The sequence below is a fragment of the Diabrotica virgifera genome, chromosome 4 (assembly GCF_917563875.1).
Source record: "Diabrotica virgifera virgifera chromosome 4, PGI_DIABVI_V3a".
Taxonomy (NCBI): Eukaryota; Metazoa; Arthropoda; class Insecta; order Coleoptera; family Chrysomelidae; genus Diabrotica; species Diabrotica virgifera.
Genome location: NC_065446.1, coordinates 246112370 through 246256548, shown reverse-complemented (window position 1 = coordinate 246256548; position 144179 = coordinate 246112370). Strand labels below are relative to the sequence as shown.

Below are 144179 nucleotides of genomic sequence, written 5' to 3'. Positions count from 1 at the left end.
ACCCTCGTATGGATACGCACCTTTTGATATTATTTTGCTTTTTTATTCATTATGTTGTTTGTTTGTTTTATTTAATTTCTTAGCTATTTTAAGAAGCCTAAATAATTTCTAGTGACTATTTATTTTTCTTTGGAGCTATTACCAACTCTTTTACCACTTTTTTTAACTGTTTTGCACTTTTCAAAGCTTTTTATTGGTTTACTAGATATTATCCAGGTTAAACCATACTCCAGGTCACTCCATATAAGGGGAAAATTCACTTATCCCAGATACCTACCTGCGGCATCAAAAGGATTGAGGTCTGGTGGTGGTGAGACTCTTTCCGTGTTATGGAGTCCTAGGTGACGAAGGAATCCAAATCTAAAGGAATCCAATAAAAAATGGGGGCTGATATTTAAGATTTTAAAGTACCAAACCCACCCCACCTTCGTGTGTGGTCGTGTTTGATGTCATTCGTTAAAGTTTTAAAACATATTGAACACGTATTTTTCAGTTTTTTGATCTGATGTTCATTTCGCGCGAAATATCGCAGGATTCCTATTTAAAATTTTAAATTTACCCCCACCCCTCTCCGTGGGAAGTCCTGTTTGGTATCATTCGATAGATTTTAAAAAATTATTGAATACGTATTTTTCTGTTTTTCGATCTGTCGTTCATTTCGCGAAATGTTCGCTTTATTTTTGTGAAACATTGTGTCTCACCCATTTCCTTACGCCTCGCTCAAATCCTCAGATTTTTGAAATATGTATATGTACAGCGTGTCTACTTAAGTTGGAAACATATGGGAAACTTTTTTATTATTAATTTTACGAAAAAAAGTTATTCTTTATAAAAAGTTCTGCATGCCCCAAAACCTAAGATTCAATCATCAGATATCAAATTTTCTCAATATTATACGAGGTATGTCAAAAAATATGAATTTCGGCCAAGGGTAAAGTACCTTTATTTCTCTCAATATCGAAAATTCTTATTATGAAAAGTTGTTTGGAATTAAAAACTAAGATTAAATAGATTAAACTAAGATTAATACGCAATTACATGTTTCTAATTGAAAAAAAAATCTCAAATTTATGGATACCCAACATCGTTTTTAAACTCGTTTATTATTCATTTTACGAAAAAAAGTTATTCTTCATAAAAAGCTTTGCATGGTCTAAAATCTAAGACACAACCATGATGTATCAACTTTTATTAATTTTATACGAGGTGTATCAAAAAATATGAAATTCGCTCAAGATTATAGTACCTTCATATTTCACAATATTTCAATTAGAAGGATGTAACTGCATATTGAAACATAGTTTTTAATTGTAAACAACTTTTTTAATAACCGTTTTCAATATTGTGAAAAATAAAGGTACTTTCCTCTTGAGTGAAATTCATATTTTTTTACATACCTCGTATAAAATTAATAAAATGTGATATCTGATGGTTGCATTTTCGGTCTTAGGACATGCAGAGCTTTTTATAAAGAATGCCTTTTTTTCGTAAAAGTAATAATAAAAGAGTTATCGTTTGTGTAATAAATAAAAACGAAGTTAGTATCAATAAATTTGAGAAAAATTTGGAAAATATTTTTTTCCAATTAGAAGCATGTAATTGCATATTTGATCTTAGTTTTTAATTCCAAACAACTATTCATAATAAGAATTTTCGACATTGAGAGAAATAAAGGTACTTTACTCTTGAACAAAGTTCATATTTTTTGACATACCTCGTATAATATTGACAAAATTTGATATCTGATGATTGAATCTTAGGTTTTAGAGCATGCAGAACTTTTTATAAAGAATAACTTTTTTTCGTAAAATGAATAACAAAAAAGTTTTCCATATGTTTCCAACTTAAGTAGACACGTTGTATGTTACAGTTCAAGTTGATTCTTAGTTAGAGTTGACTATTCCTAGTTCCAGTCAACTCAAACTAAAACGAGCAGTAAAAGTTGATTTAAAAAATTTAATTCAACTTTTACTAGTTTGAGTTGACTATTCCTGGGTGGATTCAGTAAATGTTGATTATACGATTATACGATATAATCTCACGTGCTTTTTTGATGATTGTGCGTCTTTTTGTTTTAACCGTTTCAACTACTTATCGTGATTTGAACATATTCGCGGTGTACAAGTACTTGGAGGCGATACGAGAAACGATCGTGCGAGAATGGCGGAGAAATGTAACTTTCTTAAATAATTCATTGTCAATTGAAATTGTCAAATTGACGTATATTTCATATCTACTGTCAATGAAGAAGAAAAATTATATATTGCTCCACAATATTGATATGATATGCAATTATTATATAAAGGTAAATGTAATTACTTGTATTTTGCTTGCATTCCTGCATTATAATAACTAATTTTATTTATTACATACAATTGTTTACGTTTTAATAACATAACCTGAATCTTATTTTTTCTTCTTATTATTTTTTTGGACTATGGCCTTGACAATTATCCAGCAACCAGGACCATATGATTGGCCAATACAATTAAAAGTGCGAATAAAAGTGCAGAGCGAAGAAACCAGGTGTCGCTTTTCCGAACTTGCACGGTCCCAATAGGCCAGGATATGAAGCTGAAAAAATGGCAAAACTTCGCAATTTTTTCGTCCAGCATCGATTTGTACAAAAAATTTGGGATTAGATTCCTTTTACCCTCCAGTTCATTTTCTATAATTGAGCCGTTGTACGCTTCTGTTTTTTAAGGGTGATAACTAACCCCTAATTGTAAAAGAAAATATAAAATAACGTTTTAAACTTTAATATCGTCAACATTTGGTTTTTATTAGTTAAATAATGATTGTTATATTGCCTTAGGATATAGTACTATAATATTTCAACAGTAGATGATCTAAACGGGTGTCACTACAGATATAGGGAATTCTGTGTGTTAGAGAGAGAGGTATGTGATGTCACAGCTGATATAGGAAAGTATGTGTGTTAGAGAGAGAAACATGGTATCTCTGCTGCTATTGGTCCGATTTAAACGTACGACGGCTCGTTGGAATGGGCGGGAGATAACGAATACAAAAAAACATGGCGGCATAGTGTCAAAAGGGCGCTTTCCGATGTGACGACGTCCGATGGGGCGCGTTCCGATGTGACGGCGTTCTAGCGCTGATCGATCGGTGCGCGATACCAGATGTGCGATCGGTACCTTAATTTTTCGCGGAACGCGAAGCAGATGCGCGGTCGGTACCTTAAGTTTTTCGCGGATCTCGTAGATACGAAGCGCGCGGTAATTGTGGAATTTAAATAAAACAACAACATAATGCAATTTTTTTATTAAAAGAACTTAAAAGGAACACAGCGGCGCAGCGGTGCGCGATACCAGATGTGCGATCGGTACCTTAATTTTTCGCGGAACGCGAAGCAGATGCGCGGTCGGTACCTTAAGTTTTTCGCGGATCTCGTAGATACGAAGCGCGCGGCTGGTAATTTTGGAATTTAAATAAAATAAAAAAACATAATGCAATTTTTTTATTAAAAGAACTTAAAAGGAACACAGCACGTCAACGCGTCACGTAAAAACGTCACATCAAAACGTCACGTAGGCTTGTGAAATGTCACGTGAAAACGTCACGTCAAAGCACGTCACGTAAAACGTCACGTCAAAGCACGTGAAAACGTCACGTCAAAGCACGTCACGTAAAACGTCACGTCAAAGCACGTCACGTAAAACGTCACGTCAAAGCACGTAAAAACGTCACGTCAAAACGTCACGTGGGCTCGTGAAATGTCGCGTAGGCCTTATTGTCATGGTTGAATCATCATGTAATATAAGACTTGATCAATAAATAAGGCGTTTAAATAAAAAACCCATAACTTTAAAAAATATTTATTTTGTACACAGAAAAATTACATTGGCATTATTTTATTGACAAACCAGTCACGCAGGCGATTCACATTTGTTTCTGCACATGAAAATAATCCAGCGGCATGACATGGGGGGTTTGCAGTAAAACCAAGATTTCCAGCAGCACGAGGCGTACCATCGAACTTGCAAACATCAATAATATGAGGAAAAATTCCAAAAACGTGGCGTTTCTTATCCAAATATTCTGCTTTTTGTTTCCCTCGAACGTAGATACAGTCAGCTGTATATAACAACTCGGTTTGCAGTATCTTATTTATTTCAGATAGTTCAACTTCTCCATCAGAGTACCGGATGCCTAGCAGATTCTTCTCCACGTATGATGCGGTCTTCTTATCCACATTACTTAGCGCATTGAATGGTTTCGGAGGCAAAAAGATGTAATGACTTCGTTTATAACCTATTTCAATGGAAAGTTCTTTAGGAACAAACCACCCATCCACAACGAATCCCTGAATATCTACGAATGCTATTCTCATGATGATTGCTCGTGTACTACTGACACCTCATGCATCTAATTTAGACTTTTTACAATTTCGGTGAGAGGGAAGTACTCCATTACACAGTCGTGAATAATAATACAATAGGCCTTGGTATTGTCGGGAAAACCGTTATTCGCTTCAATATCGAGTTTTACGTCAACGGTGGATGCTTTCATGCTTTCTTCTTGTTTCGAACAATCGATAACGAACAATGCACGATTCTTAAAAGCTGAGAAATCGAGTAGAGGTCGTTTTTGTTGGGAATGTATGTAGCTAGGATAAAATTCGGTATAGTTAAAATAGGCTTCATTGTAATCGGTTTTGCTAAAATCCAATTGCATTCTCTCGTTTGGCCAGTATTCTCCATTTAACGATAATCTAATACTTTGGATGTTGACATTGTCAAATAAAGTAGGATCAGCTGTAATCTTGTCGCGTTTGTTGGTTTGAAAGAAAACAATAACATAACGAGGTCTTTCAACTGATGTGCTAGTTTTAACAGCCCAAACTTCACGCCTGGCACCTCTCGTAATAGCAGGTAATTCATGTAATTCCCACTTTCTAAACGGAATAACTATAGGTTGATCTTGTTGAATAGATTTCATGAGTTCCAATTTAATATCATCATTGGGGAATATGTGCTTCACTCTAAGCTCAATATTGGTAATGTTAATCTTAGCGGTTGTAACAGTTGTAGTTTTGTCAGCGTTTTGTTTTTCTGTAATAACTATGCAATCGTTATCATTTCGAGCTCGAACTAGTCTTATTGTTTGACGACCACACGTAATCAATGGATAATCATTAAAAATGTTGAAAACATGCTTAAGAGGCATCTGTATGCTGAATGAATGATCTGCAGCGTTTAGAATTGGATCCTTAGGGTAATTCCATCCAGCCATAACCATATAATTAGAATCTTCTTGCGTATAACATGTCATGGCACGTACAGCACTTACGATGCCAGGATCCCGCACTGTTTCCATCTCCCTTGCGCTTTCGCTGTACGTACACGAATCGAAAAGGAAGGCACCCACATTATTTGCTAGTTTGACGCCACCATTTCCAGTTATTTCGAGTGATCCTTTAATGCATAACAAGGTTTCGCTCATTGCAAAAAACGAGTCAACTTGATTAATGCTAAATTCGACAATATCATTGCAGTTGAATGATTTGATGAATGGTGCATAAGTTCGGTATTCAGCCTTTCGAATCGATTCATCAAATATTGGCTTACGATAAATATCAAATATTGGAGGCATTGTGATGTTGTTTGAACGCGCTCTCTTTCCATACATTGTAGTCATTTTTTCAGTTTAAAACCCAACGTTTGTAAAAACAATTTGTTTGCGGACGTAAGATGTTGCTGCTTAGATGGTTGCACAACTAATGGTGTTCTGTAGGTAGATTGTTTAAGATATTGCTGCTGAGATGGTTGCACAACTAATGGCGTTCTCTGGGTAGATTGTTCTATTACTAATCCCATCTGCTTTTTGATCTAAGTTCCAGCACCAATGTGCTCTCTTCTCCTCTAAAGTTCACAGGTCGTCCTTCTTGATCGACAGCCAACACAGTGATATTGGTAATTTCACGCTGTGGCACAACAGGTAAATACAACAAATTGTGAGGGGTTTCGTCAATTGCGTACCCAGGATTTGATTGTATGACAAATTCGTAGAGCGTGTGAGCAGGTCTGTTACCGTCAAAGGCTCCGGTACTAATGTTGCATTCAAAGCGTATGCTAGATACTTTAATAATCCTAACAGGTAGATCTGAAGAATGTGTCTGTCTAGGATTTAGTATTACGGGAGAAAACCCTAATATTGTACCAAGACTGTCATTTGGTTGAAATGAAATTTTAAATTGACTGAAGATTTCGCACTGCAACGTATTGTGGTTAGGTTTTAGACTAAATATCATGTCAGGTTTAGATGTATTGGCAGCCCCCAATTTCTTTTGTATGTATTCCTCAATATCGATAATTTCATAACATCCATCGGGGAAATCAAAATGTTGCACTCGGTTATTGACATCGTAGTAATAAAACTTGCAATTTTCGATGTTTGGTATACTGTTGTAAGAATGGAAAAATCGAAGAGCTATTTCGTAATCTTTTTTCGGATCTAATACGATCGGTGTGGGAGGTTGAAACGAGAATATGTTATTCGTGCTGTTTACTCTCAACAACTGCGACATGATGACTGATTCAGGTCAAGAGATTAATAGGTTTATATACAGTAAAAAAACAAATTTATTCACATTTTTTTTATTTGTTCTAAAGCAAGTTTACATAAATGACAAGATGCTTGAGAACCGGGTGGGCCATCACAATGAGTCCTCCAATCAGGTCTGTTGTAATGCACGAAGCAGGGAAGTAGTATCTGCAGGTTAAATTCTTGTCGATATTCCCCAGGCAATTTATGCCATATATATAACAATTCTATAGGTTCTACAGTTCGTATAATATAATCTAGCGGTATTAATTTTAGTTCTTCTTCACTGAATCCTTCAAAACGTTTTTTGTGAAACATATGGTCCAGAAGCAGTTCCATGCCTTTAATATGCTCCATTATATAAAAACTTTAGGCATAAATGTCCACAAATGATTTGATTGTAGGTTTGATACTGATGGTTATTATAGAAAATTTTTGTATGTGTACCTAGATATTTAACAAGTTCTTTGGTCGGCTTCAAATTACCAAATGAATCGAAATACTCTACGTCGTTGTTTATCTTTCTATATGCTACCCAATGTGTTCCGCTGTGTGATGATGCATCTAGATTAACTATTGCGCATTCACGTTTTCGAGGACCGTGTCTAGGCAGAGTGTCATTCATGAAAACACCTCGAAAATGTGGGATTTTAAGTGTTTTCGCGTAATGCGCAATCTCTAAGTCGTACAGCGGACGATTGGGTAGCTTTATTGGAAGTTTTTTTTCAGATACAAACCGAATCCGCCTCTTGGTTTCTTACGCAAGTACAGACCTGAGCCGATGTGTTCCATCGCCTTATTATGGCGCATATCCTCTTCCAATTTCTTTTGGGCGTTCTTTGCGTCAACCACAGTCTTCGCCACCCCTGCTGCACCACCGGCTAAAGCCCCCAATGCAGAAAGACCTGCAAATAGGGGTATGAGGGGTAGGAAACCTCCAGATTTTAGTGGCAACACTCGTGGAAGATCAACTGTTTTTCGTCCACCAAGTTTTTTAATTACCGATTTTGCTATTCGTACAGCTGTCAAAGCAGTATCTCTTAACGATGCTCCTCTCTTCATGGACTTTGCAATTTTAGGTACCACATCCCGATTGAAAGAATAACGTCCCTTTCTTCCACGACGACGAGGACATCCCATTCCCAACTTTCTTTTCGTTTTCATTCCACCGGTTACAAGTAAAGCAGCACTTTTTTCGCCAAAGCTAGCGTCCTTAGACTTGAATCGCTCCCAAGCCCTATCTTCCAATTCTTTATCGGCCTTGTGACGTTCTTCGAGAGATGTATGATGCGAATAAGCGATATCGTGTTGTTTACAAGCTGCGTCTAAAGGATTAATTCCCGGATCTCCGCGTGCAAGACGTTTTTTTAGTTTTGTTCCAGGTCCACAATACTGATAACCAGGAATATGAAGCTCAACTGGAAGTTTATTAATTAGAGAGTTCAAAAGACCTTCCCCTTTGAACACCAACATTGGACTGATGGTCATGCATTTGGTGACATTGGTAATATATTGTTCATATTTTTACTATGTTTAACACACGATGAGAGTCATTCAACAAGAGCAGACGTTACCAATTGATAATCTAGATATTGTACAGAAAGCAACCAACAGTAAACATGGAAAATTATTACCAAACTCATTCAGAGCCATTATTTGTGGTCCAAGTGGATGTGGAAAAACTAACGCCATGCTATCACTTTTATTTAGTCCAAATGGCGTCAAGTTTAAAAATGTCTATGTTTATTCAAAATCCCTCTTTCAACCGAAATACCAACTATTGCGAGATGCATTAGCGCAAGTCAAAGGTGTAGGGTATTTTCCATTTAAAGACAATGAAGAAATTATTGATCCCAACAAAGCTCAACCAAACTCTGTGTTTTTATTTGACGATGTCGCATGTGATGGCCAACACAAGATTCGTGAGTATTATTCCATGTGCAGACATAAAGATATCGATGCGGCTTACTTATGTCAAACATATTCAAAAATACCTAAGCAGCTAATAAGAGACAATTGTAACATGATTGTGCTGTTCAAGCAAGACGAGATAAATTTGAAACATATATTTGATGAACACGTATCGCCAGACATGTCATTTGATGAATTTAAAAAAATGTGTTCAGAATGTTGGAGAGATAGGTATGGTACTGTGGTAATTATGAAAGATTTTGCTCTCAACAATGGACGATATCGCAAAGGATTTGATAAATATATAAAATTGTAAGGTGTTTGTTTAGTCGCCAGCAAAATGCCAGATGATACGGTCGCCATTGCCCTTCGCAAGAAGAAAGTTACCGAATTGGCTAGATCAATTCGCAAAAAATATTTGGCATTGAAGTTAGGTAGAACAGAGCAAGATGAGTCACTAAATAAACTTTTTAAACCAATCTCGAAGCCTCTCAAGGATATTGCTCAATCATCAAAAACGTTACATCATACTATCACTAACAAGTTTGGACATGTTAAAAAAGAAGAGGTGAAAAAGGAGGAGGATGAGGATGTATTTCTTGATGCACCCGAGGCATCTGATGAAAACATTCAAGAGCCAATCTCCGGTTCTAACGAGATTCCGATGGACGCCACAGACGAATATATCGACCACTATCCTCCAATAAGTCACAAGTACATAAAAGAATATTTGATAAAAGACGATAAAATCGATAAAAACTATGGTCCATTTTACGATAGTATTAGTGGCTGGATATTGGGAAAACGTCGAATAAACTTTGACAAAGACAATGGAGACATAGTAATAATTCGAGAACGGGATTTTGAAGAACGTAGGTTAAGTGGTACGCCAGGCCTATATCACCTTTTATTTTATGCCAACCCAAACCCAGAACAGTATAATGATGAGGATTTACAAAAGTATAAAACACTGCTGATTAACACAGAGATTCATCTGGATACCTTAGGACGCCTTAAAGGTTCCAGCGGAGAAAAATATCATTCTATTATTAAACCTCTATTCAAACCATCTGATGCAACAATGAAAAAGCATGCAACTCGTTCACAAAAAGAACTCGACCACAGAACGAAAACAGCTCGGTCAGCATCTTCATCTACGGTCAAAGGAACGGGGTTGGATGACTCTCGTTTAACATACAACGCTGCACCCTTAGAGTATATTTATTGGGATGACGTCAATGAGTTAGTTGATCGTCTTAAACTCTTGGTGGCTTCGAAAGACGCCGGCAACACATCTCACGACAACGAAATCGTGGCTATCATCAATGAACTAAAAGAAGCCAATATAATAGAGTAACTGAGAATGATGGCATCATTTCCATTATGAGTGTCGACAAATTCGGTCATCACTCTCGTAACAGTATCACCCAAAAGGCAGTACGAGTTACATTTCCACATACTCCTGCCGGAAACATTAATGCCGAAAATGTGAAAATTTGTAATGTTAAGGACCCATCAGAATATAGTGATGCTGCAACGAAAAAATACGTTGATAATCTAATAAATGAGATGCGTAGCGTATACTTTCCAATAATTAAAGCCCATGATGTGATATTAGATCAAAAATCCATTAATATAAAAGATTTAACAATCGGACTAAACGAAGTAAGAAAAGAAGTTCCACTGCTCGAGCAAAAGCTACAAAAAATAATCGCAGATGCTATGAATACACTAAAAAAGGATACGGAGAACAATATAAATAAGTTGTTGCAACAAAAAACTAATGATATACAGGATTTAGCCGTCGGACTAAACGAAGTACAAAAAGAAATTCATAAAACCACAGTTCCACATTTAGCGATCGAACTAAATCAAGTAAGAGAAGAGCTTCATAAAACCACAGTTCCACTTCTCGAGCAAAAATTGAAAAAAATAATCAAAGATGATGTGAATACACTAAAAAAGGATGCGGATAAAAGCATAAAAGAAGCTGCAGAAACACTTGCAAACCATACGATGCACGATATGAAGATGGAACAGAGGTTAAAACAAGTGGAGCAAACATTACAGGATATAGTACGTAATATTGATCTATTGCGCACACATGTTGTAGATGTAGATGCTGGTCGTTAATAAGAAAATGTCTACAGAAAAGGAACAGGTGGTGAACGAATTGCATAAACCAGCACGAAAAATCTATCCTCGTCGACGAACAATAATCAAAGGAATCGATGACTTGTGGCAAATGGATTTGGCCGAAATGCGTCCTTACGCACACCAAAATAAAAATTTTAAACTAATACTAGTCGTAATTGATTGTTTTTCAAAATATGTTTGGACACGCCCTCTAAAGACCAAGACTGGCGAGGAAATTACTCAAGCATTTTCGGATATTCTCGCTCATACTCGACGACTTCCGAAGAACCTCCAATCCGATCAGGGAACAGAATTTTATAACAGAAAATTTCAAAATTTAATTAAAAAACACGAAATTAATCATTACAGCACCTACACGATTAAAAAAGCCGCCATTTGTGAAAGAGTCATTAGAACGTTAAAAGCAAAGTTGTACAAGTATTTCAGTTTACATGGATCATACAAATGGTTAGAAGCTCTACCTGTAATTACCGAGGAATACAACAATACAAGGCACAGTAAAACGGGATACAAACCATCTCAGGTCAACAAATCCAACGAAAAAGCTATTTTAAACAAGAGTTATAGTCATTTAAAAATTGCTGGTCCAAGAAAATATAAAATTGGTGACATTGTGCGTGTCTCAAAGACAAAACATTTATTTGAAAAGGCCTACACGCCCAATTGGACGACGGAATTATTTAAAATTGTAAAAGTTAAGATAACAAATCCTATAACGTATTTGCTTGAAGACATGCACGGTATACCGATTAGCGGAGGGTTTTACGAAGAAGAATTACAGAAAACATTAAACCCTGACATTTACTTGGTTGAAAAAGTACTTAGACGAAAAGGCAATAAGATGTATGTGAAATGGCTCGGTATGGACAGCAAACATAACAGCTGGATTAACGTTAATGACGTAGTTTAGGAGGATCTATCTTTTAATCCGCCGCGTAGCAATACATTTTTTGCAAAGAGGTTGTTTTTACCACAAGGAGTAGGGGAATATAAAAGAACTCATGCTTCAGTATCAATGTCAGTACAAGTGAACATGAGCTCTCAAGATAGTGGGTATTCTTCAGGTGGCTCTCAAGATAGTGGGTATTCCTCAGGTGGTTGTGAATTTAGCATCGATATGCCTAGCAACGAAGACTATAATCAAGAATTAGATAGAGCTTTGGAAAATTATGAGGCTGCCGCCAAATCAGAAGTTTTCTACCTGCTTGCAACAAAATACACGTTATCGGGCTATGAAGTACAATGTGGTATAAGCCCTGCAAGATCATTTTCGCCTGCAGTGATTTTATCTCAGCAATATAAACCTACCAGAATATCACTCAGCGCATACGAATGGTATTCCTTTATTTCAATCATCACACAACAACTAATTGATTTTTTCCAATCAACTGATGACCTCATGCACCCAACTTTTCCATGCGAAGAATACTGCACTGTTACCCCGATAGTTTACGATGATTGTAAATTCATTATTGTTAAGAAGCATGGTGTGGAGTACTATATGGATGAAGAAGAAGTGAAGCAAATTGTTGAACTTAACACTAGTGTGCTATCGCCTCGTATGCAGTTGTTAGAAAATTTGAACTTTTGTGAATATTATTATAATGTTTTAGATTTTTGTAAAAATGCTGCAGATAGTTTAAACCCCTTGCAAATATTGTATGCTTTTTGTTCTATAATGCCAGATGATATGACAAACAATGCTCTTAGGGAGTTCATTTATTTTTATAAAATTAAGGTAATTAATGATTTAAATAAATGATAAAAATTGCAAATTTGGAGTTTTATTTCACATAAAACGTAACGTTTTATCGTAAAACATATAAGATTCACATAAAACGTAAAGTTTTATCATAAAAAGTATAAGATTTTTATTATGATGTGATAAGGCGCTCAGAGCAACAGTGGTCTAACCCACGCCCCACATTTTTACGAAAACACTCTTATTACGTTAAAGCCATCTGGGTTTTGGTAAAATTGTGGGATGTGGATTAGGTCACTGTTGCTTTGAGCGCCTCATATGAGGGAAGTGCTCATAATAAAACAAATAAAAATGTTTACATATATCTTTATTATAGAATAAAATACAGAAAGAAAAATAACATTATATTATCTTTATTATTTACAAAAAAGAGAGAAAGAGAGATAGTAGCTTATGGATATTCGACACTATCATTCGTCTCAAAAGAATCAATATTACTACCTACTTCAGACTTCTGGTTCAGAATCATCAAACCTGTTATTTCTAGGCATTTCATGTAATGCATTAACGCAACACTCGTAATCTTTTAAATCGAATAAAACTTGAGTAAAACAACTATTGCACCAATAATATGGTTGCTGATATACGCATTCAACGATATCATCAGCATCATAAACTTCGTGAGTATGGTCGTAACGCACCAGTAAAAATTTATTTAAGGTCTCATGAGCATTTTTGAATGCAAAAAAACATGATTTACATACGTTTAGGCGATGCTGCTTAAGATAATATCCATTAGCCCATACACAATAACTGGAGTGTTCATCTTCAAATATACTCCCCCAATCTGACTTTCCTAATACGACATTTCTTAAATGTGACGGTATGTGTTTAGAGCAAGCAATAAATTCTATTCCTTTATATGAAGGAATAGGATCATTTTTAGCACTGCTTATCATCGTTTCCCATTTATATAAAGGAAATTTTTTTAATATTATTTTTGTTAATGTCCACGGCAAGGGGGACTGCTCGATGAAATATGATGCTGATACTGTTGTTTCACAGATTTTTTTGATAGACAGGTCAATCAATGATGGAACATTCATCTACAAAAAAAAAAAATCTATTCTAAAATACTGTAATGTCCCAATGGTAGGGTTCTAAAACTATTTGGAATTAAATATCTTTTATCGTCATAAGGACTTAGCGCAATTTTTGTTTGTTCTATACTATAGACGTTATGGCTATATGACCGAATGGAGTGTTGAGTAGCAGTTTGTTCCTTAAAATCATTTAAACAGTTTACATAATCATCGAATTTTATAACATTTTTTACTATATTATATTTAGTCCCTTTTGCTTTTTTAGTGATTCGACCAGATTGAACTTTAAAAGTATACATTTTTGATCGTAATCCCACAAATTTTGTCATAATTTCTCCTTTATTTTCATCTTTCATTACTCCTAAAACTTTTTTATTTACGCGAGGAATATTATAGATATTATCTACAGCGTAATCGGATGTATCAAATTTTGATAGATCTTGTTTTATTACTTCCTCATATGCATCATGACAGTACAGTTCATAAATAAAGCTATCGGTATCCATATACATTAAATTACATTTATCTGCGCCCAATTTTGGAAGCATATAGTCGTAATGAAATTGGTACATACATAATTTTGATATATCTAAAACAGTCATGCCAATGTATAAGGGTTTATTAAAAACTAGATCTGATTTAATCAGTTCTATAGCTACTAAATTTTCATTAAATATCTTTCTGCTATGAAACCTGGCACTAGAAATTAAATTTTTAGCACCATATCGCCCATTCCATGATCTGACTAGTTTTACTATTCTATGTTTCCTTATATTCTCCATAGTCTTTCCAAATACACTATTATTGGCCAATTTGTATAAATTTCTTCCAAAATCGTTCGTAGCTGCAGCTCTAAGTCGAGTATTTAATTCTATGTAGGGTCGCAGCCACGCAGACTGCTTAAATTTCAAAATTTTATGAATCTTTTTTAAAACTAACCCATTAGCCAGCATTTGTTTTAAATTTCTATAATGAACGATATATTCTTTTTTATTATAAAGTGTTGTCATTAGTTTAGTATGATTTGAACCCAAAGCTTTGCGGTGTTCGGCAGCGAATGGAAAATCTGAGTGCAGATCATGTAATTGGCGAGGATAGTCCAAGTCAACTTGTAACATGTACCCTACGGGAGAGTCATCAGGTACAGACATAACATCAATGTCTTTGGCATCCATCCATTCGAACCCTCCGTAGGGTAAGGGTTCTCCCATAGCCCACCCATATAAATTATTGACATCAAAATACATTAAGTATTTTGAGGGCTGTGCGGGGTCATAATTAGACATGTACTTATTATTGGCCTCCGACATTCTACCGCTACATACTGAAATTCCTCCACGAATTGCTTTCTCCATAAATAGTATCATGTCAACGTCACGCAATAACTCGAGGTTACACCCCACGTATTTCAACATACAATCCCAAGAATAACCGGGCATTGTGTAGTACCAGGCTGGATCTAACCCATAAGTTATAAAACATTTTTTGCGGAAAGTTTCAAAAACATCTGCTAAAAGCACAATATCGGTTTTTAAGTACAAATCTGAATATTGACCTAAATTTTCAATGTTAAAGGTATCCCAAACTATTTTAGCATGAGCATACTTCTCATCTGTAAGATTCGTATCGTTTAGCTTATTATAAAATGCCTCTATTGGAGGTAAATCGGTAATGTTTAATTTTTCCCAAGAATCAATAAAATCATAGCAAAATACCCCTTTTTTAGTTATTAATTTAAATTCATCGTCACTTAACCTGCTAAATTCTCGCTTGCAAATTTTAAAGTCATTTTTATTTAATGTTGAGACCAATTCATCTAAAGAGGCTCCTAAAAATCTTAATGAATCAATAAATCGAAATTTTATATTAGTAACAGCATCGTTAAGTGTAAATGAAATGTATTTTTCTTTATTGACTGGAAGTAGACTAATATCTCCTTTTTTGCTTAACTCTGAAATTATAAAATGACTGTCGTAGCCACTCATATTGTGAAAAATAACTGGGACGACAAACAATTTTTTGAAATTTAAATTACAGGCTTGGTGGGCGAAATTTCTGAACTCCCCCGTAAAATGATCGTGGTCTTTAACAATGATATCTGTAGGAGAAAAACATTTTTCGCATATGTGACACCTTGTGGCTTTACTGGTACTCGGGTTTTCCTGCATTGGTATAATTTTCTTAATTTTCGAATGAATACTTTGAGCTAAATTTGGTAATTCATTAGCAAACCACTCCATGCAGTCAATGCCTCTATAACTCTTAAAAAAAGACAACTTTTCATCATAGCTACATTTTACATAGTATCCAGCACTATACGGAATATGTTTTTGATATTTTTTAGTACAACAGGATGTTTGGAGGTCTGTAACTTTTTCTAACATGCACTCAAAATCTGCATATATGACAAATGGCGTTGTTTGTTTATAAGTATAATTTTTAAAACTAACAGCATCATATTTAGGAAAAGACATTTTACAATTATTCATATCTGCACACATTTTTTCATGTTCCGACAATTTCCCTTCAGTTGAAAAATAATTTAAGCATCTATTGCAAAGAAATAATTTGGTCTTTCTTTTATTTAATTGACCAGCAACTAATTTAGACATATCCGTAATGTGACAGTAGTGGTACTTAATTTCTGAATTATCATTATCCACTGGAGGTGCTTCATAATCGTTTAATTTAGGAAAATAGTGATTCTGAATTAAAAGAAGATTTACATGTTTGGCAACGACTGTTTTAGTTAATCTAGCTGGATATACTGTGAAAAATGACTTTTCATTATTTTCTATTAATTCTAAAGCAAATACATTGACTGATATATTATTTAATTTTTCAAATTTTGAAATTTGATGTAACGGCATTGGTGCCTCTAGGTCTTCTGTTTTTAGTACTGTACTGTACCATGGGTATGAGGATGGGAGTTCTTTATGTGCTTTAGCTGGATAGAGGGCACTAACTATTGCCCAATAAAAACATGCTTGATCAGAATTTTTTACATTAATACAAGCACGCTTTTTTTGAATACTCTCAGGAAGTTTAATATACGAGGAACCATTTCCAATTTCATATCGATTAATATTTACTTCTAAAGATACAATTCTATTTAATGCAAAACCGGAGTCCCTTTCCTGAAACTCGGATAATTTAAGATTTATTTTATCTTTAACATTCTCAAAAAACCACCGCTCTGTATCGGTAGATACGTCTAGTACAGCATTTTTTGTATTAAAATATTTAAAATTTACAATTTCCTCCTCCCCCGATTTTTTAATAAATTCTCCACAAAAACAAACATTAACTTTAACAACTTTATCTGCTTTTAAAATTTTTCTGATTTTATTTTTAAAAATAATATAACAATCATTTAGGAAATGTGCTAAGTCCTTATGCCATAAATTAACTATAACTCCAGTTTTAATTCGACTTTTAAACGCGGAAACTACATTTTCCCATTTAACTCTATGTTTTAGTTTGTTGTCTAGCCCCATACCGACATGTCTATTGAAAATAATCTGTTTAAAATGTTTAAAATGTCCTACATGCGTTTGCAGTTTTCTAATTGTACCTATAGGCAAAGTGCGTTTTTTTATTACTTTATTACAAGTTTTGATTTGTTTCGTTAAGCGTTTCACCCAAATTTCTTTGTCTTTAGCTGTGAATTTATCAAAAACTATCTTTCTGATTCTTTTGATGAATAACAGTAAATTTTTACATTGTTTAACAATATCCATATTGCTTACCTCTCTTTCTCTCAGTATTTTCGCTTAGATAATTTTAAATGATGTCATGGGCTGGTACTGTTGGCCGCAGTCCACCAGGCCGTGATAAACTATCGAATACTTCCCGCTCGAAAACTCCTCAATGACGGGGCTGTAGGTATCTGTGACTCTAGGCGGTAGAAACACCACCTCTTCCCCCAAATCTAACAGAACAGCTTGCCCAAACTTTGTCTTCACAATTTTGGCTCCCGTAATGGGTACTGGAATGTCGATCGGTAATTCTTTGAGTTTCTTCACGGGTTTCCTCGCTACGACAGATGAGGCATTAATTTTTGATAAATCCATCTGAAATGAAGGAGTGATATAAATAACCAAGCAAAAAACATTGAGTTGTATTCAAAATCAAAACCCGAAAAGATTTAACAAAGAATAATTACGAAGAATGACGAATAATTGACATTCAGCATGCTAACAGTAAGTCTTTTTTGTTTGTAGACAATCAGATGTCGAAATAATAACTCTCATCTGGAATAAAGGGATAAATAGCAGAGTAGAAAACATTAATTAAAAAAATCAAAGAAAAACAGAACAGATTTAACAAAGAATAATTACGAGAAAATAAAAAAGAATAATTGTCATGCTGGCATGAGGTCTTGTAGACAATCAGGTGCTAAAATAATAAATCTCATCTGGAGAAAAGGAATTTTATAAATAGCTGACCAAAAAACCGAACAGATTTAACAACGAATAATTACGAGAAAATAAAAAAATAATTGTCATGCTAGCATGTCTTTTTTGTAGACAATCAGGTGCTAAAATAATAAATCTCATCTGAAATGAAGGAATTTTATAAATAGCTAACCAAAAACTTGAAAAAACCGAACAGATTTAACAAATAATAATTACGAGAAAATAAAAAATAATTGTCATGCTGACATGAGGTCTTGTAGACAATCAGGTGCTAAAATAATAAATCTCATCTGGAATGAAGGAATTTTATAAATAGCTAACCAAAAACTTGAAAAACCGAAAAGATTTTAACAACGAATAATTACGAGAAAATAAAAAATAAATGTCATTCAAAATGTCGACAATTAGATAATTATTTAATGTTGAAATAATAAATCTCAGCTGGAATGAAGAGATTTTATAAATAGCAGAGCAGAAAACATTAAGTTTTATTCAAAATCAAACAAGAAAAATAAAAAATATTTAACAAAAAATAATTAAGAGAACACTTACCTTGCAAAACTAGTTGAACCACAACGAGCACTAACAGTAAGGAATAGACTATGGAATAGACCGTCCTGAGGTGGATTTTGAAATTTATAAGGTTGCGTGCCCCACCCTATGACGTGTTGTAGAAAGTGTGCGTGTGCAAAATTATATTCAGTTTTATCATTGTCATTGGTTTTAAAAATTCCAACATTTTCTATGCACATGATAAGAAATATAACTCAATAACAAAATGTGGGTATGATAACGAAAATTGCATAGTAATGCGATTAGACCCTCAACCGCTATTTCCTATGCGATATGTAAATTATCTGCTAACATTTATTTTCATTATTTTCAACTAAATATTTTTTAGAGTTATGGGTTTTTTATTTAAACGCCTTATTTATTGATCAAGTCTTATATTACATGATGATTCAAATTTTCTCTTAACAATTTTAAATATAATCTTTATAATTAAAATAAACACTGAAGCTAATATTATACAAGTCATTGCAAAAACATTATCTATTTCACTTTTCATGCTTTCTTTGTTCATCGTTGTTGGCGCCGGCGTCGATAACATCATTAATAGTAATTGGATGAATTCGCCTTGTTGGAGTTTCCCTAAATAAGTAGTCCGCAGCACTTGAATATTCTTGTCGCAGCTGCTGACTAAATTCCTTTGGTGTCCAGTCTATGCTGCTTCCCAGTGATAGGTTCTCTATTTGTTTTATAACCTTATTTTTATCCTCATAAAATAAAACCTGACTTCTTAACTGTGTCAGTTTTTCTCTAAATTCTGCTAATTTACGTCTATACTCATTCAAAGACATGATGTTACTACCTCACGTCGCGCTGTGGCAATCAGGTCTTGCGATCGAGCTCCCCGTGACAATAAGGCCTACGCGACATTTCACGAGCCCACGTGACGTTTTGACGTGACGTTTTTACGTGCTTTGACGTGACGTTTTACGTGACGTGCTTTGACGTGACGTTTTACGTGACGTGCTTTGACGTGACGTTTTCACGTGCTTTGACGTGACGTTTTACGTGACGTGCTTTGACGTGACGTTTTCACGTGACATTTCACAAGCCTACGTGACGTTTTGATGTGACGTTTTTACGTGACGCGTTGACGTGCTGTGTTCCTTTTTAGTTCTTTTAATAAAAAATTGCATTATGTTTTTTTATTTTATTTAAATTCCAAAATTACCAGCCGCGCGCTTCGTATCTACGAGATCCGCGAAAAACTTAAGGTACCGACCGCGCATCTGGTTCGCGTTCCGCGAAAAATTAAGGTACCGATCGCACATCTGGTATCGCGCACCGCTGCGCCGCTGTGTTCCTTTTAAGTTCTTTTAATAAAAAAAATTGCATTATGTTGTTGTTTTATTTAAATTCCAAAATTACCGCGCGCTTCGTATCTACGAGATCCGCGAAAAACTTAAGGTACCGACCGCGCATCTGCTTCGCGTTCCGCGAAAAATTAAGGTACCGATCGCACATCTGGTATCGCGCACCGATCGATCAGCGCTAGAACGCCGTCACATCGGAACGCGCCCCATCGGACGTCGTCACATCGGAAAGCGCCCTTTTGACACTATGCCGCCATGTTTTTTTGTATTCGTTATCTCCCGCCCATTCCAACGAGCCGTCGTACGTTTAAATCGGACCAATAGCAGCAGAGATACCATGTTTCTCTCTCTAACACACATACTTTCCTATATCAGCTGTGACATCACATACCTCTCTCTCTAACACACAGAATTCCCTATATCTGTAGTGACACCCGTTTAGATCATCTACTTTCAACTCTTAAAACCATTCTTGTTGGAGCTATATATTTATAAAAAAAATATTTATCCCAAAAGAATGATTTCGGCTTGCATAGATTTGCATAAAAATCTGGGATTAGGATCTGGGATTCTATATCATGCTCAAGAACGTCGATTATTTTTAGGGAGTAAACTACTCCTTATTGTCAAAAATTATATAAATACATTGTATACCTTAATATGGGTAAAATTTGGTTTTGATTGGTTAAATCATGATTGTTTTATGCTTTAGGATATAATAACATAATAACATAATATTTCAACCCTTAAAAATCATCCTTAATAACATTGCAATTTTTATAAGTAATTTAATAGATGTATACAGAAAAAAAGTAGAATTACGTACAAAAATATTTAATTACACAAAAATACGAATTTACAAATACAAATAGTTTTTTAGTCATCTTCATCGAGATCGATGTCATCTTCGTCTTTTTCTATAACTGGTGGGCTATTGTTGCAATCATCCCCCAAGCACCCAGAAAAAGTGGGATTGCAGTATAACCCCAATTTTTAAAGAAACTAACCAATTTATTTACTATAATAAACACAATTGAATAATTTTACAAAAATTGTCAGAGCACATGTTATTTCCTTCGAACTGTAGAACACACTGACGAAAAATCAACGAAATATACACACATACGCAAACACATGAGCAGATGTTTCTTTCTTTTCTGTCTTTCGAAAAAAAAAAAATAATAATTTTATCTATAAACTCAAATTTTTCTAAATTTTAAATAGGTCAAGCTTCTTGGCTGTATTGATAATACATATATAAAAATAATTACAGAAGGCCGAAGATCAATTTTAATTAGGAGGGTAGTTAGGGGGTGGTTTTCAATGATTTTTTCGTAGAAAAAAGTAGGTGCCGACCTTATTTTGATCATAAGTCGCTCAATTTTTATGCTAGAAAATTTTTTTAAAGTCTAATTATTGTACTTATACTTGAAAAAATATTCTGTAAGTTATTCTCGAAAAAATGCAAAGTTTTTTCGTTATGTGGCTTTGAATACCTATTCCAAATTATGCATTTGACGAAAAAAGCTAACCTTTAACATGCCGTATCTCAGTTTGTATTGGTTGTAGAAAAATTGTAAAAAAAGGCTTGTGTTTGTGTTTCTAAAAGATACAATTTTTAAAGCTATAGTTTTTTTATTAAATGTATATTTTTGAGTTATTCTTAAAAAATCCTCTACAAAAGTCGTTTCTTTGTCGAAAAACTGTTACTTTCTACCGCGAATAACTCGAAAAATATTAGTTTTACGAAGAAAACGCAAAGAACCATTTTTTCGTAGAATTACATTTTCCATCGATTTCCATGGTTAAAATGTAATGAAAAATTCCCGTCCCCGAGATGGGGTGGCAACCACCCCTAAGGTTTTAGCCTACAGCGGCATGATATAGAAAATGATCCTTGGGCTATTCCCTACCTTCTGTGAAAATTTCAAGTAAATCCATGATCGATGAAAAAATTGCGAGCCAAAATGCTTCATTTACTGGCTTAATGTCAAGTAGGTAAATAACATTTTTCAAATGATGAAAGGGTTGCCAATGCGAGTCCATTATATAATTGGATATGGTAATTGAGTCAATACTCGCAATCTATAGTTTGTATTTTTTATTAGTTGTTATGTAATCATGGGGCAACCGGTTTCGAGTCTTACAATATATGACTCATCATCAGGCCCAGTACAAAAAGTCTTCTCTATACAAACTACAAGCTAAAAAACACAAAACGAGAGACATGTACACATATATATATATACAACATGAAAAACAACTTTGTCTTGGTTTCAATCACATACAATAAAGCCAAGCAACTGTTTAGTATTGAACTCAACAGTCCATATCATGTAAAATGAGACATTATATCATTGGAAGCGACTAATCTGATGAAAAGTGCTTGGTATATAATTTGATATATATGCTACCATCAATCCTTAACTAGTCAAGGGTCGATGGAGTCCTAGTAAAATAGTATGCGATCAAAAGACATAATACAAATTTTCTTTAGTAAACGGTATCTACTTACATAACAGCCATAGAAACTGTTCCACAGCTAAAGATGTACCTGGAAGTCACCAGCCCCATAAGAAAAGTTGACCAATCAAACAGCCCTTAGTCTCTTATTGTTAGTTAGTTAAGTGCAATTTGGAACCGTTCAATAAATTATTTTATACTGTGTTCCAAGTGGTGTGTGTTATTTCTCTTAAACTCTTCTTTCTCTTTAAGAGAAATAACACACACCACTTGGAACACAGTATAAAATAATTTATTGAACGGTTCCAAATTGCACTTAACTAACTAACAATAAGAGACTAAGGGCTGTTTGATTGGTCAACTTTTCTTATGGGGCTGGTGACTTCCAGGTACATCTTTAGCTGTGGAACAGTTTCTATGGCTGTTATGTAAGTAGATACCGTTTACTAAAGAAAATTTGTATTATGTCTTTTGATCGCATACTATTTTACCAGGACTCCATCGACCCTTGACTAGTTAAGGATTGATGGTAGCATATATATCAAATTATATACCAAGCACTTTTCATCAGATTGGTCGCTCCCAATGATATAATGTCTCATTTTACATGATATGGACTGTTGAGTTCAATACTAAACAGTTGCTTGGCTTTATTGTATGTGATTGAAACCAAGACAAAGTTGTTTTTCATGTTTTATATATATATATGTGTACATGTCTCTCGTTTTGTGTTTTTTAGCTTGTAGTTTGTATAGAGAAGACTTTTTGTACTGGGCCTGATGATGAGTCATATATTGTAAGACTCGAAACCGGTTGCCCCATGATTACATAACAACTAATAAAAAATACAAACTATAGATTGCGAGTATTGACTCAATTACCATATCCAATTGTAAATAACATTATTTAATTTCTAGAATCGGTTGTTTGTGTGAATCAACTCTTACTAAATGGCATTGGGAAGAGTATACTTTAACTAGTTGGAGTCTACTTTTACTAGTAAATGCAGTGACGGTTTAAGGCATCATGGGGCCCTAGGCGGCCATAAGAAATATAAGGCGGCCCCTTTATAGCGACCATTTACTTAAAACAAATTTACAGATATTTATGTTGTTTTGGGAAGTAGTTACTCCAAAAATAAATTACGACAATGTAAAAAAGAACATTTTATTTTTTTTTACATTTCGCAACAACCTCTCATTAATAGTCCATAGCTAATATGCCACAGAAAAACAGGGATATTGTGTCGATGTGATTTTGCCCTGGGTATGCGTGCCACCCCTTCGGGGGTGAAAAAACATACATTCAAAATAAGTGCGGAAATTGATAAGCTGATTAATTATAAGTAACTTTTGTTATATCGAGTTTTTCACTAAATCAATACTTTTTGAGTTATTTGCGAGTGAATATGTTCAATTTTCAACAAAAAAAAACACGTTTTAGACTGGTTTTCGCAAATAACTCCAATATTAAATATTTCATCGAAAAAATATTCTTACAAAAAATATAGCGTATACAAAATTTAAAAAAACTGGTGTATGTGTGAGGTTTGTAGACCCAGTATAAGCAGAACTGGAGCTAATGAAAAGTAGATTCTTATTTGACAAAATCAAATATTTCAACGTAAATCACAAAAAATGAAGCACTTTTCAGTGAAAAATCATCACAACTGTTTTAAAGTGGTAAAAAAGTTTTATTTTGTTTTTTTTTAACAAGTTTCAAGTATCAAGATTAAGCAAGTAAAGCTTAAAATAATGTTGATTCCTTTTTTTGGCAAAAAAATCTTGAAAATTTATGAAAATCTTGAAAAAATATATAAGTATATTATTTATTATGATCTGTAAGTTTCACCGGTTCACAGTGCTTATATTTCAAAACATTGTGATATAAAGTACCTAAAACAAATGTGTTAAATTTTGAAAAAAAAATGTCTTTTTTTCAAAATAACTTATTAGGGGTACCAAAAATCTTAAAGAGTAAAAAAATGTAGGTTTTGCTTGTCTGAATATTTCAGATTTTTGCGTTTTTGGAAGATAAAAATTGGTTAAGATATGACTGTTCAAAATTTGCATACCCTGGGTAGAATTTTTCATTTATTAAAAATTAATAAATGAAAATAGTTTCTATCCTTGTGGGATCGGTACTCACCGGAGGGACCGCAGACGTTCGGATACAATTAGCGTGTCTTTGCAAAACAATGACGACTTTGCTAAGTAACAAGACATTTACTCAACACACACAATACCCATTACACTAGGTACCTGATTGGAAAAATCCACTGTACCATGCCAATGGCCATTAGTTGATAACGAGGCATTAAGCCAAATAAAAAAAAACTTCATACACTCGTGATTAGTGACTTGTTCAAGCCCTTTCTACTACAGCCCTTTTATTAAAAAGCATTTTATACCGATAAAACTCACAGAGCATATAAATAATACACAAGTAAATTTAATTTAATTAATAAGATTAATTTCATTTGGGATGCTGATTAGGGGGTTATTTTCACCAGTTTTTTTACCCAAAAAATGGGATCAACCTTATTCTGAGCGTATCTTGCTTACTTTTTATGCTATATTTAAAAAAAAAACAAGAATAATGCTTTTTTTAAACATTTAAACAAGTTATGATGAATTTTCCATGAAAAGTTTCTTTGATTATTTCACGTTGAAATTTTCGATTTGGAATTTGACGAATAGGAACCTACTTTTCATTAGCTACAACTCTGCTTCTACTGGGTCTACAGACTGCACACATACACCATTTTCTCAATTTTTTAAAAGCTATATTTTTGCTAACAATATTTTTTCGATAAAATACTTACTTTTGGAGTTACTTGCGAAAAACCGTCTAAAAACGTGTTATTTTTTGTTGAAAAATGAAGATATTCACTTGCAAACAACTCGAAATTTATTGATGAAAAAACTATATTGAACAAAAGTTGCTTAGAATTAATCAGTTTATCCACTTTCGGACGTATTTTGACGGTATATTTTTTCACCCCCGAGAAGGGGTGGACTCAACCGTAGAGCAAACACACACATTGGCACAATATCATTTTTTTTTCTTTGACATGTTAGCTATGCTTATACCAAATTTCATGTCAATCCAAGCTCTAGTTTCAAATCCAAAGGTTCTTTAAAATCCGGAGGTTTTGCAATATTTTACCGTGAGTGAATGGACTATAAGGCCCATCGGTGGATAGAAATTAAAAAAAACGTACCATACCAAAATAATTACCAGCTTCTAAGCAAAATTTGCTTGCAAAATTGATTACCAAATTAAGGGAATGATTAGAACATGAAATATAAAAATGCCTTTGAAGATAACTGTCTTGAAGTCGGTTGTATTTTTTTGATATTTGACAGAAGACAAAGCAAAAACTGAGTTTGATTGGAAATCATAAATTAACCATTCTCTTTTTTTTTCTCATCATTGCCCTATTTGATTTTTTTTAACATTTTAATTTTTTTTAAGTTGTTGCTTAAATACTTCAATATTAATTAATGCATTTGTGCGGGATGCGGGCCCCATCAAGTGCCCGGGCCCTAGGCGGCCGCCTAGTCCGCCTAATGGTTAATCCGGCACTGAGTAAATGTTGAATAAAAATCTTCATTTTATATTTATAATCAACTTTTACTGAAACCAGCCGTTTGAGTTGACTCGAACTAGGAATAGTCAACTCCAACTGGATAATTAACTTGAACTGTAACAAATACACTGTTCTGCAGGTACTTACCTTATCTTAATCTGACGATTTCGGGTTTTTCTGAGGATACATTTTTCTTCGGACCCCCTTAACGAACTCCCCTGTATTAAGAGTATATATTATATGGTAGGGATACATTTATAGGATATAAGGTTCCTCCTCATGTGATTTTCTGACGCTCTCGAGTAACTGCAAAAATCCCCGCTTGTGCTCCCCTACCATAAATACATATTGCCAAATATTAGGATGCACCCACTTTGTAAGAAAATAACAAATAAAGTTACTTAATATTTAATCATTTATTCAGTTTATTCACAATTTGTTGTTGCTCGAATTAATAAAACACTATGAGACAGAATACAATTTTTGTTACAACCCTGTACAGACTGGCCTATATCAGTATAACAATAATAGTGTAGGAAACAGAATTGAACCTCGCAAACTGGACACAAGTCCGGTTTTATTTTTTTCTGGTATATCAAAGAGTGCTTATTATGAGACTAACTTTTCTTAAAAAATTTCGCCCCGGAACCCCCATTTTCATCCCTTTAAAGGGGGTAATTTTTGGTTTTTGCGAAACGTAGCCCTTCCTGTACGTTTTGGCAAAAAATTTCCTTACTAGAAATATAAAGAGTACATATTTCCTACAATTTATTCCCCGACAGCATATGTCTATAACCCATCGTTTAGCGGGGGTGGCGCCCCAAAGTTGACAAGTTTAAAAAAAATTATTTTTCCCTAAAACTGTAATTATGTAAACGGGAATCAAGAAGAAACCCTGCGGCAATTAATCAAAAATAAGTAGCTGATTTTTTGGTATAGGTTTCATTTAATGGAAATTGCCCATTTTTTAATTACAGGGTGTTACATTTTAGAAAACCCCTTTTTATACCATCTGAACAGCTTATGCTAGAGTAAAAAAAATTTCAGCGATTACCTATGTACTGGTATTATTTACAAATTTGTATAATGCACCCCCATTTTCCCCGGAACCGCCCCAAAAAAGGAGAATTATTAAAGAAAGTGATTTTCTTGGAATCCTTCACACACCATGCCCTTTATTAAAATGCTACATATACAGGGTGAGTTTTTAGTGCGGGATCGGTCGATAATTCCATTACGGTATAGAATATCGAAAAAAGTTATTTAGAAAAAATGTAGGCAATGATATTCTCCACGCTTGGAAAATATGTCCACTTCTACAGGGTGATCAATAACAGCGTGGTATATCAAACATATAATTTTTTAAATGGGACACCCTATATATTTTTTCATATTTATATTCCCCTCATAATTCTTCTTCATATAATATAGGGTTTTGCATTACTATAGAGAGTATTTAACAAGTTATGACCATTTTTATTTCGAAATCCCTATGAGATTAACACCCTGTATATAAAGAAATAATTCATAGACAATAATTTGTTTTATGTAGTAAGATAAACAATATACTGTAGTTTTTAAATTAAGTCCAACTGAAATCATTGACGAATGTTTGTATACAGGGTGAACTACAAAACCAAATTACGATTTTCTCTATTTTTTTAAATGGATCACCCTAATTTTTATTTTACAAAAATATTGTATTTATTATACTCTTTCATTTTTATATAGCATTCCCTATATCTAAACTTATTACTTTCGGAGATATTTTTAGTTTTCTTCAACTTTCGGGAACACATTCAATTTTTCTAGTAGAAATAAGTTGGTATTGAATGATAATTAAACACAATTATTTTTATTCAATAAATAACTAACACAAAATGTAAACCATAGCAATATGCAATGAATGTATCAATAAATGTGATATTAAGGAATTATCATATTTCCCTAATATACAAGAATCATACAATTCCTACAAAAAAAAATATTAGGTATCTTGTGTATAATAAAATTACAAGATTATTTTTATTTAATAAACAACTCACACAAAACATAAATCAAAACAATATACAACTTTTTAGATTATTATATCAACAGCATTCTAAGCCAAGAAGTTTATAGTAACACATTCCTAATTGCAGATTGTGACCCGCAGTTATTAATAATATAATTTTCATATTACATTTCATTAATATGAATCAAGAAATCCCTACTTTGTTAACACACAAACTAGGTGATCTATAAATGTTTAAGGTGATATTCTTAAAGATTATGTGATTGGTCCACATTTTTTGACGGTTGAGGTTTTTATACGACGGTGCTCCAGTTCTTCCAAAATTGATTTTTTTCAAGTGGGGCTATATAAAAAACCTTGTATACCAGAAGCATCCAACAACGCTTGATGATATGAAAAATAGAATAAAAGAAGCTTTTAATAATATTGACTTACAAAAATGTTAGAAATGTGGCTCGGTCATTTGAATATCGGTTACAAAATTGCATAGACGTTGAAAGCGGTCATTTTCAACATTTACTTTAGATTTATATCCTTAACATCACATTAATTGGTACATTCATTAAATTTTTTTATGGTTTATTATTTTTTCGTTAGTTATTTATTGAATGAAAATATTTGTTATATTATTACATAATACTTATTTGTTAAGTTATTTATATTTATAAGAATTGAATGTATTCCCGGCAAATGAAGAAAACTAAAAATATCTCAGAAACTAATAAGTTTAGGTATAGGAGATGCTATATAAAAATGAAAGAGTATCATAAATACAATATTTAAAAAAAAAATAAAATATAAGGTGATCTATTAAAAAAAATTGAGAAAATCGTAATTTTGTTTTGTAGTTTAAAAGTGCTTATAAAAATGAATGTTCTACTAAAAAATCCTTGGCTTATAGGTTTGGATCCCGCGTATGAAAAAAAAGTTGATTAATAGCAAGCTGAAAATTTGTTATTAGCTTAAGGGTATCTAGTCGGACAAATATTGATATATGGGAACACTGGAGCAGGGGAAGTTTTAACTGTGGAACAGGTTAAAAATTTGGAACGGTCAGACCACGAAAACGGCACATGTATTTTGTCCGACAGAACAGAATTAAACTCTCTGAACAGAGATTAAATTCTGATGCAAAAATCAGACTGCTATTTATCACCAACTTGGCGTTTTAATGAGTGGAACATGTAGAATATGTCAAATGACAGGAATTATGACAGGTGATAAATAGCAGTCTGATTTTTGCATGAGAGTTTAATCTCTGTTCGGAGAGTTTATGTCTGTTGTGTCGGACAAAATAAATGTGCCATTTTCGTGTTCTGACCGTTCCAAATTTTTAACCTGTTCCACAATTAAAACTGCCCCTGTTACAGTGTTCCCATATATCAAAGTTTATCCGACTAGACACCCTTAAGCTATTAACAAATTTTCAGCTTGCCATTAATCAACTTTTTTTTCATACGCGGGATCCAGACCTATTAGAATGCTGTTGATATACCAATCTAAAAACTGTTACATCAGTTGTATATTGTTTTGATTTATGTTTCATAAGTTATTTATTGAATAAAAATAATCTTGTTATATTATTATATACAATACAAAGTTTTTTTTGTAGGAATTTTACGATTCTTGTATATTAGGGAAATATGATAATTTTTTAATATCACATTTATTGGTATATTCACTGCATATTGCTATGGTTTATATTTTGTGTTAGTTACTTATCTAATAAAAATAATTTTGTTTAATTATCACTAAATACAACTTATTTCTACTAGAAAAATTGAATGTATTCCCGAAATTTGAAGAAAACTAAAAATATCTCGGAAAGTAATCAGTTTAGATATAGGGAATGCTATATAAAAATGAAAGAGTATATTAAATACAATAATGTTGAAAAATAAAATATAGGGTGATCCATTAAAAAAAATAGAGGAAATTGTAATTTGGTTTTGTAGTTCACCCTGTATACAAATATTCGTCAATGATGTGAATTGGGCTTGATTTAAAAACTACAGTATATTGTTTATCTTATTACATAAAACAAATTATTGTCTACGAATTACTTCTTTATATACAGGGTGTTAATCTCATAGTGATTTCGAAATAAAAATGGTCATAACTTGTTAAATACTCTGTATAGTAATGCAAAACCATATATTCTATGAACAAGAATTATGAGGGGAATATAAATGTGAAAAAATATATAGGGTGTCCCATTTAAAAAATTATATGTTTGATATACCATGCAGTTACTGATCGCCCTGTAGAAATGGACATATTTTCCAAGCGTGGAGAATATCATTGCCTACATTTTTTTTAAATAACTTTTCTCGATATTTTATACCATAATGGAGTTATCGACCGATCCCGCACTAAAAACTCACCCTGTATATATATCAGTTTGTGCACGTTCTTATTATCCATGGACACCAAAGGCGATTTCTTGGTGCAACCCCTGTAGCCAAAAAGAAACGGGGGGTTGAAAATTTTTTTTTTGCTTTTTGACCCATATGGGCATATATTCCATCAATAGGGTTTTTCATAAATATATATGGTTATTGCAACATCCCTGCAGAAACTACCCCTATTCCTGAAAATAAGTTTGGCGAGCATGTTTTTACGATTTTCTCATTACCTTTGCAATTTTTTTAAACAAAACTTATACGGAATTAAAGACCACTATTATTTGCTCTACAAATAAGGTCCTATGTATTTTTTTCGTATAAGCAACCGTTACGGCACAGTGGCGCCGTAAACCTCAGAAATGCTTTGACGGGCTGCAGTTTTTGTTATTTTTTTTTTCACCTGTTCATTTTATTGATAACGTACTCAGCAAATAAAAGAACACATTGTTTGCTGCACGTTATGACCTATGCATATTTTACTTCCTTTGCACCCTAAAGCCACAGTGGTGGCCCAAAGTCAATTTTTGCATATTTTCTTTATTAATTCTCCCTTTTTGGGGTGGTTTCGGGGAAAATGTGGTGGTGCATTATTAAAATTTGTAAATAACACTTCTACATGGGTAATGCTACATTTGGTCAGTCCTCTTGTATGGTGTCGAAGCATGGACATTAAAAATATTCACCATTAACCGTTTGGAGGCCTTTGAAATGTGGCTGCACAGACGTATACTGAAAATACCATGGACGGCTATGCTGACAAATGTGGCAGTCCTTAAGAGAGCAAATGCTACCCGCGAGCTGCTTGATAACATCAAATATAGAAAGATGGCCTATTTTGGACAAGTGGTAAGGGGAGACCGGTATAATATTCTTCAACTTATTATGATGGGTAAAATCGAAGGACGCAGAGGAATTGGTAGAAAGCAGGCCTCTTGGCTGAAGAATATCCGGGAGTGGACAGGAATAAAGAAAGCAGAACACCTATTTAGAATAGCTCGAGATAGAGACAGTTTCGTCATGTTAATTACCAATGTCAAGGGGACTTGATAGGGCACGTTAAGAAGAAGACATGGGTAATCGCTGAAAGTTTTTTTTTTCGGTAGAATAAGCGGTTCAGATGGTATAAAAAGGGTTTTTTTTTAAATTTAGCACCCTGTAATAAAAAAATGAGCAATTTCCCTTAAATGAAACCCATACCAAAAAAATCAGCCGCTTATTTGTGATTAATTGCCGCAGGGTTTCTTCTTGATTCCCATTTACAGTTAGGGAAAAATAATTTTTTTTTAAAACATCTTTTTTAAAAACTTGTCAACTTTGGGCCCCACCCCCGCTAAACGGTGGGCGATAGACATCAACGGCGTAACCAGGATGATCCTAAGGGGGAGTTACAACTACTGAAGATTCTAGGGGTGTTAAGCGTATAGAGCTTCAAGTTCATCCCAATGGGGGGTTATAACCCCTTAACCCCCCTGGTTACGCCTATGATAGACATATGCTGTCGGGGAATAAATTGTAGGAAATATACTCCTCTTCATATTTCGTATAGTACAGGAAGGGCTACGTTTCGCAAAAACCACAAATTACTCCCTTTAAAGGGATGAAAAGAGGGATTTTGGGGCGAAATTTTTTAAGAAAAGGTTAGGCTCATAATAATCACCCCTTGATATAAAAAAAAAAGATTCAACCTCTTTCCTACACTATAAAAAAAGATTTTGCAACACTTTCTCTGTTTACCAGAAAACTTAAATCACGAGGCTAGACTTCACATCATTTTCATTCTCCTAAGATATTTACATCATCACATAAAATTGTCTATAAATTGTCTTTGTTTTGTTAAAACACTATTATTATTAGTAGTAGTCAATAGTCCAAAAATTTGTCGATGTCACTAACGCGAAATAATTGACAATTTTTATATTTCATGGTTTATTTATAGATAAAATCTCTAATGAAAAACTAAACATATTGTAACGAAAAAGTTATTTTCGACCGACTTCAAATAACAGTTTCAACTCGACAGTCTAGAGAGTTTTGAATAGTACAGCCGGCGTAACAGAAGCGATGTTCAGAATAGCGGCGAATAGAGATGGACGCTCTAGAAATTATGGGCGCAACCCAAAATAATCACAACTCTACCTTATCGATAACAGTCCAGGAGAAATGCAGGGTAAATTGAAGATGGAATTACAAAAAAAAAATTGTGTATGTCTTTGTACCCACTTATAATGCTCAAAAAATTACGGGATCTGGATTTCAATGCATATTTTTTTATAATTCTCGTATCAAAGTTGCGCGTGAAGTTAGGCGTGTTTAAGAGGATGATTAATTATTTATATGGGAAATAAGCCACAATTAAAATGAAAAAAATAATTTTATTAACGTTTCGACGCCCAAATCGGGTGCCGTTGTCAAAATACAAAATATTACTAAAATAAACTAAAGTGTTGTTGCTAAGCAAAAAAAATTCTTCTTAATTAATTATTAAATAAAATTATTCTTAATTGCTTAGCAACAACACTTTAGTTTATTTTAGTAATATTTTGTATTTTGACAACGGCACCCGATTTGGGCGTCGAAACGTTAATAAAATTATTTTTTTCATTTTAATTGTGGCTTATTTCCCATATAAATAATTAATCATAAAAATGCCACAAGGAAATAGCTTCAGAACAACATTTAAGAGGATGGGTACGTATTTTCGGCTGCAATGCTATTCAAATGGGGATTCATTTTTTTCGAATCCTGAGAAAACTAATAAGTATTTTTGAAAAACTTAAACGCAGAATGAAAGATTACGTTATTGGCGAGGGCCGAAAGTCTCTGAGAACTTCTATAATGTTTATTTTAATAAGTTACAGGGGTGAAAAACTAAGAGAAAATTTAGTGTGATATTTACTTTAAAATATCTCATTCAAAATAAAGTTTTGATTTATTCTAAGGGGCTTTCGGCCCTCGGTAATAATATAGTCTTTCATTCTGCGTTTAAATTTTTCAAAAATATTTATTGGTTTTTTCAGGATTAAAAAAAAATGAACACAATGTCCGTGGTAATATTTCCAAATCTATCTTTGTCATACAACGCACTCAGTCGAATAAAATATTGTCAGCATACTGTCAGTCAGACAGTGATAATCAGTGACAATTTTAAATATTTGACACGGCATCGGGAATATCTTGAGTTGTTGATTAAATAATACTGATATATAGTGTATTTGATAACTAATTGATTTAAGACGTGAACTTAATAAAAAGTTATTTATTGTCTATTATTTGTGGAAGATCCAAGCAGAGAATACATCAGGATAATAAATTCTGTGATCCAAGTATTTTGTTGTTAAAGATGTTCAAAATTGTAAGCGTTCCATAGTAACAATATATTATTAAAAAAACACTTTAACACTTTTTCTTTTTTCTCGATTGAGTATTAGTTTTTGTTGTACATATAAATTATTACAATCACTGAATACATAGTTAGTGAAAAAATTATCAGTAGTAATTGCACAAGAGCTCTGAAATTCTATATTAATTTCAGAGGTCGAGTGCAATTTGTTGCGATTATTTCATGAATAAAACTGTTCAAAACCAAAATTTTATTGTAATTTATTTATGTAAGTACCATTAAACACACAGTTTTTATAAATATTTGACGATTGAAAGTCATCACTTTTATAATTTTTAAAACATTAATTGTCATTAATGTCACTGAATGTATTTTTCGTAGCAACGAAGGGCATCTGACGTAATATACTTAACGACGGGAGATTATCAAAAATTATCGATTTAATTCAGATTTCTGTAGCTTTCTATTGGTCAGAATCTCCTATGAATGAAATAATCACATTTATTAACTGAATTAATAATTTGCAATTATAAAAATAACAGTTATCCAAGAACATTCAAAAGCCATCTCTTTAAGTTAATGATGACATTCTCAAGTAGAATGACATTCGAGTAATGTTTACAATCCATACCAGTGTGAATTTTACTACACGTAATTTGTCGTGTAAAGATAGAAAAAGTAGGGATACCAGTAAAGTATTTGCGAATTATGCACCGATGGCCTTAATGACAGTATCGATTTTGGGGGCGACCCAGAAATTATGTATTTGTATATGAAGAAACGCTGTTGTTAGAAGAGTTAATATTACAATCTAAAACTTTTTTGAAATAATTATATTTATTTACAATCTACATCATTTTCAAGAGTATTACGTAAATCTGTTCCATGTTTTTGGGCATGAAGGAGAGACTTCCAATGATGTCTCACCTTATTCCATTTATGTCTAAGTTTTAAAATAGGCCTTGAGGCATAATCTAAAACTGTAAAAATTCAATTTTTGAAGTTATACTTCTTTAGGCGCGTTTGGGAGTAAATGTATATATGCGAGAATTCATCAAAATTCTTGGTTCTGGGCGCAGCTGAAGTGCTGTACGTGCTCTGATTGGGTAATTAAAATGACCTGTCAATAATTGTTCAATATGTCGGTTATGGGTAAACAAATGTGTATATTAGTTTTTATTGTTGTGAGGACAGAGAAAAAAGCAAGTTTATAATAATAGGGAAATTGCATAAAATTTTAAATTCGAAAAAAATGGTATAAATCACAAATAAATTTTTTGAAGTTATACTTCTTTAGGCGCGTTGGGAGTAAATTTATATGTGCGCGAATTCATCAAAAGTCTTGGTCCTGAGGGCAGCTGAAACGTTAAACGTGCTCTGATTTGCTAATTACAATAACCTGTCAACAATTGTTCAATATGTCGGTTATGGGTAAACAAATGTGTATATTACCTTTTATTGTTGTGAGGACAAAGACAAAAGCAAGTTTATAATTGTAGTGACTTTTTAAATAGTTTTTAAAAGCAACAGATACGTAATTGTAAATGTTTCAGTATTGTAATAAAAAATTACATAGGTACCTATTTGGAAAATGTAGGTAAAATGTAAGTACCTACCTTGTAGGTAATGCTTTGATTAACATAATTTGATTACCAACAAAATTTCTACCAATCCTCATCTAATACAGCGATACTTAACCTTTTCCTTTTCTGGGCCACATAGTAGCCATTGCAACAGCTTGCGGGCCGCAATCAAGGTACAGTGTGTTTCATTGGGAAACGAAAATACTTAAATGGTGAATAGAGGTAAATGATGCGGTCCTACACATACTGAATTTAATGCCCCACCGATTTTTATAACCGAGTTAAAGGGTGTATTACCAAATTTGCCCCTTTTTTCTGGACCCATAACTTTAGAACAACCTTGTGTATTTTTTTGAGATTTGGTACACACATGTCACATTTAGAACCCAAAGCACCCAACTACTAATCACAAAAAAATCCAGGCCCGAATTAAACATAATTATAAATTCATTGTGACCTTAAAACAATATCTTGTGTATTGAAATATTCAAAACCCGTTTGCACATTTGAGAAGAGCACAAAAAACTAATTTTAATGGTTCGCTTCTATTTTTTTGTGAAGAAAATTTAATGACTTTTATTTTGAAATTATGTCAGAATTTTTAAGAACTCGAACTCGATACTCGAACTTTCAAAACAAAAATTTCAAAATTAATGTCATTAAATTGTCTGCGCAAAAAATTGAAGCGAGCAATTAAACTTAGTTTTTATGCTCTTTTCAAATTTGTTAACGAATTTTGAAAATTTCAATATACAGGGTGTTGTTTCAAAGTCACAATTATTTTAATTCTTTTGTTAAGCCGGACCTGAATTTTTTTTGTGATTACTAAATGAGTCGTTGCAATATAGTAAATAAGTATTGATTATTTTTAAAATAACTATTTGTTCACTAACTTTAATAATCTATTATTAAAAGTTAATAACGCCTGCTTTTTATTCAGAATTCTTAACAATTTCAATATAATTTCAAAATTAAAGTCATTAAATTGTCTGCCTCACGCACAAATACGCCTCAAACACATCGGCCCACTATCAAATAATTTGAAAAACACGTGAAATTTAACAAATAATTTGATCGTTTATAGGGCCCTTTAGTTAGCATTCGGGCCGTATAAAAAACGATAGAGGGCCGCATGCGGCCCGCGGAGCGCAGGTTGAGTATCACTGATCTAATATATTGTTTTCTTACTCTTTGTTTTGTTGTACTTTAATATTTTAATTCCACAAAAATTGAACTAATCTGATTAAATTCAGAATTGTCAAAATGTTTAAAACGTGCAGTTGGTCTATCTTCCTACATGACGGGCGTGGCTAAATGCTAAGGTGGTTTGATTTAAAACCAATTATCCCTAACATAAGCGGGTTCGATCCCCTATGCAAATTATTTATTTTTTTATTTTTTTATACATTTTATGAGTTTAATATTAGGCTATTGAATATATTCAAAATAAGATAGCTAAAAGAAACTACAACGTTAACGGGGTTTTATTACTTCATATGAATATATGAAAAAACCGTGGAGTGCTACCATTTAAATGGGTGCGTTTTTGAGAAATGTGTGAATTAGTCCCTGGGCACAGGTTACATTAGGGTGAGTTCTATGCACTTTTGGTACAAACATATCTACATAAAAATTGTTCCTGGTTAAATTTCCTATCTAAATATCACTTTTTAAAGTCAATAATATTTTTTTTTACAAAAATATATTCAAAAGAAAAAGCATAAGGAAACCCAAAAGAAAAAAATTTTGTTTTTTGTCCCATAACTTTTGTCCACGAGGATATAGGTATAGACATTGCTTTACAGAAAAAAAACCTACATCTTTCTTCTTTAAAATGTTGTTTAGCAGAGGTCACTAGGATTTATAGTTTTCGAAATATGATTTTTCAAATTTCGCCACTCACATCAATTTTGGGCAATTTTCCTTGTTATTTCGCAAATATTGTTCTGTAACTTTCTTCTACGTAACTTTAGGTATTCTTTTTCTCATGATCATCTTTCAGTGCGTCACAGTTTTTCGATTCCTTTCTAACGCATTAAATTGTATGTTACAGAAAAAAAGGCACGTCGGTGATTACATTTCGTCGGTGACATTTATAACATTTATTCTAGTTATTCTAGTTGTCAATAGATGGCGCCATAATAAAAAAAATAATTTTTTTTTATTAGATAATAATATTACAAATATAATCTGTATAATTTATAAGACTATACAAATCAAAGAAAATACAATTTTATAAATGCAAGACACACATTTGATTTGCTTTTATTCCAAATTGAAAATAAAATGTGACAACTGTCAGATTTAACTAAAATGTTATGTTAGAATAAATGTCATAAATGTGTATTATCACGGACTTACCCTTTTTCCTATCATTTGTTACGCACTGAAAAATGATCATGAAAAGGACAATATATGCAATGGTACACGTAATAGGAATAGAAATCAATTATTGTACCTTTAAAATCGTCTACTGTATAACTCTGTACGACTATTTTTAAAGAGATTATGGTTTTTCAAGGTTTTATATTTTAACCATTTTTTATAATATAATATAAAAATAAAATAATATTATATTATATATTATATAATACCTAATATAAAAAAATATTATTTTTTACATTTTTTAGGATTATTTTTGAAATTTCTCATAACTTTTTTTCTTGTACATGAATATACTATATATTGCTCAATAAAGAGGGCATTCTTTCTGTTGTTTAAAATTGTGTATCATTTATATTTAAATACATGATGGAAACCGAGTGATTCTTTGATATTTTTTTTACCTGTATTATTTAAAATTATTTCTTTTACAAAAATTACATAAACATTAGTCTTAGAAAACATCACTTTAGTTAAAATTATTTAAACGTTGACATTTAGAAAAGTTTCAAAATCAAAGTCCATCTCTTCGTTAGCATTAACTTCAATATCTTCCTCTGACACCTCAGTTATCTTAGAGTTCCCACAATTAGTACCCATGCACATGCACCCTTTGCAGAACATTGAACAACTAATTCCTATCTTCCTACAACCGCAGTTTTTTGTACATCTTTTGGGTATATTTACATGCTATTTTTTCAAGCAAAACTTGTGGTGCAGGAGCTTTGAGAGTAAATATTGGAATTAATCCATATTTTGAAGTTTGCCCGGCCGAGTCAAGTGGATCCAAAGTATTACCTATAAAAAATAAGATTCAATCATAACACACAATCACATAAAAAAGTTATAATGAGGAATTTAAAAAATAATTCTAAAATCAAAAATCGTTGCAAGTACTTATTATATTTTGAAAAAGCATATCTTATTCAAAAATAATCCTAGAATTTTTTGTAATACACCATTTTAAAGTAAACAGAATAAGGTTTCTTTTTTATTATATAATGTATACCTAAATGTAGAAAGAAAGCTTTAATGGGAAATTTAAAAAATAATCGTATAAAATATAAAAACTCGTTAAAAGTATAAAGTCTTGAAAAAGAAAACTTCTTTAAAAGAAGTCGTACAACATTATACAGTAGAACATTTTAAACGTAATTGATTCTATTCCTCTTACATGTACCATTGCATATGCCTAAAGTTACGTAGAAAAAAGTTACAGAACAATATTTGCGAAATAACAAGGAAAATTGCCCAAAATTGCTGTGAGTGGCGAATTTTGAAAAATCATATTTCAAAAACTGTAAATCCTAATGACTTCTACCAAACACCATTTTAAAGAGGAAATATGTAAGTTTTTTTACTGTGAAGCAATGTCTATACCTATATCCCCGTGGACAAAAGTTATGGGACAAAAACAAAATTTCGTTCTTTTGGGTTTCTTTGTGCTTTTTCTTTTGAATATATTTTTGTAAAAAAAAGTATCTTTGACTACAAAAAGTTATATTTAGATAGGAAATTTAACCAGGAACAATTTTTATGTAGACGTGTTTGTACCAAAAGTGCATAGAACTCACCCTAATGTAACCTGTGCCCAGGGACTAATTCACCCATTTCTTAAAAACGCACCCCTTTAAATGGTAGCACTCCGCGGTTTTTTCATATATAGAGATTCATTAACCATATGAAATAATAAAACCCCGTTAACGTTGTAGTTCCTTTCTATAGTACATAATCAATAGCCTATACTTAAATTAAATATAAACAAACTGTTTAAAGTATATTAATTTCGTTGAAATCATATAATAGAAGTATAACGTGCGTAAAAAGTACACACACATTCTTTTTTTTTACTTTTTCGTTGGTATATCTCGGCAAATGTGCACTTTAGAAAAATTGTGTGAAGATAAAGACACGAAGAAAAGAAGGAACTCATTCATACGTAAAAACATGGAAAATAGATAACAATACACTTTTAACCCTTTCACTGCGCATGACACTCTTGTACATGGACATTCTTAATTTAAAATTGCCAGTAGCAAATAAGCGCTAGTTCAAGTTAGACGTACCGTTGACGAGCGACGAGCGTGTAGCGTACCTAAAAAGTTTGTTCGTTTCAGATTTTGTTTTTCGTAGGTAGGTTAATGTGGATGATAGTAATAGCTCCTTCCAACGGTCTGCGATTCTACGGATCATCACGCACAACCGACGAGCACGGACACCAACATACCGCGGACAGAGGTCTTTCCATGGTCCGCAGTCCGCGACAGTCTGTGTTTTTAAGGGGGAGCAACACCTTATTCACTTAGATTGGTCGTACCAACTCAGCAACCTTCAGTCATGTACAACAACTTTGCTTAGCCCGGCAAATTACACATGCTGTAGTTCCTTCTAGTCTCCGAATTATCCTTCCTCTACAATCGAATAGACTCATCTGCTTAGATGGTGGTTCAGTTGATTTAGTTGGCCCAATTGTTAAGTCAGTGCGCTTAACGTGAGATATTCTCTCATCGCGCGACCACCGTCTAGAATATTATTCAGCATTATTTTATAGCATTATTTTATATTGTATCATTATTTTATTTTGTATTTGCAATATGAATCGTGCAAAGATAATTTTAGAACTTACAGTGTTGCAGAACAATAAAATAAAGGTACTAGTACAAATTTGAAATTTATATTGAAATATTAAAATTAAAATTATTTCTACATTTTTAGATTAGTTTTTCCATCTAGTTTCATATTTTATCTTTTTTTGCCTAAATGTCCCGGTTTTGGGCCAGTTGACACATCATTTGTTAATAAGCTTTGGAACACCTAGCTAAATAAAGAAAAAACAGCCATGCTAAAATGCTCCGGTCAAATTTGACACTGCCTCCCGGGCTATAAGTCCTCCATTCAATTAAATAAAAACGCTGAATTCTTTTGAATTTATCTAGCCCAAAGTGAACAAGTGACAACTGGCGTTTACCATGTTTAAAAAATCATGACAGCGTCCGCACGGGCCCATAACGCACCTTTGATCTTTACCGACTTTCAACGGATCACCACAGACGTGTCTGTGCTACCACGGACGACCACTTCCCACGGTGCGTGGTGCGAGCTGGTCCGTGTCCGTCCGCAATATTGCCGATCGTGGGAAGCCGCTATAAGGCAGGACTGTCGCGTCGGGGAATAAAAATGCCACTTCTGTGCATGTCTTCCAGCAAAATGTAGCAGTGAATTGACTTAAAGTATCATATTTGAAATTTGGTCCACTCGAAGCTGAGATTTCGAGCTCAAAACTATTTTTCAGCTCCATTTCTTCAGTGGCGGATCTACGGGGAGGGAAAATGGGGAAATTTCACCCCTTGACAAGGTCCAAAATTAAACAAAAAATTTGTTGAAACATAAAAAGTTATTACCTGGCATGATAGGGGAGTGCAATTAGAACGAAAAGATACAATGTTTCGGAAAAAATCAAACAAGGTTATATTTTTCTAAAACTTTTTTTGTTAGTTTATAAATATGTTAAAGTTAAAAGTTCTACTCACAAATTTCGCCGCTAATTGTTTATTAATTGTTTAAACAATAACAATTTTTTTGTATAAATAATGTTAAGAATATGGGTGAATTCAACATTTTATTTTGATAAAAAATGTTTTTAATTTAGTTTTGATTATGCTGAACCCGAATCTGACATTAAAATTTGCAAATTCAAAATGGCGGATTCAAAATGGCGGATTTTTTTCTAAAAATCCTTAAAAAGAAGTTGTAAAATCTGAATTTTTTTTATAAAACGTGTTTGTTTACATATATGTGGGTATTTTTGAGAGGTTACTGAACCTGAATCAAATTTTTATTATAAATTATAAAATGGCAGATCCAAAATGGCGGATAACTTAAAAAATAGTTGTAAAAACATAATTTCTTTACAAAATGTATTTATTTCTACATATATATTTATTTTTGAGAGCTTTGATAAACCTAACTTAAATGTTAACATTATAAACTATAAAATGGCGGATCCAAAATGCGGATTTTCTAAAAAGAACATTTTTCTAAAACATTTATTGTCTTTGTTTTTAACAGGTTGTTGAATCTGAATTAAAGATTAAAAATTTAAATTGAAAATGGCGGATCCAAAATGGCGGATATTTAAATGAAAAACAAGTAGAATACAATCAGACAAATATGGAATTTCATTCTTAAAAAAAGATAAACAAATAATTTTTACAATAATATTAAAAATTAAGATGTATTAGAAAGAATATTTAAAAAAAAACAAATTTTCGATTAGAAGGATATAATTACATATTGGAACATAGTTTTTAATTACAAACAACTTTTCTTTATAAAATTTTTCGATATTGTGAAATATAAAGGTACTTTACTCTTGAGCGAAATTCATATTTTTTGACATACCTCGTACAAAATTAACAAAATTTGATATTTGATGGTTTCATCTTATGTTATATATGATACAGAGTATTTTATAAAGAATAACTTTTTTTCGTAAAACTAATATTAAAAAAGTTATCAATAGGTTCCAAGTTACGCAGACATACTGTATAAGAACTAAAAAAAGTTTTTTTTGTTGAACATTTATTATTGTTGAAGCTTATTATTAAATGTATTTTAGGTAAGTTTTACAGAAAAAAGTTTTGATAACTCTGTATATACATTTTTTCAGCTGGTAATTTTCGATTTTTGTATTACATTTTTGTTATCTTTCTTAGTTTTCTCAAAAAAATTGTTTATTTCATTTTTAAAGTAAAATAATTAAGTGTTTTTTAAAGATTTCATCCCTAGCTTTAAAAAAATAGCAAAAAAATTGTATTATATTTATTCAAACTTGAGTAATACTGTCTTAAAGTGGTGGGAATTCTGTAAAACTACGAAGTTTTCAAAAATTAAATTTTTTGAGACATCGTATTATTTGAATTAAATTTTTGAGATTTTTTTTGAACAAAACATCGTTTAGTAAGATGATTAAGAGGTAAATTGTGCAAATTTGAGAATTTTATAAGTAAAATTGTATTAGTTACACATTTTTAAATCATTTTTAAACAAAATTCATGTAAGGCTCAATTTCCGCCCACACGGTACTTATGTCCATACATTTTATTTCTTTTTATTACAACCATAAGATAGCTTATTTCATCTTCTTTCATGTCCAATTTGTAAAATTTCTTTTGATCAATTAGTTAAAGAATTACATTAAAAAATCTCAACCGTGCACTTCTTTCAACGCTAGTTTACAGTGCGCCAATGTGTGTGAGAAGGGTGACTTCAGCGTTATAAATAAAAAATTACAGAAGCTAGAGATTTAATTTTAGAAAAATCTTTATATAAGGTTTTTTTTGTAAAATTTTCTGAATTTTTCAATGGTCATGTCAGTTTTTTTCAAAAAATTATATTTTCGAAGTTATTTAAAAAAACATCTAACTTCGCTGTTCATTTGTTTAATAAAAAATGAAGCACCCACTTCTCGAGTAGAACTTTTTGATATGTTGTTTATTAAACATTTCTTAATGAAATTACAAGAAGTTTTATCTTGTTTGATTTTTTCCGAAGTGAAAATCTAAATGCACTCCCCTATGAAACTTAAGGCACAGACAGACAAATTAAACCCAATAAACACGCTAGTTAGGAAAATTAAGAGAACTTAGTGCATATAAGTTATTATTTATGTCTTTTATGTATTTTGGATTTATCTCTTTTATGTCTTTTGGTTGGTGTTTCATTGGAGGTTCCCCCCTAAGGCAAATTTCTCCTCCCTAGGCAAATGTCTAGATCCGCCACTGCGTTTCCTGGGGTATACTACTTTGAATCAATTAAAGCAAAAAATAGGATTGTGTACGATTTTCCCAAATGAGGGCGTTCTAGAACAGATAACATTAAACCATTCGAATGGAATCGAATTGAATCGAACCGAATATAATCAAATCGATAAGAAATCTTCACTTCAGCGATAATATAATTATTCTGGACTAAGATCGCTTAAATCATTATTAAAAGTCGTTGGAAAGATATAAATCTTTATAAAAATGTGGAAAATCATGAAATCTTTCCGAATGAGTTAGCAGCGACTTGTCAGCTCATCCGAAATGCTCCACGTTGCCAAGCTTACTTTCATCCCAGCCAAACGCCTGTTTTAAGTGGTAAAGCAACAGGGGCAGCTTATATTTTAGCTTAAATTGGCCCAAGAGGCAGCTTAAGATTTATCGGTGCAACCGAGCATTAATAATTTTAGGGGGGCTTTGTGAAGTAGGCCATTGGTCTTCCATGAGATAAAAAGACCTTTTGATTTTCCTTGTAGCGTGTTCGATTTATTAACAGGACTAAATACAGTGTGATTTTATACGGAAAGAAAGTCTCTAGACGTTATAGAAACTTCTCGTAAAAAGGGATATTCTTAAAAAGTAATTAATAGGGGAGTGCATTTAGATTTTCACTTCGGAAAAAATCAAACAAGATAAAACTTTTTGTAATTTCATTAAGAAATGTTTAATAAACAACATATCAAAAAGTTCTACTCGAGAAGTGGGTGCTTCATTTTTTATTAAACAAATGAACAGCGAAATTAGATGTTTTTTTAAATAACTACAAAAATATAATTTTTAGAAAAAAACTGACTTGACCATTGAAAAATTCAAAAAATTTTACAAAAAAAACCTTATATAAAGATTTTTCTAAAATTAAATCTCTAGCTTCTGTAATTTTTTATTTATAACGCTAAAGTCACCCTTCTCACAAACATTGGCGCAGTGTAAATTAGCGTTGGAAGAATTGCACGGTTGAGTTTTTTTAACGTAATTCTTTAACTAATGGATCAAAAGAAATTTTACAAATTGGACATGAAAGAAGATGAAATAAGCTATCTTACGGTTGTAATATAAAGAAATAAAATGTATGGACATAAGTACGGTGTGGGCGGAAAGTGAGCCTTACATGAATTTTGTTTAAAAATGATTTAAAAATGTGTAACTAATACAATTTTACTTATAAAACTCTCAAATTTGCACAACTTACCTCTCAATAATCTTACTAAACGATGTTTTATTCAAAAAAAATCTCAAAAATATAATTCAAATAATACGATGTCTCAAAAAATGTAATTTTTGAAAACTTCGTAGTTTTACAGAATTCCCATCACTTTAAGACGGTATTACTCAAGTTTGAATAAATTTAATAAAATTTTTTTGCTATTTTTTTAAAGCTTGGGATGTAATCTTTAAAAATCACTAAATTATTTTAGTTAAAAAATGAAATAAACAATTTCTTTTTGAGAAAACTAAGAAAGATAACAAAAATGTAATACAAAAACCGAAAATTACTAGCTGAAAAAATGTATATACAGAGTGATCAAAACTTTTTTCTGTAAAACTTACCTAAAATACATTTAATAATAAGCTTCAACAATAATAATTATTCAACAAAAAAATTTTTCTTTAGCTCTTATACAGTATGTCTGCGTAACTTGGAACCTATTGATAACTTTTTTAATATCAGTTTTACGAAAAAAAGTTATTCTTTATAAAATACTCTGCTTCGTATATAACATAAGATGCAACCATCAAATATCAAATTGTGTTAATTTTGTTCGAGGTATGTAAAAAAATATGAATTTCACTCAAGAGTAAAGTACCTTTATATTTCACAATATCGAAAATTTTTATAAAGAAAAGTTGTTTGGAATTAAAAACTATGTTCCAATATCTAATTATATCGTTCTAGTCGAAAATTTGTTTTTTTAATATTCTTTCTAATACATTTTAATTTTTAATATTATTGTGAAAATTATTTGTTTATCTTTTTTTTTAAGAATGAAATTCCATATTTGTTTGATTTGACTCTACTTGTTTTTCATTTAAATATCCGCTATTTTGGATACGCCATTTTGAAATTTAAATTTTTAATCTTTAATTCAGATTCAACAACCTGTTAAAAATAAAGACAATAAATGTTTTAGAAAAATGTTCTTTTTTATGTTCTTTTTAGAAAATCCGCATTTTTGATCCGCCATTTTATAGTTTATAATGTTAACATTTAAGTTAGGTTTATCAAAGCTCTCAAAAATAAATATATGTAGAAATAAACACATTTTGTAAAAAATTTATGATTTTACAACTATTTTTTCAGTTATCCGCCATTTTTTACCTGCCATTTTATAATTTAAATTATCAAAATTTTATTCAGGTTCAGAAATCTCTCAAAAATATCCACATATATGTAAACAAACACGTTTTATAAAAAAAATTCGGATTTTACAACTACTTTTTAAGGACTTTTAGGAAAAAATCCGCCATTTTTAATCCGCCATTTTGAATTTGCAAATTGTATTGTCAGATTCGGGTTCAGCATAATCAAAACTAAAATAAAAACATTTTTTATCAAAATAAAATATTGAATTCACCCATATTCTTAACATTATTTATACAAAACAATTGTTATTGTTTAAACAATTAATAAACAATTAGCGGCGAAATTGGTGAGTAGAACTTTTTACTTTAACATATTTATAAACTAACAAAAAAAGTTTAAGAAAAATATAACCTTGTTTGATTTTTTCCGAAACATTGTATCTTTTCATTCTAATTGCACTCCCCTATAAACAAAATGAATTTTTAATCATGAACGGGAAACAATTGTTTACTTTGAACCAAATTAACGTCAATATAACAGTTTTATGCAAAAAAGTACCAAAACAAAATGTTTCGTTTAAAATAGAAAAATTAAACACGACGAAATTCAAACATTTTTTTTCACACTAAGTGAAAGTTTTACTTTTATAAAATTAAAATACTATTAAAAATAAAACTTTATTGGGACCAAACTTCTGGTAACACCTTCGTCGTTTCTAAAATTTGCAAGCCAACGCATGGCTTGCTGGAGCAACGAAGGCTAAGTGAGATATAAAAATTGCATTTCGCTTGTCACCTGTCTAGCGCGGTAAAAGCTGTTAAATTTAAAGCTGTGTTTCCTTATTTTATTTTACTCATATTTGAGTACTAAGAATGTCGAATTCGGTTGGAATTTTATTTAGATAAGCGGGTAGGTGATGACTGTATATTGTAGATTCTCCAATTGACTGCTTTTTATCGGACTTTATCGGTGTCTTTATAAATTTTTAAAAAGCTCGATAATAGATAGTCACCAAGGATTCTGCATTCCGACCTATAGAGAATTTTCTCTGTCTCAGTTTTTAGAGTTTGAGCTCTGCTATAATAGACCAGTAAGGATCTGCGAAAAAACGTCTATTTTTGGATGTGAGAGGTGGCATTCGGATTTTTGCAGATAAAGTTAGGTGACACCTTCAGTAATAATAATTGACTTATGCTCCTTCTCAAATATGCCCGGAACATTAATAAAAAAATTAAAATATTTAAAAATTTCGAAAAACATCGATTTTTTCTGCTTTCTTTGCTTATAACTTTAAAACGATTCGTTTTGGAACAAAGTCGTAGAAAAATAAAATAAAGACAATTGAATTTTGTATGATATACGACTGGTAAAAAATGTCTTAAGGTATTACCTTTTCTGCAATATAGCAATAAATACAAAATAAGGGGGCAAAATAAGTCTGTTGTTATTCAATATTTTTTAACCACTTTGGTGGCACTTAGAACCTTAGTAATTCACTTAGGAAATTATTTCTTTGTAACATACTTAAATCGTGTACCAAATTTCATTAAGATCGACCTAATAAATTTTGCATAATAAATTTGCAATCTAGATATTTTTAAAGAAGTTTAAATTTTTTAAAATCTTTCTGAACAAAAAGTAGACCATTTAGAAGTTGACTAATTTTTTTTTTTACATATAAAGAGGTGCTCTACCTATCTAATACACTTTACAGAATTAAAATTGGATTATTTAAGGGGCCCCAGCAATGTTTTAAATTTATAAACAATTTTTTGGCTTATAAACAAATAGCTTTGTTTAATAATAAAAAAATTAACTTTTAGCAATGCAAATAATTAAAACCGGTATAATTTGACCTAAACTTTCAAATGCTGTCAGCAGAATTGCTATTTTATTTTTTAATCAAACGTTATTCGCGTTCAAAAATTGCAATTTCTCGATTTTTTGAAAGTTCCACCGCGTTTATCTCGAAAACTATGCATCCTACGAAAAAACTTGTAAGAACATTTTTTGCTTAGAATTACCCAAGAAATACAAAAAAAAATGTTTTATTTTTCGAAAAATCGATGTTATGTAATTCCTCAAGTTCTTTGTTTATAACAATCTTATCGTCATCGGGATCAACTGTTACCCAAAAAAGTCGTGTTCTACGGGTCAAAATACATAAAAAACTTGGGTAAGTCCATCTAAATAAAGGAGCCCGTAGCACCCCCTCCTGGCCACAGCACTAATTTATTTATAAGCCAGAAAATTGTTTATAAATTTAAAACATTGCTGAGGCTGCTTAAATAATCCGATTTCAATTCTGTAAAGTGCATTAGATAGGTGGAGTACTTCTTTATATGTAAAAAAATTGACAAATCTTTGTATGTTTTAGTTTTTGTTGTGTAAGATTTTAAAAAATTTTAATTTTTTTAAAAAAGTTTAGATTGCAAAATTATTATGCAAAATCTAGTAAGTCAATTTTAATGAAATTTGGTGTACGGTTTTAGCATATTACAAAAATTTTCTAAGCGAATTAGGAAGCTTCTAAGTGTAATCTAAGTGATGGAAAATCATTGAATAAGGACAGGCTTGTTTTGCCCCCTTATTTTATATTTATTGCTATTTTGAAGCAAGGGTGATAAATTAAGACATTTTTAACCAATCGTATCTGATAGAAATCTTAATTATCTTTGTTTTATTCCTATAGGACTTTGTTCTAGAGTGCATAGTTTTTAAGTTATAAGCAAAAAAAGTAGAAAAAAAACGTAATTTTTTGAAATTTTTAAATATTTTTTTTTTATTAATGTTCCGGGCATATTTGAGAAAGAGCATAAATCAATTATTATTAACGAAGTTATCACCTAACTTTATCCGCAAAAATCTGAATGCCACCTCTCACATCCACCTAAAACAGATCCTTACTGGTCTATAAGCTAAAAGTAAAATTGCAATTATTCTGGTATTAAAAAACCATCTATATGGCCGGAGAGCTCAGGTGGTAGACTATCTGGTATGTAGAGTTCTTAAATGAGAAAAAAGTTTTGGCATGTTTATAATGATATTAAATTAATTTAGGACTGTTCTTGCTATTGCTTCTCACTAAATTCTGACCCTAACTTTCTTATCATCGTCTAAGAATTCTGATCTTTGCATCTTACACATCGTCCACTGATAGTTCATATCACCCTTTTTTGTGTTTTCAATTTAAAAAATATGGCGTTTTCTTCGTGGAGATAATCGTTTTGATTTTGTAATTACCTTCAAAGTACCACTTCAAATAAATAACAGTGAATATGACATAAACCACGAAATATAAAAATTGTCATTATGTTTAAAAACATTTTGATTTATGAAACCCTAATTCTGTGCTACTAAACTTCACTAGCAGCAACTCCAGCTTCTTATTGCTGTCCCTAAAACGACGACGCAGAAGATTAGAGCTGGCAATTTGGTCATTTTTCCACCTGTAACAAAAAGTAATAATAAGTAACAGACATGGAACAAGTAAATGTTACATATACTTAAGATAAATCACAAAACTGAGTAAAAAAAATCAAACCGAGGCAAATAGCAAAAAAGACTAGTTTGGGCTATATTCACTAAACTGTCCTATCTGTGTCCGTAAAGTATGGAACAAATTCTTTTTTAGCTAAACAGACCATTTTAAGAAATAATCCTAAAACACGTCGATTTTTGATTTTAATTTACCGCCGATTTTTATTTGCCGTAAAATAATATTCTAATATACAGGGTGAATTACTTTCGAGTAATGACGTCACCGTCATTTTTTTTAAATGGGACACCCCCATTTTGTCTCAATTTGCGGATTACTCTAGCTGAGCTGATTCCAACAATGTATCACATGTTGATTCAAATTGGTACAGGGTGGACAAAAATACAGTAGTTTCGTGTGTGCTCATAAAGTAACGCGTTAGTTAAATAAGTAACAATATCGAAAATACTTATTGTCTAGCGGACAGAATATGAAAGAAATTATTTCTTATCAATTTAAAATAAACATAGTAGGCTATGTTTTTGTTAAATGTCATTATTTGTTTAGTAATTTATTGATGTTCAGTGACAGTTTAGTACTACAATATTTTTGGTATTTGGGAATGTTTTAATTATTGCTTAGATTTAATTTGAAGTAGAAATGGAGTTAAGTGTAAAGCAAAGAATTGAAATACTTAAATTATGATGATTGGGTATGGAGACAGATCGCGACCTCAGATGGAAGTGTGCAATTTGTTTAATAATAAATATCCAGAAAGACCTATAACGCGTTCAACAGTCAGTAAAATAGAAAAGAAATTTCGAGAAACTGGTACGGTTGAAAATGCACGGAAATCAGGTCGTCCCTCTGCAAATTCTGATACAGCATTAGATTTTTTACTTTGTTTTGAAGAAGATGCACACACTTCTGTGCGTAAAGTTAGTCGCGATATCCGTGTTAGCAAAACAACGGTACACAAACTATTAAAGCTTGAAAAATGGCATCCTTATAAAATCAAACTTGTGAAGGAATTAAACGAAGATGATCCCGATAGAAGAATTCAATTTTGCGAATCAATGATGGATAACTGCCACCGAGACCCTCTCTCGGTACAAAACATTATTTTTTCTGATGAGGCCACTTTCACGTTAAATGGCGAGGTTAACCGTCAGAATTGTAGATACTGGGCAAAAGAAAACCCCCACTGGATGCGTGAGCATCATACACAATACTCGCAAAAGATAAATGTATGGGCTGGAATTGTAAGAAATCGAATCATCGGACCCTACTTTATCGAAGGTAATTTAAACGGGGCAACGTACCTTGAGTTTTTAAGGGGGTATCTCGTACCTACTTTACGTAATTTGTTTCCCAGCAGACGTAATCCTGGAGGTTTTGATGAAAGTTTATGGTTTCAACAGGATGGTGCACCTCCACATTATGCTGCAGATGTTAGAAGGCACCTAGATGAAATTTTTTCGAACGCAGTTGGATTGGTAGACGTGGACCTATTGAATGGCCAGCGAGGTCACCAGATTTCAATCATTTGGATTATTTTATGTGGGGCCATCTGAAGAATGTTGTTTATCAAACAAAACCAGCAAATATTCAACAACTAAAACAGAGAATTCGGACAGCAATAAACAATATTTCTCAAGACACAATAAACAAGGTTCAACAAGAATTTGTACAATGTTTGGGTGACTGTCAAATACAGCAAGGGCTGCAGTTTGAACATTTATAAAGTCATGTATTTCATCATATTCTGTCCGCTAGACAATAAGTATTTTTGATAATATTGGTAATTTAACTAACACGTTACTTTATGAACACACACAAAACTATTGTATTTTTGTCCACCCTGTACCAATTTGAATCAACATATGATACATTTTGGGAATCAGCTCAGCTAGAGTAATCCGAAAATTAAGACAACATGGGGGTGTTCCATTTAAAAAAAATGAGGTGACGTCATTACTCGAAAGTAATTCACCCTGTATATTAGAATATTATTTTAAAATACGGTACATTAAAATCAAAAATCGACGTGTTTCAGGATTATTTCTTAAAATGCTCTGTTTAGCTAAAAAAGAATTTATTCCATACTTTACGGAGACAGTGTATACTTAAAAACAAGAAATACTCTATACTCTAGATTCACAATCAAGATGCAGTAGAAATAAACAAACCAAGACACGTTAAATGTTACTAGGAGCATTAGTAAATCATAATTTACAATGTATGTGCATTGTTAATCCCAAATTATGATTTACAAAGTATATACATTGTAAATTATGATTGGGGAGTGCTCATTGTAACATTAACCGTGTCCTGGTTTATTTATTTCTACTGCATCTTGATTGTGAATTTAGAGTACATCTAAAAACAATGGTCTTCAACTTATACTAAGGCTATTCACACACAACACAACTATCAAACATGGACGTTTACCAAGAACGGCATAGAAGATGGTAACGTTACAAATGTCACATCTTTGCTATTTTATTTTGAAATAATTATTTTACTTTATTTTCTTTAATATTTCATTAATAATTAAAAATCCACAAGGAAAAAAGTTTTCCTGTAGTTGGCTGTATACCATGTAATACAAAAAATAGTAAAATCCTTTATAAAAGGTATATTTAAAATCCCTAAAAAGGGCTACATCACAATCACATAACTAGTTTTCGACTGTTTTACCAGTCATCATCAGTGCTAACGTGAAGTTTACATGCTAACCACCAAGATATAATTTACAAAAATATTAGGGTCAAAGCCCTGTAAAAGTAATCCGTTAAGGAAACATCGATTGAAAATACTGACGTAAGCGTGGATGTTTGAAATATTTGCTAATATACCTTGAGGAAGTTATTGTATGAGGATGTCTTATCTTGAGGAAGTTATTGTATTTCCAGTAGACTCTGTTTCCTGCCTGGATTCTGTCACTGATTACGATGCTTCTATCATTAGTTTCATTAACTGAGACTCCAAGATAGTTAAAGTGTTCTACCTTTTCAAACTCATATTCACCAATATTTAAACTTTGTCACATTAACTGGATTTTTTCTTGAGCATATTAGGTATTTTGTTTTGTTTGATTTATTTCTAAACCCCTTTTGGATGCTTCCTTGCATAGCCTCCTAAATTCTTCCTTTAAACGGTTCAGGTATCTACTTATTAATGCTATGTTGTAAGCATACGCCACAAGTTGCGACGTCGATGTTATAATTGTACCTTTTATTTCTGTAGCTCTTATTGTTCCTTCTATTGCGACATTAAATAATAATGACGTTGATAGAAAGTCACCTTGTCGTACTCCACTTGCTATTTCTATATTTTTGGTGATACCGTTATCTGTAATTAATATTTAAACTTTGTCACATTAACTGGATTTTTTCTTGAGCATATTAGGTATTTTGTTTTGTTTTGATTTATTTCTAAACCCCTTTTGGATCCTTCCTTGCATAGCCTCCTAAATTCTTCTTTTAAACGGTTCAGGTATCTATTATCTGTAATTATTGCTGCAGTCGATCCTTCCATTGTCATTTTCGTAAGTTTTGTAAATTTCATTGGTATATCTAGGTTTTTCATGTCTTCTATTAGATCGGGTATTGTTAAGCTGTCAAAAGCTTGTTTGAAATCTATGAAAAGGATGTGTAAGTAGAAAAAGAATATACCTGCTTTAATTAAAAAATAAGGGGCGAAACATTGAAGATCGGTATTAAATTATGAACACTATCGAGAGCTCTTATGTCCAACTATACAAATGACAGTCGTATAAGACTGACTTGTTCAACCTTCAGCCTGCTAAAGCACATTTGCATTTAATCAATGTGTTTTGCCAGTGCTGACTTACGGAATGGAAACTTTGACCTTGACAAGTAGAACAGTACAAAAGATCTGTGTGGTTCAAAGGATGATGGAGCTTGCTATCTTGGGCGTTTCACTGCGGGACAAGATCTTAAACCGCCAGCCACGACGAAGGTCAGCAGTGACTGATGTTGGAGAGAGAATAGCAAAAAGGAAGTGGAATTTAACAGGTCACATGGCTCGAATGGTAGATAGGTAACAGAAGGACAAAGTGCATGCTAGAATGGAGACAAGAAATGATGACTACCAAAGCAGAGATCGTCCATCAATACGTTGGACTAACGATCTAAAACGTTGCCAGAGGAATTTGATGCAAGCGGCACAAGACGAAACAGACGGAAAATTATGAGGGATATCTATGTTCATCAATGAAGAAGTGTTACGGTTTTTTTTAAACCTTCACAATTAATTTATACATGTTAAACTGAAAGATATTTAAATACTTTAAAACCCCTGGTTACGCCTATAGTAGTTCCTTTGAAATAGTTGGTTCGTTCGCAAAATGGGTCTGTTAAGTTGTTTTAGGAATATCTGAGAACATAGAAATGTGTGTATCGCTATCTTTTTCTGACTCACAGTCTTTGCATAGGTTCTTGTCACGTAACTGAATCAACCATGGTGTACTTCGATGTTTGTTTGGTGATCGAATGACATTGAGGTAAGACGGATGACATCCGGTCTGCCCATTTTGGTTTTTGTCTTGACGACAGTGCTTGAATTGCAAAATTTAAGTTGTATTTTGCTGATCCAGATTCATTCGTCATAAAATAGGTTGGTTTTACGAAAAACCATCGTCTAAGACGGATTTGAACCTATAAATTTTGTGTGCGGATGAAAATTTCGGTTTAGTTACTGTGACCTAACCTCAGCTTGAGACACGTGAGTATCTTAAAAGACAGCGATGCACACATTTCTATGTTTTCAGATATTATTAAAACAACTCAATAGACCCATTAAGCGAACGAACCAACTATTTCAAAGGAACTACCATATGCGTAATCAGGGGGTTTTAAAGTATTTAAATATCTTTCAGTTTAACATATTGTTGTGATCTGCTTCTTATTAATTTTATATTGATTATTATTTATTTAATTAATCATTTAATTGTCGCAAATCATATATCAAAATTGAATAAAAAATCTCAGGGTGCCTTTTAATATATAAAAAAAGAAAAAAAAACCAAATTATCTTACGTTATATTTATCTTCTCTCGTGGGTTCAGTATCTCTGAGTTGATCCTAATCGGGATAAAATAGGGAATAGTCCTGTCGCCAGGGGGGGTACAACGGCCTCGTTAATTCAGATGGACTTACTCAAGTTTTTTTTATGTATTTTGACCCGTAGAACACGAATTTTTTGGGTAACAGTTGATCCGGATGTCGATAAGATTGTTATAGACCAAGAACTTGAGGAATCAAATAACAGCGATTTTTGGCAAAACAAAACAATATTTTGTATTTTTTGGGCCATTTTAAGTAAAAAATATTTCTACAAGTTTTTTCGTAGGATGCACAGTTTTCGAGATAAGCGCGGTTGAACTTTAAAAAAATCGAAAAATTGCAATTTTTGAACCCGAATAACTTTTGATTAAAAAATAAAATAGCAAGTCTGCTTACCGCATTTGAAAGTTTAAGTAAAATTATATCGGTTTTGATTATTTGCATTGGTAAAAATTTATTTTTTTATTGTTTAACAAAGCTATAAACACGTAGGGTTTCCCGTGCTTTTACATGCGTTTTAACGCATGTAACGTAGAAATAGTCTTGATTGCACTAGTACCTATTCTACCTACTCGTTCGATTTTAAATGAGAAATCATAGAAACATCACTCACGCACTAGTTGTTTGTAGCTTTGTTTAACAATAACACAATAAATTTTTAGCAATGCAAATAATCAAAACCGACATAATTTGACTTGAACTTTCAAAGGCGCTAAGCAGAATTGCTATTTTATTTTTTAATCAAAAGTTATTCGGGTTTAAAAATTGCAGTTTATCGATTTTTTGAAAGTTCAACCGCGTTTATCTCGAAAACTGTGCATCCTACTAAAAAACTTGTAGAAATATTTTTTGCTTAAAATGACCCAAAAAATACAAAATATTGTTTTGTTTTGCCAAAAATCGCTGTTATTTGATTCCTCAAGTTCTTGGTCTATAACAATCTTATCGACATCCGGATCAACTGTTACCCAAAAAATTCGTGTTCTACGGGTCAAAATACATAAAAATAACTTGGGTAAGTCCATCTGAATTAACGAGGCCGTTGTACCCCCCCTGGCGACAGGACTAGAAAAGAAATAAAGCAAACTATTAAAATAAAAATACAGAATTGTCTTTTATTTATCAAATTAATACTCTGAAAACTATCGAATCTAAAAAACCTGTGGACACAGATGTCCGAATGAAATTTAAACCACTTAAAATTATTATCTTTACAAAAAAACAATTTATCGGTTTGTTCCCGATGACTTTGGTAAAACAAATTAAACCAAACAAATTTATGTCTTCGCAAGGTTGCCTATATTTACTATTTATATTTTGAAATATTGGAACTTTAATTCATATGCTTTTTACTCAAAAATTTATTTCCCGAACATAAAAATCTCTTTCACATATATTGACTGACCTTTTGCTTCCCTCACTCGGATGTCTTCTCGTGACCCCAAACAGCTCTCCCTCGTTGATTATGTTAAAGGCTACTCATCAAAGCCTCTCTCCGTTGTCCAGCTTCAAAACTGTCAGCATACCAGCACTAATTCTCCAACAAAACCGTGTTTCTTTGACACGTTCTCGATTCAAACAAAACTCCAAAAATTCTCTGCTCTCCTTCTCACAATACTACAGAATCAAAGAGGTATTTCGTCTCGATTTGATCTGTCGCTCGTTCCACTTTTCAACACTATTCTCCACTATCAACCAGCCACTGATATATGCTAACTATCTACTCCAATTAACACGTCGAAAACCGCTTCTTCTCGCTGCCAACAACATAATGAATTATTTTCACTCTCTCTCAATCATCCAATCCATCTTTTCCCCTTCCACATTCCAAGAATCAGAACATTGACTTTTCCATTTGACAAACAACAGTCACCCTCAAATTTGTTCCGACAATCCTAATTACTTTCGGAGAAACTCTCCCACATATACTCGTATTGAAATGAAGATATTAAAATTCCAACTTTCTTTTCCATTATCAATTTCGAGAAATATTGATAATTACCTATACAGTAAACAATTTTTTTTCCATTTTAAATCTAAATACATAGTTCTTTTCACTTTAATTATTCACAAAAGTTTTTAATGGTTCCGCGGAAAGCTCGTTAAAAGAGAAATCTATTTACATCCTAACTAAATTCTAATAAATTTTAAAACAGTTCAATATACAGGGTGTATCAAATTTATGTGCCCGCGTTATAAAAAAAATTTAATTTAATTTTTATTTTGCTTTTGATCGATAAATTGAAAACACAATAATATATAAATGAATTGTGAAGGTTTAAAAAAAACCGTAACAGAAATGAAGATTGAATGATGAATTAAAACATTATTGAACATAATTTAGATACCTATGTATAATGTGTAAAAAATGTTATTTTCAGTTACCTCTACTACTTGGTCCCATGAGGAGCACCGAAGCTGGTTGGGGTACATCCGGTCGAACTTCCACCTCCAAGCTTTTGGCACGGTACAACCGAAAAAGTGTAGCCTCACAGCGAAGTCGCAGAGTCCCCCAGCTACCACCAACTCCCGAAAGCTCGAGCCTTCCGGTTTTCTTCTCTAGTTTATCTTCTACTGAAGTTATCCATTCTGAAGTATACGCTGGCACCTGCAAAAGATTCAGAATATATAGTTTGACTGTATATCAGTTTGACAGTATCAGTTTTTACTTTTAAGGCGGCTGCACAATTGACCGGGAACGGGAACGAGAACGGAAACGGGAACGAGAACGGAAACTGAAAGCGTCAGCAGATTCACAATTAAATGGCAAACAGCTGTTTTGTGTCACTGTCACTTGTGTTATTAATTTTTTTTTTCTCAAAATAAATTTTGTGGAACGATCTTTTCCTAATTTTATTAAAAGCACATGTCTGTTAACTCTAAAAATATGGATTTATTTGATGACGAGCTTTTAATATTTTCGTTTTTTATAATCTTGGAACTAATTTACACAATATGTGTGCAATCGCAAAGGTTTGTCAGCATAAAGATAAAAAGCATATCATTGAAATATTTATATTATTACTGTATCTAATTACCATATAAGTACGTGTACTATGATCTACATCAATCATACGGATGAGGACATTTTTCCAATAAAGAAATCAATCGTTCGTCATTTATTTTAATGCAAAATGTATAAAAATTGTCACTAAAACTTGATCACACACTTCTAATAACAAATTTTTATTGGGCATTTGACAGTATTTTTAATACTGCCTTCTGATTGGTTCCGGGAATACAACGGGAACGAGAAAGTTAAAACATGGTCAACTTTCCCGTTCCCGTTACCGGACAGCTTCTCGTTCTCGGTTATTGTGCATCTACAACATTAATTTACATAGAGGTTAACTTTTTTCCCGTTCCCGTTTCCGTTCTCGTTCCCGTTCCCGGCCAATTGTGCAGCCGCCTTTAGTCCATTCTTTGACGGTTTTTGCGGTATATTGTAAAGAACCGCTTTGATTGACTTGAAATTTGGCATACATATAGATAATGTGTCAAAGAAAAAAAGTGATATTGTGCCGATGTGTGCTTTTGCTCTGGGGGTGGGTACCACCCCCTCTCGGGGGTGGAAATATTTAACCTCAAAATAACCTCGGAAATTGATAGATATTTCAATTCTGAGTACAAAATCTTATATACGACTTTTTCGGTAAATTGATATTTAGCAAGATATTCACGATCGAAATTGATGATTTCCTACATGAAAAATGCATGTTTTTGAGTGGATTTTCAAAAATATCCCTAAAATTATGCATTTTTAGGAAAAAGTCATTTTAATCAAAAAGTAACCTATTAAATTAGTGAATGGAGTGGTGTTCTTTAAATTATTATAGCAATAACAAAACCTAAGTTACAGCCTACTTAAAATCGGGTTTTTTTCGAATTAACCTTGAATCAAACATTTTATCATTAAATAACGCAAGAAATAGAGATTTTTAGAAAAAAATTATGGAGACATCTTTTAAATATTTTACGGATACCTTTAAAAGGTGCTATTGTAAAAGTGATTTGGATAAAAAATGGCCAAGTTATTACAAAAACAAAACGATTATGTCGTTGAAAAATCAAAAGAATAATTACTTAAAAATTAGTGAATTTTCCACAAAAATAAAAATTAACATTATTCCAACCACAATAATTAGGTTTATTTATAGCCTGAGTACGCGTTCTAAACTTTTAACAAGTTTAAAGTGCTTAGGTTTGAAAAAAATTTCAATTTAGTATTAAATTATTTTTTGATATTTTATAAATGTTTTCCATTTTTCCAAAATTACTTGAAAACTAAAAGAAATCTGAAAAATATATATCAATACTAAAATATAGTATTTTTCATACTAAAACTTATTCAGTTTTTTCAATGGCTCTATGGTAAAAACTGAGTGAGATATTTATATTTTAAGTTTGCACGTAAGTGTGAGAAGCAGATTTCTATGCTCTTTGAATCGCATGCTTTAAAAATCAAAGACCTCCAGAAAGTTCAACTTCTGAATACTTTTAGCACTTACAATTCCCCACAAAATAAGCTTTGGAATAATGAAATATTTTGAAAATTACAGAAGTTATCGTTAAAAAACCACATTGAAACTTATGTCGAATACTTTTTAAGCGTTGATAACACGTTGATACGTTGAAAGTATTTTATTTTTTTTTCATGAAAAAGGCGCATCGTATGAAAAAAAACGGAAGATGTATTTTCTGTCGTAAATTAAATAAGAAACTTAAAAATGCTTTTTAATTTGAAATACCTCAGTGGCGAACTATTTTTTTTAATTCAGAATAGTACCCGTATGCGCGCCAATGGTGAATATAAAATTGTTAATAGTAAGTCTGTCAATAAATGCGTAATAACTACCTCTTAAAACCAACCAAATTTCATTTGCATATCTCAACCGGTTTTGGAGCAATAAATAAATCTTCACTTTGTAAGAGAAATCTCAACACCCCGTATCTTGGAACTTCATTAGCTACGACTCTTGTTCTACTAGGTCTCCAAACTTCATACATACACAGATTTTTTCAGTTTTTCATAATCTATATTTCTGCTCGGAATATTTTTTCGATAAAATACTTACTTTTTGAGTTATTAGCAAAAAACCGTCTAACAACGTGGTTCTTTTATTGAAAAATGAACATATTCACTCGCAAATAACTCGAAAAGTATTGACTTGGTGAAAAAACTCTATAGAACAAAAGTTGCTTAAAATTAGTCAGTTTATCCATTTCCGGACTTATTTTGGACGTATATTTTTTCACCACCGAGAAGGGGTGAAACTCACCCTCAGGGCAAAAGTACAAATCGGTACTATATCACTTTTTTTCCTTAACTTATTAGCTATGTGAATGCCAAATTTCATGTCAACCCAAGCGCTTGTTTAAAGTTCACAGGTTTTGCAATATTTTACCGTGAGTGAATGATCTAATAAATCTATTTGTAGGGGTAATTTATAAGGGTTGAACATATTAAATACTTAATAAACTAAATTGCAAACATAAAATAAAGTTTAGATCACTACAAAATACATCATTACCTAATTTAAAGTTACAAAATATTTTTTTTACAAATTCTTATTTAGAGGGTAGTTTTTAAGGGTTTAAAAATAGTTATCAACTATAAAATACATTTCAATATGATAAACAATCAAATTCCTATATTTAACATACTATTTAACGTACCTACACATAATTTAGATTTAAATAACGCTTATATCGACTGTTTTTAATTTTTGGTAAAAAAGGGTAGTTTTCACCCTTTAAAAATAAAAAGCACACATTGTAGTCATATCACTTTTGAAGAGAATGATAAGATGAGCTTATTTGCAAAATTTCTTCTAAATCGGAGCGGTTCTTTAGAATTTAGCGGTCTTGCAATATTTTACCGTTAACGAACGTACTATTTATGCGAAATTAAAAAAATGTTAGATGTTTGACGTCATACATATAATTATGAAATCAATGGGAAAATCCCAATAGTTGGCTGTATACCATAGTTTAAAAAACTCATACAGAAGTAAAAACTTCAAATTGTATACTGGTATAAAATCGTTTATAAAAAACTATCTAAAATGTCATCCAAATGGATTGCAAAACGTTTTCCTTCTAATTCAGAACATCTTCAGTGCCTAGAATAAAGTATTTTCACGTTAGATTAAAGCAAAAAGGTTAAAATTGTAACTGTTAGAAAGAAAAACCTGTGGGAATACTTACATTCCGCTGAGTAGTTTGAAACTAGCACACTATTTAAAGTGGTAACCCCAAATATATGGTTTACATATTATATTTTGATAAAATATGGTGACTACAATTCGCTGTTGTTAGATATATCAGAATACATGCTCAAAGGTCGTCATTTGGACGACCACCTATAGATGAACCTTCTAAAAAAGGCTATAAAGGCGTCACAATTCTTTAATAATACATGAACAAATATTTTAGAATCTCCTTTTAACTGACTTTAATAAAAAATCGTCTTTTTGGTCTACGAATATTTAACATTTCGTATATGAATTTGGCACCATATAACATTCCATATAAGTGTTTGGCACCTCGCCTCCTATTGGTTGAAGTATGGCCGCGTGCCGCAAAGAACCTAGGTGCCAAATACATATAACGGAATGTATAGATGCTACGGGGCCATATACTTTTCTCAGTATCTTTCTGTCGAATGTTCTGAATTGGGCTTCATCGTTTTTCGTCATTACCCAAGTTTCACAACCATAGATTACTACGGGTCTGATGAATGTTATGTAGACAGTCATTTTGGTTCTTCTGTCTATTTAGTGATGAAAAAAAATCTTCACACTATTGAGCATTGAAGTTCTTAAATTCTTAGGAATAGCTTCTGGTGTGCTTTATTATTATCTAGTAATGTGCTCATCCATTTTGATCAATGTGTCCAATATTTGTAAAAGAGTACTCTCAATGTTAAAGCTATATTATGGGTTTACTAACATGGCTATAGGATATTTAGAAGCAACCAAAGGGAACCAAAAAATTAAGCAGCAAGAATTGAAAAGTGAGAAGAAGAAATAGAACTTCAGCTTAAATAGGAAGTAGCACTTACTAGAGAAAGATGGCTCGATGAGGTGTAAAAGGACTTAGAACAGAGAGTCTTTCGAAACTAGCGAGTGAAAGCCAAAGAACAAAGGAAAGAAGTATTAATCTGTGGATATAAATGACATATTTTATTAATATTTTGATTTAAAGGCCGGAATTAATTCTCAAAACGCAAATGAACAAGTTAATCAAAACAAAACACTATCAAAATATATTGAAATAATAATTAGTTTCCGTACAAAATAATAATATCTTATCCACTTTAACAACTTGAGTTAACTTTTTAGAAGCTTTAAAACACAGAGTCTCCTTCTAATTCGTATGCACAAAGTTTAATATATATAAATAAAAGCATCTCAAATTGTACGAAAGTTCAATTCCGCTTTCCCTGCTGAAGAAAAGTTTATTTACCGTGTGATTACCATTCAGGTTGCACGGTGAATAAAAAGACTATTGAGTCTAATTAATCCTGGGCAACTCAACAAACCTCAGAGCATCACACTGAGAGTTGCACACAATACATATACGTCTAACTCGGAGCTACAGACGGTATTGGGGTTACAACTTCTGTTTTGGCTCTCTCTCTGCCTCAATTACGAACCGATTTCAGTTTTGTGAGGTAGAGCTCAAAATGAAACATTCAATGGCTGAAATGAAAGGAGACTTCGCTTTTTTGATTGATTTTCTTTGTCTCGGGCTGCACTATTACATTTATAATTTTATAAATACTCAAAATTGGCAATTCTTAAAGAAAATTGTCTACAGAACTATTTACTACAAAAATATGTTTTCTGTAATATGTTTCCTGTACTGTGATGAGTGCGCTAAGAACCGGCAAAATAACACAAAAGATGGAAAACATAATACGTTGTGAAATAAAAATAGATGAATCTATAGAGGTGGGAAATTATCGATGGAAACCTATAAATTTACATTACATTACCACTATCAATAATTTCCCACCTCTATCTGTTAACTTAAGAGATACTTGGCTTCACTCATAATTATATAAAAACTCATACAAAAGTAAAAACTTCAAATTGTATACTGGTATAAAATCGTTTATTAAATACTATCTAAAATGTCATCCAAATGGATTACAAAACGTTTTCGTTCTAATTCAGAACATCTTCAGTGGCTAGAATGAAGTATTTCCACGTTAGATTAAAGCAAAAAGGTTAAAATTGTGACTGTTAGAAAGAAAAACATGTGGGAATACATACATTCTGCTGATTAGTTTGAAACTAGCACACTTTTAAAGTGGTAACCCCATAATATATGGTTTACATATTTTACATATTATATTTTGATAAAATATGGTGACTACAAGTCGATGTTGTTAGATATATTAGAATACATGCTCAAAGAGCAACATGTTTCCCTGCTCGAAAATGCTATGTACTTGCCAGTTCAATGGGCACAGAGCAACTAATAAAATAGGAAATGGACATTCAATATGACAAGAGTAACGTGGCATGACAAGACAAAGCCAATTTTTGGTTAAAAACTTCAAAAAGTGTAGTTTAATTTTGGATTTTTGTAAATGCAATGGTTGTTAACAAGACAATGCAATTTAAATTATTTAAATATTGTAAAGTCTAAATTAGCAACTCTCTATTCCAGAAAAACTTATGGATTTTTTAGATTTAATGTGGGTATATTTCGTGGTTCAATGTGTGACAAGATGAAAGTTTAATTTAGTTTAATAAAATGAAATATACTACATAGTAAACTATTAATGAACTAACGTGGAAGAATGGAAGCTAAATAAACCAAAAATTCAGATTTTAAGAGTTTTTTAAGAAGTGTACTGTTAGTTACCTAACAAGATGGTAAGAGTTCGAGTATTTGTGAGGTAAACAGTATATGCAGCAAACGACTATTGTAGTGTGTTTAAATTTATTAGCATACTATTGTACTGATTAATAATGTCTGTTAAAAGTGGGAGAAAAATTGTGGAAAAATTAAAGTAACTAAAAAATACAGATAGGGAAGTAAATGTTGAAATCAAAGATATGATTTTAAATAAAATGTAATAGAATGAATAGAAGTATGTAATAAATTTAATAACAGAAAAAGGGAAATAAACTAGGTGACAGCAAAATCTAATTGAAATTTATGTTGTTTAACATCTTTTTGACCCTCTAGTAACACCCATCTTTATTCTGATGATTGATGTTGGTTGCACTCTTATTGTGTGTTCCTTGTGTCCAAATCGTTTTACCCAGAAACTTCCTGCCGTGTTTAAAAAAGTTTCCCCAAGCCGTTTTGGTTCTAATATGGGATAATCTTTGGTGTAATAATTTTAATGTTGATCAATCCGTTCCAAATGTTACATTTTTATATTGTAGCGAATTAATAAAATCTTCAAAAGAAAATTCTTGTTCAGCAGTTTCATTTTTGTTTAAAAGAATATCTTTTCTTACATTATTTTCATCCATGCTATTAATGCTGTTATTAATATAATGTTGTTCATTAATATAATGTTGTAACATTTACTGGATCCTGCAAGCCCGCTATAAAATAAAAAACGTTGAACTTTTCCGCCAAAAGCTAATTTAGCTACTTCGTATCGATCTTCAGAATTAGTAGCTGGAACGTTGCAAAAAGATATACATTAAAAAAGAGCAATCGCAGCTTGGTGCTTGCAAATTGCACCCAATCTTCCAATTTCGCAGCTGCAAAATCCTTTTGCTGTATCGACTTCGTAAAGCACACTTTTATTTTGCTCACTACGAACTTGTATAAATTTTTAGATAATTTAATTATATCTTCCTGTTGTAAATATTTAACTCACAAGTCATTAAAAATGCCTTGAAAACGAAACCTTAGTAAAATACAGAAATAATGCCTCGCTAATATACAATGCATTCATAAAGTGTGGAAACGGTCTATTATCTCATGACTTAATTATAGCTCTGACAGATAGAATTAAAGCTCTGACAGGTCGATTTTTATTCTTAAATTATGATTTTTTGACGTATATCCCATAATAGTGACGTCATCGATTTGGGCGTGATGACGTCATCGATGATTTTTTTAAATGGGAATAAAGGGTCGTATGGTAGCTCATTTGAAAGATGATACAATTATCTATTCAGTAATATAAACTTTAACATCATTTGTTGAATGGGTTGCATGTGAGAGTTCATTTTGAATGAAGTAAAAAACAGACGTACTCTCAATAATTTATTGTAATTGGCTTGATCTTATGGATCTTTAGCATATTTTACAACCAGAAATTGTTCTAACTCTGGTTTTTATTTGTAGCATTTAGTGACTTGTAACCGTAGACCTAAAGATGCTCTGCATACTTTAGAGAGCGAAACCGGTCGTCGGAAGTTACAATAAATGATTGAGAGTACGTCTGTTTTTTACTTCATACTTCATTAACATCATTATTTATACCGGGTAAAAATAATTTTTGAATTAAATTAATTGCCGCAAAAAAAAGAATACATGTACATAATTTATTTAACTCAAAATACATTTTACTGCTGTCAGAAAAGAGAAAAAAATGTTTATTTGACAAATAATAATAATAATATCGTATGGCATTTTTGCCGGGGAGATCCTTTCGGACAGTTCCGGCGCCATTTACATCTTTAACCCTGTTTCAAGTAACTAGTGCCGATGTACACTAGCCCAGGGGGACCGACGGCTTTACGTGCTCTCCGAGGCACGGTGAGACGGCTCGTGTCATTATTGGAAATAAAAATGGTTTGTCTTTGGCAGGGCTCGAACCCACGTGCACTGGCGTATGAGGCCAGCGGTATTGCCGTTACTCCACGGCCGCTCACATTTTACAAATAAACATTGCTTTTCGCTTAAATTAAATGTTCAAACTGTCAAGAAGCAGGTGTGCGGCTGTTTGACATTTAATTTAAGCAAAAAGCAATGTTTGTTTATGAAATAAACATTTTTTATTATACGTGGCATCAGTAAAATGTATTTTGAGTTAAATAAATTAGATACATTCTTCTTTTTGCGTCAATTATTTTAATTCAAAAATTATTTTTTGGCCAACCTGTATAAATAATGATGTTATTGTTTATATTACTGAATAGAGAATTGAATCAACTTTCAAATGAGCTACCACACGACCCATTTAAAAAATCATCGATGACGTCATTACGTCCAAATCGATGACGTCAAAAATAGACCTGCCAGAGCTTCAACTCTGAAAATAATTAAGTCATGAAATAATAGACCACTGGATAAGGAAATGAGTCAATACTCGCAATCTTATAGTTTGTATGTTATTTATTAGTTGTTACAATCATGGGGCAACCGGTTTCGAAGCTTACATTTTATGCTTCATCTTCAGGCCCAGTACATATAGTCTTCACATATACAAACTACTAGCTAAAGCTAGCTGAAGTAGGTCAAAAATTGTTTAAACGTTTTTTTTTTCCTAAAACTATTTTTTTACATCGGACAAAGTTTTTTAGGTTTTTTGGATCATCTCAAACAGAAAAGGTCTTTAGTGACTTTTCTCTAAAGTTGATAGTTTTTGACATATAAGTGATTAAAAATTTAAAAATTGCGAAATCGGCCATTTTTAACCCTTATAAACTATGTGAAAAACTGAAAATTTCAATGTTGCCTAGGTAGGAAGATATTCTTTAAAAATCGATTAATGTTATCCCGAAGAGTTTTTTGCAATACAATATCGAAAACTCTTTTATTTTTTAATTGCTAATCAAGCGGGCGCGACACTATTTTCAACCGTTGCATGTATATACACTGTGTCCGTAAAGTATGGAACAAATTCTTTTTTAGCTAAACAGAGCATTGTAAGAAATAATCCTGAAACACGTCGATTTTTGATTTTAATTTACCGTATTTTAAAATAAGATTCTACTATACAGGGTGAATTACTTTCGAGTTATGACGTCACCGTCATTTTTTTTAAATGGCACACCCCCATTTTGTCTCAATTTTCGGATTACTCTAGCTGAGCTGATTTCAAAAATGTATCACATGTTGATTCAAATTGGTACAGGGTGGACAAAAATACAATAGTTTTGTGTGTACTCATAATATTAAATTTTAATTAATTTTTGATATTATATTAAAATATTAAATTAAACAATATCAAAAATTAATTAAAATCAAAAATTAATTAAAATATCAAAAATACAATAAGTATTTTTGATAATATTGTTAATTTAACTAACGCGTTACTTTATGAACACACACAAAGCTATTGTATTTTTGTCCACCCTGTACCAATTTGAATCAACATGTGATACATTTTTGGAATCAGCTCAGCTAGAGTAATCCGAAAATTGAAACAAAATGGGGGCGTTCCATTTAAAAAAAAATGACGGTGACGTCATTACTCGAAAGTAATTCACCCTGTATATTAGAATATTATTTTAAAATACGGTAAATTAAAATCACAAATCGACGTGTTTCAGGATTATTTATTAAAATGCTCTGTTTAGCTAAAAAATAATTTGTTCCATACTTTACGGACACAGTGTATAATATGCGTAAATATATGTGCTGAAAAATATTCTCATTTAATTTTGTTTACCATCTTGCTTGAAAAGGTTCCCTATTAACAAATTTGCATGTTGCCAGAGTCAAAAATAGGTCAAAAAACGTTTTAATTTTTTTTTAAACTGCTTCAAATGTTTTCCGATTACATCTACATGCAAAGCTTGAAAATAGTGTCGCGCCCATTTGATTAGCAATTAAAAAACATTGGCGTTTTCGGTATTGTATTGCAAAAAGCTCTTCGGGATTACATTATTCGATGCTCATAGAATATCTACGTACCTTGGTAACATTGAAATTTTTGGTTTTTCACATAGTTTTTGAGGGTTAAAAATGGCCGATTTTGCAATGTTTAAATTTTCAATCGCTTATATTTTGAAAACTATCACATTTAGAGAAAAGTCGCTGGAGATTTTTTCTATTTGGAGTGATCCAAGAAACCTACAGAAAATTGTACGATGCAAAAAAAATAGTTTCAGGAAAAAAACAAAAAAAAAAAAACGTTTAAACAATTTTTGACTGCCTTTTCATCCTGGCAACATGAAAATTTGTTAAAAGGGGTCCTTTTTGAGTAAGACTGCAAAAAAAATTGAATCAGATTATTTTTCCGCACATATTTTTACGCATATTACATAAACGCAACGGTTGAAAATAGTGTCGCTCCCGTTTGATTAGCCATTAAAAACAAAGGGGTTTTCGGTATTGTGTTGCAAAGACCTCTTCGGGATTTCATCAATCCACGTTTAAAGAATATCTACCTGCTTTGGCAACATTGAAATTTTCTGTGTTTCACATAGTTTTGAAGGTTAAAATGGCCGATTTCGCAATTTTTAAATTTTTAATCACTCAATTGTCAAAAACTATAAATTTTAGAGAAAGTGACTTTTCTCTAAAAAGACCTTTTGTGTTTGGAATGATCCAAAAAACCTAAAAAACATTGTTCAATGCAAAAAAAAATAATTTTAGGAAAAAAACCAAAAAAAAAACGTTTCAAAAAATTTTTGACTCACTTTTGGAGCTGGCAACATGCAAATTTGTTAAGATGTGTTCTTTTTGAGTAAGATTGTGCAAAAAATCCGAATCAGTATATTTTTCCTAGCGGATGCGCAGTGGCTTCCTGGACTATACGTATGTACGGTTGCCTTCCACCTTTTTATAATATTTTCTTTTGTATTCACATTCACTTTGCGAGTTTTTGTCAATGGTTTTCCTTTTCTATGTTTATCATCATCATATATCATACATCTCCAAGTGGAGCAAAGGGCACCTTGCGGTGTTTCAAGTAGCATGAGGAATGATGGTGAGGTTGCTAGTCCCACGCACTATGTTTATAGTACTCGTTTACTCAATATCATGTGTGTGTGTATGTGTATGAATTTTAAAAGCTTTTATCGTGAATCGTGAGATTTTTATCAAAACTTGGCAATCGTTTTAAACGACTAGTTAGTAAAAGGATATATAAATTCTATACGCTCCCCTCACTGGATTTCCCTGATTTCTCAAACTATTGTTCTTTTACTTCATTTGACCGCTGCGTAGAGTTCATTGTCAGTTAACCAAAGAAAAGTGGAAGAACGACCGGATATCATTAGGAGAACTGGTGCTGAATCGTCAAATCATCGTGATCCGACCATCGAGCTATATTTATAGCTTGTTAAACTTAAAGTAAAACGTATTTGAAGATGATGAGACTTTTTTGTGGTTCGTTTAGTTTTTATTAATAATTGTGGGAAATAAATTGGAGATTAAACTTCTTTTTCGTCGTTAACTATGCCAGGTCTAAAATTGTCCAAGGGAAAATAAAGAAAATAACGTCAGAGTAGTTTAATTTTTAAATCTTTTTATAAAATGTACAGTGTGTGATAATAATCAAACGGCTTGTGAACAAACAGCACAGTTGCCAACCTTGCGAACAGGCTGGGTTACACTTCACGGAACCAATATAAGTTACCATCTATAAGTTATTAAACCGCTTGAAAAAGGCACATAGAAAAGTGCTCAGAATACAACAAGTTCATTTATCTTATATTCGTAGACTACGAAAAGGCTTTTGATACTGCAGATCATCATAAAATGCTTCGAATATTGGCTGACTTCCACAATGCCTACCGATATATTGCTTTGATTAAGAGTATCTACAAAACTGGTATAGCTTGTGACCGACTTCATGAAGATACCAAAAAGTTTCGAATATAACGTGGAATTTTATAGAGTGATGCTATCTGCTATGGAACGACAGCATAATATGGTAATTAATATAAACGGAGATCGACATGTCAGCGTATATTTGCTTCATTGATCTGACGAAGGCGTTTGACAGATTTCCGCCTGAGAGACATTCTAAATATATTAATAGAAAATAAAACACCGACCAGCATAACAAAGATAGTCCATAACCTAAATAACAACAACGTAACTAAAGTTAGAGCACGAGACCAATTCACTGAAAATATTCCAACACCAGGAGGAATTAGACAGGGCGACAGTTTAAGCCCTTACTTGTTTAACCTACTCATGGGCAAAATGATAAACAAAGTAACATCTCTTAATCTCGGACATAGAATGGACAACAAAAGAATTGGTATGGTGTGTTACGCAGATTATGCAGCAATTATTGCAACCAGAAGATGATCTTGAGAGAGAGAGCTCTTTCAATTCTTTCAAATAAGCCGCCAGCTAAATATGAACATTTCTACCAACAAAACTAAATGTATGACAATGGCAAAAGATCCGCTCAGATGTAAGTTAGTGGTTGAGAACAATTCCATAGAACATGTGATGCAATTCAGATATCTGGGCATAGATATATCAAGCACCCACGACCCAGTAAAGGACCTGAGGAGTCAGATCAACAAAGCATCTGTATTGTCAGAATGTCTGCGGGAGATAATCTGGTCAAATCCGTATATATGCGCACAGATAGTAAAATTATAATGTACAAGACTTGCATACGACCGATCATGACATATGGCATAGAAGTGCGCGAGGACACAAACAAAACGAAACAGATGCTAAGGGTTGCCGAAATGAAAACCCTAAGAATAATAGACGAGAACACAAGAAGAGACATGGTGAGACATACAAACATTAGAGAGCAATGCAAAATTAAAGATATTGTAAGATGGGGAAGGCAGCGCAAAAGGATGTTGTACAACCATGTAAGACGAATGTATGAGAATAGACTCCCTAAAATTGCCCTTGAAAATAACCCGTCCGGTTTAAGACCCCGCGGAAGACCACCTAAAAGATGGAGGGATAGTTGGTAATCTACCTCCCAGGAAATTAACCAGAGGCAGCTTCAGAATTAATCAGATCGAAAGATGATGAAAGGGTTGCCAATGCGAGTACATTATACTACTGGATATAGGAAATGAGTCAATACTCGCAATCTTAGAGTTTGTATGTTTTTTAATAGTTGTTATACAATCATGGGGCAACCGGTTTCGAAGCTTGTAAGCTTCTAAACCGGTTGCCCCATGATTGTATGACAATTATTAAAAAACATACAAACTCTAAGATTGCGAGTATTGACTCATTTCCTATATCCAGTAGATCGAAAGATCTCCAAGAAGTAAAAGAAGAAGAAGACGAATATAAATGGAGAAGATATGCATCGCCTAAGATTTGCCGGTGGCATCGTGTTAGTATCTGATAGAGTTGATTAAGCTACAAAAATGCTGGGAATTCTCTATGAATCGTCAAAAATAATTGGTCTTCAAATTAAGACCTCAAAGACAAGATTTATGACAAACCTTTTAGTCTTCTTCCTGTTTATAAGCAATTATTCTACTTGTTCATTGGCGGATTAACACCTCTGTGGAAGGTTGTTACTCCACCGGGTCTAGGACGTTTCATCGCCGCCAGTTCATCGCCGCAGTTTCGATGTCGCCAGTTCATCGCCGGCCGATTCATCGCGAGTCAGTTAATCGCTATCTGGTATATTTCCGAATTTTCGACAGTTACATTTATTATTTATTTTTAGTATTAATTAGGAATACTAGGAAATGCGAGATATGACCATTCCCGTTGCCATACTTAATCTTTTACTAGACTTTTAAACTTTTATAATATAAAATATATTATTATAATGATAATCCTTTAAATTTCACGGTCAACATTTCTAACCAAGAGAAACTGTTTCTTAAATTCGAAAAGAACCCAAAATTTCTGTACAAAAATTTAGGGGAAGTAGAACAGTAAATATAATAATATTTTTTATCTTTTTAATTGGAGGAGAAAATGCACAGGAATGGGAATAGAACTTGGAAACAAGTACCTAACAAATCTTTTCTTCGCAGACGATCAAGTGATTATGACAAACGATGAGGAAGACATGGATTATATGATTCGAAAGTTAACCGAAGAATACGAAAATTGGGGACTCACAATCAATATAAACAAAACAGAATACCTTAGAATAAAAGACGAAGAAAGAGACCCAAAACTCTCGATTAGAGATATAAAACAATGCGAAGAATTTAAATACTTAGGGACAGTCATAGCGAAAGAAGGAACATCGAAACGGGACATCCAGCAGAAATTACAACAGGGTCGAAATGTGGTACAAACACTAAACTCGTTACTTTGGTCTCCTAAAATTAGTTTACAAACCAAAACGACAATCTACAAGTCGGTTGTAGAACCAATTTTGACGTACGGATCTGAATGTTGGCAAATGACAATGAATGAAAAGAAAAAACTGGAAGTAGTAGAAATGGACTATCTGAGAAGAGCGTGTCGGATATCTAGACTTGATCACATCCCAAATGAAGAAATAAGAATAAGGTCAAGAAGAATCTACAATACCGTAGATACAGTAGAATCCAAACAACTTTTATGGTACGGGCATGTAATGCGAATGGATGATGAACGATGGCCAAATCAGGCTTTAAACTATGATCCATGGAATAGAAGAAGAAGAGGAAGACCAGCACTGGAATGAACAGAAGGAATCAGAGAAATAATGAGAGATAGAGCCATACATGAGGAAGAATGGACCGACCGAAAAAGGTGGAGAACGAAATGCGGGATGCGGCAGAGGCTGTGGGACCCCCGTAGATATTAGTCCTGTCGCCAGGGGGGTACAACGGCCTCCTTAATTCAGATGGACTTACCCAAGTTTTTTTTATATATTTTGACCCGTAGAATACGAATTTTTTGGGTAACAGTTGATCCGGATGTCGATAAGATTGTTATAGACAAAGAAGTTGAGGAATTACATAACAGCGATTTCTCGCAAAACAAAACATATTTTTGTATTTTTTTGGGTCATTTTAAGCAAAAAATATTCCTACAAGTTTTTTCGTAGAATGCATAGTTTTCGAGATAACTGCGGTTAAACTTTCAAAAAATCGAAAAATTGCAATTTTTGAACCCGAATAACTTTTGATTAAAAAATAAAGTAGCAATTCTGCTTACCGCATTTGAAAGTTTAAGTCAAATTATACCGGTTTTGATTATTTGCATTGCTAAAAATTAATTCTTTTATTGTTAAACTAATCTATAAACACATAGTGTTTCCCGTGCCTAATACATGCGTTTTAACGCATGCTACGTAGAAATTGCCTCGCTTGCACTTGTAGCTACTCTACCTACTCGTTCGATTTTAAATGAGAAATCATTGAAAACATCACTCACATACTAGGTGTTTATAGCTTTGTTTAACAATAAAATAACAATTTTTTAGCAATGCAAATAATCAAAACCGATATAATTTGGTTTAAACATTCAAATGCGGTAAGCAGAATTGCTACTTTATTTTTTAATCAAAAGTTATTCGGGTTCAAAAATTACAATTTTTCGATTTTTTGAAAGTTCAACCGCGTTTATCTCGAAAACTATGCATTCTACGAAAAAACTTGTAGGAATATTTTTTGCTTAAAATGACCCAAAAAATACAAAAAGATGTTTTGTTTTGCGAGAAATCGCTGTTATGTAATTCCTCAAGTTCTTTGTCTATAACAATCTTATCGACATCCGGATCAACTGTTACCCAAAAAATTCGTATTCTGCGGGTCAAAATATATAAAAAAAACTTGGGTAAGTCCATCTGAATTAAGGAGGCCGTTGTACCCCCCCTGGCGACAGGACTATATGTATCTTTTTAATTGTCATAAGTTTTGAACTGACTTTAACGCTTTAACGTCGTCTTGTGTCATCTCCCATAATACAAAATCAACTGACTAACTGGCGATGAAACGGACGGCTATGAAATGGACTGGCGATGAACCAGCGGCATCGAAACGGCGAGGCGGCGATGAACCGGCGGCGATGAAATGTCCCATTCCGCACTCCATCTGTTGCGCGGTCGGTCTATACTTTTTCTACCGATTGGTGATTTATCTCCTGCTATTTTGACCAGACGTGTCTCCCCTATTCTGCTTATGTGGATATTCCATTCTTTTTTTATTTAGTGTCCATTTGTTTATACACTTTATACACTGTAGGTTAAATTGTCTTCTACAAGCGATAAAATTCAGATTGAAAGCCATAGGATCGACCAAGTAATAGTTTACAAATATCTAGGGCATGATATTTCCTTAGGCTGAGATAATCAGACAACTAGAATAATATAAAATATAAAGGATAGGTTTCACATGGACTGGCTTTGTTAGATTCATCAACATTTTCAAGTCTAATATTCCAGTTTGCTTAAAAAGAATGGTTTTTAACCACTGTGCTTTATTGGTGCTTATAATATATAATATGGTACAGAAACACTAACACTGACAAAAGGAACAATAAATAAAATAAGAGTTACAAATGCTATAGAAAGATCAATGTTAGGTATTACCACCAGAGATAATTCACTTCTTCTTCTTCTCCCTTCTTGTATGTAGGCTTTAAAGTCTGTTTCTTCCTCAATATTAGCCTCCTAAATTGTTTAAGTTATCGCACCATCTTTTTCTTGGTCTGCCAATACATCTTCGTCCATTTAGTGACTTATCTCTTGCTATTCGTACTATCCTATCCTTTGCCATTCTACTAATGTGTTCGTTCCACTCCTGTTTCCGTTTTGTCACCCATCCATTTATGTCTTCTACATCGCATGATCTGCTTATGTTTTCGCTTCTCCCCCTATCCAACAGACTTTTCCCTGATATTTGTCGGAGTATTTTCATCTCTGTTGTTTCTAGTAGTCGTCTCGTTTTAGATATGTCAGGTCTTGTCTCCGCCGTGTATGTCAATATAGGTTTAATTGCTGCTTTATAGATTCTTGCTTTTGTGTCTTGTCTAAGGTTTTTGTTCTTCCAGATTGTGTCATTAAGAGATCCCGCCGCTTTACTTGCTTTTAAGCTTTGTTACCGTATTTCCTCTTTAACATCCCCGTAACTGGTTATATCTATTCCCAGATATCTAAACCTTGCTTCCTGCTTTATTATTTTACCATCAATTTCGATTTTACATCGTAGTGGGTATTTAGATGTTGTCATACATTTGGTTTTTTCTCCTGATATTATCATATTGTATTTCTTAGCTGTTGTATTGAAGATGTGTGTTAATCTTGTAACCATGACCTTTACGTATTGCTTCTATTATTTCGCCCATTATTATATTAAAGAGCAGTGGGCTTAACGAGTCACCTTGTCTGACTCCGCTTTGTACTGGTATAAACTGCGTTAGTTTTCCATTTATCTTTGCCTGTATTCGATTATGAAAGTAGATGTTTTCGATGATGTCTCTTCTATACAGTAAATGTAAGACGTCTTCGATTTGGATGCAATCGAAAGCCTTTGTCAGGTCTATAAAACATAGATACTTCACCAAACCTAGAAATAAGAAAAAGAACAGGAGTCACGGATGCAGTTGAAAGAATAACCATGGCTAAATGGGATTGGACAGGACATGTTGCCAGATTGTCGGATGATAGGTGGACCAAATAAACAATATCTATTACGAACAAACTGCAGCTGTTAGAGTAGGGGATCAGCTAACAGACGACATAAAGATAAAAAGAGGTGTGCGTCAGGGATGTATATTGTCCCCATTATTGTTCAATACATATTCAGAGCACATTATGAGCATAGACATAGACATAGACGAGGGAATACTTATAAACGGAGAACGATTGAACAACATAAGATACGCTGATGATACTGTCATTTTTGCAGACAGTCTTGAATGTCTGCAGACACTTGTCTCCAGGGTGGCAGAAGTAAGTAGCAGGTTTGGGCTTGATTTTAACATACAAAAATACATGGTTATAAGCAAAAATAGGATACCACCTGGTCAATTACTAGTTAACCCAACCTATAACACAAATCACCAACTTTTGTTATTTGGGTGCAAACTTAAATGAACAGTGGAACCAATCGACGGAAATTAAGAAAAATTAAAAATCGAGAAGGCAAGATCAGCTTTCGTCAAAATGAAAAAAATCTTTAACAGCCACGATATAAAATTGGAAATAAAAGTTCGTTTACTAAAATGCTACGTATTCTCCGTTCTTTTATATGGCGTGGAGTCACGGACCTTAACTGAAGCATCACTGAAGAGACTCGAAGCATTTGAGATGTGGTGCTATAGACGCATGTTGAGGATTTCCTAGATAGACAGAGTTACCAACGAAGAAGTTCTTTATAGAATTGGTAAAGAGCGCGAACTAGTCGTAACCATAAAACGTCGCAAACTGGAATACCTGCGCCATATAATGCGCAATGAACAACGATATGACCTACTTCGGACCATACTTCAAGGTAAAGTGCATGGGAGGAGAGGTCCAGGATGAAGAAGAATATCCTGGCTGCATAACCTGCGAAAATGGTTTAACTTAACCACTACCGGACTTTTCAGGGCAGCAGTCAACAAAGTCAGAATACCCATGTTAGTTTTCAACATCCGTAACGGATAGGCACCATAAGAAGAAGGTGGACCAAAAAGATTCTGGAATGGCGACCAAGACAAGAGGCATATCTAAGCAGAGGACGACCACCGACTACATGGACGGATGATATAAAGCGAACCACCACATATTGGTTGCAAGAAGCTCAAGATAGAAATAGGAGGACAATTTTACGAGAGGCCTACGTTCAGCATTGGACACATACAATTGATGAGAAAATAAAGATGAGCTTGCAGAATTCATCGCCAACCTCCGTTAGAGAGGGAATCTAAAGAAGAAGATGGATGAAAAATGGACCAAGAGAACTTCCCACGTATAAAAAAATATAAATTCACGGAGAACGTTGTCCTTTTTATAGGTACGGAATACTTTTGAGCAGTGTTTTTCAATCTTTTTGATTTCGCGACCCCTTTACAGGTTAATATATTCTGGCGACCCCCTGGTGTCATAGAAAGCCAAAGAAATAAATTAATTAAAAACTACCTATGTTAGGTAATCATTTTTTCCTATTTTGGTATATTTATCTTTTATTCGCGCGGGCCAACAATTAAAAAACAGCAAACATTTTGCTTTGTAGTTTGACAAATCTACAAAGGTTTCCGACTGTGCACAGTTTGTAGTATTTGTGCACTTTGAACCAGATGATAGTATCATGGAAGAAATCTTATTTTGCAAAGCACTTCCTGCAAACACTACTGGCCAGTGTTTGTACGATGTACGATATGTTTTTAGAAAAATGCTTTCTAAAATTTTTTTATTGATTGGAAAAAATGTATCGCTATTTGTAGCGATGGCGCTAAAGCTATGACTATCAAAAATAGCGGACTCATTGCAAAATAAAAACTACAATGTAAAACATATCCTGGACACACTGTTTTCTTCATTGACAGGCTCTAGCTGCTAAGGTAGTACCTTTTGATTTAAATGACGTGCTCAAGGAGGTAATAAAAATTGTAAATTCTATCAAAGGTAAAGCTTTGCAAACCCGGCTATTCAGAATTGTTTGTGAAGGTATTGGCTCGCTTCATCAAAATCTCCTTTATCACAGAGGTGAGGTGGCTATCCAAAAGAAAGGTATTGGCAAGAGTTCTGAAACTGAGGACTGAATTGTTAATGTTCTTACAAGATGCAAAAACTAAATATGCTGAATATCTAAATTTTCTGACCCTATTGGCTCTTGAAATTAGCATTATGGCAGATCTTTTTAGCCACCTTAACAATTTGAACAAGAACCTCCAAGGAAAAGAAGATAATATTTTAACAGCTAAAGATAAAGTAAAATCATCTCACGCAAAACTACGTTTGTGATCAACCTCTCTGCAAAACAAAATGTTTGAGTATTTTCCATGGGTTCAGAAGATTAATGAAGATAATGCAACAGACCAAAGTTTTGCAGTATCAGCATATGCCTTGCTTCATTCAGAGCTTGCATAATTTACAAGAGCAACTTTTGACATACTTTCCAGACTTGCACTCTGAAGCTGACAATGGGCGTAGAGGGATTTTAAACCCTTTTTTTCTTGGAAAAATCAAAGACAAATCAAAAATGTCCTCTAGATTTAGCTGCTGATGGCATGCTTAAAATGGAATTTTATTCGCAAAGTGTCGACGTACTTTGGATGAAAAGAAAACACCAATATCCAGAGCTGGCAAGGGAAGGGAAGGCAAGGGAAGCTGTTAAATTATTAGTGCAATTTGCCACGCCATACTTGTGTGAACTGCCATTTTCTTCAATGGTATACATTAAAACTAAAACCAGAAATAGACTGCAATTAGAAAATTATTTGATTATTAATCTTTCAAAAATAGCACCACAACTTAATAAACTTTTGAGAAACCAACAAGCTCATCCTTCCCACTAAAATTGTGTTTTAAGAACCTCAACTTTTTCTTTCAGATGCCCGAGAAAGGCATCGCGACCCCCTGGGGGTCGCGACCCACAGATTGAAAAACATTGCTTTAGTTTAGAGTTTAGAAAATATTCACTGCTAAAACCAAGACACGAGAATATATTTTAATATATTTTTAACGAGAAATAAATTACCAACCCTTTGAAGTTGCATTATAAATTATATTTTTCACCAGCCACTTTGAAATTGCTTCGGTGACACCATAAATATATTTCAAAGCAACTGAGACGAATGCTTGCAAAAATAGACAATATTTTACACATAAGAATCTGCGCTATCGATCTCAAATTTTCAATTCCGTTCGTTCCGTATTCTTTGAACACATTTTTTGAGAGTCAAGAAAGGTATAACAATAAAATTTACTGTTATTGCTCCACAAAATGGACTTTTTCTATTTTTATGAAAGGAGCGTGAAATATTTGGAGTGACTTCTGGGATGTGAGGTTGTTAAAAGTTGATAGAATAATCAGGAATTTTAGATAGAATCGCTACGATATTTTTTGCTGAATTGTTGAATTATTTTACTAGCATACTCATATTCTAATAAAATATTAAAGTACCGTAACATTCGTGTAAATATTCTGGTCCTGTTTTCAAGAAAATATTTGCAATCTGTTTTGTGTGGACAATCAAATTTGATAATTCAATCAGAGAAATTAACATGAGAGATTACATGAAGATTACCTGCCAGTGCTAGTACCTTCCTAATTAAATTTACTTAATATTTAAATTTTTTTTTATTTAGCCTTAAATCGACAGCCTCGACAGCGTAGATCACTGACACAAGTACAATATTATTGCATTACATTACAAGAATATACAGTTGCATTACAATGGACAAAGAAACTCATTAAATACATTAAATATGATGAATATTAAGACATCATTCAAAAAATGAAACAGAAAAGAACACCTGGCCCAGATGAAATTCCCAACGAGCTAATAAAAAACGGAGGGGAAAAGTTATTAACAAGAATCTATATAATCTATAACCTAATAATATGTAGTTAGAATGTGGAAAGCAGACGAAATGCCCGAGGATTGGAAAGAAGGCAGAATTATGCCAATATTTAAGAAACAAGAAGTAACAAACTGTAACAACTATAGAGGAATATCTCTACTGAGTACAAATAAAGAACCTACTGAGGAACATATAAAATTCTAACAGCCCTCATTAGACAAAACTCTCTTAATTTACAGAGAAAAAAATTGGGGATTACCAGCAAGGATTCAAAGAAGGCAAATCCACTACAAATATGATCCACATTATTACACAAACAATCGAAAAATGCCACGAACACGACATAGATCTCTCCATACTCTTCGTATAATTCAGACAAGCCTTTAACTGTATTGGAAGAAATAAATTATTTATTGAAATGAAAAATCAAGATATACCAGCAAAGTTAATGTTAATTAACAAAAATGACTATGGCTGGATCTCTAGCTAAAGTTACAACAGAGGAAGGTACCACAAAATGAATTGCAATAGAAAGAGGAGTGCGACAAGGCGATTAAGGAAGAGTCAAGGCCAGCAAAATTAAAGGGACTATATCCCACTTCTCAACACAAATAGTTCCATATGCAGATGATATAGTCCTTATGGGAAGAGAAAAGGAAATATTAAAAGAAGCAGTAACAATCCTGGCAAAGGAAGCACGGAAAAGAGGTCTAGAAATTAACGAAAGAAAAACAAAATATCTACTCTGCTCTAGAAGAGAAGATAACAGGTCGAGAGAAATCAAAAAGAAAACTACACTTAAAGAATAGCCCGATATTCCTCTACCAGGGCCATAACTGTACCAAATTTTCTGGAGGCCTAGAATGACGGCGAATATATATTTTTTAAAAATAATAATAATAATTAGGTTGCCCCAGAGGGTTGCACACCAGCTAGACAGGCTGTTTCTACAATTTCAGGCGTCCTCAGTAGCTTTAGTTAGTGTGCCTACCTCTGGACCGAAAAACAGCTCTACCATCATTTTAAAGGGAATCTGAAAAATAATTCAAATTTCCCATCAGACGCGATACAGCGACATCTACTAACAAATTGAAGAATCTCAGATAATTGAAGATAACGAAAGCTACTGAGGACGCCTGAAATGGTAGAAACAGCCTGTCTAGCTGGTGTGCAACCCTCTGAATCGAAAACAAGCAAAACCATCATTTATTATTTTTATTTCCTTTACTCGGATTTGAGTACTGAAAGTTCCTCTGCTGTCCGTTTTTCCTAGACGAATGAAAGCGGAATGTGATCGTTTCCCTTTCGTTTTCTATATTCGTCGTCTGCTGTCTTATTAATTGAAAAAGTCGCAGATTAAGGATGTACCAGTAAGAACTTTCAACACGAAAAATCTCAGTTTTAAACTACTATTTACCATTTTTTATTCTTATTAAATTGGTGGATTCTGCATCTGAGATTCTTCAATTTGTTAGTAGATGTCGCTGTATCGCGTCTGATGGGAAATTTGAATTATTTTTCAGATTCCCTTTAAAATGATAGTAGAGCTGTTTTTCGGTCCAGAGGTAGGCACACTAACGAAAGCTACTGAGGACGCCTGAAATGGTAGAAACAGCCTGTCTAGCTGGTGTGCAACCCTCTGAATCGAAAACAAGCAAAACCATCATTTATTATTTTTATTTCCTTTACTCGGATTTGAGTACTGAAAGTTCCTCTGCTGTCCGTTTTTCCTAGACGAATGAAAGCGGAATGTGATCGTTTCCCTTTCGTTTTCTATATTCGTCGTATGCTGTCTTATTAATTGAAAAAGTCGCATATTAAGGATGTACCAGTAAGAACTTTCAACACGAAAAATCTCAGTTTTAAACTACTATTTACCATTTTTTATTCTTGTTAAATTGGTGGATTCTGCATCTGAGATTCTTCAATTTGTTAGTAGATGTCGCTGTATCGCGTCTGATGGGAAATTTGAATTATTTTTCAGATTCCCTTTAAAATGATGGTAGAGCTGTTTTTCGGTCCAGAGGTAGGCACACTAACGAAAGCTACTGAGGACGCCTGAAATGGTAGAAACAGCCTGTCTAGCTGGTGTGCAACCCTCTGAATCGAAAACAAGCAAAACCATCATTTATTATTTTTATTTCCTTTACTCGGATTTGAGTACTGAAAGTTCCTCTGCTGTCCGTTTTTCCTAGACGAATGAAAGCGGAATGTGATCGTTTCCCTTTCGTTTTCTATATTCGTCGTATGCTGTCTTATTAATTGAAAAAGTCGCAGATTAAGGATGTACCAGTAAGAACTTTCAACACGAAAAATCTCAGTTTTAAACTACTATTTACCATTTTTTATTCTTATTAAATTGGTGGATTCTGCATCTGAGATTCATCAATTTGTTAGTAGATGTCGCTGTATCGCGTCTGATGGGAAATTTGAATTATTTTTCAGATTCCCTTTAAAATGATAGTAGAGCTGTTTTTCGGTCCAGAGGTAGGCACACTAACGAAAGCTACTGAGGACGCCTGAAATGGTAGAAACAGCCTGTCTAGCTGGTGTGCAACCCTCTGAATCGAAAACAAGCAAAACCATCATTTATTATTTTTATTTCCTCTACTCGGATTTGAGTACTGAAAGTTCCTCTGCTGTCCGTTTTTCCTAGACGAATGAAAGCGGAATGTGATCGTTTCCCTTTCGTTTTCTATATTCGTCGTATGCTGTCTTATTAATTGAAAAAGTCGCAGATTAAGGATGTACCAGTAAGAACTTTCAACACGAAAAATCTCAGTTTTAAACTACTATTTACCATTTTTTATTCTTATTAAATTGGTGGATTCTGCATCTGAGATTCTTCAATTTGTTAGTAGATGTCGCTGTATCGCGTCTGATGGGAAATTTAAATTATTTTTCAGATTCCCTTTAAAATGATGGTAGAGCTGTTTTTCGGTCCAGAGGTAGGCACACTAACGAAAGCTACTGAGGACGCCTGAAATGGTAGAAACAGAGCCTGTCTAGCTGGTGTGCAACCCTTTGAATCGAAAACAAGCAAAACCATCATTTATTATTTTTATTTCCTTTACTCGGATTTGAGTACTGAAAGTTCCTCTGCTGTCCGTTTTTCCTAGACGAATGAAAGCGGAATGTGATCGTTTCCCTTTCGTTTTCTATATTCGTCGTATGCTGTCTTATTAATTGAAAAAGTCGCATATTAAGGATGTACCAGTAAGAACTTTCAACACGAAAAATCTCAGTTTTAAAATACTATTTACCATTTTTAATTCTTATTAAATTGGTGGATTCTGCATCTGAGATTCTTCAATTTGTTATATATTTTTTAATTCATCCCATAAATGCTCAATAGGTTTGAGATCTGGGCTGCATGCGGTCCATTCCATTCTTATCAATCCAACCTCTATTTTATGAGTCAATCAGTATTTTTATTTACAAAAAATGGTACAGCTCTTACAAGAAAAGAGATATTAAGATAATTCAAAAAACAAAATTTTTATAATGCCTCCGTTATAATATGACAGGACTATGAAACAAAATCAGCTATTCCATCTTTCCACAGAATTTTTTTGCAGTTAGGAGAAAATACAGCGCTTCCATTCACCCCTGTATAATACCATGCAAGAAAAAATTTTTTGTGACCGGAAAAATAACAAACGATATCAATACATGTTGCACAAACTGGTGCAATAATCTTAAAAATCGGAGCACAAATAATAACGTTATAAATTGTCAAACTTAATTAAAAATTTTTGGTGGCGGAATTTTGTGCTGGTGAGTATATATGTTTGGACTTATTAATATAGAAAAAATGAACGTGTGTGTACCTTCTACGCACGTTAGGAAGTTATACTTCTATTAAAATTGTGTGGAAAATCTGACGGTTTTTAGGTTTTATACGATTCCTCAAGGAAAAAGAAATTGCTGGGACGATCCAGTTCATAAAACATGGCCTATTAACATTATTTTTAATCTTTGATATTAATTTACTAGTCCATTCTTTCACGGTTTTTGCTCTAAATTTTAAAGAACCGCTTGGATTGACATGAAATTTGGCATACGCATAGCTTACATGTCAAAAAAAAAAGTAATATTGTGCCGACGTGTGCTTTTGCCCCGGGGGTGACTTTCACCCCCTCTTGGGGGTGAAAAAATATATGCCCAAAACAACTCCGGAAATGGGTAAACTGACTAATTTTAAGTAACTTTTGTTCTATAGAGCTTTTTCGCCAAGTCAACACTTTTCGAGTTATTTGCGAGTGAATATGTTCATTTTTCAACAAAATAACCACATTTTTAGACGGTTTTTCGCAAATAACTCAAAAAGTAAGTATTTTGTCGAAAAACCCGTTCTTAGCAAAAATATAGCCTATAAAAAAGTAAAAAAAAAAATGGTGTACGCGTTAGGTCTCTGGATCTCGTAGAACCAGAGTTATAGCCAATGAAATATATATTCATATTCACCAAATTTCAAATAGAATATTTCGACGTGAAATATCCAAAAAATTAAGCACTTTTTGGGGAAAACCCATTTGAACTTTTTTAAAGTATTTAAAAAAGCTTTATTTCTGTTTTTACTAAAAGTTTCTAGCATTAAATTTAAGCAAGTTACGCTCAAAATAAAGTTGGTCCCTTTTGTTTTTGCAAAAAAAAAATCGGGAAGACCACCCCCTAATTAGCAACTTAAATGAAATTAATCGTTGCCGCTCCATAAATTATTTTACTTATATTGTGTTTATATGATCTGTAAGTTTCATCGATTCAAAGTGTTTATTTTTGAAAAGATTTGGTTTCAAAGTAAAATTTTTAAAAATTTAAATTTTGAAAAATATGCTTTTTCTCAAAATAACTTAAAAATTGTTAGAGATACCAAAAGTCTCGAAATACAAAAAAGTCAGATTTGATTTTCTCAATATCATGTATTTTTTTGTTTTTCTGTTAGACAAAAATTGATCAAGATTTGGTGTTTCTAAATTTGCATACATTCGTGATCAGTGACTCGTTCAACCCCTTTTAACTACAGCCGTTTCAATAATAAGGACTTTGAACCGATGAAACTTACAGATCATATAAACAATATATACACGAGTCAAGAAACTTGTGAAGTCGTTACGATTAAGTTCATTTAAGATACTAATTAGGGGGTGATTTTCTCGATTTTTTTACCAAAACCAAAAGGGACTAACTTTATTTTGAGCGTAACTTGTTTAATTTTGATACTAGAAATTTTTTTTTAATGAAACAAAAATGAAGCTTTTTTTAAACACTTTAAATAAGTTTAAATGAGTTTTCCCCGAAATGTGCTTCATTTTTGGTTATTTCACGTTAAAGTATTCCACTTGGAATTTGACGAATATGAACCTATATTTCATTAGCTATAACTCTGCTTCTACTAAATAAAAAAACGTTTTATATTCACTATTTTTTTAAAATTTTTATAGGCTATATTTTTGCTAAGAATGCTTTTTCGACAAAATACTTACAATTTGAGTTATTTGCGAAAAACCGTCTAAAAGCGTGGTTATTTTGTTGAAAAAATGAACATATTCACTGCCAAATAACTCGAAAAGTATTGACTCGAAAAGTGAAAAAACTCTATAGAACAAAAGTTACTATAAATTAGCCAGTTTATCCATTTCCTGACTTTGTTTGGACGAATATTTTTTAACCCCCAAGAGGGGGTGAAAACCACCCCCAGGGCAAAGCACATATCGGCACAATATCACTTTTTTTCTTTGACTTGTTAGCTGTGTGTATGCCAAATTTCATGTCAATCCAAGCGGTTCTTTAAAATTTAAAGGTTTTCCAATATTTCACCGTTAATGAATGGACTATACGGCTATCCCTCCTTTTTCTGCCTTTACACGGCAAATTACGTGTAGTAAAATTCTCACTGGTATGGATATTTAAACATTACTTGACAATGTCATCACTAACTTTAAAGAGATGGCTTTTGAACGTTCTTGGATAACTGTCACTTGTACATATTACTCATTGCATTATTAATGCAGTTAATTAATATGATAATTTTTTCACTAACTATGTATTCAGTGATTGTAATAATTTATATACTGTACGACAAAAGAGGAGAAATATACTTAATCGAGAAATGAGGAAAAGTGATAAAGTGATTTTTTAATAATATATTGTTACTATGGAACTCTTAAAATATTGAACATCTTTAACAAAAACATACTTGGATCACAGAATATATCCTGGTGTATTCTCTGCTTGGATCTTCCATAAATAATAAACAATAAATTACTTTTTATTAAGTTTACATCTTAAATCAATTATCTAGCAAATACACTATCAATATTATTTATTCAACAACTCAAAATACTCCCGATGTCACGTCAAATATTTAAAATTGTCACTGTCTTGTCACCATATTCTATTCGATTCAGTGCGTTTCATGACAAAGATAGCGAATGTTCGATTTGGAAAATATCACCACATATGGTGTCCATTTTTTTTTGAATGATAATAAAACTAATAAATATTTAAAAAAAGTTTAAACGCAGATTAAAAGACTAAATTATTATCGAGGGCCGAAAGTCCCTTAAAATAAATAAAAAGTTTCTTTTGAATGAGATATTTGAAATAAAAAATCACACTACATTTTCTCTTAGTTTTTCACCCCTATAACTTATTAAAATAAACATTATAGAAGTTTTCAGAAACTTTCAGGGATTAATCTTTCATTCTGCGTTTAAATTTTTTGAAAATACGTATTAGTTTTCTCAGGATTCGACAAAAATGAATCCCATTTAAATAGCATTGGAGCCGAAACTTTGTATCGATTCCCTTAAAATTAGTTTAATATTTAAATAAAAGTACAATTAAACTGTTTAAAAATATATTTGTTTCGTTGAAATCATAAAAATAGAATAGGTCTTAATCCCGCGTATGAAAAAAAGTTGATTAATAGCAAGCTGAAAATTTGTTAATAGCTTAACGGTGTCTAGTCAGGCAAACTTTAATATATGTTAACACTGGAACAGGGGAAGTTTTAATTGTGGAACAGGTTAAAAATTTGGAACGGTCAAACCACGAAAACGGCACATGTATTTTGTCCGACAGAACAGAATTAAACTCTCCGAACAGAGATTAAACTCTCACGCAAAAATCAGACTGCTATTTATCACCAAATGGGAGTTTTAATGAGTGGAACATGTAGAATATGTCAAATGACAGAAATTATGACAGGTGATAAATAGCAGTCTGATTTTTGCATAAGCGTTTAATCGCTTTTCGGAGAATTTAAGTCTGTTCTGTCGGACAAAATAAATTTGCCGTTTTCGTGGTCTGACCGTTCCAAATTTTTAACCTGTTCCACAATTAAAACTTCCCCTGTTCCAGTGTTCCTATATATTAAAGTTTGTCCGACTAGACACCCTTAAGCTATTACCAAATTTTCAGCTTGCTATTAATCAACTTTTTTTTCATACGCGGGATCCAGACCTAGAAGTATAACTTCTTACATGCGTACAAAGTACACACACTCTTTTTTTTTTAAACCAGAAGTGTATGTCTTCAGAGCTACAAGATATTTTACATTTTAATAAAACTTACATTTTTCATATTTGGAAGAGTTAGAATCATTTTAATTACTCATTTGTTGACTTAAATGGCCACTGAGCTGTCCGTTATAGCAAAATTAGTTCGGCCCCAAAGTTTTTTATTTCGAAAAAATGTGGCACATTTACCCAAAGAACTCACCAAAAAAATCCGCAACTTAATTTTGCCATACTCAATTTATGTGACCGCAGGAAAAACGAAATATTTAAACTTTTCCGAGTGATTTCCTTTTTTTACCGTAACTGTGTGGCTAAAAGAATTTGTAATACTATATTGAGCAAACCTAATTGGATTTTTTCAATAAACTCGATAAATCGGAAAAAGCAGACTGTTAAACACAAATTTAAATTGAAATATTGGATAAAAAGATAGGAAATTGCGACATCTGCAAGTCTGTGTATGTTTACGATATATCGGAGGCAATAAGCTTTGAATAAATAATATTTTTTTTATTGCAAAACCCGAAGAGTAAGGCAAGAAGGAAGACTCATAAATATTTCTGATATTTATTTTTGACAAATTTGTTTATGCATTAAAAATAATATCAGTTAGCTACCAGCAGTGGCGTAGCTAGCATGGGTGACACCCGGGGCGGTAATCGATGGTGTCATTCCAAATCCTAAAAATAAAGATCAGCGCGGTAAAATTCCAACGAAATAAGATAACTTAATAAGGTTTGAATCCGGTTAGGATGCTTATGTTGCTCTCTGAACAAACTGAAACAGATAAGACTGCTCTTGTTTCGGTATAAGATGAACAACGAAATGATTCTCCTACAACGAAATGATTCTCCTTCGAAGAAGAAGAAAACGGTCTAAAACAAAATGAAAAACTTTTAGTTTATGACGAAATGATTATTTATTTATATTAGTTTTACTCCTATCTGAGTATTATTACGGGACCAAAAAATTAAGAATCATAGTTAATGAAATTGCAGTAAATAGTATATAACAGTTTATTCACTTTTTGTTTTACTTTATGTGAATGAATTAAATAGTATATTGTACAACACGTGAGAAAAGAAGACATATTTCTCACGAACGCAGAAGTTTGTTTGCACGAGCCGAGGCACGAGGCGAGTGCCGCAAATCGTGCGAGGGAGAAATATGTCATTTTCTCAGGTGTTGTACACTGTACTTTTTCTATGGATGCGTTTTTGTCAAGAGTTCAAACTTTAAAATTAAACAATTTAGGTGCTTTTAGGTATATTATATGCCTAAATTGAAATAAAATACATATACACATATAATAGACCAGGACTAATCTGTAAAAAAACGTGTATTTTTGGATGTGAGAGGTGGCATTCGGATTTTTGCAGATAAAGTTAGGTAACACCTTCAGTAATAATAACTGACTTATGCTCCTTCTCAAATATGCCCGGAACATTAATAAAAAAATTAAAATGTTTAAAAATTTCGAAAAACATCGAATTTTTTCTGCTTTCTTTGCTTATAACTTTAAAACGCTTCGTTTTGGAACAAAGTCGTTGAGAAATAAAATAAAGATAATTGAATTTTGGATGATATAAAACTGGTCAAAAATGTCTTGAGGTATTACCTTTTCTGCAATATAGCAATAAATACAAAATAAGGGGGCAAAATACACCTGTTGTTATTCAATGTTTCTTAACCACTTTGGTGGCACTTAGAACCTTAGTAATTCGCTTAGAAAATTCTTATAACTTACTTAAATGGTCTACCAAATTTTATTAAAATCGACCTAATAGATTTTGCATAATAAATTTGCAATATAAATATTTTTAAAAAATTTCAAATTTTTTAAAATCTTTCTGAACAAAAAGTAGACCATTTAGAAGTAGGCTAATTTTTTTACATATAAAGAGGTACTCTACCTATCTAACACACTTTACAGAATCTAAATCGGATTATTTACGGGGCCTCAGCAATGTTTTAAAATTATAAACAATTTTTTGGCTTATAAACAAATAGCTTTGTTTATTAATAAATAAAATTAATTTTTAGCAATGCAAATAATTAAAACCGGTATAATTTGACTTAAACTTTCAAATGCTGTCTGCAGAACTACTATTTTATTTTTTAATCAAAAGTTATTCTCGTTCAAAAATTACAATTTTTCGATTTTTTGAATGTTCCACCGCGTTTATCTCGAAAACTATGAATCCTCCGAAAAAACTTGTAAGAACATTTTTTGCTTAGAATTACCCAAGAAATTCAACAAAAAAATGTTTTATTTTGCGAAAAATCGATGTTATGTAATTCCTCAAGTTTTTTGTTTATAACAATCTTATCGACATCCCAACTGTACCCAAAAAATTCGTGTTCTACGGGTCAAAATACATAAAAAACTTGTGTAAGTCCATCTAAATAAAGGAGCCCGTAGCACCCCCTCCTGGACATAGCACTAATTTGTTTATAAGCCAAAAAATTGTTTATAACTTTAAAACATTGCTGAGGCTGCTTAAATAATCCGATTTCAATTCTTAAAATGAATTAGATAGGTGGAGTGTTTCTTTATATGTAAAAAATTGACAAATCTTTGTATATTCTAGTTTTTGTTGTGCAAGATTTTAAAAAATTTTAATTAAAAAAAAAGTTTAGATTGCCGAATTATTATGCAAAATCTAGTAAGTCAATTTTAATAAAATTTGGTGGATGGTTTTAGCACATTACAAAAATTTTCTAAACGAATTGGGAAGGTTCCAAGTGTAACCTAAGTGATGGAAAAACATTGAATAAAGACAGGCTTGTTTTGTCCCCTTATTTTATATTTATTGCTATTTTGCAGCAAGGGTATTAAATTAAGACATTTTTAACCAATCGTATCTGATAGAAAACTTAATTACCTTTGTTTTATTCCTTTACGACTTTGTTCCAAACTGAATCGTTTTAAAGTTATAAGCAAAAAAAGTAGAAAAAAAAACGAAATTTTTTGAAATTTTTAAATATTTTATTGTTTTTATTATTGTTCTTTGCATATTTGAGAATGAGCATAAGTCAATTATTATTAACGAAGTTATCACCTAACTTTGTCCGCAAAAATCTTAATGCCACCTCTCACATCCATCTAAAAACAGATCCTTCCTGGTCTATAGAGGTATTTAATATTATTAATATTTATATGTTTTATTTATTTAAAATTATAATTTACAGTTATATTTAAACAGTTTTAAAATGTAATTCTTGGTAAGTTTTGCTTTAAAACATTTTGTTGACAAAAATAATTGTGTTTGTATTGTGCATGTTTTCATGGAAACGGCGATCGTCTGTATGGAAAAACGGCAGTGGCCGAGTTTCCTCACTGGAAGCTATTTGTATAACAAGGGAGGAAAGTGCTACTTTTCCTCACGAGAATGAAGTTTACTGCAGTAATCATTCAAGAGAGGAAAAGGCACTTTACTCCCATGTTATACATATAATTTTTCCACCTTCCTCAAATAACAAGTAATTTTTTAATTTTTAAATAATTTATTTATGTAACTAACAAAATTTATTAGAGAATTAAAACTAAAAAGTAGGTACAATATAACTATCAACTGTCAAATGTAAGTCAAATTATTAATGTAAACATTGTTAAATCAAAATAAAAATTTACTGTTTTTTACCATTCTGCAAATACGTTATAAATTAACGTTAAACTTAACGTTAATACTGTTAACTACGTTAATACTGTAATATAACTTAACTTAAATTAACGTTATAACGTTATAGTCAAAGCCCGAATTTCAGGCACACCTAGGTTTGACTAGGCAATCCTCAGGTCTGACTGACGGTCTTAGTCAAAGCCCGAAATAAATTACAGTTTCGGCCTTTGACTAGTCAAACCTAGGAGAGACTAAGTTGTTTAGGCAAAGGTCGAAATTTAATTTTATGAAATCGGAGTTTGACTAGTCAAACCCCGATCGGCTATTAAAACGTCGTAATTTGTTAGATTAGTTTTAATAACACGTCATTTTTTAATTTTAATATTTATTATTTTTATATTGTCGTAATTAAAATAAAAAAAATGTGTGTATTTTGCCTGTGAAAAGATACTGTGTACCTACTCAGAATATTTTGTTACGTTACAATGAACCAAATTAACCACAGCACAAGCATTCTGCTTCAAGTGGTATTTTTGTGTTTATTTATAGGGAATTATAATGATTTTAATGTATTACCATTGTATGTATTGTATCTGTTCTCTGAATAAACATTTATTTATTTATTTTATTTATGTCGAGGCATTATGGCATTTAGAGTTGCACAATCCGTTAGACCCTTTACACTTACATAATTTTGACGAGCAATTATTATTGCACTAGCATTTTATAAAGCCTTTTCCTCCAAATTTAGAATCTTTTGTACTAATTTCTCTTAGAGACAGCTTAACGTCTGGAACATCTTCGAAATTAAGAAAACTCTCTTTGCATTCTCTTATTTGATTTCTTGAAAAAAGTGTGTTTATTATTCCGTATTTCGTATCAACTCTATATAAACCGTTAGTTGTTTTATCTTGTATGCTACTCAAAATATTTCGAGCATCTGCTTTGGCTCCATCAAAGCTGGGGATAGGTATTGCTACAGTTTTTTAAATAATTAGAATTTATTTACACCATAACAAATGAGAAGATTATTTAACATTAAATATTTAAAAATATTAAATATTTTACACAGAATAAAAATATTTTGAGGAAATAGATTCCACAGAATTCTATGAGTTTAGTATACGCTCCCAATATTTACAATAATCCTTCTGTTTTTAATGAAATTTTATTTGAGCTGTTAATATTGTGAGGTAGAAAATTTTGTGTTGTACGTTTCCTACTCTGAATCTGTAAAAATGTGTCTGAGTTGAGCGAACGGAGTTTGATTATTATTGACAGCTAATTTGGTTTGACCAAGTATATAATATGGTCAAACCAAAGAAAAGTTGCATGCATGCGTTGTGCACAGACAGAAAAGATTAAAATGAATAAAAGAAAGGCGATTGAAGGTCTTCATGCCCAGGCTATTGCTATGGAAAAATTGTGAAAAAAATTTCCTCCAATTTCGATCGGAAAAGCTAACAATACATATCCCCAGCTTTGATAGAGTCAAAGGAGATGCTCGAAATATTGTGGATATCATACAAGATAAAACCACACTTTTTTCATATTCCAGATGTTAAGCTGTCTCTAAGACCTAAGAGAAATTAGTACAAAAGATTCTAAATTTGGAAGACAAGGCAAAATGCTACTGCAATAAGAAATGCTCTTCAAAATTATGTAAGTGTAAAAGGTCTACCGGATTGTGCAACTCTAAATACTATAATACCTCAACATGTGAGAATAAACACAAATTTTTTTATTTTAATAACAATATAAAAATAATAAACATTAAAATTAAAAATGACGTTTTATTAAAACTAATCTAACAAATTAAGACATTTTAATAGCTGATAGGGGTTTGACTAGTCACACCCCGATTTCATAAAATTAAATTTCGACCTTTGCCTGAAAAACTTAGTCTCTCCTAGGTTTAACTAGTCAAAGGCCGAAACTGTAATTTATTTCGGGCTTTGACTAAGACCGTCAGTCAGACCTGAGGATTGCCTAGTCAAATCTAGGAGTGCCTGAAATTCGGCTTTGACTATAACATATAGATACTTACGTAATAGATAATAGAATTTTCTATAGGGCGCCAATAAGTTGTTTCATCAATGACATACCCTGACGTCACTTTTACTTTTAGTCCCTCCCTAGGGAGGAAAAGTACGACTTTGCTCCCTACAATCAGGTCAGGAAAAATATACTTTCGGTAGAGGTAGGTGGAAATATACTTTTTCTAGCTTTAATAGCGGCAAACTCTGAAATTACATCTTCTATATTTATGTTTTGTGTTGCTTTATGTTCGATGAATAACTGAGAATGTAGAAGTTCTCACATTTTTTCTTGCCAAAATCTATTTCTATTTGGCGACGGCGCCAATTTCATGGATATACAGTGAGCACGTAAAGGTTGGAATAAATTCATTTTCTCGAGAATGGACGATTTTGGAAAAAAATCTCGAAACAGGTCAATTTTTATTTTTAAATTACGACTTTTTGGCTGTATTATCATACTAGTGACATCACCCATCTGGGCGTGATTACGTCATCGATGGTTTTTTTAAATGAGAATAGGGGTCGTGTGACAGCTCATTTGAAAGGTAATTTAATTTTATATTCAGTAATATAAACATTAACATAATGATTTATACAGGGTGCCCAAAAAAATTTTTTTAAATTAAATTTATTGGCATAAAAAGAAGAATGTATGTAATTCATTTAATTCAAAATACATTTTACTGCTCTCAGAAAACAGAAAAAAATATTTATTTGAAAAATAATCATTGCTTTTCGCTTAAATTAAATGTTCAAATTGTCAAGAGGCAGGTGGCTGTTTTAATATTGAATTTAAGCAAAAAAAAATATTTATTTATCAAATAAACATTTTTTCCTGTTTTCTGATAGCAGTGAAATGTATTTTTAATTAAATAAATTACACACATTCTTCTTTTTATGTCAATAAATTTAATTTAAATTTTTTTTGAACACCCTGTATAAATAATTTTGTTAATGTTTATATTATTGAATAGAGAATTGAATTACCTTTCAAATGAGCTATCTCACGACCGGTGTTCTCATTTAAGAAAATCATCGATGACGTCATCACGCCCAGATGGATGATGTCACTAGTATGATATGTATGCAAAAAAGTCGTAATTTAAAAATAAGAATTGACCTGTTTCGGGATTTATTTCCAAAATGGCCCATTCATAAAAAATGAATTTATTCTAACCTTTACGTGCTCACTTTATACGTTATCGGCCCGTATTTTTTTGATGGTAGTTTGAATGGAACAATTTTTTAAATATCTTAAAAGAAGATTTTTGGATCCTTCTTAAAAACCTTCCACTTAGTCTTCGAACAAAAATGTGGCTTCAGTTAAACTGAGCTCCTGTTCATTTTTTACGTGATGCAATAAAATACAGGGAGTTCCATAAGAAAAACTATAAGTTTGATACGTCGTAATTAGGGATGGCGGTTTTTGACAAAACACCGGTTTTCGGTTATACCGGTTTTTCCTGCTTACGGTTTAACCTAACGGTTATAACCGGCCAAAAAACCGGTTTTTGGAAAAACCGGTTTTCGGTTTTTTTAATCCAATAGGTTACAAAGTTACATTTACAATACACTTTAGTTTGCGATACTCCATTCGACTCGATATCATATCAATATGATCAAAATTAGTACCAATCGAAAGAACATGTATTACTTTTAACACGTTTGTATATTTGTAGAATAGGTACATTTAACTCATTGAATACTTCCTGTATGAGTGTGTCGTTCTGAAAACGTAGCGAAATTCTTGGAAATTCGTATTCGTAATCAGTAATTCGATATTCATAGTTAGAGCATTATTTTTGGTAATCAGAAAAGTCATTCACCCACTTTCAATGTCAAGAGTTAAGTGTGAAAAATAGATGATGTTTGCGTCTAATTCAACCAGATCACTTCTTATGTAAATATTATGATTACAAGTACCTTTTCAAGGAAATATTATAATAAAACTTAATAATTGTTTCATGCTGATGTGAGATTGCACTTTCAGTTTGCTTCTGTGTTTTATATAAAATAAAATTTGAATTATGGTTTTGTTTGGAATAATTACTTGAGAATAATAATTATGATTGGGATCCAAAATAATACCTAACCTAATTCTAATCACCGTAAAAACCTAATAACCGGTTTTTACTTTAAAAAGAAAAAACCGGTTATAACCGGTACAAAAAAAACAACCGGTAAAACCGGTTATTGCGAAGTAAAAAACCGGTTTTAGGTTTAAACCGGTAGGTTTTTCCCATCCCTAGTCGTAATTAATTGGGACACCCTGTATATTTTAAATTTTTTTAAAATATAGCTATTATCAACTTAAAAACTAATAATTTAAACAAAATAAGTTCTCAATCAAGTAGCACAGTAAACGACAAATATCGTTCTCATGCTACTAGATTGACAACAGGTGGAAGTTCTCTGATTACTACCCCCGTGACTTTCAAAAATTATAAGCCATACGGGTGCCGAGACGAACATTAAGATGAGAGAATTTTAAATAATTCACGTCCCATCTGCTCAGCGTGGTAAATTTCCAACGAGAAAGCTTCCTAAGTACTCCACAAAAGAGTAAATGAATTAAAAAACTACTTTTCTGTGCTACTTGATACAGAACTTATTTTGTTTCTTGATAGATGTTTTTACGATATTCTTGGCATTTCTTTCTTTGCAATCCGGAAAGGCCAAAAGCAAGGTACCTGGTTGAATTGGAGAGAAGAGGATATGGGACTACTGATGAGGGGAAAAATCCCCGAAACCGGTATAGACTCTTCTTGCACTCTCCGATTTAACTACAGCAGCGGTTCTCAACCTTTTTACTCAACGACGCACTAACGTACTCCTTACAGATTTGCGACACCCTTATATGTACAAATTTTTGCTTGTGGTAGGTAAGAACAGATGAATATATTAAAAAGATATACAGTGCGTAAATCGTTCAGCTGGACATAGGGAACATACATTGTATATATTTAGATACATAAATACATACATTGTATTATATTAAGATAATTGTGGCAACTTCGCTCTCTCAATGACAATATAGTATATAGTTGTTAGCATTAGGGCATTAACCTCAAAATTGACAATTAATTTTGGGTGACACAAATAAACGTCAAAACATGACATTGTAGTAGAACTATTTTTGACCTAATGGGAAAACTGAGTCTGTTTAATTTGGAAATTAATTTTTAAATAAAAGATATTTTAAAAATTAAAGTAAAATTATTAATTCATCAGTCAAAATCTTTGTTTTTGATTTATTTATAGACTACCTTGCATTCAAAATCACTCATTCTATTCGTTCTAACAGCTCTATTGCACCAGAAACTCGTACTCGAACAGAAGTTTCACCTAACACAGGTTGGCGCAGTTGCCACAATGATCTCAATGTATAATCCCTATGTTCAGCAGAACGATTTACGTACTGTATATTAAAAACAGTTATTGTAGAGAGGAAACAATTACGGATTGGCACTTTATTGATTGGTATAACGTGGTATATACCTAATAGTTAAAAAAATGGTTGAATGCATGATTGGTATATTATAACAAGTAAAAAAATATAAATAAAAATATCGTATTCGTAAATCTCGCGACACACCTGATAGGTTCTTCCGGCACACCAGTGTGTCGCGACACGGTGGTTGAGAACTGCTGAACTAGAGTATAATGCTGCTGCATTTTCGGATTGCAAAGAAATTGAAAATATTTATACATTTTTAATATGTAATTTGATTTTTTTTTAAATCTCTTACCATTTACCTGTAATCTTCCGTCCCGTTAGTGGTGACTCAGCCTGTATATATCTATGTATATTTATGTTTATGTTTATGTTTAGAAGCAGATTATTTAAGCACAAAGGGTAATACTTTTCGCGGCAGCCGCTTACAACTGCCATAAATGTTCATAATCTGTTTCAAAGTTATAATTCCTAAGTAATAGAAACCGTGAAAGGGCCAATTACCAATAAAATAATAACGACGATTTCTAACATCTTGCTTTGCCATCGCATCGTCGGCATCGTAGAATCCACAGCTAATCCTTCTGTTATTGTTCCATTCAAATTCCCTATCTAAATACGGATCGCTTCGAAGGGATAGGATCAATCTCGATTTAGGAAACAGATATTGAGGGGTAGAGAATCCTTTAATGGTTTCCTGGATACCATATCTGTCTGGGGTTTATTTATAAAGATTTCAGTTTCTGCCACTAGGGCGTATCTGATTTGGTGTTTTTAAATCAAATTATTGATAACATTAGTTAGCTTGGCTTAACTTCAGTAATACAATACCAATAATTTTTAGCTCACAGATTTGTAACATTAAAAAAAAAGAATGTGTATGTACTTTGTACGCACGTAGGAAGTTATACTTATATTATAGATTCCAACGAAATTAATATGTACTTAAACAGTTTATTTATATTTTATTTAAATATTAAACTAATTTTAATACTTATTACTATCCAAAATTTTTTATTAAAACAATACCAAAAATTAAAAAAATAAAATAATAAAACATACACAAACATATTGAAAAATGCACAAAGAAATGATTTCTGAACAATAATTGTTGGCAAAAATTTTTAACTAAATACGCATTTTCTGAAAAAGAATTATATAACAAATATACTTACAATCATAAAATGTATAAAAAAAATAAAAACTTGCATTGGGATTCGAACCCGCGTTTATTCGGGTGCTTAGGATTTGAAGTCGAAGCCTCTACTCATTTTGCCACCTACACGTATCTGTCACGTGCGAAAATAGGCCAACTGAACGTTTTACTGTTTGACAGTTCTGAATTTAATCAAATTAGTTTGATTTTTGTGGAATTAAAATATTAATTAAAATACAACAAAACATAGAGTAAGAAAACAATATATTAGATGAAGATTGGTAGAAATTATGTTGGTAATCAATTTATGTAAATCACAGCATTACCTACTAGATAGGTACATACATTTTCCAAATAGGTAAGTAGCTATATATGTAATTTTTTATTACAATACTAAAAGGTTTACAATAATTACGTACCTGTTGCTTTTAAAGACTACTGAAAAAGTCACTAGGTACAATAGGAAACTTGCACATTTTTTTATTACATAATAATGTTCAATTTTGTAAAAAAATGATATTTACAAAATTTCACGCTTCAAAAACTCATAATAACTTAGAAGTACAAATTTAAAGTCTTCTTTATCTTAAAATAGTTCAAACGACCCGTGACGTCACAGAGTTTAAGTATGTGGTTCTGATTATGGTTATATTTACGTATATTCTCCTTCTTCTTCTTTAGTTTATTGGCCTCCACCTACTTGGGTATTTGGCCAGCTCGTCGTCGGGGAATAAAGGAAAAATATTTATATTCTACTGATATTTATCGTATGTGGTTGTAATAATGTATACCAGTTTGTTGAGATTGGAGTTTGATACAGTTTTTGAAGGAAAGGAAAGAAGGTTTACTATTGAAAATAAAACCATTTTATAAAAGTACAAATTTTCTATGAATAATTCAAACGATCAAAAACACTTTTAACGTCACATAACTGTATTTTTTACTGACGTTTATAATGTCTTATTTAAAATTATATATACAATTGGTGTAGAAATGGCACCAAAGTTCTCCTTTCCTGGATACCTGGACACTCTAATATATTTGGTAACACCCAGGCTGACATACTGGCAAAAATAGGAAGAGACCTGAATGTACCAATGGAAGTACAACTGGATTCCCAGGATGCCCTATCAGTCATCAGAGGAAAAATTACAAAAGAGTACCAAGAAAAATGGAAATATTTAGTCCAGAAGAAGACTTCGCAATACAAAACAATTCAAGACTTCTTTCCCACAAAACCTTGGTATTCAAATTTTCCATATAGAAATAGAAGACACACTACCACCATCATTAGAATGCACACAGGCCATTGTTTAACAAAACAACATGTGTATAAAATGAATATAAAAGATAATCCTCTTTGTGAATGTTGTCACCTCGACACCTCGAGGATCTAAACCACATCTTTTTTGAATGCCCGATTAATGTGATTCCTAATTTTGATATATACACAAAATTCATTTCCATGAACTTCAAAACACCGCTCTCTATATACAATACTCTAAGTTCCTTAACGGAAGAATCAGTCAATGTAATTATGCGTTTTCTTGCAATTAACCAAATAAGCTTATAAACTGCAATGCGTTTTCTAGCAATTAACAAAATAAGCTTACAAATTGCAAGGCTCAACTGTTTATATGTATTCGTGTTATATGTTGCTATTTGTCATTTAATTTATGTTTTAATTTTTAATCATACTTAACCTGACCCAATTAATCTCATTTAATTATAATCATCACACCTCATCAAAAGCTTCCTTACAAGAACATAGTCAGCGATTTTGGTATGGCTTAGAGCCAGACACGTCAAGGTCGCCTATAAATCGTGCTGGTAATCGCCTTGCAGCGAAACCAAAAACAAAAAGAAGAAGAAGAATTGGTGTAGAATGTAAACATACAACCCCGTGACGTCACGACGCGTTTTGGGGTGGCTGGTATAAGTTTAATTTTTATTCGTCTTTAGGGGCCAAACGAAAAACAAAACTTTTTATCTTTGATACAGGTTCTAAATTATGTTCTGTTGTGATTTATACCATTTTTTTCGAATTTAAAATTTTATGCAATTTCCCTATTATTATAAACTTGCTTTTTTCTCTGTCCTCACAACAATAAAAACTAATATACACATTTGTTTACCCATAACCGACATATTAAACAATTGTTGACAGGTTATTGTAATTAGCCAATCAGAGCACGTTTAACGTTTCAGCTGCCCTCAGGACCAAGACTTTTGATGAATTCGCGCACATATAAATTTACTCCCAACGCGCCTAAAGAAGTATAACTTCAAAAAATTTATTTTGATCAGATTTGATATGCCCTGTTGCATTTTGGCTTGAATTTTGATTTTTGTGGTTTATATTCTTAGATGTTCTTTGAGTCACTGCTATAATGTCTGGTGATATAAAATTAGCAACATCACTTTCAGCATACAACTCAATTTTATTAGGAAGATAAATTATTTAATTCAAAGGATCAGTAATAAACGGAATACAAAAATATATAATAGTCTCCCGCTTTAGTTCGCATGCTGTAACGGTACCAGAGATATTTGAAATTTCGATCCAGTTTACATTTGTAACACTTTCGTTACACCCTATATGTTAGAATCGTTGAATTCATATTTGTTTTCAGAGATTGTTGAACCTCGCAAATCTATCGCTTTGGAGTGTGTAGGTATGACGTAGTTTGTTTCCCACAGTATTGAATCGATAAATTATTATTTCCTCGATTCTCATGCGTGTTCGTATCTCTATTTTTTAAATTTATCTAACAACCGACAAAGGAATTTTGGTCATATATCTTTGGTAAGTACTCTTAAAGTCGGGGTTTTATTTATGTTAGAGCTATAATTTTGATATAATAAATTCCATAGGCTCTAAGTGTGTTTATGTAATCCAACAAGTGTTCTTATAGCTGACTTAAGCATTTTTGATGGGAACAGGCCTGAGTTGTGAATGCAGCTGATTTGACATTTTCCATGGGAAGAATGGGTGGAGTGAAATATTGAGGTCTCTTTGTGTATTCTTTTCATTGATTGGATGAGCGTTTTTTGGTATACGCCAGAGGGTTGAGCTTGAAGCGTAATTTTCAACTTCTTATTGGCAAAGATTTAATTGATTGAGTGTTTTGAATCTGTAATTGGTCGTTGGATTGTCGATGGGAAAGATCGTGTGATGATTTTGAAAAGGGTGTTTTGGTTAGAGTCTGAGGAGGGTAGAGTTAGTTCCATCTGGGCCGTCTTCAAGTTTCGTTCCATTAAGGCTGTCATCGAGTTTAGTTCAAGAGAGAGAGCTATCGACAAGTAAAGAACTTGCCGGTGCCTCGGGTCGCGAGATGCGGTTACCGGCAAAATTATTAGTGCAGTTCCAGTCACGTTCCAGTTAAGTTTTTTTTGCAATTTTATTGCAGAAGTTTTTGTGTTTAGTTAGTGTTTGTCCTAATATGGCCTAAGCAAGCTGCATGTCACTTCGTTCAGCTGTTTTTAAGCGAATGCGATGTTTTTGTACCACTAATGGTACCATATTTCCTTTCCTGCAAGCAGAAGTTAAGAAGTTTTCTTTTGATATTACTAGTTCAACACCACAGTTAAAGCCTAAAGTTTGCTAATATTTTTTTGTTTCCATTAATGAACTAGATAACAAGATTCTTTTTTTTTTATATTTTTGTTCCAGTAAGTGCTAATTTATTTAGAGAATGCTGAATTTTTCTATAAATTTTTTTATAAACTATGGTTTCATCAAATATGTACTGTTGCTGTATCAATCATTTATAAAGTGACTAGTGAAGTGAAATCGCGCCTTGGATTTATCAACCCACAGGAATATTCAAGGACAATGATTACAAGGTATTTTTTTTATGTAGAACTTTTCTTTCATTTATTTGTTTGGTAATCTCGATCTCAATTTGTAACACCGTGAGATCACAGATTCGTGAATTAATTTTTTGTTTTAATAAATAATGTTTTATTTGCTAATTACCATCTTATTTTTTCTCTTTTCCTTCTCTCTTGAATCGTAAGAAAAGTAAAGAATTAGCTGAGTATTCGCTCTGAGCGTTAACAAAGTGTCAAAGCAAAATCGACCGACCTGCTCATGGTGGCGGTTTTTTGAAATTTCATCAGGACGCTTTGTGTATGTTTAAATGAGACATTTAAAAAAATGCCGTGTCACGCTAGTGATATTATGTATTAATATAAACAGAAAATAAAAACGCACTTAGGTAATCTGATATAAATTCTTCTATTTCCAATATTGATTATCAGTTTGATTTTGTATACATAACCTCACTATCGCAGTTTATGTCAATAAATCTTTATTAACGAAAAAGAAAATATTTTTGTTGCACTATAAATTACAGTATAAATTAATAACTAATGAATTCTAACAATTGTATTCGGTTATTATCACTACAAAATAAAATATTCAAGTTTAACAAAATAATCCCATAAACTCAATGTTAAAACGTCCTGACAAAATCTGATAGCGTGTCACGTGACTGTAAGTAGAGGGGAGACGCACGGAGCCAATAGTATAGAGTGGACAAGGTAAGTCACGCCATATTTGCTGTAAATTTAAAGTATTTTGTATATTGTATATTTTCTATTTGACTGTTTTTGTTTTATTTTGATTATATTTTCTTTCTTATTTCTATTTTTTGTAAAATTTTTGGTTCCCATAAGGTAGTTTGGCCAATATTTTATTTTTATTGACATCCTTATTTTGATTTTTCTATTTTTTTTTTCATTTCTAAGCTAATAAGAGTATAAATACTATTAACATCTATTAAAAATACACCCCACATCTCTTCCGATTCTGAGCTACTGAGGCCATGTTTTTCATTGTGTAACATCCCCTAATATGACATATCAACATCTTGTCAAAATTCTAATTCCTTTTAATATTATACAAATATCACCATCTTTTGGGGCATGTTTCAATGCTACACAAAATGTTTGAGAGAGCACTGAATGGAGAAGACTTTCTGCGGCTCAAGCACATATTATGACATCAATGTATAAGAAAGTAAATAGAAGAAACTATCGAGGAATCAGCGTTATATCGTCTATAAGCAGTATGGGAAGACCATAAAAGGAAAATTAGAAATAAATATATAAAAGAAAAAAACGGAAAAGACCAGGCAGGTTTCACACCGGGGAAAGTATGCTTAGATCACATTTACACGGTCAAACAACTAATAGAAAAAGAATGCCCAAAAATAGATCCGTCCATCTGACTTTTGTAGATTTTAAGAAGGCATGTGACTCGATACCCAGAACCAAGCTATGGGAAGCAATGAAATACATCGAAGTTACACGAATATTAATAATATCAGTAAAAGTACTGTAAAAAAGATAAAGAACAACAAAGTAGCTGTCAAAACGGGAAATAAAATATGCAGTCCATTTAGGACGACAAAGGGACTACTACAAGGGACTACACATCCCCTACCCTATTCAAAATATTCCTGGAAAAATCCTTAAATCGTGGAAAAGAAAGTGCGAAAGAATTACCAGTAAGGAACGAATATCTAGATACCTTAAGTTTTGCTGACTACCAAATAGTGATCGCAAAAGACGAAGATGACCTCAGTTTTATGATGAGAAAACTGGAAAAGGAATATACATAGAATAGAATGGAAGTAAACCTAAAGAAAACTGAATACCTTCTTCTTCTTAGGGCAGCCTGTCGGTTCCGAACGTTGGCGATCATTCTGGTTATGATGACTGTGTTGGTTGCTATACGGGATAGTTGTGTTGAGGACTTTTTATACCATGCTATCAGGTTAGCAAGCCAGGATGTCCTTCTTCATTTTGGGGCCCTTTTTCCTTCAATTTTACATTGTAAAATGCATTGGAGTAGCTCGTGTCTGCCTTGATTTCTCATTATATGTCCCAAGTACTGCAGCTTACGGCCCTTCACGATGTGGACTAAATCTACGGTTGTGTTCATTCTCCGTAGTACTTCTTCATTGGTGACTTTTTCTATCCATGGTATTTTCAGGATCCTTCTATACAATGTACAACCATAGCTCAAAAGCCTGAAGTTTCGATAGAGTTTCTGCGTTCAATGTCCACGTTTCTACTGCGTACTGAATACCTAACAACGGAGAATACAGAAACAAAATAGCTGGAAATAGATGAAGGTAAACAGATCAAAGTAACAGACAAGAAGCCTCTTTGAAAAGGAATAGATTCCGAAACATCAGGTGTCAGATGATGGCAAGAACCTCGAATTGAATCAAAACGAAACGATTATTTTCTTTTTTTATGTATCATAAAAGACTCTAGTCACATCATGTCGAAAACCTTCCGGGTAAATCTAAAGATTTGGATCTTTGATTCCTATCGTTCGTGAATAACATATCACTACTAACGAGTGCCTATATAATCATAATCACTATCGATTTTATAGATTCCAATCAAATTCTCAGTGAAAAAAAAACAAACGAGAAATAGCTAATAACCAAAAATAATGGGTAATTAAAATGCAACAACACAAAGTTGATGAGCTCCTAGAAATGTATTTTTATGCGGGACGTTAATCCAACAGAAAAGTTGGAACAAATTTATGCGGGCCAAATCTAGTCTATTTTGCATGAACACGGTCAATGTATCCGCCATATGTCGCTCAAAAGGGTCGATTTTAAATGGCGCCGGCTAATTGTTGTGTTACAATTCAATTAGTACAATGTTCTTGCTGATAAAGAGGTCACCATGTCGTTGCAGTGATTATATTCGACACCACGAGCTTCGTTTATTTTACAAGTTAATTTATTTGCTTAGGCGCGATGCATTTTAACAATATTGTTTGAAATATTTTATTAGCGACATATACAGTGAGCACGTAAAGGTTGGAATAAATTCAATTTCTCGAGAATGGACGATTTTGGAAAAAAATCCCGAAACAGGTCAATTTTTATTTTTAAATTACGACTTTTTGTCTTTTTTGTACTGACTTTTTTGTAAAGTAAATGAACTATTTCTCATGTTCGTCGATCTGAAGGCGGCATTTGATACAATAAACAGAGAAATATTGTGGAAAATATTGGAGAGCTATAATATACCAAAAAAGATGATAAAAGTTATAAAATCTATATATATGGAAGTAGAATGCCAAGTACAAATAAATGGAGAAAGATCAGGCACTTTTAAATGGGATAAGGGAATTAAACAAGGAGATGGACTAAGCCCCCTCTTGTTTATAATAGTCATGGATACTTTAATAAAAAATACCAAAGATCAAACAAGAAACCTTCAATACATAGTAGGATATAAAAAAGAATGTGTGTGTACTTTGTACGCACGTAAGAAGTTATACTTCTATTATATGATTATATGATTATAAACGAAATTAATATACTTTTTATTCATATTTTATTTAAATATTAAATTAATTTATACTTAATACTTCTCAAACATTTTTATTAAAACAGTGCCAAAAATTAAAATAATAAAAAAATAAAACACACACAAACACATTAAAAATGCCACAAATGATTTCTGAACATTAATTGTCGGAAAAATTTTAACTAAATACGTATTTTCTGAAAATAAAATTATATAATAAATATACTTACAATCATAAAATGTATAAAAAAAATAAAAAAATAAAAGTTTCTATTGGGATTCGAACCAACTTACCACGCGGCTGGTATTTGCGTTGTATTGGGATTCACTCGCATTAAAACTGCGCCACAGAGACAGCTTGTCATTATGTGCCAAGATCGTCTAACTAAACAGATTAACCTTTTGACATTTTTAACTTATGTAAATCAAATTATTTTGATTTTGAATTGAAATGATTTAGAATTGAAAAAATACAACAAAACATAGGGTAAGAAGACAATATATTAGGTGAATATTGATAGAAATTTTGACGGTAATCAAATTATGTACAAAAAAGTATTACATACTACTTATGTATTTTGGTAGGTTCAAGGTAGGTATCGGAGCCCGTATAACGACTAATAAATTTCGCAATCACTTGCGTCGTGCAAAGTGGCTATGTTCAAATATCCTAACAAAATTTGATCAACTATTTATAAAACACTTACCAGTGAAAGATTCTTTAGCTTTGAATAAGCGAGATCTGCGGCACTCATACTAGGCACAGTTTGATGAGCTTTCACAATGGCATGCAACAATCATCTCTTCTATGTAAGTAAGTCCAAAAATATAATGTGAAAACTATTTAAAAAGGCAGTATAACCATTAACTAACTTTTTGTTTGTTGTTTCTCTCCCTACAAATTTTAAAACGCAACAAGCATACATTATAACCAAACACAGTCCCACAGCTGTGCCACAGCTGCCATATTGGATAATTTTTGTCATGTCAATTGAACATCCAATCAGAACAAAGTTATAATGCGCATGCGCCCGGTCGCTAGGTTTTCCCATATAAAATTTCACCGTCATTACGCCCGTAAAGGAGTATAACTTCAAAAACTTAAATGCAATAAAGATCAACTCCCTTCTATACGCCGATGATATAGTTTTAATCACGGACACAGTAGAGAAAATGCAGAAACTAATAGATATTTGGCAAAAAGAGATACATAAATTAAAAATGGAAATGAACCTCAACAAAACAAAACTTATGATAATAAATGAAGATGAGAAAAGAGAAAGGAATACTAATATAATAGTAAGGGAAAAAGTAATAGAACAAGTATCTACTTTTGAATATCTGGGAAATATAATAAGAGATGATGGGAAAACGGACTTGGCAATAAGTAATAAACTGAAGAAGGCAACTAGCGTGTATTACTCTTTAAATAATACAATTTTTGGAAAGTCAGAAATAAGCAACAAAACTAAACTCAGAGTATATAACAGCATAGTAAATCCGATAATGACATATGGGGCGGAAACATGGATTGTCCAAAAGAAACATGAATCAATGATAAACGCGACCGAGAAGAGGTACATGAGAAGAATAGCCGGAGTTACGAAGTTTGACAGATTCAGAAATGAAGATATAAGAAGAGAGCTGGAACAAGAACTGATAATTAGGAAGATCGAAAACAAACAATTAAGCTGGTTTGGACACATACAACGAATGGAGCAAAATAGACTTACAAAGGAGGTACATGAAGCCAAAATGGGAAACAAAAGAAAAAAGGGAAGGCCGAGGAAGACATGGATGGACCAGATCCAAGATATAGGGGAAAGGAGACACATCAGTATGAGGGATATGAAGAACCTGGCCACCAATAGAAGCAAGAAGTGGGTAAAAGGCGGAACCCGACATCCGACGCCCTGAAGGGCACTAAGGATTATGAGAAAGAAGAAGAAGAAATTACGACTTTTTGGCATATATATCATACTAGTGACGTCACCCATTTGGGTGTGATGACATCATCGATGATTTTTTTAACTGAGAATATTGGTCATGTGACAGCTCATTTGAAAGGTAATTCAAGTCTCTATTCAGTATTATAAACAATAATATTATTATTTATACAGGGTGTCGAAAAATTTTTTTTTTAATTAAATTTATTGACATAAAAAGAAGAATATGTGTAATTTATTTAATTCAAAATACATTTTACTGCTCTCAGAAAACAGAAAAAAAATGTTAATTTGAAAAGAAATTATTGCTTTTCGCTTAAATTAAATGCTCAAATTGTCAAGAGGGAGGTGGGTGGCTGCTTTAATATTGAATTTTCAAAAAACAATATTTTTTATTTGTCAAATAAACATTTTTTCCTGTTTTCTGATAGCAGTAAAATGTATTTTGAATTAAATAAATTACACAGATTCTTCTTTTTATGTCAATAAATTTAATTCAAAAAATTTTTTTTTGGACACCGTGTATAAATAATTATATTAATGTTTATATTACTGAATAGAGAATTTAATTACCTTTCAAATGAGCTGTGACACGAGCCCTATTCTCATTTAAAAAAATCATCGATGGCGTCATCACGCCCAAATGGGTGACGTCACTAGTATGATATATATGCGAAAAAGTCGTAATTTAAAAATAAAAATCGACCTGTTTCTGGATTTGTTTTCAAAATTGTCTATTCTCGAGAAAATCAATTTATTCCAACCTTTACGTGCTCACTGTACATGTCCGTCCTTGAAAATGATTTAAAAAAAAATCGAAACGCCATTAAAAAATCGACATAATAAACTGCGCAGCGTAAGTTGGGGATATTGTCAATAAACTATAAAAAAACTTATAACTTTAATTATTATCAGTAGTAACTGTACGAGAGCTCTAAAATTCTCGATTTGTTTCTTAAGTGACACTTTGAGAGTTTTAATTTCAAATTAATTAATGTCAAAGTGGCACGAGGGCAACAAGTCGATAATAATTTTTAGAGATCGAGTGTAATTCGCTGAGATTATTTCATCAATAAAACTGTCTTTTTAAAACATTTTAATAAATATTTTTAACTAATATATGCGACAGACAGACGTCGCGTCGTCACTGTCTACCGTTCGGCCGTAACTCACCAAAACGCAACGGCGACGTAACCAAGAACGTCGCCACGGTACTCCTGCCACCAAATCTTTTCCTATCAAATCTCATTTTGCTTCCTAGCTTTCCTATTGGTACCTACCTACTGATACTTACTGATTGGTGACTGAGTGAGTGACAGTACGTACACTCTCATTCATACTGCTGGTACCGTCGCCAAGTGGCCAGGATAGCCAGTCGCCACAAGAGGAAGCGTAGACAGTGGCGACGCCTCAATTCGGGTCCGTCGCCAAGTGGTCGCCAAGTGAGGTCCCTGCCATTAGGCGCGGATCTAGAAATTCAAAAAAGGGGGGGGGGGCAGACTGACCTCAAATAGGTATTATATTTTCCAGATTTACCAATACGACTCACGCTTACTCTAAGGATAAAATACACTATATAATCCCAGATACCTACGGTATCAAAAGGATTGATATTAGACAATTTACGACTATTAATCTCACTGGCCGTTCTTTACCATAAAGATTAACCTTTCTACCATCAATGGGTAGGTACGCATGGATTGTCTAGTAAAATACAAATTTTTATACAAAACTAGTATACAGTTAGTTTTGTACAAAATAAGAAGTTTGTACGAAAGTAAATTGCAAATTACATTGTTGTTTATTGGAATAATTTAGCGCCATTTACTTTCGTACTTCTTACGTTGCACAGTAAAATATTCGTTGTCGAAGTAATCCAAAACAGGCGTATGTTCGTGGAATGGTCCATACAATTATATAAAACAACAATAAAAACTAATATACACAACATTTTGACCGGCATATTGAACAATTATTGACAGGTCATCGTAATTACCCCATCAGAGCACGTACAACACTTTAGCTGCGCCCAGGACCAAGACGTTGATGAATTCGCGCACATATAAATTTGTCCCAACGCGCCTAAATAAGTATAACTTCAAAAAAAAAGAATGTGTGTGTACTTTGTATGCACGTAAGAAGTTATACTTCTATTTTATGATTATATGATTATAAACGAAGTTAATATACTTTTTATTTATATTTTATTTAAATATTAAACTAATTTATACTTACTACTTCTCAAACATTTTTATTTAAACAGTGCCAAAAATTAAAATAATAAAAGAATAAAACACACAAATACATTAAAAATGCCACAAATGATTTCTGAGCATTAATTGTCGGAAATTTTTATAACTAAATACGTATTTTCTTAAAATAAAATTATATAATAAATATACTTACAATCATAAAATGTATAAAAAAAAATAAAAAAATAAAAGTTTCTATTGGGATTCGAACCAACTTATCAGCGCGGTTAGTATTGGCGTTGTATTGGGGTTCATTCGCATTAAACGCTTTGCCACAAGACAATGTGTCATTATGTGCGAAGATCGACTAACTAAACTGATTAAACTTTTGACATTTTTTAATTAAATCAAATTATTTTGATTTTGAATTGAAATGATTTAGAATTGAAAAAATACAACAAAACATAGAGTAAGAAAACAATATATTAGGTGAATATTGATAGAAATTTTGATGGTAATCAAATTATGTACATAAAAGTATTACATACTATGTATTTTGGTAGGTTTAAATAGGTATGTACCTATGATACATTTACAATTATTACGTACCTGTTGCTTTAAAAACTATTTAAAAGTCACTACAATTATAAACTTTTTTGTTTCTGTCCTCACAACAATAAAACTAATATATTATACATTTGTTTACCTTCATAATGAACAATTATTTATTATTGACAGATCATTTCAACACCCAATCAGAGCCCGTATAACGACTAATACCATACTGTCGGTGTGCGCATGCGCGCAGATTAATATAAATTCACCCTCAATCTCAATCGCGCCTAAAGAAGTATAACTTCAAAAATTAAGACAAAAAACTACTGCTGAGTGTTAATATAGATAAGTTTAGGTTTATTCAGAGGGACACAATTTTATTCTAGGTATTATTATTTATCTAATTTTTCGCTATACAGGGTGTCCAGAAACTCTACCGACAAACGAAGACAGGAGATTCCTCAGATAATTTTAAGACAATTTAACCCAATTCACCTAGTTCGAAAATGCTTCTGAAGGGAGCTAGAGCTCTTTGAAGATGGCGTCATGAAATTAGTTTTTCTTAAATACCTCCAGAAGGCTTCTATTTAGAAAAACAAAAATTGGTATACATATTTAATTTTCAGAGATGAATCAATTCCATCGATTGCAAATTTCTAGTACCGGTCATAGGCGTCCGTTTTGGGTAGAGCAACGGGTATTTTATCGTATAACTTTTTTGTCCTTAACTTTTATGCATTTTTGACACCGGATTATTAAATTGTAAGGTATTCTAGTACTAAAAGGTACTCTTGCTTTAAGTCGGTAGGATGCACCGTTTTCTAGAAAAAATCGATTTGAAAGTTTTTCGTTTTTGGAATTTGAACAAAAATTGAAAGAATTTTTCAACAAAAAACGAAGTATTTTACCAATATAAAGTAAGAGTAACTTTTAGTACTCGAATACCTCATAATTTAATAATCTAGTGTCAAAAATGCTCGAAAATTCAAGACAAAAACATTATGCTATAAAATAACTGTTGACCTACCCAAAACGGACGCCTATGACCAGTACTAGAAATTCGCAATTAATGAAATCGATTTATCTCTGGAATATAAATAAATGTACCAGTTTTCGTCTTTCTAAACAGTTATTTTTTTGAAATTTTTTTTTGTAATTCAGAAAGTGAAAAATTTTCAAATCGATTTTTCTAGAAAAGGGTGTGTCCTGCCGATTTAAAACAAGAGTACCTTTTAGTACTAGAATATTTCACAATTTAATAATCCAGTGTCAGAAATGCATAAAAGTTAAAGATAAAAAAGTTATGCGATAAAATAACCGTTGCCCTACCCAAAACGGACGCCTATGATCGGTACTAGAAATTTGCAATGTATGGATTAGATTTATATCTTGAAGATAAATACGCGTACCAAGTTTTGTTTTTATAAATAGAAGCGTTCTGGAGGTATTTAAGAAAAACTAATTACAAGACGCCATCTTCAAAGAGCTCTAGCTTCCTTAAGAAGCATTTTCGGACTAAGTGAATTGGGTTAAATTATCTTAAATTCACCTGAGGAATCTCCTGTCTTCGTTTGTCGGTAGAGTTTCTGGACACCCTGTATATCGGTGTAACTTATGCCTCACAATTTATTTTGCCACGAACTACACTACTAAAAGTCGCATAAACTCATAGTAAATAATCTTTTTCATTGAGACGTCTGTTTCAATTGCTCCGGACCTGTAGTAAGTAAATAGTTGCAATAAGTTATCCACCGCACTGTTCTTACTCCTTGACGAGTAAGAGAAAAAGTCTGCCAGAATTGCTGGTAGTGACTGCTCGTTGATTAATGGAAAGCTTGTGTACGTTTTGTTTTTAAGCTCTTAGGCTTAGGTTAATTCTGAATGAGTATGTTTACAAGCATAATATCCAATTTCGACAACATCTTCCACCCGACAGGTTCTTTAATTTGACCTTAGCGAGTTTTTCTTTAGCCTGTCTGTTAAATGAGTTGCCAACTTTTTAAAGTTAGCTGTCAGTATTTAGCTCCAGTGTTGATTGTAATAAATTGGTTGTTGAGATGTGGGAGCACCAAATATTTTTTGCGAGATAACAAGTTACATCACTACAATTCTGTATAAAAACGTGATTGATGAGATCTGAAAAACTATCGATGACGTTTCTTGTTACACTGTATAGTATATTTCAGGAATTTGCGCCCATTTTGCATTAGGAATAAAAGCTTTGACTTAACGGTCCACTGTTCATCACTTCATAATAATAAATTTATTTCCACCATTAATGTGAAAGTGCCTAATCTTCTTATAGATTCTTCAAAACTTTGCTCACTTTGGCGATTCTGTTTTGTCAGTTAAAGTATCGAAATCATATCTTAATCAAAGAGAATTTGAAACTAAAGTGAACGATGTACTATCAAACCGTAACCAAACTTAGTCAGGAGTCCCACAAGGTACTCCATTTTACTGGGTCCACTACTTTATCTACGGTACACATCCGAGTTATCAATCTATCCACAACCACCATTGGAACTTTCGCTGACGACACAGCAATATTTGTAACTGAAGAGGATCCAACAGCTGCAATATTAAAACTTCAAAAATACCTAGACCAAATCGAACAGTGGTTAAAGAAATGGAATAAGTTGAAAGATAATGGAATTATAAGTCAACAAATATAAATTTCACAGTAAAGAAAGAACAATGCCCAAATTTTAGCCATAATCAAGTCAACATACCCAACAGAATATCGTCAAATACCTTGGGCTTCATCTTGATTCTAAACTAAACTAGAAACAACACATTTTAAAGAAGAAAAAATAAATTGAGGTGAAAGTGAAAGAAATTAATTGGCTTATAGGTCGAAAATCTGGACTATCAATTAAGAACAAACTCATCATCATCATCAATGGCGTTACAACTCTTCGTGAATCTTTGCCGCGTTTACTATTGCCTTCCAAATTTGCCACTCTTTCCCATTTTCTCCAGATCTTCTTTGACTGCATCTTTCCACCTTTTTCTTTGACTGCATCTTTTCTTCTAGGCCGTCCTACATACCTTCTTTCATCTGGCCTTTCCCAGAACACATTGTTTATGAGGCGATTGTCGTTACTGCGTATCACATGTCCTGCCCATCTGAGTCTATTGGCCTTTATATATCTGACTATATTTTCCTTAGAGAGCCTCTAACTTGGTATTGTATCTGAGCCTCCATTCGTTTGTCACGCTGTCTCTGCAAGGACCATAATATATCATTCGAAGTATTTTACGTTCCCACACCAGCAATTTATTTATTTCTCTTTTTGTTAGCGTCCACGTTTCGCTTCCATACGCGACTGCTGGTCTTAACTGAGATCAAACTGCTCATTTATAAAACAGTCATCAGACCTATATAGACGTTCGGAATCGAACTATGGAGTTGTGCCAGCAAATCAAAAATACAAACGTAATCTAAAGAAGCCAATTAAAATTCTACGCACCGTTGCAAATGCCAAACCAAACACTTATAGAGACGTAAACATCCCATTAGTCAGCACAGTTATTCCAGAAAGTGCCAACAGACATCATTAGTAATTGGAAAGCCACCCCAACCAATTAATATTACCACTACTGCATCAACTAAACAACAGAAGATTGTTGTCCCATAGATCTTCGCTAAAACTGAGGTGAAACCGCTGGTGGAGGAACATCATAACATAATCCTATAATATTAGTGTACAATATTATAGTTTATACAGGGTGTCCAGAAACTCTCCCGACAAACGAAGACCGGAGATTCTTCAGATAATTTTAAGACAATTTAACCCAATTCACCTAGTCCGAAAATGCTTCCTAAGAGAGCTAGAGCTCTTTGAAGATGGCGTCTTGGAATTAGTTTTTCTTAGATATCTCCAGAACGCTTCTATTTAGAAAAACGAAAACTGGTACACTTATTTAATTTCCAGAGATAAATCGATTCCATCAATTACGAATTTCTGGTAGCAGTTTTGGGTAGGGCAACGGTTATTTTATCGCATAACTTTTTTTTCTTTAGCTTCTAAGCATTTCTGATACTGGATTATTAAATCGTGAGGTATTCTAGTACTAAAAGATACTCTTGCTTTAAGTCGGTAGGACGCGCTGTTTTCTAGAAAAATCGATTTGAAAATTTTTCGTTTCCTAAATTTGAAAAAAAAAAAAATTAAATAAAACTACTTAGAAAAACGAAAACTGGTACACTTATTTGTTGTTCAGAGATAAATCGATTTCCTCAATTGCGGAATTCTAATACCGGTCATATGCGCCCGTTTTGGGTAGGTCAACGGTTATTTTATCGCATTACTTTTTTGTCTTTAATTTTTAAGCATTTTTGACATTTGATGATTAAATTATGAGGTATTCTAGTCCTAAAAGATACTCTTGCTTTAAGTCGGTCAAATACACCGTGTTTTTTTGAAAAAAAAAATTCCATTTATTTTCCAATTCAGAAACGAAAAATCCTACCGACTTAAAGCAAGAGTACCTTTTAGTAGTTTAGTCATTGTGTTTCAGATTGCCTAAATCGTGCCTACCTTGGAAACCTCCAGGACTTTGTGGAATGCTCCCCAGGAGCAATTGAATAGCTATGTAAATTGGACATTAATATTTAGATTCATTCATTATATTTTAGTGTTTGAGTAATATATATTATATTTGTGTATTTATCGTACTGTGAAAGTCCATACGCTAAATAAAATAAAAACCCTTTAGTACTGGAATACCTAACAATTTAATAATCTAGTATCAGAAATGCTTATAAGTTAAAGACAAAAAAGTTTTGCGATAAAATAACCGTTGCCCTACCTAAAACGGGCGCCTATGACCGGTAATAAAAATTTGTAATTTATGGAATCGATTTATCTCTGGAAATTAAATAATAGTACCAGTTTTCGTTTTCCTAAATAGAAGCGTTCTGGAGATATTTAAGAAAAACTGATTCCAAGACGCCATCTTCAAAGAGCTCTAACTCCCTTAGGAAGCATTTTCGGACTAGGTAAATTGGTTTAAATTGTCTTAAAATTATCTGAAGAATTTTCAGTCTTCGTTTGTCGGGAAAGTTTCTGGACACCCTGTATAAGTTATTGCGCTTGTTATCAAATTAACTTAGAATGTCTAATTCTGATTGTTAATAAATGACTATAAAAAAAGTTTTTTTGGGAATATTAGATACTATCTCAACTATCTTCGTATAAAATTCAAGAAATGTATTTGCACGCCTTATACTTTTAGTTGTGCCCAAATAAACTCTATAAAATTGAACACACAAAAATAGGCGGGAAGTCACAACAGTCTACCCATGGTTTTCGGCAATACTCTCTAAGGCATATCATTTGTTAAATAACTTCGTGTGCAAAACTTCAATATATTATTTTTTTTTGTACAACAATCTTCGAGATAAAAAAAAATAATCTCAATTAAATACTGTGTAGTTCATAATTTGTATTATTCATAATTACATTATAGAATAGAAATATGCTTTATTGTCATGAAAAATTGTACAATTTTATCGACAAAGCTTATAAAAAGTCAAGACAACAAAACAATAACAATCCAATTTACTAAAATTACATAAATCGTCAATATATTTACAATAATAACAATAATAATGAAGTTAAACAGAAGTAGTCAATTGCAAAATTTAAGTAAATTGCAAATGCATAGTCTACCTAGTAATTAATAAGTTTAAAAGTTAAGCTGCTGCATATGACACCCAAATATACACAAAAAAAATGATAATAAAAATACTACTTGTGCAAAGGGTACTGTAATTTCTTAGTTATTGATTAAGAAAATCTTCTACTGAATAATATGGTCTTTCAGATAGGTAGGCTTTTGTCAGTTTACGGAATTTGGGGAAAGATGCTGCAGATTTAAGTTGTAGAGGGAGATGGTTGTAAAGTTTTTTTGCGGAATATAATATAGATTTCTTTACTAACTCAGAGGACGGGGTCGGCATATAGACGTCAAACGTAGAATTTCTCGTGAAGTAGTCATGATTAGGTCTTGGTGGAAAGACATGTAGATGTTTACGAATTAAGCAACCAGTTTCTAAAATATACAAAGATGGAAGGGTTAAAATTCTGTGATCTTTGAAGTAACTTCTGCAATGTGTTGTTCTTCTGAGGCCAAACAGATATCTAATTGCTCTTTTTTGTAATTTGAAAATAACATCGAATTGGGCAGCTGTACCAGAACCCCAAAAAGGAAGACCATAACGAAGATGTGACTCGAACAAAGAAAAATATGTTATTTTGGAAGATGCTAAATTGAGTTCATTCGAAACAGATCTTATAGCATAGCAAGCTGAGGATAGTTTCTTCCTTAACAAATCGATATGGTGGGACCATTTAAGGTTGCTGTCTAAAAAAATACCAAGAAATTTCACAGAATCAACGGTACTGATCTGGCTGTTATTAAGAGGTAAGGGTTGAAGGACTCCTTTATAAGACAATGCTACTGTTTTATCTACGTTAAACGAGAGTAAATTAGAGTCAGACCAGGTTTTTATTGTAAGTAGATCAGAAGTTATAGTAGCATGAAGAGTTGCAATATTTGAGTTGCTCCAAGTGATACTGGTATCATCAGCAAAAAGAAAGATTTTTCCATCGATTTTTAAACTAGTGATGTCATTAATAAAGATAAGGAAAAGTAGAGGACCCAATACTGAACCTTGAGGTACCCCACATACAATGTTTTTGAGACTAGAGTCTGTATCATTTGCTCTAACCAGTTGTTTCCTATCATCCAAGTAAGATTGGAACCAATCTAAAGAAATACCTCGAATTCCGTAGAAATTTAGTTTTCTTATCAAAATGTTATGATTTACACAATCAAAAGCTTTGGCGTAGTCACAAAAAACGGTGGCAGTATGAAGATTATTGTTCAGTGCTTGATAAACCTCATGTAGTACAGAAAAGATGGCATCAGTGGTGCATTTATTATTTAAAAAGCCGAACTGATTTTGTGATAAAATGTTGTTTTCAACTAGAAAGGACATAAGTCGGGCTTTTATGAGTCTCTCAATAATTTTGGAGAGTACCGGTAGTAGTGCAATAGGTCTATAATTGCAGGTATTAGATATTTCACCACCCTTATGAAGAGGAATAATGATGGCTGTCTTCAGGCACTCTGGAAATTTACCTTTCTCAAAGGAATCATTAATTAATGAGATGAGGACTTCTAACACATTTTCTGGGAGATTAGAAAAAATTTTTATCGATAGACCATCAGTACTACAGGAGGATTTGCTCCTTAGCAAATCCTAAGGAGCAAATCCTTAGCTCCTTACATTAGAGTAAGCAACACTTTACACTCTACTAAAAAACTTCTTACCAACTAAAACTCTTTTGGTGTGCTGTGGTACAGGCATCCGGTCGGTTGAAAAAAAAAACGTCACTGCATTTATAGCGTTCTACAATATATTGGCCGCAACTATACCTGTAATTTTCTGATATTTGACAGAGAGCATATAGTTAAAACTTGTGAATGTTGCTCTAATATTGCGGTGGCGCACCACGTGTCTAATTTTGGAAAGAGTATAATTCAAACTAAACTTTGTATAACTTCTAAACTACCAATAATAGTCTTTCATAACAAATATGCACAGTCAACTTTTTGATTAATATCTAAAAGTTTCAACATCCTAGATAGAACCCAGAAATTTATTTTTGCGTGGTCTATATTTATCCTTTATGTAGCAGAATATGCCGACGGGTGATACGAAATAAAACGTTGGGGGGAACGAAAGCCAATATTTTTATTTGGGTACGTTTTCAACGACAGCCAAACATCGTCTACGAAAGGAAAATATAATAGACAGAAATGGACAAATAGCTGCGGAAGAAAGTGATAAGCCGTGTTTTTTCTCCAGAATAAAACTTGGGCGGCTTTTTTGGTATTTCTTTAAATACATGCGAATACGTGAGAGAGTATACAGGGAGGGCGAATATGTATTAAAAAAAAATATCAATTGTAAAACTGACAGTTTTATAGTTTCATTCTACACTAAGCAGAAAAATTAACGCACCACCTTTAGTCCTGTCGCCAGGGGGGGTACAACGGCCTCGTTAATTCAGATGGACTTACCCAAGTTTTTTTTATGTATTTTGACCCGTAGAACACGAATTTTTTGGGTAACAGTTGATCCGGATGTCGATAAGATTGTTATAGACCAAGAACTTGAGGAATCAAATAACAGCGATTTTTGGCAAAACAAAACAATATTTTGTATTTTTTGGGTCATTTTAAGCAAAAAATATTTCTACAAGTTTTTTAGTAGGATGCACAGTTTTCGAGATAAACGCGGTTGAACTTTCAAAAAATCGAAAAACTGCAATTTTTAAACCCGAATAACTTTTGATTAAAAAATAAAATAGCAATTCTGCTTAGCGCCTTTGAAAGTTCAAGTCAAATTATGTCGGTTTTGATTATTTGCATTGCTAAAAATTTATTGTGTTATTGTTAAACAAAGCTACAAACAACTAGTGCGTGAGTGATGTTTCTATGATTTCTCATTTAAAATCGAACGAGTAGGTAGAATAGGTACTAGTGCAATCAAGACTATTTCTACGTTACATGCGTTAAAACACATGTAAAAGCACGGGAAACCCTACGTGTTTATAGCTTTGTTAAACAATAAAAAAATAAATTTTTACCAATGGAAATAATCAAAACCGATATAATTTGACTTAAACTTTTAAATGCGGTAAGCAGACTTGCTATTTTATTTTTTAATCAAAAGTTATTCGGGTTCAAAAATTGCAATTTTTCGATTTTTTTAAAGTTCAACCGCGTTTATCTCGAAAACTGTGCATCCTACGAAAAAACTTGTAGAAATATTTTTTACTTAAAATGGCCCAAAAAATACAAAATAGTGTTTTGTTTTGCCAAAAATCGCTGTTATTTGATTCCTCAAGTTCTTGGTCTATAACAATCTTATCGACATCCGGATCAACTGTTACCCAAAAAATTCGTGTTCTACGGGTCAAAATACATAAAAAAAACTTGAGTAAGTCCATCTGAATTAACGAGGCCGTTGTACCCCCCCTGGCGACAGGACTACTTAAGAATGGGACATTTTTGATGTTTCGTATTTCCTAATAGTGGAGTCAATGAAGGTGGATATGAGTTATTACCTCAGATTTCGTTGAACCTCCATCGATTTTCATAAAAATTGGTGAGTGGTTAAAGGATACCCCAAGGAACAAAGGTGACATAGTGCCAACTTGCGCTTTTTGCATTTTAGGAGTGAAATACACCCCTTTTTTAAAAATTATTTTTTAGATTTCTGAAAGTGCAGTCACTGTAAGTTTTCACTTCATATTTCGTTGAACCTTCATCGATTTTCATGAAAATCGGTAAGTAGTTAGAGGATACCTCAAGCAATAAAAGTTATATAGCATCAATTGGCGCTTTTGCATTTTAGGGGTGCAATACACCTCTACTTTTTAAATTGTAAAAAATGCAGATTTTCGCATTATGACGCAAGTAATCTTTAATTAAGAAAAATAAATATTTGTTTTATATTTATGTGCATGAATTACATTTTTTTTTTAATTTTTCAAACCTTATAGTAACCAAAAATCCGAAAATTAACAAGTCGAAAATCACGAAAACCTTATTCTTCTATATTTCTGAGAGTGTAGTCACTGAATGTTTTCACCCACGATTTCTTTGAACCTCCATCGATTTTCATGAAAATTGTTGATTAGTTAGAGGATACCTCAAAAAACAAAAGTGATATGGCACCAAGTTGCGCTTTCTGCATTTTAGGGGTGAAATCCACCTTTTTTTTTTAATGATAAAAATGCAGATTTCAGCATTCTGGCTCAAGCAATCTCCTTTAATTAAGTAAAATAAATATTTTTTTACATTTATGTGCATGATTTATAATTTTTATTAATTTTTAAAACCTTATAGCAACCAAAAATCAGAAAATTAGCAAATCGACAATCACGAAAAAAATTATTCTTTTATATTTCCCAAAAGGCAGTCACTGAAGATTTTCACCCCTGATTTCGTTGAACCTCCATCAATTTTCATGAAAATTGGTAAGTAGTTAGAGGATACCTCAAGAAACAAAAATGATGTGGTAACAACTTGCGCTTTTATCCTGGGGGTGGATGTTACCCCTTCTCATGGGTGAACACTATTTTATTAAAAATAACCCCATAATTAGATAGAGGAGTAAATTCTAAGCAAACTTTCTTTTATTAAGTTTATAAATTTTTTATTTAAATAATATTTCATAATTCAATAAAATATTATTGGTACAGTAAAACCTGCCAATAACGGCCACTAAAAATAGAAAACAATTGGCCGTTATAGAAAGGTGGCCGCTAATGCTAGGTTTCCTTATCCACAAATACATAAAATATAATTGAAAATTTATTTATTTTAGTAATTAAAGCAAATCTAGTTAAATATAATTCTACAAACAAACGGAACATACTAAAACTAAATTCAATTTACTACAATATAAAACAATATCTATACGAAAAAACAACTACAAGAAAACCAGAATTTTTGTTTGTTTTACATTTTTTTATATAAACGAAACATACTAAAACTAATTTAATATAGGTAATACATAATATAAAACAACATACTATAGCTACTACGAAAAATACGCTTATCACTAAAGTATCGTCGTGCTTTCATGCTATGTTCAACAAAACCAACTTGGTACGGCCTTTAATTAGATATCGCAAATCACTTTGGCTGATTTTGTCTGCATATATATTATGTTTGAAGAATCCCTTTTTTTGTGAGACTGGATATATGACATTTCTCAAGTATGAATTCACATTCATGGTATATCGTTGCTATACAGGGATAATAATCTGTGCAATGTTATGGTACAGGCTACGTTAAATATGAAGTAAATGTGGAAGATATACACTGGTTATTCATTTCAATTTAATTTTATTGTTTTTTAATCGTTTACAATATTTAAAATAATTAAAGACTTAAAGGGATTTCAAAAATAAATTCAGTTCTCACTGGCAGGGTGGGAAATAATAAAGTGCCATACAACAGCATTCCATTACAATGCTCATTACAAGCATTACAGGCTGCTCCGTTTGAGAAAACTCATACTCTCAAACTTTGAGAAAACACTCATTCAGTTTCGACCAACCCTGTATTAGCTAAAATTAAACGTTTTGCTAGATTAATAATTTTTAACAATAACAGACTATATTAAAAATCACTTGAACATAAATTGATTTTCTGATGTCAAATCACTACAATTATACAGGGGGTGAATATTGCTATGAAATTTAAAAAAAAACGTAATTATCTTTTAAACTACTTCGTATAACATCACAAAACCTGATATTTTAAGAAATAAAACATAGAGGAGAATCCAAAAATGTAAAAATATACAGGGTGTTCCATTAAACAAAAGATCATTTTGTTTCACCCTGTCAATATGGGTGGCCCTGTATATTTGGAAATGTATTTAAATTCTGATATTATCTATGCCCCAATCTCACCTAAATAAACTTTTTTCATATCTACTACAACAAACGACTAATTGGACTTCCCACAACCTGTATACATACAAAATCTTCGCTATAAAATTTTTTCAAAGAAAATGTTATTGGTTTTTTTAAAATAACTCAGTTAATTTTTGAAATATGAGATTTATCCAAAAACCATTACAGAGCTAAGTAAAAGGTCTATAACACTGTATTAACATAATTTTCTAAATCCTTTATTTTTTTTAAATACAAGGTGAAAGGGCCTTGGTTACATGGTTCTCGCAGTAAAATTTAGGTTTTAAATGTTTCTATCTCTGTTATTTTTTGTCGTAAAAAAATATTAAAAAAAGAAAAAGCTTAAGTAAAGTTAAAACTAAAATTTTGTTCTCTACCATTTTTTAAGTATATCGAGTATTTTTGGAGATATTATCACTAGTAATACCACTAGAGGTCAAATTATTTCCGGAAATTTTTTTGAGATCATGAATATTTTGAAAATTTCCCGAGTCGCAGACGAGGGAAATTTTCTAAAAATATTCATGATCAAAAAAAAATTTCCGGATATTAATTTGACTTCGCGTGGTATTCGGTAAGAAAATTCCACACCAAATTTGCATTTGAAAATCCAAAGCTGCATGAACAGATTAATAGCGCGCCATAGCTTTGTCAGCAATTATTTAGGCTTTCAAATTCGTAATTTCTACTCATTGTAGTTGCATTGTACCATTTCAAGATAGAAAATAGTATATTCTTCAATTTTACATAAGTTTGGAGTAACTACAAGTGATAGAAAATTATTTTTTGGCGTTTTTAAAACTAAACTACGCAAAATTGAAAGTACTGAATGGGAAAAAGGTAAATAAACTAGTGTCTAAATATTATATATATATATTTTATTAGACATAGAAACTTAATTGAAAACATTCAAAGTCCTGCATTTTCGCCATTAAGAAGAGAGGAGGTGTCCGAAGAATATAGAACATATCTTAGCTTTGTAACTAAAATGAATCAAAACTAAATTATGTAAGCAAATAAAAACCAGTCTGTCAAAAATGTTCTGTTATTGTAAACGTCAAAAAATTTCCACTATAATTCGCTGTTGTGTACCCCACGAGCAAAAAATTTCCGATAAAATACCTCCGTTGCCATGGTGATCTGTCAAAATAACGTATTTTGATTGGTTCAAAATTACAGGTGTGGAATTTTCAAAAGAAAATGAAATTTACGAAAATTTGAAAAATTCTAATTTTTTTAATCGTATTTTTTTTTCAAAAATATGCATTCTAAACCGGTCAAAATTGTTGAAGTTATTACTCATGTTAAAATAAATAAAGTTTTAAATGGGTTACTATAAATTCTAATTTTTGTGGAAATGACGTATGTTTCATTTTTCATTCTTCCCTAAAAAATCTGAAAGGGTCCTCTTATTTCCATCATAACTTGCTTAATTTTGATGCTATCGACTTCTTATATAGCTTTTTGATAGTTACCTTTAAGTACTTTATTAAAATGCTTAGTATCTATATTTAACAAAGTGCATCGTTTTCCTGTTATTTAAGCTTGAATACTAAGATTTGAGTACTCGCGGAAAAAAATATACATTTAATTGCATATAATTCACTTTGTATATGTAATAAAGGATTTTTCGAATAAGGAGCTTATTTATTTTTATATTATCTTCGATTTTGGTAATAACAACTTTTTTAAAGGAACTTATGGTTTTTGAGTTATTTATGGAAAACTGCTTTACAACATGGATTTTTTTCAGGAAAAATCAAAACTTTTGATCTTTAATAACTCAAAAACTATTGATTTATTGGAATAACTTTATATAATAAATTTTACTTATAATTTGTCCCTCTATCGATTAGTGGTATTATTTTTAATAAAATAATTTCCACCCCCAGAAGGGGTGGCATCCCTCCCCCAGGGTAAAAGCGCAAGTTGGCACCATGTCACCTTTGATTCTTGAGGTATCCTCTACCTACTTACCAATTTTGATGAAAATCGATGGAGGTTCAACGAAATCGGAGGTGAAAACCTTCATTGACTCAACTATAAACATGTTGTCCGATTTGAGTAATTTTTTCTGTATGTTAAAGCAATATTCTTTGAGAATATTGATGTAATAATACTGTTTCTAGACACTTAAATATCATTGTATGCCGGATGTAACTATCATACCGTGTTTTATTCTCAAAGTTCGGAACACCCTGTGAAATATTCTAGCATATACAAAATATTGAAATTAAAACTCTATTGTAGCGTTAGCCTTTCTTGAGGTCTTGTTTTTTTATTCATTCTCTTATGTTAAATAATAAAAAAGTTAGGTACGTTAAAAGTATCACGTTAAAAAGTTAGTTTTGTAAGGGCCGGCGTTGCTCAGGCGATCGTATGCTTGGCTCGAGTGCTGGTAGGCCAGGGTTTAAATCCAGCGCCGGCAAGAACAACTCGACATTTTTAAAATGTCTATAGGCCCCAGGTCGACTCAGCCTAAATAAAAATGAGTACCTTGGGTAAAATCAGGGGTAATAATAGGCGGTTGAAGCGTAGCACTAGCCCTGTTACCTTCCTTGTATACCGTAGGCCCTAAATATAGCAGAATACCCTGCTATAATCTCAAAGCCGCGTCAGCGGTATAAAACGAAAGACTATTATTATTTATTAGTTTTGTTATATTTATGTTATAGTTAAATCCCGAATTTTAGGCACTCCTAGGTTTGACTAGGCAATCCTCAGGTCTGACTGACGGTCTTAGTCAAAGCCCGAAATAAATTACAGTTTCGGCCTTTGACTACTCAAACCTAGGAGAGACTAACTAAGTTGGTCAGGCAAAGGTCGAAATTTAATTTTATGAAATCGAGGTTTGACTAGTCAAACCCCAAACAGCTATTAAAATGTCGTAATTTGTTAGACTAGGTTTAATAAAAAGTCATTTTTTAATTTTAATGTTTATTATTTTTATATTGTCGTAATTAAAATAAAAAAATAGTGTTTATTCTTATATGTTGAGGCATTATTACATTTAGAGTTGCACAATACGTTAAAGTAATTAGACCTTTTACACTTACGTAATTTGGAAGAGCATTTCTTATTGCAGTAGCATTTTATAAATCCTTGTCCTCCAAATTTAGAATCTTTTGTACTAATTTCTCTTAGAGACAGAGGCAGCTTAACCTCTGGAACATCTTCGAAATTAGAAAATTTCTCTTTGCATTCTCTTATTTGATTTCTTGAAAAAAGTGTGTTTATTGTTCCGTATTTCATACCAACTCTATATAAATCGTCAATTATTGTTTTATCTTGTATGATACCCAAAATATTTCAAGCATCTCTTTTGTCTCTATCAGAGGTGGGGATAGGTATTGTTACAGTTTTTCCGATCGTAATTGGATACATTTTTTTCCCGTTTATTGTTTCATAGCATTAGGCTGGGCATGAAGACCTTCAATCGCATTTTCATAATTTATATTTATCTTTTCTGTCTGTGCACAACGCATGCTCGAACGCGTACCAAGGAGATGATCGAAATATTTTGGGTATCATACAAGATTAAACAATAATTGATGATTTATGTAGAGTTGATACGAAATACGGAACAATAAACACATTTTTTTCAAGAAATCAAATAAGACGATCCAAAGAGAATTTTCCTAATTTCGAAGATGTTCCAGACGTTAAGCTGTCTCTAAGAGAAATTATTATAAAATATTCTAAATTTAGAAGACAAGGATTTATAAAATACCACTGCTATAAGAAATTCTCTTCAAAACCATGTAAGTGTAAAAGGTCAAACATATTGTGCAACTCTAAATGCCATAATGATAATGCCTCAACAAGCGAGAATAAACACTAATTTTTTTATTTTAATTACGAAAATATAAATATAATAAACATTACAATTAAAAAATTACGTTTTATTAAACCTAATCTAACAAATTACGACATTTTAATAGCTGTTCAGGGATTGACTAGTCAAACCCCGATTTCATAAAATTAAATTTCGACCTTTGCCTGACTAACGTAGTCTGTCCTAGGTTTGACTAGTCAAAGGCCGAAACTGTAATTTATTTCGGGCTTTGACTAAGACCGTCAGTCAGACCTGAGGATTGCCTAGTCAAACCTAGGAGTGCCTGAAATTCGGGCTTTGACTATCACATTTATACCAATTTCACTTAAATTACTATATTTGTTTCTTTCAAGTAGTTTATGAGTAATTTAAATATTTCCATTTTATGACAACTTAGTAGATATTCTATACTAATTGGAAAATGCACTTGTGTTTGTCGTAAATCGTAAAATAATTGATTTATGTTTGGTAGAAAATGGAACGTGCTACAAGGAATTTGACCCGTGATGAGTAGGTTCAAGCAGTGACGTTACACACCGAAGGGCTTTGCTACCATACTATCGATCGGAGGTTGGGTGCTTCATATACATCAAGCTCCCGTATTTTTCAACGCTTTAGAGAAAATAACGACTACAGCAGACATCCTGGACAAGGTAGATCTCGAGTTGAACGGTCGTTCAATTAAATTATGAGCTTTAAGAGAACGATTTACCACGTCACAGAATCTTTTAATGGACTTAGTGCGGTTCATAATATCCAATCCAGCATTGGTACCGTGAGGAAATATCTTGTAGAACATGACTTGCATATTCGAAGACCAGCTACAAGCCTAGCATTAACTCCATACCACCGCAAAGCTAGATTTCAATTTGATAGAGCACACGTAAACTGGAATATTGACGACTAGGAAAAGTTCTGTTTACAGATGAATCCAGGTTTTGCCTCTATAATTCCGATCGAGGTTTAAGAGTAATACGACAACTAAATGTGTAATATAGAGCGACTTTATTTAATAGAGGGTCTATTATGCTTTGGGGAGGAATTTCTTTAACAGCGCGGACAGATATTGTTCCTTTACGTGGAAGTTCTTTAAACAGTGTAAGGTATATAACTGACATTTTATGTGAACATACAACATCTTTGGTTCATGTCCTAATTAGTGACATTTAAGCTGTAAAAAGTACTATTGTACTGTAATGAATATACAGGGTGTCCCGAAAAGAATGGTCATAAATTATACCACAGATTCTGGGGTCAAAACTAGGTTGATTGAACCTCACTTACCTATATACAATAGTGCACACAAAAAAAGTTACAGCCCTTTGAAGTTACAAAATGAAAATCGATTTTTTTTCATATATCGAAAACTCTTAGACATTTTTTATTGAAAATGGACATGGGGCATTCTCATGGTAGCAGCATCTTAAAAAAAAATTAAAGTGAAATTTGTGCACCCCATAAAAATTTTATGGGGGTTTTGTTCCCTTAAACCCCCTCAAACTTTTTTGTACGTTCCAACTAAATTATTATTGTGGCACCATTAGTTAAACACAATATTTTTAAAACTTTCTTGCCTCTTGTACTTTTTCGATAAGCCCAGCGTTTATCGAGATATTTTGAATATTTGTCGAATCCACCACATATTTGTATATGGTTAAGTGCGGTTATAGAGACATGTTAATAATCTGAAAATTTATTTATAATTTACATTGTTAGGTATATTTTGAAAAAGAAGCCACATCTCGATAAAAGGTGACTTATCAAAAAAAGACTAAGAGGCAAAATAGTTTAAAAAATACTGTGTTTAACTAATGGTACCACAATAATAGTTTAATTAGAACGTACACAAACATTTGGGGGGTTTAAAGGAACAAAACCCCCATGAAATTTTTATGTAAACATATTAAAAAAGAAGCCGCATCTCGATAAAAACTGGCTTATCGACAAAATACTAAGAGGTAAAAAAGTTTTAAAAACGTTGTGTTTAACTAATGGTAATAAAATAATGAATTAATTGGAACGTACACAAAAGTTTGGGGGGTTTAAGGGAACAAAACCCCCATAAAATTTTTATGGGGTGGAAAAATTTCACTATAATTTTGTTTTAAGATGTTCCTGCCATAAAAATGATGCATGTCCATTTTCAACAAAAAATATCTAATAGTTTCCGATACATTGAAAAAAATCGATTTTCATTTTGTAACTTCAAAGGGCTGTAACTTTTTTTATGAGCACATTTGTACTAAAGTAAGTTAGGTTCAATCGAACTATTTTTGACCCCAGAATGTGTGGTATAATTTATGACCAATCTTTTCGGGACACCCTGTATAAACTTTTAGTGTGAATTCAAAAGTACGAATATATTTGTTAATGCTTTTATTCTTTTATTCGATTCTTCGATTTGGAATTTATTACATTGCTTATTACGTTCTAAATGATAGTAAAATCGCAATCTTAATTAAATGTTCATCTTACACCACAGTCCTTTTATAAATTATCTTATATAATATTTATTATATAATTATTTATTATATAATATAACTAGCACTGTATATGCTAATAAGGATCCCTCAAAAGTGACCTTCCACTAACGCCAATAGTTTTCAGCATTTAACCGACAAACTGTCATAAAATCGTTAGGTGAACTACACAAAAGATATATTCTTATTTCATAAAGATCCCTTTGAATCGTTCCTAAATGGATCGATGGATTGAATCGATCCCAAACTATATATATACACCGTTTTTCGGCGACAACGCCCTTCGATAGGGATCTATGGAGGAGTATCACCAAGCCGCAAGCCCTTATTCCTTGCCGTACCGCTCCTCAATAGGCCGATCAGACACCAGTTTATTTCAGACTAACTCGTAGATTTTTATTAATTTCAAATGACCGGTCTGGGGCTCGAACCACCAATCGTATATCCGCTAGAATTGACGATCGAGCCCACTGTGCGCCTTTGTCCACTGAACCGTCCCAAACTAACAGTGTGAATTGGGCAGTCAAAATAGCTTCTACAAGAGCTTTCTTTACGAAAGAACTTTGACCAGATTTGATTTTAGTAATGCACCAAAGATTACTTACTCTTTACACATTTGTTATTGCTTTTCGATAGTCTTTCGATAGTCTTTTTTATCTCTTCGAAAAGACTATCGAATACAATCGACCACTCGTTTCAACATTTGTAGATTTCCATAAAGCCTTTGACACGGTAGAATTTGACAAAATTCTGGAAGCGCTACAAGCATGCCGCATTGACTACCGATACACAAGGTTAATTTACAATACATACAAGAACGCAACTATGTCGGTGAAACTACATAAAAACACGGACCATATTCCAATCGGCAGAGGAGTCTGACAGAGTGATACCGTATCGCCTAGACTGTTTACCGCTGTACTAGAATATGCTTATAAAAAACTTAACTGGGAAGAGGGAGGTCTGATTATTGACGGTAGAAAATTAACAAATTTGAAATTCGCAGACGACATAGTTTTATTCTCTGACAACCTTAAGGAGATATGTAAAATGCTACATGAACTTCAGTTAGTGTGTGCCATTGTAGGTCTTAAAATAAACATCTCCAAAACAAAATTCATGACAAACCTAGTACCTAGCGGAAATATCAATATTGGAGACAACGAAGCAGAGCTAGTGGAAAAATACATATATCTTGGACAAGAAATAAAGATCACAAGAGACAACCAAACATGCGAACTACGAAGAAGAATAAACCTAGCATGGGCAGCCTATGGAAAACTCAAAGACATATTTAAAAGCGATTAACCAATTTCTTTAAAACGTAAAACATTTGACCAATCTGTGATGCCTGTGATGACTTATGGTGCCGAAACTTTGACATTGACAGCTACAACTTCTAACATGCTGCAAATAGCCCAGAGGAAAATGGAAAGGTCAATGCTGAGTATATCGCTTCGTGACCGAGTTAGAAATGAAGAATTAAGCCGAAGAACATGAGTTACCGATGTAATTTCCCGAATTGCCACCCTGAAATGGAACTGGGCTGGACATGTCGCCCGAATCAGTGATGGGAGATGGACGAAGAGATTACTTGAGAGGAGGCCGAGATTAGACAAAAGAAGAAGTAGAGGAAGACCAACTACTCGTTGGACTGACGATCTCAAGAAAATGTCTAGAAATTGGATGCAAAGTGTTCAAAATAGAGCACAATGGACAAACATGAGGGAGGCCTATGTCTAGCAGTGGACGCAAAGGGCTGGATGATGATATTGGTTTTACTTTTTTAATCCAACATCAGTGGGTGGTCCTTAGATCTGGAATTTATTACATTAATAATAACGCTCTAAATGGTAGTAAGATTGCAATCCTAATTTATCGTTCATCTTCCACCAGTCCTTTTAAACATTTTCATATTATATAATATAACAAGCACTGTATATGTATATGCTAATAACGATCCCTCAAAAGTGACCTTCCACTAACGCTAGTAGTTTTCAGCATTTAACCGACAAACTGTCATAAACTCGTAGGGCTAACTCCACAAAAGATATATTCTTATTTCATAAAGATGCCTTTGAATCGAGTTTAACTGCTGCGAAGGTAGATCCCGACCTCGGAGCCATCGACCGAGGTTGCGGGTCACTACTGTGTAAACTTAAAGCAATTAGACCCTGCCTCATAGAATCTATGGGACTATTAAAGGACGTGGACATTTAATTGTTAACCGACCAATCTACTTGCCTCTATGTACACTTATTTAAAATTTAAGATCTATGCTCTCCAAAACTAACATCACTTCTGAACTGTTACATGCCGGAAGAGATTTTTATTTAATTTTACTTTCTAAAGCCGACAGAAAGAACAATTCAATGGATTTTGCATATTACTATTAATACGTGTATGTCGGACTTTTGTCTTTCAAAGTAAAAAGACACTTGCTCAACACATATACTACACACTACACTAGGTATCTGATTGCAAAATCAAAAGTACCATGCTAATGGCCACTAGTTGTCGAGGCATTAAGCTAAATAAAAAAAGAATATGTGTGTACTTTGTACGCACGTAAGAAGTTATACTTCTATTATATTATTTCTTAAAAATAAATATACTTTAAACAGTTTGTTTTAATTTTTTGAAGTTATACTTCTTTACGATCGATATGAGGGTGAATTTTTATATGTTAAAACCTACGTTCCCGGCGCATGCGCATTATAACTTTGTTCTGATTGGATGTTCAAATGCCATGTCAAAAATTATTCAATATGTCGGCTGTGGCAAAGCTGTGGTTTGATTATTTATGGTTGTTGCGTTTTGAAATGTGTGTGAAAAGAAACAACAAACAAAAGTTAGTTAATACTTATACTGCGTTTTTAAATAGTTTTTATATTATATATTTTTGGACTTTTGGACTATTTTGGACAAGGACTCATTCTAATTTGGTAAGTAGTGTTTATTATAATCATATTGTAATTATACATTTGGATTAGGTTGGAATAAATTTATTTTCTCAAGAATGGGGATTTTAGAGAGAAATCCGAAATTAGGTCCGATTTTTATTTTTAAATTATGATTTTTTGACGTAGATTTATTTATCTAGTAGGTATGTAATGCTTTGATTTACATGCTTAATTTGATTACCAACAAAAGTTCTACCAATCTTCATCTAATATATTGTTTTCTTACTGTTTTGTTATATTTTAATATTTTCTTCCACAAAAATCAAACTACATAATTTGATTTAAATTCAGAATAACAGTAAAACGTTCAGTTGACCTATTTTTTCGCATGACAAATAATGAGCAATTGGATGAGTGAGTCTAGGCTTCGATAACGAATCAAAGCGTCCCCAAATTCACGGGTTCGAATCCCGAGGCAAGTTTTTATTTTCTTATTTTTTTATGCATTTTATGATTGTAAGTATATTTATTATATAATTTTTTTTTCAGAAAATGCGTATTTAAAATGTTTGCCAACAATTATTATCGTTCAGAAATCATTTTTTCTTTGTGGCATTTTTCAATGTGTTTGTGTGCGTTTTATTCTTTTATTTTTTTAAAGTTTTGTTATTGTCTTAATAAAAATTTTTGGAAGGTAGTAAGTATTAAAATTAGTTTAATATTTAAATAAAATATAAATAAACTAAAAGACTAAGTTTTAGGTATTTTAAGTATTTTTATAAATAAACTGTTTAAAGTACATTATATCAATTTCGTTAAAATCACATAATATGTAATAGAAGTATAACTTCTTACGTGCGTACAAAGTAGACACACATTCTTTTTTTTAAACACCAAACTAATTTTGTGCTTACCGCTTTCAAAAAAATAAAAAAAAGTATAGGATTGCACTGGATTCGAACTCACGACCTCTCGATCTCTGGCCGAATTAGTCGAGGCATTGAAGCACAAAAAAAGGCCTTACTCTCGATTTTTGGCGCAGTAAGACGGATTTTAATGCAGTTTGGTGCGTTGGATTCGTGAGAATGTCAGGAAATTTTGTGAACTATTGTAATGAATAAGAAATCTGAAATTGCATTTGTGCATAAGAAAAATTCATTTCAAAAGTGCATTTTGAAATAGGCAATTATTATAAATTTGCAACCCGGTAAATAGTTAAGCAACATCCCCATTAATTATTTTAATTATTTTTAATTATTTTTAATCATTTATAAGTCCATATAATAATAGTCTAAGATGTCAATAACCATTAATAATAAACAAAAAAAATTTCCTTATGTGGGAATCGAATCAAGTACTAACGGGTCCGTAGCTAAATACACATACCGCTAATCTACGCAGACACTTGCTAGACAACGGCGATATTAGGTATAAACAAAACAAATTGGTAAGTAAAAATTGTAAACAAAATTACTACATACTTAAATGTATTATAAAATTAATATATTCCTAAATTTTAGAAGAAACATTCGTAAATAGGTATTATTAATATCTATTAATGTTACTAAATGAAATATAAATATTTTGACGTTTCACAATTTGACAATTCACTTTTAACTGCAGTGCCTTAAAAATTTTAAAGCACCGGTGCTTTAAAGTAGCATTTTTAACGCTCCTATGGAGTCCTAAAAATTGCATTTTTGACACGTTTGTAGAAAAATATATTTAAAAACATTAATATATTCTTTCCACACCTTTTCTGGACTGATAAATACATAAATTAAAACATTTAGTAACGTACTCCACACTTCCTGTGTGCGCAGATTACTAAAATTTCACCCTCAATGAAATCGCGCCTAAAGAAGTATAACTTCAAAAAGGCAGTATAACTATTAAATAACCTTTGTTGTTTCTCTTCCCACAAATTTTAAAACGCAACAACCTTACATTACATAACCAAACCGTCAACTGTCCACACCACAGCTATGCTACAGCTGCCATATTGGATCATTTTGACATGTCATTTGAACATCCAATCAGAACAAAGTTATAATGCGCATGCGCCCGGATCGTACGTTTTAACATATAAAAATTCACCCTCATATCGCACGTAAAGAAGTATAACTTCAAAAATTCGAATTTTTCCTTCATATTTTGACATTTTGATTATTTAAACAATGTTCCGGACCATTTTGAGTGGTAGGATAACTCAAATATTATTATTTAAGTTATTTTTAAACTTATAAACTTTAGTTTATTATTATTTAAGAAATTTTAAAAAATTTCGAATTCCAATTCCATGCTGAAAACTTCAAATTTTACATGACAAAAGAGTGTGAGTTGTGTTTCAAAAATAGTGGAAGATATGGGGAATGAGCTAAGGCCCCGTACAACTACATACATTTTACTGAAGACCGTTCACATGCTAACGCGCGTTTTAGGTCATTAAGACGCGCGTTGGCATGTGAACGGTCTCAAGTAAAATGTATGTAGTTGTAATCGCGCGTTATTAAAATGCGCGTTAAGCGTCTGTCATGTGAACGGGGCCTTAGCTCATTCCCCTTATTTTCCACAATTTTTAAAAAACTCACACTTTGTCATGTATAAACAAATAAAGTTAACGAAAATATAACACAAATAAAGTTTTCACCATGGAATTGGAATTTGAAATTTGTTAAAATTTCAGGAAAACTTTTAGAGAACTATTCGACAGCAAATATTTCTTGGGGATTTTTTGTCCGGGATTTTTTGTGGGAATTTTTTGTCCGGGGATTATCTGTCCGGTGATTTTTTGTGGGAATTTTTTGTCCGGGGATTATTTGTCCGGGGAATTTTGTCCGAGGATTTTTTGTCCAGGGATAATTTGTGGTGATTTTTTGTCCGGGATTGTTTGTCCGGAGATTATTTGTCCTAGCTTCTGCATTTCTTCATAAGTAAGGCAAATTTTTTTTCAGGAGTTTCTTATAACGTTCTCATTCACAGATTCCCAAGCCTCTGCTACCCAGTAAATGACTACCATAACTCCACTGTATAAACTATGGAGTGTAGTGTAGTCCCGATAATAAATGATGTCTTTTTTACAGTGGCGCTGGACCCGGGATAAATTTCCGATATTGGCTCCAACTTTTTGTCTTGATAAACATTGTTTGATCGCACGTCTCAGATGAATATATTCTTTTATTAAAGGGTTTAGTACTTCCTTCTTATTATCATAGGCTTTTATTGTGTTCAAAACGACAGTACTGTACTTAATGATAGGCATATTATTTATGTTATTTTTTATTAAAAGAGTGTTTTAAGGAAATCTGTTTAATCTGAAAAATTCTGTAATCCGAAATGGGGTCAGTCCCAATTATTTCGGATTACCGGGACTCCACTGTACTTTTCGTTTGAAAGATTTTGATTTTACCATCGCTTCATCAGATTTTTGGTGCAATTTCATTACAACAATGAATAGTTAAGTCGTTGAATTTTCTGGAACGTAGTTCGTAAGATATCTAGTTATTAATTCGCAATATAAATCCAATTATGCTCAATTTAATTTCAATTTTGTGGAACATAGTTCGTAAGATATCTATTTATTAAGTAGGGATATGCCGAATTTAATTTGAATTTCTGACAAATAGAAATATTTGGTGGATCCTACTCAATGGTGTTAATAATTATGAAGGGTTTGTCGCTATTATGCAGGGAAACCGAGATTATTCCAACCGAAATATAGATGTTGTTAGAGATTGGTCAAAAATATATTGATATACATTAATATAACACAAAGTACTGTTCGGTGAGCAGAAATAGGTAGGTTTACCTGTACCTACGTATAATTATAAAATTTTAGTTCTCTACTAAAATATAAAGTCATATCCCAAAATCATCTGTAATCAGTATTTTAAGTTAAAATACATATATTCTCTCTGGGAGTTTAATATACAGTAAGCGCCATGCTAGTAGACACACGTGTACCTAATTTCTAGGCGTGGGCTAATCCGGCCCGTTCTCCCCTGTGCCCTTTTTTCGGTTATGTTATGTGACTGTCATGAAACTATTCAAAATAATTATTATAATAATTACATACAAAAGATACATTAATGATTTTTCTGAAGTTATTTCCTTATGGCATTTTTGTAATCAACTATTCTAAATAGAATAGTTGCTTACATTAATAATAATTATTACTATTGTTACTTTCCTTAAAAAACAAACACCAAAAATATTACAATACTTTATAACTTTTACAACTTTAATACAATGACAACAACTATAAACTTCAAATACAGCTATTCTAGAATCTATCAACTTTCGATGTTTATATTTTTTTCTATACATTTTCTGACGTTCTAGACGTCACTAGACATTAAAGTAAACAGTCAAGGGTCCTGAACTGTATAACTTCAATGTACCCGTGTATCTAGTAGCATGGCGGTTACTATATAGGATGATTATAAATTTTATTTTGCTTACCTTCTCATCATTGACGTAAAGTGTAATATTTGTGGCTGGATAGGAGGGAGGGGCGTGACAGTCTGCAATTAGTGGCCTTCCATGTTCAAGACCAGCTTTGTCTACGCTAACAGTTGGTACTCCAACAGGAACAACTGAAAATAAAAAAGTACTTTTAATTTTATACGAATTCAGTTAAATTTTAAAACCTTGTTGTTCTTCTGCTAATGGTATAATTTTATTCAATTCGTTTGTTATCACTTTGGTTGTTAATTTTAATATTGTGTTTAATAAGCTAATTCCTCTGTAATTCCCCGGGTCCGATTTGTCTTCTATTTTGAAGAGAGGTATTAGGATGCTTGATGTCCATTCTTGTGGTATTCTGTTTTATTCTATTATTTTTTGTATTAGTTTTAATAGTTGTTTAGTTAGATCTTGTACTCCGTACTTTAAGAGTTCGTTCGATATTGTGTCCTCCCTGGAGATTTTCTATTTTTTATTTTGTTCAAAACCGTTTCAAAAACGTTCATGGAAAATTTCACGTGGTGTCATTTTTCTGCACGATATCGCTCGAGGTTATGTTCCCAAAGCAGTCAAAGAAAATCTAAAACTAAAGAAATAAAGGATATTAAAGCATCCACCTTTTAGTCCAGATTTGTGTCCTTGCGATTTTTACTTCTTTGGGTCAATGAAAAAGGCGTTAAAAGGTAATCATGTTCAGTCGAACGAAGAAATACAAAACGCTGTCAAAGGATTCTTTAGGCGACATCTACAAGAATTCTTTAAGCAAGGTAAATATGGTTTGTAAGACAATGGGAAATGTGCCTTAATTGTGGTGGTAATGATTTCTAGATGTATTTGTCAATATTTTTTTGGACCAAATATGGGTTTCAATTGAGGAAGCCTTGTATTAACAAAAATTTCTTATTTTAGTGAAAGTAAAGAAAATTATATGTCTTTTGTAAGTATTTAATAAGTATACAAACAGTTAGAGCTTTGCTAACGGCAACATATCAAAAAGGGATACCTGTGCTTCCAGAAGGGCCAGTTCCAAAGTTTTCCAAACCGATTACAAGGAAATTCCCATATTAACTCGTGTTATTTATGGCTACCCTTATTTAATCGTGGGCACATAATCTCAAATTTGTAGACTAATTTTCATAGAAATTGACTTAATAACGTCCGTTAATAAAGTACTTGAATCTAAAATGAAATGTAATTAGAGAAATATGTGGCACAAAAATATTGGGTTGAAAGAACACAAATTAACGATATAATAAATATAAAAAAAACAAGCAATTGAACTTCGTAAGTTCTAAGTTTTCACCCAAATGACCGAAAGTAACTTTGCGTCGATTGATATATATTTTTCACTAATTTTGAGTGATTTTTGTCAAACTTCCGGTCATAACATTTTAACCGGAAATGATATGATTTCCAGAAGTATATAGTTGTTGTATAATGTTGTATTGCTAACGCGTGTCGAAGTATATGTAGCTTAGACTATTTTGAGGACTTTAAAACAGTACTTCCGATTTCAACTTCCAAATCGGAAATATGCGGTCAAATTTATCACCCATAATTCCATTTTTGAGTTCTAAGCTTTCATTCAACATCTCATTTGTCATTATATCTGTTCTAACACCGGAGTAGTTGTGTTTAGGGACGGACAGACAGACATGTGTAATGGTTTTCACTATGTTTTTTAATGTTCCAAAATGGATAAAAACAAAAGAAGTATGCAAAGCTGGAAAGAATATCAAAGGAAGAAATCAAAAAGCAGTGGAAATTCTTGAAAGAATCTTCAGAATAAGAAATAAAGAAAGAAGACAAAAATATGCAGCAATACGTTTTTTTTAATGAAAAAAACCAATACTTTTATATAATATGAGGATTCGTGCTGTAGTATAATTTTGTATAAACTGTTTAGGTATACACTGGGGTGCAAAATTAAACGGACACCTTAAAAATGGGTCATTTGTCATATCTCAGATTTCCTGAACCTGTTGTCCGATTTAAGTGATTTTTTAACATATTATAGCATTTTTCTTAAACAATATCGCTGTAATAGTATTGTTGCTAAACAGTTTAATTTTCATTGTATACTGGGTGTACCCATCAAACTGTGTTTTTTTCTCAAAGTTCGCATCACCCTGTTAGTCCAGAAAGCCACTGCGCATCCGCTAGGAAAAATATTCTGATTCGGATTTTTGCACAATCTTACTCAAAAGGACTCCTTTTAACAAATTTGCATGTTGCCAGGACCAAAAGGTGGTCAAAAATTTTTTAAACGTTTTTTTTTGTTTTTTTCCTAAAATTATTTTTTTTGCATGGAAAAAAGTTTTTTTAGGTTTTTTGGATCATTACAAATAGAAAAGGTCTTTAGTGACTTTTCTCTAAAAATAATAGTTTTTGACATATAAGCGATTAAAAATTGGAAAATTGCGAAATCGGCCATTTTTAACCCTCAAAAATTATGTGAAAAACTGAAAATTTGAATGTTGCCAAGGTAGGTTGTAGATATTCTTTAAACATCTATTGATGAAATCCCGAAGAGTGTTTTGCAATACAATATTCAAAACTCCTTTGTTTTTTAATTGCTAATCAAGAGTGCGCGACACTATTTTCCACCGACAGTATGGTGCAAATGAAAGGAATAAATTCGTTATTTCGTAAACCGGCGTCTTTTAGGAAAATCCCGAAACAGGTCGATTTTTATTTTTAAGTTATAATATTGTGGCATATATGGTATACTAGTGACGTTATCCGTCTGGGCGTGATGACGTAATCGATGATTTTTTTAAATGAGAATAGGAGTCGTGTGGTAGCTCATTTGAAAGGTTCTTCAATTCTCTATTCAGTAATGTAAACATTTACATAATTATTTATACAGGGTGTCTTTCTAATTCTTTTTTTGTCAATTAATTTAATTTAATAAAAATTTTTTGGACACCTTGTATAAATAATTATGTAAATGTTTATACTACTGAACAGAGACTTGAAGAACCTTTCAAATGAGCTAGCACACGACCCCTATTCTCATTTAAAAAAATCATCGATTACGTCATCACGTCCAGATGGATGACGTCACTAGTATACAATATATGCCACAATATCATAACTTAAAAATAAAAATCGACCTGTTTCGGGATTTTTCCTTAAAGTGGCCGGTTTACGAAATAACGAACTTATTCCTTTCATTTGCACAATACTGTCGGTGGAAAATAGTGTCGCGCACGCTTGATTAGCAATTAAAAATCAAAGGAGTTTTGAATATTGTATTGCAAAAAACTCTTCGGGATTTCATCAATCGATGTTTAAAGAATATCGGCCTACCTTGGCAACATTAAAATTTTCAGTTTTTCACATAGTTTTTGAGGGTTAAAAATGGCCGATCTCGCAATTTTTCAATTTTTAATCGCTTATATGTCAAAAACTATCATTTTTAGAGAAAAGCTACTAAAGACCTTTTCTGTTTGGAATGTAAATGTAATCTAAAAACCTTTTTCTACAACCGTGTTAAAAATGCAATTTTTATCACTCCATGCGTGCGTTAAAAATGCTACTTTAAGGCACTAGTGCTTTAAAATATTTTTAAGGCACTGCAATTCGTATTGACCGTATAGACAATTTTGATGTAATGTCAAAAAAATATAAATATGGAATGTCAGTCAAGTTCAAGTAAAAGTTTTTGTAGATATTGTCCTGTAATTACGTTTGTAGAAAAAATATTGTATGATATGCGTGTTAAAAAGTACATTTTTAAGGCACTCATGTTAATTGCAGAATTCGCTATCGCTCATTCTGCAAACTTTCACATGCGTGCCTTAAACGTGTACTTTTAACACTTATATCATAAATAACTATTAAAAAAACCCAAAAAAACTTCTTTCTATGCAAAAGAAATAATTTAAGAAAAAAAAACGTTCAAAAAATTTTTGACCACCTTTTGGTCCTGGCAACATGCAAATTTGTTAAAAGGAGTTCTTTTTGAGTAAGATTGTGCAAAAAATCCGAATTGGAATATTTTTCCTAGCGGATGCCCAGTGGCTTTCTGGACTATGTGAAATATTCTAGCATTTATAAAATAATGAAATTAAAATCCAACTATATCCAACTATAGCGTCATGTTTTCATTATACCATACAAAAAATTAGGTACTTTAACAACTACCCATGTTTTTGATAAATACAGGGTGTTTTTAAATAAGTATGGCAAACTTTAAGGGGTAATTCAGCATGAAAAAATAATGACAGTTTGCTTTATAAACGGTATGTCCGCAAATGCTTCGTTTCCGAGATAGGGAATGTTGAAATTTTTCTTACAAACTGACGAATTATTTATTGCTTTAAAACCGGTTGAGATATGAAAATGGAATTTACTGGGTTTTAAGATGTCGTTATTGCACATTTTTGACATACAACTAAGAATTTAATATTCATCATTGGCGTGCATACCGGTAATATAATTATTAAATTCTTACTTGTATGTGAAAAAATGTACAATAACTACGTCTTAAAACTCACCAAATTTCATGTGCATATCTTAACTGGTTTTAAAGCAATAAATAAATCGTCAGTTTGTAAGAATAATTTTAACACCCTCTATCTCAGAAACGAAGCATTTGCGGACATAGGTTTATAAAGCAAACTGACATTATTTTTTCATGTAGAATTACCCCTTGAAGTATGCCATACTTATTTAAAAACACCGTGTATTGATGAAAAACATGGCTAATTGTTAAAGTACCTAACTTTTTCACGGTCCAACATAACGAATGAATCAAAAAACAAAATTTTGAGAAAATATGAGGCTATAGTTGGGTTTTAATTTGAGTATTTTATAAATGCTAGAATATTCCACATGGTGATCCGAAGGTTGAGAAAAAAACACAGTTTCATTGGTACACCCGGCATACAATGAAAATTTACCTGTTTAGCAATAATATTATTACAGCGATATTGCCAATGAATAAGGCTATAAGGTATTAAAAAATTACTTAAATCGGACAACCGGTTTAGAAAATTCGAGACATCAAAAATAATCCATTTTTAAGGTGTCCGGTTAATTTTGCACCCCAGTGTATATCTCATCCAAATAAATTGTAAATAAATATCCTAAAATAGAAAATTATTTAAAAAACTAAAACAACTAAATGCAATAATTGCACTTCCCATTTTTCGAGTAAATGGAAGCAACATAACCTACAAATTTTCGAAGAGAAATAAAACCAATAATAGTTACAAACAATCAAAAATTTTAACTTCTTTTCATTATAGACATTTCCACTAGCTGATTGTGGTGTAGATATTGTTAGATTCAAGTAACTATTAATAATAGCTAGTATTAATCCCGATTTCTAATGTTTCCAAGCAAAATAAATATCTTAGCCTTAATAACCGACGTACAAAGAATCTGATGCAGACACAGAAATGTGGCCTTAATGTTCTCTAATTTGGTAAATGCAAACTATTCGCAAAAATTTAAATATTTGCTACTTTGACATTTTTTGAGAAAGTTGACAAACTGAATCATAATTTTAGTATTGGAATAATATTTCAGCGTTAAAAGCATAGGCGCAAAATTTCGGGCTAATGTTTTTCTATTGCATTCATTTTTCTCGAATCCTGAGAAAACTAATAAATATTTTTGAAAAATTTAAACGCAGAATGAAATAATTAACTATTTAGATGGGAAATAAGCCACATAAATAGAAGGTCGAGAGTCCCTTCGAATAAACAAAATGTTTCTTTGGAATAAGATATCTGAAATTAAAAATTATACGCAATTTTCTCTTCTTTATCATCCCTGTAACTTATTGACATAAACATTACAGAAGTTTTCATGGACTTTTGCCCTCGGAAATAATGTAATCTTTCATTCTGCGCTTAAAGTTTTCAAAAATATCTTTTAGTTTTCTCAGGATTCGAAAAAAAATATATGCATTTAAAATGCATTGGCCCGAAATTTTGCGCCCAAGCTCTTAAGTGTTAGTAGATATATGTTTTAACATAATTTTCAATAAATACGACGAAGAATATTAGTTTTGTAATTATATATTTAGGGAAAAACATAATAATTAATAAAGCGTTAGTGAAAATAATGATCCATTGACGAACACCAGTGAAATTAATCATTTTTTTTTGTTTGTGTGTCAATGAAAACTGTTATTATCAAAAAACTTCCGACGAAAAGAATTATTTTCGATGATTAACAGCAAACATAATCACTTCTAAATCTATGGATTCGAAAACTGTAATTTCTAATAATGCGCGACAAAAAAATAACTCTGGATGAATGACGACGAGAAAATCTGTTTATATTTATATACAGTGCACAGATTCTAATTTATTAGGAGAACCACGGATGCTTCGTTTGCTTTGAGACAGTTGATGTCTCAACGACTAGAAGAAAAGAGAAGAGCTACATTTGGTGTTTTTAGATCTTGAGAAGGCGTACGACGCAGTTACTACACGAAGGCTATGAGGGATATGTAGATGTATGAAAGAGAAATGGGTTCCTCAGAAGTACGTACTGCTTGTGAAGGATATGTATAAGGCGAAAATAACGTGTGCCAAATTGACCGAAAGTTTTCCAATGAGCGTTGGTTTGCATCAAAGATCTTCACTGAGTCTCTACTTGTTTACTCTTGTTATAGACCAGGGCGCATCTGTAAAAATATTAGTAAATTTTGACGTTGAGAGGTGACTCATATTTTTTTGCAGAAATTGCTTGAAAATAACTAATGTAATAATATTTGAGTTATCCTCCCATTCAAAATGGTCCGCAACATTGGTTAAATAATCAAAATGTCAAAAAATGATGGAAAAATTCGATTTTTTTCTTCATTTTTTGATTATAACTTTAAAAGTATTTATTTCCGAGAAAAGTTGCGCTGACATAAAAGTTGCGTAATTAAATTTTCTACAATATACGATTAGCTAAATATTTTAAAAATTGTCACCCTTGTTGAAAAATAATTTCGAATAAAACATAAAAAACAAGTATTCGCATTTTACGTTTTTTAACCATTTATGCCACACTTAGGACCTTCATGTTTTACCCAAAAAAACTTTATGACATAATAAAACAATATTGTAAATTTCATTAAGATCGGTTCAATAGATTTTGCAAAATTAATTTTGCAATCCAGCTATCGCAAAAAAAATAATTTTTTGAAAATGTTGTAGCACCGAAAATAAAACAGACAGCAAGTTGAATTTTTTTTTACACATAGAACAATACTGTTCCTTTCATTTTCAATTTGCAAAATTAAAATCGGTTAACCATCACGGCGCCAGGAACTTTTTTAAATAAACATTAATTTTTGGTGCAACGCGCAGGACAGCGGATAGTTTACTCTGATTGGGCATTCCAATGACCTTTGATAATGATTGATAAATTTTAATTTTTAGTACATTTCGATATAAATATACAAATTTGTTTATTGCAAAACAAAAACACATACTCTATCCTTTGAAATAACACTTGTTTTAGCAAAAAACTTTCTTTGTTCATATATTTTAACTTATAGAATAAAAGTTTATTATTTTTAAATATATGCAATTGTTTAAACAATATTTCATAAAAAATAATCAAATTAGTTTGCTTTTTTTGAAAAAAAAAATATTAAAATACAACAAAATATCGAGTAAGAAAGTAATATATTAGATAAAGATTGGAAGAAATTTTGGTGGAAATCAACTTGTGTGAATCGAACACCGCTGCCCTGCGCGTAGCACCAAAAATTAATGTTTATTTAAAAAGATTCCTGGCGCCATGTAGTACGTTCTTTAATGGTAAAATATTGTAAAACCTCTAAATTTTAAAGAACCGCTTAGATTGACATGAAATTTGGCATGCACATAGCTAACAAGTCACAGAAAAAAGATGATATTGTGCCGATGTGTGCTTTTGCCCTGGGGATGAGTTTCACCCCTTCACGGTGGTGAAAAATATACGTCCAAAATAAGTCTGGAAATGGATAAACTAACTAATTCTAAGCTAGTTTTGTTCTATAGAGATTTTTCACCAAGTCAATACTTTTCAAGTTATTTGCGAGCGAATATGTTCATTTTTCAACAAAATAACCACGTTTTTAGAGAGTTTTTCGCAAATAACTCAAAAATTAAATATTCTGTCGAAAAAATATTTATACCAAAAATATAGCCTGTAAAAGGTGACAAAAACGGTGTTTGAGTTAGATCTCTAGACCTAGTAGAAGCAGAGTTATAGCTAATGAAAAATAGGTTCATATTCGTCTAATTCCAAGTCGAATATTTTAACATGAAATGACCAAAAAATTAAACACTTGTTGGGGAAAACTCATTACAACTTTTCTAAAGTAAAATAAGCTTTATTGGTATATAAAAAATATCTCTAGCATCAAAAGTAAACAAGTTACGCTCGTAAACAAAGTTGGTCCCTTTTTTTTTGGTAAAAAAATCGGGAAAATCACCCCCTAATTAGCATCTCAAATGAACTTAATTGTTACCAGTTCCAATTTACCAAAAAATTTAAACGCAGAATGAAAGATTACGTTATTAGCGAGGGCCGAAAGTCCCAGAGAATTTCTGTAATATTTATTTTAATAAGTTACAGGGGTGAAAAACTGAGAGAAAATTTAGTGTGATTTTTAATTTCAAATATCTGATTCAAAATAAACTTTTTATTTATTCTAAGGGACTTTCGGCCCTCGGTAATAATTTAGTCTTTTATTCTGCGTTTAAATTTTTCAAAAATATTTATTGGTTTTTTTCAGGATTCGAAAAAAATGAACACAATATCCATAGTAATATTTTCCAAATCTATCTTTGTCTTACAACGCACTCAGTTGAATAGAATATTGTCAGCATATTGTCAGTCAGACACTGACAATCAGTGACAATTTTAAATATTTGACATGGCATCGGGAATATTTTGAGTTGTTGATTAAATACTATTGATATATAGTATATTTGATTAATAATTGATTTAACGCACTCATGTTGATTAAATAATATTGATATACATTTATAAATAGTGTATTTGATAATTAATTGATTTAAGACGTGAACTTAATAAAAAGTTATTTATTGTGTATTATTTGGGGAAGATCCAAGCAGAGAATACATCAGGATAATATATTCTGTGATCCAAGTATTTTGTTGTTAAAGATGTTCAAAATTGTAAGTGTTCCATAGTAACAATATATTATTAAAGAATCCCTTTAACACTTTCCCTCTTTTCTCGATTGAGTATTAGTTTTTGTTGTACATATAAATTATTACAATCACTGAATACATAGTTAGTGAAAAAATTATCACATTTATTAACTGAATTAATTTGCAATTATACAAATAACAGTTATCCAAGAACATTCAAAAGCCATCTCTTTAAGTTAGTTATGACATTGTCAAGTAGAATGACATTCCAGTAATGTTTGCATATTCATACCAGTGTGAATTTCACTACACGTAATTTGCCGTGTAAAGACAGAAAAAGTAGGGATAGCCGTAAAATATCAGCGAATTATGTACCGATGGCCTTAAAGTCACGGTACTTTTCGAGATTTTTTAATTGAAAATTCCTTCATTATGTCGGACATGTCTAGATATTTTAAAACATCGTGTTCAATGCTCATTATTATATAGAGATGATGCAAAAGCCCTTGACTCATCATAGACCGAAGTCGATTTTTAATTAACTTAAGTTTTGAGAATGATCTCTCTCCTCTGCAGTTAGTTAGCATTAGAACTAAATATAAACGAAGTGCCACCTCAACGTTTGGAAACGCATCATTTACATTCTTTTCTTTTACCAGTCGGTGCATTTGAAGCTCTTTACTTACCTATTATTGATGAGCCACCCTCCTCTTTAAATGAATTGAAAAATTCTACAAATTATACCAGTTCGACACCTAGGTGTTCAACTAAATCATTGTTGTACGAGTCGCTAAGCTTCAGTGAGTGAGCTTCAATTTCATTGGGAGTTAAATTTTCCAAATGATGTAAAAATCCAAAATTGGAATGAATGAATTCATATTATACAGAAAGCCTCTGACTTAAAGACGAAATGAAGTGATCTATAATAGCGATAAAATTTTGAGTAACAAATTTCTCTGATTTTGTCATTTCAGTCTCTAGAGATGTTCCATAATCCAGTGGAGTCAGTCAAATACTCCTTAAAAAACATAAATTCGTTAAGTGATCTAAGTGCCTCCACTCCTGAATTTGGATATTGGAGAATACGTATTGTGCTGTTTGTCCTCTCTAAGATTTCATTCCAAAATATTGCAAATATTCCTGTTTCCTGTAAACACATTCGATTATACAAACCATTCGCATTGTTATGAGTTTTAAATTGTTCCTCATCGTCTTTTGAAATTTTGAATTATGCTCCTTTAATCTGATTATAACGTATAGCGGCATCACTTTTAGATGACTATCTAGTAGTATTAACTCCTTTAGGAACAATAATATTTCTGCTACGGTCGGCGTTGCTCTCGCTTAAAGACGCAGCTTTTAAATATTCGATTAAAAAATTGTATCTATATGTAGAGGACGTGAGCAATATATATAGTTCATATAGTGCCTCTAAGAAATCAAAGAATGTTATGGCAGCAGGACAACACTGTTGCAGCTTTTGCAACTAAATTTAGAGATCTATATAAAACAGTGAAAATGTTTGTTTTCTATACTTCCACAAAATTTAT

At 32.3% G+C, this 144179-nt stretch overlaps 3 protein-coding genes across 3 annotated transcripts; all 3 read right to left on the bottom strand.

Annotated features, from left to right (window-relative positions):
- Positions 1 to 4386: 4386 nt before the first annotated feature.
- Positions 4387 to 5649, bottom strand: LOC126883836 (uncharacterized). Its single transcript, XM_050649512.1, has one exon. The coding sequence runs from the start codon at positions 5647 to 5649 to the stop codon at positions 4387 to 4389; it is 1263 nt and encodes a 420-aa protein (XP_050505469.1).
- A 7808-nt stretch (positions 5650 to 13457) lies between these two features.
- On the bottom strand, positions 13458 to 15422 carry LOC126883835 (uncharacterized). Its single transcript, XM_050649511.1, has 2 exons — positions 14415 to 15422; positions 13458 to 14336 (listed from the first exon to the last, which is right to left on the bottom strand). The coding sequence occupies exons 1-2, from the start codon at positions 15420 to 15422 to the stop codon at positions 13458 to 13460; spliced, it is 1887 nt and encodes a 628-aa protein (XP_050505468.1).
- Positions 15423 to 56586: 41164 nt separating this feature from the next.
- On the bottom strand, positions 56587 to 137896 carry LOC114334373 (uncharacterized). The gene is made up of 3 exons (XM_050649510.1): positions 137869 to 137896; positions 133508 to 133641; positions 56587 to 56817 (listed from the first exon to the last, which is right to left on the bottom strand). The coding sequence occupies exons 1-3, from the start codon at positions 137894 to 137896 to the stop codon at positions 56587 to 56589; spliced, it is 393 nt and encodes a 130-aa protein (XP_050505467.1).
- Between the last annotated feature and the right edge of the window lie 6283 nt (positions 137897 to 144179).

What these genes read in the sequence shown, in the direction of transcription:
- LOC126883836 (XM_050649512.1), bottom strand. Translation starts at nt 5,649, where the DNA reads ATGTATGGAAAGAGAGCGCGTTCAAACAACATCACAATGCCTCCAATA.
- LOC126883835 (XM_050649511.1), bottom strand. Translation starts at nt 15,422, where the DNA reads ATGAGTGGCTACGACAGTCATTTTATAATTTCAGAGTTAAGCAAAAAA. An exon ending in ATAATAAAAAAGAATATATC is followed by an intron (nt 14,337 to 14,414) that starts GTTCATTATAGA and finishes TTGAAATTTAAG; the next exon opens with CAGTCTGCGTGGCTGCGACC.
- LOC114334373 (XM_050649510.1), bottom strand. Translation starts at nt 137,896, where the DNA reads ATGTGCAATAACGACATCTTAAAACCCA. An exon ending in TAACGACATCTTAAAACCCA is followed by an intron (nt 133,642 to 137,868) that starts GTAAATTCCATT and finishes TTTTATTTTCAG; the next exon opens with TTGTTCCTGTTGGAGTACCA. An exon ending in TTTACGTCAATGATGAGAAG is followed by an intron (nt 56,818 to 133,507) that starts GTAAGCAAAATA and finishes AATCTTTTGCAG; the next exon opens with GTGCCAGCGTATACTTCAGA.